The 144,179-nt window shown below is 45.4% G+C and overlaps 1 protein-coding gene across 1 annotated transcript; it reads left to right on the top strand.

The window, feature by feature from the left end:
- Nucleotides 1-32,136: 32,136 nt before the first annotated feature.
- TOPBP1 (DNA topoisomerase II binding protein 1) lies at nt 32,137-128,149 on the top strand (the record flags this gene model as incomplete). The annotated part of the gene is made up of 27 exons (XM_082259178.1): nt 32,137-32,220; nt 33,861-33,995; nt 36,370-36,513; nt 38,261-38,442; nt 38,530-38,723; nt 39,962-40,141; nt 40,693-40,862; nt 41,710-41,873; nt 57,155-57,408; nt 57,497-57,816; nt 59,256-59,428; nt 63,796-64,007; nt 64,971-65,272; nt 70,165-70,338; nt 79,179-79,291; nt 80,144-80,270; nt 81,470-81,604; nt 84,784-84,892; nt 95,532-95,724; nt 96,173-96,399; nt 96,487-96,647; nt 100,881-100,989; nt 101,146-101,309; nt 103,603-103,743; nt 124,326-124,415; nt 127,557-127,718; nt 127,795-128,149. The coding sequence occupies 27 exons, from the start codon at nt 32,137-32,139 to the stop codon at nt 127,921-127,923; spliced, it is 4,548 nt and encodes a 1,515-aa protein (XP_082115304.1). The 3' UTR covers nt 127,924-128,149.
- Between the last annotated feature and the right edge of the window lie 16,030 nt (nt 128,150-144,179).

Genomic DNA, 144,179 nt, shown 5'->3' with positions numbered 1-144,179 from the left:
TGTGCGATCTAGTCTTTAGATGCTGTGTATCCTTTCTTCCGTCTCCATTGAGGGACCCAGGAATCCATTCACCTTTTTGGTTTATACTGAGTGAGGAATGGCCAAAAAAAACTAGGTTAACCAGGATAACTTTCTACTGTCAGCAGCATTCCTGTGTTCTAAGAGGTTGCTTGTCCTTCCCAAAAAGTGCTGCCCTCCAACCACCCCCCCCCCCCGCCTTTTTATTTTATTTTTTTTTTCCCCCCTACACTGGAAAAGGGCTATTTCTTTCGTTCACGGGACACAGCTCTTCATTTTCATGCCTGTAGGGTTATGCTGCTCCCTACAGGAGTAGGACACTAGGCAGAGAAAAGCTGCACGCATATGGGGCAGTCCCTGGAGGTATACTCCCACTTCCTGCTATAGTTATTCATTTTTTTTTTTTTTTTTGCTTAGTCCGAAGAAGGGACCTAGTTCCTTCTTGGGTCTTGAATTGTCCTAGCAATTTTTTTTTTTTTTTATTTTTAAATGGATTTCTTTCGTTCACTGACGGACACAGCTTCAAGTCTTCAGACCATTGGGCTTTATGCTGTCTCTTTAGGAGTAGGACTAGGCAGATGACTTTTTGGTTATGCCCCTGGAGCAGTCCCAGAGGGTATACTATCACTTCCTGCTGTAGGACTCTGCCTAGTCAGGAGTAAGTACATGGCTCTCTGCTGGGATCTGCAATTTACACAGGAACAAAAATAATCAACAGCTAGGCTGGGAGACGCACTGGATATTCCAAGTACTTATGACCTTCCCAGTCTGGCCTGCGAGTGCAACCCAAATATTAGCTCCGCGCTAGGTTGATTGCGATATAGCCCCACTGAACGGGGGTTGGCCAGCGAGTGAAACTCCTTGTGAGGTTGCATAGCCCTGGTCACAAGAACAGTCATGATCAGAGTTGCAGCATACCTCAGGCCACAGCACCCCCATTCCAAGATGGTGCGGTGGACTGCTGGGAGTAGCGCCCACCTGGTGACCGTGGTATGGTGAGTAGTTTCCTACGGAATTGTTAGGAGGGGGCCTCCATCCCCGGGGAGGGCTTGCAACCACCCCATGTCCTTCCTCACCCTCATATTTTTCCCCCCTTCTCCTTAGCGGGGTTTCCCCTGTGTAGGTCCTCGTCTGCCCCCTGTCCCCCACGGGGGGCATGTTTTTTTTTTGGGCTGGGGGGGGCTTGTATGGTGCTGGGCCGAAGTAATGGGTGACACCGCTGCCGGCTCCCTGGTGGGGGGGGGGGGTGTCTGTACCTGGAGTGCTGCAGGTGGGGGGGTCCCCTCCTGGGGTCTGTGCTTCACTAGTGTCCAGGCTCCTGTGCAGCATCGTGTGGTGCTGCGGATTCTGTAATCCATCGCCCATGTTTTTGGTTTCCCCACAGTGTTAATGGCAGCCATCTTCCTATAATTTGCCTATAATTTGATGCAGTGCTGAGGCTGTGGGGGCCTCTAGTGTCAGCTCAGCGTTTACTCTTTCTATCAGTGTGGCAGTCAGTTTTGGCACTCTCCAGCTCGGGTGGTGAGTGTCTTGGGGTACTCTATCCTTCCTTTGCTGTATACAGTGCCGCGGCTGCGCTGGTTCTTGTGGTGCCCCAGCGGGGCACGGGGAGGGGCCTTCTGGTATTTTCTCCCCACACAAAAAAAAAAAATTCTGAGCAGCATGGTTTTGAATAACCCTTTATGGTCATGGAGCACGTTTCACCACCCGATCCACTCCTGGAAGCTGCGGGACGCTCTGGGTCTCAGTCTGCCCTGGCGGCCATGACAGCAGCCCTGCAGTTGCTAGTAGCAAAAGTAGATATGGCCCTGCAAAGGAGGCCTGGCAAGAAGCGCCCCCACCTTCACCTGTATCCTCTGCTTCCTCAGAATCTGAGGTGGATTTGGCCACCGTGGATGAGTGTCAGCCCACTGGGTCTGCATCCACGCACGCTGAGTGCTCTAACATTGAGGATGAGTTGTCCTCTGCAGCCGCGCATGAAAAAACGCTGGTGGAGGCTGATTGTCAGTGTGGGAAACTTTAAATTGGAGAGCTCAGCTGCTGGGGCATCAGTTGATCCAGGGGTTACTATACATTTTGTGATTCATACCTGGATGGGGCCCTCTTGGCTGGCAAGGTTTCAATGATGGTGGTGATCCTTTGCGGCATGATCTGGTTGAAGTACTGATTGGCTGACCAGGCTTCTAAACGGTGCTGACTGATCTTTTTTGTCGGTGACCGTTTGCTCTGTGCTTCTATGGAAGAAATTGAGGGCCTTACGGGAGGAAAGAGTAAATTGCTTCCGCAGACAGCCAAGGGCAAGGAACCTCGCCATAAGCGGGGTCTCTTCTTTTCGGCTTGTCCGCCTGGATTTCTAGAAAAGGGCTCAAGATCCACCCATAAATTTGCAGGGGGCTCCAAGAGACCCTGGAATGGTAAGTCCAAAGCGGGCACTTCTGGTTCCGCAGACAAGCCTTCGCCAGCCTCATGGGGCACCCTAACCCGCGTCTGGGTTGGTGGGGAAGTCTTCGCTTCTTTCTGGATCTGTTGACCTTGCTCATTCAGGACAAATGGATCCATGAACTGGTTCGGTTACAAGATTGAGTTTCGGTCCTTGCCTTCCAGCAAGGTTCTTTCCTTCCATCCTACGCCTGTCTCCAGAGTGGCTACCGGGCCTCTGTGCCAACAGGTCCTATACTGTTCCTTAAAGAGCTGTGCTGGTTCCAGAGTCAGAACGTTTCCAAGGTTTTTTCAAATCTGTTTACAGTTCCCAGGAAGGAAGGCAAGGTTCGTCCGATCTTGGATCTCAAGGCTCTGAACCACTTTGTGCGGGTTCAGAAATTTTTGATGGAGTCCATCCGCACAGTAGTAGCTTGCTTTTATCAAGGAGATCAGCTGGCTTACATCGATCGCAAGGACAATTATCTTTCAGATTCCAATATGTCGGGCATCAGCATTTATTTTTTTTCATGGGTAAAGAGCATTTTTCAGTTTGTGGCTTTACCCTTTGGTCTCGCCTCAGCTCCTCGGGTGTTCACAAAGGTTTTGGCCCCAGTGTTGGCCTTGTTACGGCAGAAGGGGATTGCCGTACTAGGTTACCTGTACGATCTGCTTCTGCGTGCAGAGTCTTCCTCGGCTCTAGAAGCGGACTTGGATGTTACTGTGTGAACTCTGAAGGAATTTGGGTGGACACTGAATTTTCAGAAATCTGCTTTGTCTGTGTCCACAAAGCTGGACTAACTAAAACTAGCTCAGTCTATAAAAAAGGGGGATAAGACATTCTTCAGATATATAAATGAAAAAAGGAAATTAAAACAAGGAATAACTAAATTAAAAACAAAGGACGGAAGGTATGTAGAAGAGAATAAAGGGCTAGCCGACTGCCTTAATGAATACTTCTGTTCAGTTTTAACAGAAGAAAAAGGAGAAGGACCTCCACTTGAAAGGATGACTAATGAATCGTTTGATGCATGTGTCTTTACAGAGGAAGACGTTCTAAGATTGCTGTCTAAAGTGAAGACAAATAAGTCACAGGGTCCTGATGAGATACACCCAAAATTATTAAAAGAGCTTAGTGGTGAGCTGGCAAAACCATTAACAGATTTATTTAACCAATCATTAGTAACAGGAGTCGTCCCGGAAGATTGGAAATTGGCAAATGTCGTGCCCATTCACAAGAAAGGTAGTAGGGAGGAATCGAGCAACTATAGACCAGTGAGTCTGACATCAATAGTAGGCAAATTAATGGAAACCCTATTAAAGGATAGGATTGTGGAACATCTTAAATCCCATGGATTGCAAGATGAAAAACAACATGGGTTTACTTCAGGGAGATCATGTCAAACAAATCTTATAGATTTTTTTGACTGGGTGACTAAAATAATAGACGGTGGAGGTGCAGTAGACATTGCATATCTAGATTTTAGTAAGGCTTTTGACACTGTCCCACATAGAAGACTTATCAATAAACTGCAGTCATTGAGCATGGACTCCCATATTGTTGAGTGGATTAGGCAGTGGCTGAGTGACAGACAACAGAGGGTTGTGGTCAATGGAGAACATTCAGAACAAGGTCATGTTACCAGTGGGGTACCTCAGGGATCTGTACTGGGACCAATTTTGTTTAATATCTTCATAAGTGATATTGCAAAAGGCCTCGATGGTAAGGTTTGTCTTTTTGCTGATGACACAAAGATATGTAACAGGGTTGATGTTCCTGGAGGGAAACGCCAAATGGAAAAGGATTTAGGAAAACTAGAAGAATGGTCAGAACTCTGGCAACTGAAATTTAATGTGGATAAGTGCAAGATAATGCACCTGGGACGTAAAAACCCAAGGGCAGAATATAGAATATTTGACACAGTCCTGACCTCAGTATCCGAGGAAAGGGATTTAGGAGTAATTATTTCAGAAGACTTAAAGGTGGGAAGACAATTTAATAGAGCAGCACGAAATGCCAGCAGAATGCTTGGATGTATAGGGAGAGGTATAAGCAGTAGAAAGAGAGAAGTGCTTATGCCACTGTACAGAACACTGGTGAGACCTCACTTGGAGTATTGTGCGCAGTACTGGAGGCCATATCTCCAGAAGGATATACATACTCTAGAGAGAGTTCAGAGAAGAGCTACTAAACTAGTACATGGATTGCAGGAAAAAACTTACCAGGAAAGGTTAAAGGACCTTAACATGTATAGCTTGGAAGAAAGAAGAGACAGAGGGGATATGATAGAAACTTTTAAATACATAAAGGGAATCAACTCGGTAAAGGAGGAGAGCATATTTAAAAGAAGAAACTACCACAAGAGGACACAGTTTTAAATTAGAGGAGCAAAGGTTTAAAAGTAATATGAGGAAGTATTACTTTACTGAGAGAGTAGTGGATGCATGGAATAACCTTCCTGCAGAAGTGGTAGCTGCAAATACAGTGAAGGAGTTTAAGCATGCATGGGATAGGCATAAGGCTATCCTTCATATAAGATAGGGCCAGGGACTATTCATAGGATTCAGATATATTGGGCAGACTAGATGGGCCAAATGGTTCTTATCTGCCGACACATTCTATGTTTCTATGTTTCTATGTTTCTATGGACTACTTGGGTCTGACACTGGACTCCGCGTCAGCCAGGGCGTTTCTTCCTCTGAAGCTACAGGATGCTGTTTCGGCTCCTGTTGTCCAACCATCGATCATTACTAGGGAATTGCATGCAACTGCTGAGTCTGATGGTCTCCACCTTTTTGAAGCTGTTACATTTGCACAGCTTCAGACCCTGCAAAGGGAGATTCTGATCAAATGGAACAAGGATCCGCTGTCATTGGACAATCTGATCCTGTTGAGTCTGAGTTTGAGGGAGTCTTCCCTATAGTGGCTCTGCTCCCTGGCCCTATGTCTGGGGATATCTTCTCCCCCCCCCCCCCCCCCCGTATTGGACTGTAATCATCACGGGTGCCAGTCTGTCTAGGGGGGGGGGGGTTGTCATGAGAGTGTGTTCGGCCCAAGGTGTCTGGACTCGGGAGGAGTCCAGGTTGCCAAGGGGGGCCGGGAAGTGGCCGGCCCGATAGGTTCTGGCCCTCTCTGCTGTGCACATTCTGGGGGTAGAGAATTGGCAAGTTGACTATCTCATTCGGCAGACGTTGGATCCGGGAGAATGGTCTCTTCACCCAGAGGTATTTCATCAACTGTCTTCGGTGGGGGGCCCCCCCCGATATGGACCTGCTGGCTTCTCGTCTCAACAGGAAGGTGCAGAGGTTCGTGTCAAGGTCTCGGGATCCTCTGGCCGATGCCGCAAACGCTCTGGTGGCCCCTTGGGGTCAGTATCGTCGGATTTACGCCTTTCCTCCAATACAACTTTTGTCGAGACTGCTACGCAGAATCGAGGTATTCGAGTAGGAATTCCAGTCATTCTGGTGGCACCAAACTGGCCTGGTAAGGCTGGTAGCAGACATCCCTTGGAAACTTCCTCTCAGGGACCAATCTTCCATCCTGCTTTACGGTCGCTGGCTTTAACAGCCTGGATAATAAAAGGCAGGTGCTGAAGGACAGGGGCCTGTCGGAGTCGGTGATTCCTATGCTGTTGAAAGCTAGGAAATCTACCTCCAGGAAGGTTTAGAGTTTGGAAGGTGTAAATTACTTGTTGCTCCTTTTCTGTGTCCCGCCTATTGGGAGTTTCTACAATCAGGTGTAGATCAACGTTTGGCTCTGGGCATCATCAAGGGCCAAATTTCTGCCTTGGCTATTTTTTTTTTTTTCCAAAGGCCATTGGCGGTGAAGTCCTTGGTTCACACTTGTGCAGGGAGTTTGCCATCTGACTCTGGTGTGATCCCTGGTACCTCCATGGGATATTAATTTACTATCGGTGCTTCAAAAGCCTCCTGAAAATATGTAAACTTCCTCTGCTCACTTTGTTGCAGAAGTTGACTTTCTTAGTAGCTATTCCGCACATGGTGTGTCAGACTTGGCTGCGTTGTCCTGTTGGTCACCTTACTTGGTGATTCATAGGGACAAAAGTGGTGTTGTGACCCTGTCAGGTGTTCCTAAGGTTATCTCGGGGTTTAATTTGAATGCAGACATTGTGTTACAGTCCCTATGTCCTATGCTGAAACACCCTAAGGAAATTGCCTTACATTCCTTAGATAAGGTAAAGGCGATTCGGGTGTGCCTGGCGGTGACTGAACCGACTAGAAAATCTGATTCTTTGTTCTTACGGATGGACCTCGTAAGGGGCGGGCTGCATCTGCTGCGACTATTTCCAAGTGAATCGGGCAGACAGTGGGGCAGGCCTACTCAATTAACAGGGAAAGAGGAACCTGATCCTTAAAGTGCATTCTACGAGAGCACTTAATGCCTCCTGGGCCTTCCGTCATCAGGCGTCAGTGATTCAGGTGTTCCAGGCAGCTACGTGGTTGTCTGTACACACATTCACAAAATATAAGGTGGATATACTTGCATCTTTGGATGCAGCATTTGGCCACAAAGTTTTGCAGGCGGTGGTGAGCTCCAGTTGTTCCTAGCTGAGCTCCTGTTACCCATTTGGCTTTGTTTAGCCTTGTTGGGAATTCTGAATTTGTTTTTTCCCACCCCTCATTTTTGATACTAGTTTGGGACATCAGAATGATCTGAAGACTTGAAGCTGTGTCCGTCTGACCGAAGAGAACTGGATTTTCGTCTTACCGTAAAATCCTTCCCCCCCGAGGTTCACTGTGAGTTATGTTATTCTGACCCTGCTTGTTACAAACTGGAGTCCTACAGCAGGAAGTGATGGTATACCCTCTGGGACTGCCCCAGGGGTGTAACCAAAAAGGTTTCCGTCTACTCCTATATAGAGACCACATAAAGCCCAATGGTCTAAAGACTTGAAGCTGTGTCCGTCAGTATACCTCAGAAAAGGATTTTACAGTAAGACAAAAATCCATTTCTTTTGCTTTTTTTTTTTTTATTTATTTTGTTTGGGCGACAAACTGGATAATTTAGATCTTTAGGTTCCCTCTAGTCTGGCAAGCCAGTGCATGCAGATGGCAGCTCCATGCTATGTAGGCCGCAACATAGCCCCACTGGACGGGGGCTGGCCTGCGAGTTGAATGTCTTGCGAGGACGCATACAAACTGGCTTCGGCCTGAGTTGCAGCATTTCCTCCTGGCTGACAGCACCCACATTACGGTAGAGGGGTGCCCACCCTGTTCATGGTGTGGTAAGTAGCTGTGCCCCCCACCTCTACCCCTGGCGGGTTTTGGGGTGGATGTGGGCCCCACCCTGTGATGATCGGACGCCCAGGGTTCCCTTTCTTCCCAATCGCGTCTCCCCTCCCCCAGCTCGGTGGCCTTCATCTGCTCGTCCACCCCCCCCTCCCAAGCTTGGTGGCCTTCATCTGCTCATCCACCCCCTCCCAAGATCGGTGGCCTTCATCTGCTCATCAATCACCCCCCCCCCCCCCGGGCTGACATACCTTTCCAAGGGGAATTGGGGTGCAACACTGGGGGAGCAAACTGTTGGTCCCCAAAACAATCGCTTCTTGGGGTGCAATACTGGGGGATGGGCTCCTGTCCCTAGCCCTCCTCCCTGTTGGTACAATTTTTCCCACACTTGGGAGCCACGTGGCGCCATTTTTTTGTAGTCTGGTTAGCTACTGATTGGCGGCCATGTTCCTATACTTTCCCATTGATAGCGGTGGCTATGTTTTTGGAGCTCAGAAGGGCGGTGATTCAGCGGTGGGAAGTCCTCAGCCTCTAGTGCTAAGACATGCCTTTTTCCTGCTCGCTGTGCAGAAGCTTCCTGTGAGCTGTCCGGTGGTGAGAAGTGCCTGGGGCTCCCTCTCGCTATACTGTGGTAGTACTGTGCTGGGCCTTGTGGTGTGGACAGCGCAGTGGGGTGTCTCTTACAGTGGTTTTACACTGGTGGTGCAGATTTCCCCTCTCCATTCATGAAGTCACTGAAACATGTTTCACTACCTGATCCACTGAGGATGCGGGCCCCACAACTGGCTGCACTGATGCCAGTCCTGGAGTCCAAAGTGGATTTGGTCCTGGGCAAACAGGCTACCAAAAAGCATCCCCCGCCTTCTCCGTCTCTTCAGATCCAGGGTCTGAATCGGCCACCACGGATGCCAGTTACTCTTCGGGGTCCATGCACCCCGCATGCTCAGATAGTGAGGACAATTCCTCGGTTCCTCCTAGCCGTGCACAAAAAGGCACTAGGCGCTGATTGTATTAGTGCGGGAAACCTTTCATTTGGAAGATGCGACTAATGCAGCATCAGAGAAGCAGGTCACCTTTGGCACCCACAAGTCCTCCAAAGTGGCAAGGGTGTTGCCTTTTCCCGCCACCTTTGATGAGGTCTCAAAACAAGGGGGTGTCCAAAACATACCTTTGCAATCAATCCCTAAGTGTTTTGCAATGTGGTAGCCTTAGGAGTTCAAAATGAATAGATAATCCTGCAAGCTAAGTAGGTCTAGCACTTTCTTATGAATATTGCAGTGAGCACAGCACTCTCTAAAGTGTATATGATCCCAAGCAAATAAAATAAGGCTGCACAACAAAGTGCTTCACAAATGTGTGTATATGTGCAAAATATAATCAATGGGTATAAAAAAATACATATGTAAAGTGCATTCAATCTTAATATGATAACAATAAAAAGATATTAAAGTGCAGTACATTGTCTATCTGTAGTGAAATTCAATCATCAAATTATAAAGTGCATAACGTGCCAATATAATCAACAGTAAATGAGTGATTATAGAATATTATAAAACTGATAAGTATAAGTGAATTATCCAAGTGTAAACAATGATCAGAATAAATAGTGAAAAAAAAGTGCCAGGTGTAAATTTCCAGTGCTGAATAACTTTCTCTAAAAAGTCCATAAAACTGCATCCACTAGCAGCCTCTGTAGTGACCTCCACCACAACACCCTGTGTGTCTGGGTTCTCACTCCTGTGACTAATGCCCCGTACACACGTGCAGATTATCTGCAGACTTTTGTCTGCAGACTTAACTTTTCTATGTAGTGCAAGGGCCTGCCGGATTGCATACAAATTGAAAGTGTTTAGGTTTGACCTCATATTATATGGTTTTGGTAAGTCTGCAGATAATCTGCACGTGTGTATGGGGCATAAGTCGCTAAGCTAGGTCCCACAGCGCAATTTACCCTCTCAGGGTTGCCCTTCACGGAGTCGGTGGTATATCGGCCTCTCGGGAGTATTTCACCTTAGTTGATGTCCCTCCTATTACCATGCGAAGTCACATGAAAGAAATAGGGGGAACTACAATAGTGATTATAATTTTTAAACAATGTTTATTAAAAAAAAAAAAAGCAGTAATGTACTCCCATTTAGTGGGTGCTCAAGTACACCAAACATACAACATTGTATTGATTAGATGTGATGGCGATCTGGTGGGAATGGAAATCCTCTGCGTGCTGCTCCTTTCTTGTAGATTTGGCAGTGATACCCCGCAGGCCCCTCCCCATGCACTTTATTTGATGATTGAATTTCACTACAGAGACAATTTACTTTAATATCTTTTTATTACCATATTAAGATTGAAAGAACTTTACATATGTAATTTTTTATACACATTGATTCTATTTTGCACATATGTTTGTGAAGCAGGAGTCCCTCGTTGGAAAAAAAAAAAAATAATGAACGGTACCTCCTGTAGTGGACTCTACGGTTTCCAGGTTGAATAAAGCCATGGTTATACCGATAGTCTCCGGTCTTCTCTGATCCGGGAAGTCTGAGGCCTTGACTCGCCATATGTTCACTGTGATGGGGTCGGCACTTAGGCTGGTGTTTACCATAAGCTATGATTGAATGGGCAAAGGTTTTACACTGGGACATGGAGGAGAAACCTCTCCCTCCTGAGTTTGTGAAGCTGGTGGATCAATTGCTCCAAGGGCTACAGTTAGTCTGTGACGCTTCTTTTGGATGCTGCTCTCCTTGCTTTCTAGACTGTCTGTCTCAGCAGTGGTCCAGCGGAGCATTATCTGGCTGAAATGTGGGTCCACAGCTTCTAAGAAAGCCTTATCCAATCTTTTTAATTCGTGGGAGATCGCCTGTTTTGGAGCTTCCATGGATGAAATCAAAGTCCTCACAGGGGCAAAGAGTACTCTTATTCCTCAGGCTTCAAAGGATAAGGAGTTTTGTCACAGATGGGGACCCTCCTTTTCTGCTCACAAGCGGCCTAAAAGATCGAGTTTTGATCTTACCCGCCGGCAAGGTTCTTTCCTTCCAAACTGCACTTATTCCCAGATCGCTATGGGGTAGTGCAAGACTTATCTCCAAAGAGTGATTGACCCAGTTCACATGTCAGAACGCTTTCAAGGTTTCTTTTCAAACCTGTTCCCAGGAAGGAGGGCAAGGTGCGTCCAATTCTGGACCTCAGGGCGCTGAATTGCTTTGTGCGGGTACAGAAGTTTTAAATGGAGTCTATTTGCACGGTAATAGCATCCCTGCATTAGGGGGACTTCCTCGCATCCATCGATATCAAGGACGCTTACCTTCACATCCCCATTTGTATCCCCCCATCAGCGCTTCCTCTGCTTTGCCGTGGGCGAGGAGCATTATCAATTTGTGGCTAAGACTTTTGGTCTCGCCTCTGCTCCTCAGGTCTTCACAAAAGTTGGCCCCAGTTCTAGCATTACTATGTCAGCAGGGGATCGCAATACTAAGGTGCCTGGATGATCTGCTTTTGCTAGCAGAGTCTTCGACTGCTCTGTTGGCCAACTTGGAGATTACTATGCAAATGCTGAGGGAGTTCAGTTGGATTCTGATTGTGTTCAGAAATCTGCTGGTTCTGTCCACCAGCATAGAAAATGTGCGGCTGATCCTGGCTTCGGTCAGAGTATTTCTCCCTCTGGTGAAACTTCAGGAGGTGATTTGACTTCTGCTGTCCAGCACATGGTCATCTCTTTGGACTTGCATGTGGGTGCTGGGCCTGATGGGGTTTACCTTTGCGGCAGCTCCACATAAGATCTCTGCAAAACGAGATTCTGATGAAGTGGAACAAGGATCCTCAGTTTCCAGACAATCTGATCTTGTTGAGCCGTAGAATAGGGGGGGTCCTTTGTTTGGTGGCTTCGTTCTCTGGCACTTCAGTACAGGGGGGAATAAAAATAATTTTCCCATTAAGGACAATTGTCCCCTACGGATGCCAGCCTATTTGGGTGGGGAGGCATCCTCCGCACAAATTGTGCTCAGGGCGGGGGGGTTCTGGAGGAGTCCAGGCTACTGATCGATGTACTGGCGCACCGAGCGATCAGGCTCTGCCTGGATCATTGGACACCTTTCTCTCCAGGGATGTCCGGTATGGATTCAATCGGACAATGCCACGCCATGGCCTATGTCAAACACCAAGGGGGCACGAGAAGTATTCTGGTGGCTCGGAGTAGCCAACATAAGGTGGGCAGAAAGGTTCATTCCAGTCCTCTCTTCTGTATATATTCCAGGAGTGGAAAATTGGCAGGCGGATTATCTAAGTTGTCAGGCGTTTGACCAGGGAGAATGGTAATTTCTTCCAGAGGTGTTCAGTCAGTTGTGTCTCCGGTGGGGGACTCCCGAGGTGGACCTGTTGGCCTCTCGCCTCAAATGGGAAGTTCAGAGGTTTGTGGCACGGTCTTGGGACCCTCTATCCGATACCATAGACACCCAAGTGGTTTCCTGGAGTCAATATCGTCTGATATATGCCTTTCCTCCTCAAGCTTCTGCTGTGACTCCTGCGCAGGATCGAGGCAGAAGGGATTCCAGTTATTCTAGCTGCTCCAGACTGGCCTTGCCAGTCTTGGTTCGCCTTTCTGATACAGCTGGTCATCACTGTTTCTTGGGAGATTCCCTCTCAGAGAAGATCTGCTGTCTCAAGGACAGATCAGCCACCCTGCTTTACAGTCGCTGGCTTTGACAGCCTGGCTGTTTGAAAGTCAGGTGCCGAAGAATAGAGGGTTGTCCGGTGTTGCCTAGGTTATGTGTAAATGTACATACACCCCAATCATTGTAGTAGTATGCACCTATACACATCTAGATCCTGAGAGATCTTACACAAAAGAGGTAGTTCCATCCTCAATACACATTTATTGAAAGGGTTACATAATAAATATATATATACACAAATTAAACAGTATTTACAACACATTAAACGTATAAATCCCCTGGCTTATATGAGATTTACAAATTAGCCACAACAACCATATTTACAATACAATGTACAAGCATGGAGTTAGTTACCTTTCCACTTCAGGTCCAGGCATGGTGCCTGCTGTGTGTCCCCACACAAAAGAGAGCATAGCTTGGTGACCAAGTTTTCTACCCCCCCCCCCCTCTCCTTTCTGTACTGTGGCTAATATCACTTTCCCTAATTGGTCACTGTACCTAGCAAATGTATATTGGGCACAGCCTGATTGGATGAGTCAAAGAAGGTTGCTGTTTACTACCCATGTAGTAATCAGGGTAAACAAAAGGCCAACCTTTGAAGTGGAAATAATTACAGTAACACCAACATAACACTCTATACTTTTCATCCATTTCCTTGTAACTCATATTTCTAATTACAATAAGATTTATAGCTTTTAATGGAGATTTCACATAAACCCATTATGTAACATTGGTAATTCCTACACTTTTTAAAGCTAGAAAATCTACTTCCAGGAAGATTTACCATTGTACTTGGAAGACCTACATTGCGTGGTGTGAGTCTCGTAGGGTTCACCCTCGCTCCTTTTCGATGACTTGAGTCTTGGCTTTCCTCCAGCGAGGGGTCGAGCAACGTTTGGCTTTGAGTACTAGCAAGGGACAGGGCTCAGCCTTGGGATGCCTATACAAAAAAGAAAAGGGATAAAAATGAAGTGTACAGGTTGGATACAAGTGTACAGAATAAAGGACTTCAAAGAGGATATAGCCTCAAAGTATAGCGATAAAAATATACCAGGAACTCCATTCAGGGGCCATAGACTAAGTGCATATAGGAGGAGACATTTACCTGTTGTGATTGCCAGCCCAGAGTCCGCCGCCAAGTAAAGGTAGAGTGCAGAGGGAGCCCTTTTATTTGCCGTCTCAACCCTGCGGTGTCAGAGACAAGCGGGTGCTAAGTGATGACGCAACTGGGTCTGGCGTCCGACCACGCATGCGCCGAATGCCGGTGCATGCGTGTTGCCAAATAGAGACCGGGAGGGGCCAAGCGGATGGCTGGATGTACACCAAGCCCATCCAAAGAGGAGTGACCACACAGCGCAATCCAACAAGGCAGGCACCTCATCTGAAGGCAAAGAGGCGCATTCGCCAAATCGAGTGGGTGGAGCCTCCTACGGCCATCGCATGCTCGCCCCAGGAGAAACGCAAAGCGCCCCTGAATCCAGGAAAAGGAGATAGCAGACCATAAGTATCGGGCTCACCAGGACAGGCATAGGACATAATATAGATGGTATATAAATAAACCTATGCAAATAAAACATTGACAATGAAATGAGTAGATAAATAAATGAACATATAAGGATCAATAGTAGTAAAACAAAAACACAATAACAATCATGGACATAACTCAACAAAATATCTAACTATAAAACACACAAGCAATAGATCGTGTGATTGTTCAGACAGACAACAAAATTGCTCTGTGCCTGAACAGCAAAGAGAAAAAGACTGTTAATATTAAAACCAAAAGTTAAACATACAAAACATTTACAGGGTCGCTTGATAGACAGGGATAAAGAAAGGGGGGCAAAAGAAAGAGAGATCTCACTGTAACTCTAAAAAAATATCCAGCTTATTCAGTAGAATGTTGCACTTACATGAGTTCCAAAAATAGCAACCATTTGGCAGATAACCTTGGCCACGGTACCATCCAATCAGCCTTGGCGTGATGACATCCGAGAACTAGCTCCGTCCGACACGTTTCTCCGTACAAGGCGTCCTTTGGGATTGGAGACTGGGACTTCTGCGGTCATCATTTTAAAGAGGAAGTGGTACTGGAACTGAATAGTCTGTGCATGTGAACCCGGGGCACACACCAAAAAAGAACCACTTTGGTACCTTGCACTATGGTGCCAATATTGACATATTGAATTACATAGGAGGTTACTGAATAAAAAAAAAAAAATATGAAAAACAACAAAAAAAAGAAAATATTTACATAAAGCAATATTCCAGTAAATAAACATTGTTGGCTCCATCTAGTGGTTCCATAAACAGGCTGCATTCAGTTCTAGCCACTGACTAGTAATAGTTAAATATACTGTATATATTAAATATTCCTTCTTAACCACTTGCCTACCGGGCACTTTCACCCTCTTCCTGCCCAGGCCAATTTTCAGCTTTCACGCTTTGAATGACAATTGCGCGGTCATGCTACACTGTACGCATATGAAATTTTTATTCACAAATCAGTGCCCTGATTACATTCCTCTGTGTCCCTGACGGTTGATCGGCTCTGCTCCTTCCTTACACTGCAGTCTCTGTGTGAGAGAGGATCGCTGGCGATGAGAGATGATCTCATATGTTTACATATGAGATCATCTCTCATTGCATGGGCCGATCACATGGTAAATGGCCGCTTACCACGATCTGTGATTGGCTGTGTCCAAGGGACACGGCCGACACAGATTTTCCCAGATGCGCGCTCGCGGGAGCGCGCGGGGAGCCTGTCTCTGGGAGGCCGTTTAAAGACTTTCAATATTAAGAAACTTGCCTGTCCTGGAATCAATGTTTCCATCGGCTCCCGAGTGCTGCCGCCGCCATAGTCTGTAAGGCATTTCCCTACTTCGCATGCACAAAGCTCGCCTTCTGAATGGCCCAGCGGCGGGGAAGGAGGCTCGAACTTTTAACAGACCTAGGGAGGTCCAACGATAGTGGGAAAGGATACCTGTCAAAAACAGCTACCTGTGCCCCCCCCCCCATGAAAGGTGGCAAATGTGGCACTGGAGGGGGGGGGGGTGACCGAAGCGGAGCTTCCTCTTGAGGGGAACTTCACTTTAGGGGAATCCCTTGGGGACCCCTTAGGTCAGCACAACTAGTGTCCCCCCATTTGAAGATTTCCCCTCTATTACTTTTTGGGATATTCTTTTACTTTCAATGATAATGGTAAACAGGACAAAGAGAGAGGGAATCTCCCAAACGGGAGCACAGACAGCATTAAATACTGACAGATGTTCCTATTTCTCTCTCCAAAACAAAAAACAAAAGGATTTTACAGTAAGACAAAAATAATTTTTTTTTTTATCTGATGTTCATTGACGGACAAAGCTCCCTAGCTTCTGGACCCTTAGGTTTATGCTGCCCCCTACAGGAGTAGGACACTAGGCGGGAAAAAGTTTTACTACGCCTATAGGGCAGTCCCAGAGGGTATACTCATTTCCTGCTATAGGTCTTCAGTTTTGTAAAAAGCAGTGTTAGAAGAACATATAACCCAACTCAATAGAGGGGCGGGTGTGGTGTCCATCAATGAACATCAGAGAAAAGGATTTTTCGGTAAGACAAAAATCCAGTTTTCCCTTTCATTAATTAACAGACACAGCTCCATATCTTATAGACCCTTGGGACGTCCCAAAGCAGTGTCAACACGAGGGGTAGGAAGAACAGCAATAAACACTCTTCCCAAAAGGCTAAACATAGCCAAGCAGGTAAAACAGGAGCTCAACTAGGAACTGGAGCTCACCTGACAAAATACACCCTCAAAGAGGACTAATCCTCTCCAGCATCCCCCTTAAAAAATTTTGTGAAAGTGTGCACGGACAACAAAGTGGCCACCTTGCAAACCTGCACCACTGATGCCTAATGACGGAAGGCCCAATAGTCTAAGCGCCCTTGTAGAATGCGCCTTAACAGGGCAAGAAAGATTCCTGACCCCCAATGGAGTAAGCCTGCACCACCGTCTGCCTGATCCATCTGGAAATGGTCGCAGCAGACGCAGGCAGCCCCTTACAGGGTCCATCCATAAGGCCAAATAGGGAATCCGATTTACAGAATGACTCAGTCGCCGCCAGGTACATCCTGATTTTCCAAACCACATCTAAAGAATACAAGGCATTCTCTTTATGGTGCTTAGGCAACAGTGTCTTCATTTGAATGAAAACCAGAGACTACTTTAGGAAGGAACGACTGACAGGGACGAAGCACCACTGTCTGTAAACCACCAGGTAAGGCGAACGACAAGACAACGCAGCCAACTCCCACACCCTGCGTGCAGAAGAAATAGCCACCAAGAAGGCTACCTTCTACGACAAAGTAAGCAGAGGAAGCTCAGGAATATTTTCAAAAAGGCAGTTTCTGAAGAACCGACGGCACCAAATTGAGGTCCCACAGAGGCAAAGGAGACCTGATTCACCTGATCACAGATTCAAACACCCCTCTATCCTTCAGCACCTGGCTTTGAATAGCCAAGCCTTTAAAGCCAGTGACGGTAAAGCAGAATGGAAGATCGGCCCTTGAGCTAAAATATCTTCTCCGAGAGGGAGTCTCCAAGGGACATTGGCCACCAGCCGTACCAGGTCTGCGTACCAAGACCTGTGAGGCCAGTCCGGGGCCACTAGGATGACCAGAATCCCTTCTGCCTCTATTCTTCGCAGGAGTCCCAACAGAAGAGTTATTAGAGGAAATGTGTATATTAGACGATACTGGCCCCAGGGGGCCACCAGAGCGTCTGTGGCGTCAGCCAGAGGATCCTGAGACCTTGCTAGGAACCTCTGCACCTTCCTGTTGAGATGAGAGGCCAACAGGTCCTCATCAGGAGCCCCCCACCGGAGACACAGTTGATGAAACTCCTCCGGCTGGAGAGACCAGTCTCCCTGATCCAACGTCTACCAACTGAGGTAGTCCGCCTGTCAATTTTCCTCCTCTGGAATATGCACAGAGATTGCTGGAACAAAGCGTTCTGTCCACCTTAGAATGTTGGCTACTTCCCGGGCTGCCAGGGCACTTTTGGTGCCCCCTTGATGATTGACATATGCCACAGCCGTGGCATTGTCCAATTTAATCCTCACCGGGCTTTCCTGCAGACGATCTGTCCATTAGGTCAGGCAAAGCCTGATCGCCCGAATTTCCTGGATATTGATTGGCAGGCTGGACACCAGAGTCCAAACCGCCTGAGCACAATCCATGCCCAAGACACCTCCTCACCCGGACAGGCTGGCATCCGTGGTGACCACCGTCAGTACAGGGGAGAAAGGATTTTTCCTGTCGAAGCGCCAGAGAGCAGAGCCACCAGATCAGGGACCCCCTTGTACCCTGGCTCAACAGGATCAGATTGTCTAGAGACTGTGCATTCCAGGAGCCAGGGCTTCTTGGAACCCCCTGCAGGGTCATGGGTGGATTTTGACCTCTGGTCCTTAGATCTCGAGGGACGAAATTACCGCTTTTGGGCCATGAACAACGGGCCACATTTGTGACGAGACTCTTTGCTCCTGGTAATCTGCAGAAGTAGAGTACTCTAACCCTCCTGTCAGACCCTTAAAGCCATTGTACCCCCCCCCCCTCCCCCCAAAAAAACAAATGTAGCACCCTACAGGTAGGTGCTAGGTAAATGCATAGTGGGCCTTGTCTGCCTAACAGCAGGGCCATAATTGCTTTTTGGTTAGAGTATCATGGCTCACAGATGTGTCTGCTGAAAGGGGAGTCTCTCCACTGGCTCTGTGAGAGGCTTCTCATAGGGCAGTGGAGGAAACCCAATCAGGGACACATCCAGGCTTGTTACTACCCCAGAAGGCAGATTTTGCTGCAAAGGATTCTGTGAGTGGGTATAAGTGAGGGACGTGCGTGACTCGTGGTCTTTGGGGAGAAGCAGAGTCCCAGGAGGGAGAGTGCGGCTGTCTCTCCTCCTGTCAGAGGAAGCGGATGTCTCGGGTGCTGCCTGGGAATCCAGAGTGTGCTGAGTTGAGCTGAGGGGGATCCGGTGTGCCGAGAACCAGCGGAGAGCGAGAGGGGTCTAGTCCCAGGAAAGCCTACACAGGTCATGAGTACTGAGGATTGCCCCTGGGGGTCTGCCTAGTGTCAGAGGGGACCACTCCAGAGAAGGTTCTAGGATCCAAGTATCAGCTAGCTGTAAAGGGGGTACCTGTAGTTTGGGCCCTGAAGAGTTAGTGCACAGTGTGTAGTGCATCAGTTAGGAGTTGCAGCCATACAGGAATCCACAGCAAGCTACATCAAGCCAGTGCAAGGCTGGAGGGAGTAGTCAGTGACCTTGCAGTGCAAGCAGTGTCAGTAGTTCAATATTCTACAGTTTTGGATCTTTTGGACTTAAGTTGGAGTTGCAGCACAGCTTTCAGAGATAGTGTGTTCAAAGCGCCAGTGAGCATTGGTTAGCGTCAAGACAGCGCTAACGGGCATTTTTGCTATAAAGTCCTGGAATTGTATATAGTCAAGCCAAAGGAGTATCCCACTCATTCCCTTCTCCCATCCCCTAAAACTACAATAAAAACAACCAAAGATGCCGGAGTTGTTGATGTGTCAGTTCTCACACCCAGGGCCGCAGCTCACATGGGCTGGAGAGGTAACCAGTAACAATGGCAGACCCACCTCAGGCCAAAGGCCTGGAAATATTGCTACACAAAAAAAAAAAAAAAAAAAATGAACAATGTAGGCTTTGTGGGACTTTGAGTGAGACACCAGGTAACACAGGGTGCCGTGTAGTGGCCCTGCAGCTTACACATGCATTTGCAAATGCGTGTCAACCAAACCCCTGTTCTTCATTTATATCATGAGACAGGTCTACTTGGTTGGTGGCAGACTGGAGGGTGAGTACATTAGACTGGGGGCTGGCTGGCTTCCATGCACCTCTTTTAATCCTTTCAATTTTCGTTTTTTCTGATACAGGGATGGAGATGCTGGGCATTACCTGCTGGTGTCTCACTCAAAGTCCCACATAGCCTACATTGTTCATGTAACCAGGGATGGAGGTGCCTTGCCTACAGGCTGGTGCCTCATTTAAAGTCCCACCGTGCGATTTTCGTGCGTTTTTGGTGGATGCACTCTGATTTAACCTCAGTTTTTTCATATACAGGGATGGAGACCAATAGCATTACCTGCTTGTCTCATGTAAAGTCCCAAATATTTTATGAAATTAGGGATGGAGGCACTGTGCTTTACAGGCCAATGCCTCATATAAAGTCCCAATCTGTGTTTTATACTGCATCCGCCAAGGGGATGGAGGTGTATGCTTCTCAGCTGGTCCTTTTCAGTTTGTACCATCGCTACTACATCGCTATTAGAGTTTTGATATATTAGACCAGTCATGGATGGGGGTGGGTTCGGGGAGGTTTGGGCTGCCTCCCTCCCACCTGTCTCCCATCCATCCATTGTGCTTCCATTGTGGAGACACTCAAATTAGAAAGTGTTAGGACAGCAGGTAACACAGGGTGCCGTGTAGTGGCCCTGCAGCTTACACATGTGTTTGCAAATGCGTGTCAACTAAACCCCTGTTCTTTATTTATATCATGAGACAGGCCTACTTGGTTGGTGGCAGACTGGAGGGTGAGTACATCAGACTGGGGGCTGGCTGGCTTCCATGCACCTCTTTTAATCCTTTCAACTTTAGTTTTTTCTTTTACACAAAAAATAAAAATAAACCCTGCAGGACAATGGCATAATGTGCTAATATGCATTGCATACTAGCACATTATGAAATACTTACCCTAGAACAAAGCCCCGACATGGTCACCCGGACACCGCTGAGGCAGCTGACATGTTCCCTTGGCGTCTCTTCCGGGTTCGGCGGCTGCGGCGCTGTGAGTGGCTGCAGCAGCGATGACGTCACTCCCATGTATGCATGCGGGAGTTCACTTTCCAGCAAGGAGCTCTGAAGGTCCAGCAAGATACACCGGACCTTCAGAGCGCATGCGCCGCTGGTGTCAGCGGCTGCGTGCAGGGTGAATATCTCCTAAACCGTGCAGGTTTAGGAGATATTAATTTTAGCTACAGGTAAGCCTTATTCTAGGCTTACCTGTAGGTAAAAGTTGAAGCGGAGTATACTACTGCTTTAACCACTTAAGCCCCGGAAGATTTTACCCCCATTCCGACCAGGGGGTATTTTGCGATTCGGCACTGCGTGACTTTAACGGACAATTGCGCGGTCGTGCGACGCTGTACCTAAACGAATTTGGCATCCTTTATTTCCCACAAACAGAGCTTTCTTTTGGTGGTATTTGATCACCTGTGCGATTTTTTGATCACGCGCTATAAACAAAAAAAGAGCGTCAATTTTGCAAAAATAGCAATATTTTTCACATTTTTTTATATGAAATTCCCCCCAAAAAAATGTAAAAATCAAAATTTTTTAACATTTTCGGCCAATTTGTTTTATGCTACCTATGTTTGGTAAAAAAAAAAATCGCAAAAAGCGTATTTTGATTGGTTTGCGCAAAAGTTATCGCATTTACTAACAAAGGGAAAGATTTTTGTCATTTTTGTTGTTTTTTTTTTTAACGCGTAATGGCCGCGATCTGCGATTTTTTTTGCGGTACTGCGACATTGCGGCGGACAGATCGGACCCTTGACTGACATTTTTGACACTTTTGGGGTTACCAGTGACATTTCTACAGTAATCAGTGCTATATATATGCACTGTTACTGTAAAAATACACTGGTAGTGAAGGGGTTAACTTTATTTGGGAGGGAGGGTCCCTAGGGGCGTGCTTTCTACTGTGATTGGCTGTGGCTTGAGCTGTAAGGACACTGATCAACGGATCTACATAGTAGATCCATGTGATCAGTGTCTTTACAGCGAGGAGAATGACAGGCAGCTTGTTTACACAAGCTGCCTGACATTCTCCCTCTCCCCCGCCGATCGCCGAGTGGCCAGCGGACATCGGACATCGGGTCCGCTGGTCACACGCGCGGGGGGGTCCGTGACCACGCGGGAGCGCGCCTCCGGGGGCGCGCTCGCTCCCTAGACCCTCACAAGCAAGCAACGTAGCCCTACGTTAGTTTGCCTGTGAGGGGCTGACCACCGACGTAGATAGTCGTGCGGCGGTCGGCAAGTGGTTAATGATCCTCTTCATGAAAGCTCCGAACAGGCAGTCTCCTACAAAGGGGAGATCAGTCAGTACCTTCTTGGAAGCCTGGTTCACAGACTAGTTTTTCCGTCAAATCATGCGGCGAATGGTCACCGCTGTCATGGACACCCAGCAAACTAAGGGGGCCACATCCAAAGAAGCATCACAGATATACTGGGACCAGAGATTCAGCTCTCTTGTCAAAAGGGTCCTTAAAGGATGGAGACTCCTCCACTGGGAGAAGGGTGGATTTAGTCAACATGGAAACCTGAGAGTCCACCACAGAAGGTACTGCCAGTTTCTTTAATAGGTACTCTTCAAAAGGATACCTTCTAGCGAAAAGCTTCAAAAGGATACCTTCTAGCGAAATGCTTCGGTGCGTTTTGGGGAACCCCAATGACTCGCGACAATGATGTCGAAATAGGCGTGAAAGGGGGGATACCTTTGCCGCCTTTGAAGCTCTGCGGGTACCAAAGTGCATCTGCGCAGCCATAGCTGTGTCCTCCAATTTCAAAGTTTCCCGCATTCATACAATCAGTGCATCCACTAGCACCTTTTCATGCGTGGCTGTAGTGGAAGAGGATTCAGAGCACTCTGGGTGTGTGGACGCAGACCCAGTAGGGTAAAGCACGTCCACGGTGGCCAAATCAACCTCAGAATCTGAGGAGACAGAGGATGCAGGTGAAGGCGGAGGACGCTTTTTGCTCGTCCTATTTTGGAGGGCCAGATCTACCTTGGATAATAGAGATTGCAGGACCGCCGTCATAGCAGACAAGGCCTCAGAGGGGTCAGGATGTGACACGTGCTCCAGGGACTCCATGGGTTAACCTGGGGACCAACAAAAAATTTGAAAATTGTTGTAAAGTACCCACCACCGCTGCACCACAAGTCCCAGCGCACCAAACTACCGCTAGAGCAGAAAAAGGGAGCCGTTTAGCACCCACAGTGACTCACCACCAATTGGTAAGCTGCAATATAATATATTTTTAGGAGTAAATACTTTTAGGGGCAAATACTTTTTTTCACAGCACTGTAATATTTCTATAATTCTGTATAACCTAGAAAATAGCTGCAATTGCGATAATATTTGATTGTGGCCTCATACAGTATATTTGGGAGGGGGGGGGGGGGGCATTGTTTCAATCTCAGGCTAAATAGAGCATTTTTGGAGACGATATTGCTACTTGCACCCGGGACAGTATTTAGTATTTAGAAAACTCTATTCATTAGCAATTTCTAATGTGACACTATTGACACTATTGAATGCACCACATTATTCATACATATGATCAAGGCAATACAACTGAATTAAAAACACATGTAGAATCTCCATTTGGTGTTTGTGCTGGTACAGAGACAGAGTGCCAGGCTGCACGCCGTGCGGCGATCAGAGAAAGAAAAAGTTCAGGAACTGACACTAGAGGCCCACAGCCGAATCACCGCTCCTTAGGCTTTCTTAACCACTTAAGCCCCGGAGGATTTGGCTGCTAAACGACCAGAGGGTATTTTGCGATTCGGCACTGCGTGACTTTAACGGACAATTGCGCGGTCGTGCGACGCTGTACCTAAACGAATTTGGCGTCCTTTTTTTCCCACAAACAGAGCTTTCTTTTGGCGGTATTTGATCACCTGTGCGATTTTTTGATCACGCGCTATAAACAAAAAAAGAGCGTAAATTTTGCAAAAATAGCAATATTTTTCCCTTTTTTTTATATGAAATTCCCCCCAAAAAAAATGTAAAAATCAAAATTTTTTAATATTTTCGGCCAATTTGTTTTATGCTACCTATGTTTGGTAAAAAAATATCGCAAAAAGCGTATTTTGATTGGTTTGCGCAAAAGTTATTGCGTTTACTAACAAAGGGAAAGATTTTTGTTATTTTTGTTGTTTTTTTTTTTTAACGCGTAATGGCGGCGATCTGCGATTTTTTTTTTTGCGGTACTGCGACATTGCGGCGGAAAGATCGGACCCTTGACTGACATTTTTGACACTTTTGGGGTTACCAGTGACATTTCTACAGTAATCAGTGCTATATATATGCACTGTTACTGTAAAAATACACTGGTAGTGAAGGGGTTAACTTTATTTGAGAGGGAGGGGCTGTGTGTGTCCCTAGGGGCGTGATTCTAACTGTGATTGGCTGTGGCTTCAACTGTATGCAGAGTGATCAATGGATCTACATAGTAGATCCATGTGATCAGCTCTCATACAGAGAGGAGAATGACAGGCAGCTTGTGTACACAAGCTGCCTGACTTTCTCCCTCTCCCCCGCCGATCGCAGAGTGGCCGGCGGCGATCGGGTCCGCCGGTCACACGCGCGGGGGGGTCCGTGACCACGCGGGAGCGCGCCTCCGGCGGCGCGCGCTCGCTCCCTAAACCCTCACAGGCGAGCGACGTAGACCTACGTCACTTTGCCTGTGAGGGGCTGACCGCCGCCGTAGATAGTCGTGCGGCGGTCGGCAAGTGGTTAAACACGACAGCCATGTGATAGTAATGGGAAACTACAAGAAAGTTGCCGCTGGACTACACAAACATGGGCGATGATAGAACAGCCATCCACGGCAAAATGGCGGCTCCCAGGTACATTCGGACAAGGGGGGGGGGGGGACCCGGCAGCGGCCCCCACCAGGACCATCCCCCCAAAAAACGCATTTTGAGCAGCCGGCAGTGCTCCACCTCCCCCCCGCATACATAACAGGCGTAGCCACCCCAGGGGGTGGTCCACAGAGTCAACCTGATGGTGAGGGGGAGCATTTCATGGGAAGGAAGGGCACTCAGGGGGTCCAACTAACCCAGGGAGGGGCCCACATCCACCCCAAAAAAACACCAGAAGGGAGAGAGGACACTACACACCACACCTTGGGACCGGGCGGGCACCACTCCAGGCTGACCACCGCACCATCTTGGAATGGGGGTGCTGCGGGCTAGAGGCACACTGCGACTCAGGCCATGACAAGGGCTATGCGTCCTCGCGGACCAGCCCGTCCAGTGGGGCTGTTGCGGACAACCTACTGCGGAGCTGAGGTCAGGTCGCGCTCGCTGGCCGGACTGGGGAGACCGTAAGGATCTAGAACATCCAGTCCAGCAGTTGATTGTAGTTCTCATAGAAACAGAATTGATTGTAGTTCTCACAGGAACAGAAAATAAAAGAAGCAAAAAATTATGTTTAAAAAGGAAAAAATGCTAGGACCAGAGACCTCGGTCCTTACTGCTGACTGGCAAAAAAAAAAAACTGAAGACCTATAGCAGGAACTTGGAAGTGAGATTATACCTCCTGGGACTGCCCTATAGGCGTAGTCAAACTTTTTCCCGCTACTCCTGTAAGGGGCAGCATAAACCCAAGGGTCCAGAAGATATGGAGCTGTATCTATCAATGAACGAAAATAAGTTTTACCTTTAGTTATATTTTAAGACTAGACAGGAAAGTTGTTGCCTGTAATTCTACTTTCAAAGTTTTTAACCACTTGCCGACCGCTCACATTGAGCGTACTGCGGCAAAGTGGCTTGTTCCCATCCAGCGACGTAGACCTACGTCGCTGGACTCCTCCCCTTGTGGGCGGCGCACGCGCGCCCCCGGAGGCTCGCTCCCGCTGTATTCAGTCACAGCGGGAGTCGGGCCAGGGGTAGGAGCGGCGGTGATCACCGCCGCTCTTCCCCGATCGTCGGGGAATCGAGTTTGGAGATCCGCCTGCTTGTGTAAACAAAGCGGGCGGGTTTCCTAAGTGACAGATTGCAGGATTCAGCATAGCTGAACCTGCGATCTGTCCCTGTGTCACTCAGTCACCTCCCCCCACACACGTTAGTAAGCACCAGGCATACATTAACCCCTCCCTCTCCAATAAAATTAACCCCTTCCCTGCCAGTGTCATTTTTACAGTAACAGTACATATTTATAGCACTGATTACTGCAGTAATGTCACTGGTACCCCCCAAAAGTGTCAAAAATGTCAGTCAAGGGTCAGATCTGTCCGCCGCATTGTCATAGTCCCGCAAAAAATCACAGATCGCCGCCATTAGTCGTTAAAAAAAAAAAAAAACACCAAAAATGACAGAAATCTTTCCCTTAGTTAGTAAACGCAATAACTTTTGCACAAACCAATCAAAATACGCTTATTGTGATTTTTTTTTACCAAACATATGTAGCAGAAAACAAATTGGCCAAAAATGTAAAAAATTTTTGATTTTTACATTTTTTTGGGGGGGAATTTCATATAAAAAATGTGAAAATATTGTTATTTTTTTCAAAATTTACGCTATTTTTTTGTTTATAGCGCAAAAAATAAAAATCGCACAGGTGATCAAATACCACCAAAAGAAAGCTCTGTTTGTGGGGAAAAAAAAGGTCGTAAATTTCGTTTGGGTACGACGTCGCACGACCGCGCAATTGTCAGTTAAATTCGCACAGTGCCGAATCGCAAAATACCCCCTGGTCAGGAAGGGGGTAAAATCTTCCGGGGCTTAAGTGGTTAAGACTAGACAGGAAGGTTGTTGCCTGTAATTCTACTTTCAACGTTTTTAAAGCCTAGTTCTTTTTGTTGCAACCTCCTTCTTTCTCTCATGATCTTCTTTCTCCAAGGTACACACAATACTCCATCTCGCCGCTTATTTATATCAGCGTGTTGCTTTCTGGCCAATAGTCCACGCCGGCGCACTGGCTCCAATTTATCCTCCTCTCAGCAGAGCAGGACTGCCCACTCAGCTCTGCCGCATCAGCCAATGGCAGTGTCTGTCTAATGAGTCGAACACGAATTTGCAACCCGCGCTACTATTGGTGGGTTGGCCAGGCTTGGCGGGTCTGAAGGAAGCCGGGAAGTGCAGTGGACAAATTCTACTTTCAACGTTTTTAAAGCCTAGTTCTTTTTGTTGCAACCTCCTTCTTTCTCTCATGATCTTCTTTCTCCAAGGTACACACAATACTCCATCTCGCCGCTTATTTATATCAGCGTGTTGCTTTCTGGCCAATAGTCCACGCCGGCGCACTGGCTCCAATTTATCCTCCTCTCAGCAGAGCAGGACTGCCCACTCAGCTCTGCCGCATCAGCCAATGGCAGTGTCTGTCTAATGAGTCGAACACGAATTTGCAACCCGCGCTACTATTGGTGGGTTGGCCAGGCTTGGCGGGTCTGAAGGAAGCCGGGAAGTGCAGTGGACATTGTAGAGTATTCAGCTTCTGCTCTTCTTTAGTCGGTGCCGAGTACAGTGACTGCATAGTACAGGGGCGCTCTGCTGTGTCTTATGGTGCACCGACAAGGTATGGACAGACTGTTTCTACAAGCACAGGAGCGGGGCTTATAGTGCCATGGGTGACCGTGTACCTCATGAGGGACGTTTTGGGGGGGGGGGGGGGGGGGCACTATTAACCTTTTGTTTTTAAATGCTTATTAACTGTCAGTTGTGCACACCCCCTGGGATGAGCTCATTAAAGCTGACCTCCAGGTATGAACTGTAGTACTTTGGTCCAGCTGGGCACAGTGGAGGCATGCATTTACAATACCTGGGGGAAGGGGGCGCTGCTGTGCAAAATGACAATTGCTGTAGTAGTCAGCCCTACTACAGTGATGGCCACCATCTTTCATGTCCTGTACTCTAAACGGTTTCCCCACTGCACCCCGGACCACAAGGGGTCGCTCACTCTGCTCTGCCGCCATTCACAATTCAATACAAGGCATTCTTTGATTGGGTGAGATGGAGCCTCGCTTCACCTTGTCCATTCAGAGAATGCCTTGTATTCCTTGGAAACAAATACAAGGCATTCTGTGAATGGTAGCTGTATGGAGTGAGCAACCCCCCCCCCCCCTCTCGTGTTTGGTATGCAGTGTGAAAGCCGCTCTGCCTAGGACCCAGATAACATTGCGCACTGGTTCACACTTAATGCGACGTTGACATTGTGCTACTTCACACAGCCGTGAGTCAGTGCAATTTCAGATGTGACTTGCCTGACATCTGTGTAACTTCATGTGCAAGTTGCACTTAAAATCGCAGGAACATTTTTTTTTTTTTCCAAATTGGTTCGGCACCTCAGTCACACCAATTTGAATAGTTCTATTGCCGACAATAGGGTGTGATTTGTCATGCGATTTTGGACTGTCAAATCTCATGATGTCGCACTAGTTTGAACAGGGACTGAAGTCGTGCCGACTACAATGGTGGTTCTCCAATTTCACAGCGGTCCCCCTAATGGCCTGTACACCCAATCAGAAAATCGTACAAAAATTACCGCTTTCAACTAGGGATCGACCGATTATCGGCAGCACCGATATATCAGGGGCCGATATGCACTTTCCCCCGATATATCGGAATTGGCCCCTGAGGTTACCGATATTTGATGAAAGCGCATGTACCAGAGTGATGCCTGCAGCTAGAGGCATCACCCCGGTACCGGCATCCATAGCCGACGGTTGGCTGACTTGTAATGACAACCGATGCAGCTGACATTACAAGGAGCAGGAGGGGACGTTCCCCTCCCGTCCCATTGGGAGACTCGGGCATCCCACCTCCACCGCCGCTAAAGAGAAGTCCCGGTGTAACGTTAAAAAACCATACCCTGTGAAAGTTCCATACCCACGTCACTTCCTGTCATAAACGTAATGGAACAGCTGAGCAGCTTAGCAGTGCGCATGCTCACAGCTCCGGATACGTCATTGAACAGCTGAGGAGCTTAACATTGCGCATGCTCGGAGGGTAGGGAATTTTTCATGGTTTTACACTTAGTAGCTGAGATCAGGGAAGTGACAGGGGTAGGGGCGGAGATGTTTTAACCACTTTACCACTAGAGCATTTTGCTGTCTTACGTCTGGGCCACTTTTTGCGATTCGGCGCTGTGCGACTTAAACTGACAATTGCGCGGTCATGCAACGCCGTACCAAAACGAAATTTACGTCCTTTTTTTCCCACAAACAGAGCTTTCTTTTGGTCGTATTTGATCACCTCTGCGATTTTTACTTTTTGCGCTATAAACAAAAAAAGAGCGTTTATTTTGAAAAAATAACAATATTTTTAACATTTTTTTTTATATGAAATTCCCCCCCAAAAAGATGTAAAAACCAATTTTTTTTTAAATTTTTGGCCAATTTATTTTCTGCTACCCATGTTTGGTAAAAAAAATTGCAATAAGCGTATTTTGATTGGTTTGCGCAAAAGTTATTGCGTTTACTAACTATGGGAAAGATTTTTGTCATTTTTGGTGTTTTTTTTTTTTTTTTTAACGCGTAATGGCGGCGATCTGCGTTTTTTATTTATTTTTTTTTTTTTTTGCGGGACTGCGACATTGCGGCGGACAGATCGGACCCTTGACTGACATTTTTGACACTTTTGGGGGTACCAGTGACATTACTGCAGTAATCAGTGCTATAAATATGCACTGTTACTGTAAAAATGACACTGGCAGGGAAGGGGTTAATTTTATTGGAGAGGGAGGGGTTAATGTATGCCTGGTGCTTACTAACGTGTGGGGGGGAGGTGACTGAGTGAGCCAGGGACAGATCGGATGTTCAGCTATGCTGAACACTCCGATCTGTCACTCCCTGTCACTTAGGAGATCCGCCCGCTCTGTTTACACAAGCGGGCGGATCTCCAAACTGGATTCCCCGACGATCGGGGCAGAGCAGCTGTGAATGAAAACAGCGGGAGCGAGCCTCCGGCGGCGCGCGAGCGCCGCCTACAGGGGGAGGAGTCTGGCGACGTAGGTCTACGTCATCAGATGATAACGAGCCACTTTGCCGCAGTAGTACTACGGTACTCAGCGGTAAAGTGGTTAATGTAACCGCCGCAACAGCTGATGCGGTGTAACGTTACAACACACTACCGTAAAAATTCCCTACCCTCCGAGCATGCGCAATGCTAAGCTCTTCAGCTGTTCAATGACGTAGGTGCACCGGAAGTGACGAGGGTAGGGAATTTTCACGGGTATGGTTTTTTCAAGGAACACCGGGTCTCCATGTAAAAAAACCAAGAAGTGATGTCATGACATCACTTCCGGGTACTTGGCGCCGAATTAAAAAAACTGACAGCATTCAAAACAGCCAAACTTGGCGTTTTGAATGCTTTTCAGTACGGAGGAGGGGTTTGGGATCTTTTAGACCCCCAGATCCCTCCACAAGGAGTACCTTTGTAAAAAAATAAAAAAAAAAATCTTTTTTACATGTCTGAAAATATCGGCTGATATCCGATGACCAAAATATCGGTATCTGCATTAAAAAAACGATATTGGTTGATCACTACTTTCGACGCGATCGTACAATAATCTGATTGTTCGTACAACGCTTTTGAGACCCGATCGTGAATATTCATGCAAAATTATCCGATGGGACAAACGCCAACATTTTTCTTGTACAATACCAGATCATACTATTTTCAGTAAAACCATACAGTCGTTGTTCGAAAATGCAATACAACACATTACTTCCGAATTTTTATTCTGTCATAGGAGGATTTTCATCACTTCATTTTCAGTATGAGACTAGCATGCAAAAAAAACAAACTATAATTCGTCCAAAAAGCACATTATGTGTACCAGGCATTAGGCACAAGACATGCAAGCTTACATTGTGCCAAGCTGGACCAACGTAACTGTGCAATAAAAATGATACCCGGAGTTCAGCTTTAAGTTTCTGACCTGGAAAACGTGTGCAGATCAGGACAGTTGGTAAAAGGTTGGCAGATCTTATGTGTGTTCTTATTTTATTTCAGGGATTCAAGGCTTTAAAACGAATGGGGGGGGGTTGGCACGGCAGCCAGGCAGCTTGCATTTTCAGAAGTAAGGACTGGCATTGGTGCGGTGACCTCTGTGATCCGCATGACTGGCTCTTGTGAACGCTTTCCTGGGCTACCTCACTTTTAGAAAATGCTGTTACATTTTTTTGTGTGATTCTAATCACACCTCTATGTTGTTGTTTTGTTTTTTTTTTTTGTTTGGTGCATAGGGCAGCCCATTCACTGCCCTCCACGCTCGCGACAAACATGGAAAAGTAGCTTCTAGCTTTTTTTTTTTTTTTTTTCTCGCAGTAAGCCTCATGCATTTTGGATAAATGCATTTTGCTGTGACTGCTATCAGAGAATAATTGTCACCGCCAGCAGGTCGCACATGTTCTTCTAAAGCAAGCGTGCGAATAGGGCCTGTATGTTAGGGCTCGTTTACACTTGTGGTGCTTTTTACAAAGCATTTCTGCCTGCTTTAACCACTTGACCTCCAGAATATTTACCACCCTTCATGACCAGGCCATTTTTTAACTGTTAAATTAACTGACGATTGCGCATTCATGTAATGCTGTACCCAAATAAAATTAGGTCATTTTTGTTTACACAAATAGAGCTTTCTTTTGGTGGTATTTAATCACCACTGCATTTTTTTTTTTTTTTTTTGCAGTAAAAGCAAAAAAAGACCAGCAATTTAGAAAAAAACATTATCTATACACACTCAAATAACACATTTCTTTATAAATTTAGGCCAATATGTACAGTATTCTGCTACATATTTTTGGTAAATGGATTCATTTGTGCGCAAAAGTTATAGTGTGTACAAACTGTGGTATACAGTATATACTGGAATTTCTATTATTTTGTTTATACTAGTAATGGCGGTGATCAGCGATTTGAAGTGGGACTGCGATGTTGCAGCAGACAATCGGACACTAAAGGCCCATACACACGTAGTGATTGTCGGCCGTAAATATTCGGCCAACGTCCGATCGGCCGATTGTAGGCTTGTTAGTATGATGCTTCCGACAACCGACTGCGACTTTTCGGCCAAACAGAATCTGGTGTGCAGGCTTTAAAATTTTTGTTGGCCAACACCAGAACGGCCGATTGTTCCTCAGTCAGTACAGAATTCGGCCGACAAACAGCAGATGAGCAGGACTGGGCATGCTCAGAGAAGAAAAAACACACGGAAAGTTAACCATCACATGACATCACTTCTGCAGTCGGCTGTTGTTGGCTGACAAAATTCATGTGCAGTCTTTAGCACTTTTCAACCGACAGGACAGCACCGGACAAAAGACGGCCGATCGTTCGGCCGACAATCGCTACGTGTGTACGGGGGCTTTACTGACACTTTTGACATTGTTTACTTAGGAAGAGCTCCTTTCTGTATCTCTTACCAATGATCAGCGGGTGCCGTCGGTCATCCATTGCCCGGCACTTGCTGGTCGTCTTTTGCTGTGCAGAATCACTTATGTGTGTGTGTGTGTGTGTGTGTGTGTGTGTATATATATATATATATATATATATATATATATATATATATATATATATATATATATATATACACACACACATGTATGTATGTATGTATGTGTGTGTGATTCTTCTATGGGTCGGAAAGTGGTTAACCTCTTGGACCCCACAGTTGCAGGGTGCTTGCAGAGCATCCCTATTCACTTGAATGGGTCTCAATTGTCGGGGGGTTTAAAGGGTATAACTCCTGCCGGGCTGCAAAGTGCCATGACATGTATGCAACTCTGGCCGCTGCCTCTGCAACTAAAGGGGAATGGTAAAACCATGGCTCAGCTGCAAGGTTTTATTCACATTGTTCACAAATACCAGCTTCCATGCACTTTGTATACACTGTTTGAGAGGGTGTAAAGAATTTTGTCTGTTTTTTTGTCTGTTACCCTGTCAAATAACCCCCCCCCCCCCCCACCCCCTTTTTTCATTTATGTACTTTTGTTTTTTAGTTTATTATGGCGAACAGTGAAAATGAGCCCTTTTATGTGAAATTCATAAATTCGCCTGACAATACAAAGTTCTTCTATGAAGCACATGAGGTAAGAAGTGCAGAAACCTCCAAACTATAGTGTAGATGTGTGAAATGACAAATATACAAATACTACATGGCTCAGATCTAACAAAACAAGCTGTATGTATGAATTGCAAGCATTTAGTGCCTGCACTTCCTGCAACAGTCAATCATTTCTTACCTTTATGTCCAAACATAATATAAATATATATTATAATCAGCCACTCGGATATAGAGAGTCCCGACACGTATAGGTAGTGTTGAAGTTTGGCGCTATCTCCCACCCATCAATCCCATCAATAATAATGCCAAGGCAAAAAAATGGGGCTTGTATGCTCTAGCACAGTGATCCTCAAACTACGGCCCTCCAGCTGTTGCGGAACCACACATCCCATGAGGCATTGTAAATCTCCGACATTCACAGACATGACTAGGCATGATGGGAATTGTAGTTCCTGAACAACTGGAGGGCCGTAGTTTGAAGATCCCTGCGTCTAGCACTATCAGGAAGTACCTACATTTTTCCAGTCAGAACCAGAACAGTCCTGAACTTTATAGTTTTTGGCACTTTTTTAATTTTTATTTTATTTTTTTAAATACGCTGTTCAGAATGGGCAAGGTTGGAGATTTTACAAACAATGCTGACAAAAGGGTTGATTTGCTAAAACTAGAAAGTGCAAAATCTGGTGCAGCTGTGCATGGTAGCCAATCCGCTTCTAACATCAGCTTGTTCAATTAAAGTGGAACTTTACCCATAACCACTTGATAGAAAATAATGCTCTTTTGCAAGGAATATACATTCCACATTAATAATTATGCTACCAAAATTGGTGTATGTTGTCAATTGCTATCATTGTGGGCAGTATATGCAAGAGAGGAGTTCAGAAAATATGGCAACAAGCACTATGTGCATTAGAGGAATGTGGAGGATGTGATGGTGAGCAGACAGTGGAACAGAGAAGTGTGTAGGGCATGAGAGGAGTGTGGAGGGTATGATGATGGACAGTATGTGCAGCAGAGGAATATTGGTGGGCAGAGAGCTTAGGACAGGTATGTGGAGGGTATGATGGAGGCAATTGGCACAAGAGACAAAATGTGGAGGGTAGGACAATGGGCAGTATAGTTGGCCCCTTTTAACTCAAAAATGGTTGTTACTGATCACATGAAAAAGTAAAAGTAGAACGTATGCGTTATATTATTAGCATTATGACATATGGGCTTTATTTACATTGATACAGACTTTTGGATAAATATACTTGAGATAAGTTAACGGGAAATTCTAGAAATCTATAACTTGGAAGTTGGCTTAAATTTTTACCTGAGGAACACATTGTTCCTAATGGGCCATACACACTAAGATTTTCTGAAGACTTTTTCCTTTAGACTTACCAAAACCATATAATATGAGGTCAAACCTAAACACTTTCAATTTGTATGTAATCTGGCAGGCCCTTGTACTACATAGAAAAGGTAAATCTGAAGGAAATCTAACCACAAAAGTTGGATAGTGTGTATCCAGCTTAACAGTTCACAGGTGCAGACGGAATGTTTCACCTGAGCAATTCAATCCTGCTCTTCTCCTTTTCTAAAGTAGATATGTTTGGTAAGTGAACTGTTTATGTTAATGCACGTAATATTTTTTTTTTTTTTTTTTTTTTAACTTTGCAGGAAATCAAAGCATTTCAGTCAGATGAATATCTACTGATGATTGGGGAAAGTGAGGCCCTCACTTTAAAAGAAAAAGACAAATCTCTTTATGTATGTGATCCTTTTAGTGGTGCTGCCTTTAACCATCTAAAAAAGGTTTGTATTATTGGTATATAGGTGTGCAATTTAAAAGATGTGAATGATGTATTTCATATATATATCGGGTTTATGTATCATTTCTTGTTTTATGTGGGTTTAAAAAAAAAAAAAAAAAGTGTCATCGAAGTACAAGGGAGTTCTGAATTTCGGTCCTCAAAACTCCTCTCTAATTTGGTTTTGAGGAGCCTGAGCTCCTCTTTCCCACCCTTCTCTTCCCTTCTTTTTTTTTTTTTTTTAGACTGCTGAATGGGTACTTCTCAACTTTTTTTCTTTGGCCGGCCATCAGTCTATTTGCTATGGAAAAGGTTGGAATGCATTTGTGCCAAAAGTGCCCAATGCCAACCAGGCAGAAAGGCATAGTAAAATTGTCATTTTTCAAAACGGCCATATTGGGTACATAATTGGATATCTGGAAGTCGGATGTACCTCTTTGAATATGGAATGTCAGTCTTCTTGTATGTGTGTATTTTTAGCAATTTTCTCTCATCTGTCTCTTTTATAAACTGATCTCATGAGAAGTTCAGGTCTTCACTTTCGCCATTTCTTGCTTTACACTTTACTAACAGGCAATGTCAAATGAAGGTAAACCCTGTAATGTTTTGCTTAGGATCAGGCATTACAGTATAATTTAAATAAAAGGGTTAAGGGTAATAAAAAAAAATGGGCAGGCTTTACATTTTCTGGCAGCTCTATTTGTCATCTCCTGCAATAAGCTGATCATAAGCAGGCAGATAAACGATATATTGCCAAAAGTATTGGGATGCCTGCATTTACACGCACATGAACTTTAATGGCATCTCAGTCTTAGTCCATAGGGTTCATTATTTAATTGGCCACCCTTTTGCAGCTATAACAGCTTCAACTCGTCTGGGAAGGCGGTCCACAAGTTTTAGGAGTGTGTCTATGGGATTATTTAACCATTCTCTCAGAAGCGTATTTGTGAGGTCAGACACTGATGTGGACGAGAAGGCCTGGCTCGCAGTCTCCGCTCTAATTCATTGCAAAAGTGTTCTATCTGGTTGATGGGTTTACTGGTGCGCGTAGTCATGTTGGAGCAGTAAGGGGGGGGGGGGGCATCCTCAAATGGTTCCCTCAAAATTGGGAGCATAAAATTGTCCAAAATGTCTTGTTATGCTTGCGCCTTAAGAGTTCCCATTACTGGAACTAAGGGGCCAAGCCCAAACCCTGAAAAACAACCCCACACCTTCCCCCCCCCTCCACCAAATGTGGACCAGTGCACAATGCAAGGTCCATAAAGACATGGATTAGCGACTTTGGAGTGGAGGAACTTGACTGGCCTGCACACTGACCTCAACCCGATAGAACACCTTTGGGATGAACTAGAGTGGAGACTGCGAGCCAGGCCTCCTTATCCAACATTGGTGCCTGACCTCCTAAATGCCCTTCTGGAAAAATGGCCAAACATTCCCATAGACACACCCCTAAACCTTGTGGACAGCCTTCCCAGAAGAGTTAAAGCTGTTATAGCTGAAAATGGTGGGCCAATTCAATATTTAACCCTGCAGACTAAGACTGGGATGCCATTAGTCATTAGTTTATGTGCGCGTATAGGGAGGCGTCCCAATACTTTTGGTAATCTAGTGTATATCACTCCATTCAACAGGAAGTGAGACTTTGCTTTGTTTATTATTTATTTTTATTTAGTAGGGGGTCAATGGTTCCCCAGTCAAGCATCCATATCACCCTCTTGCCTCCTACATTGTTTGGTTTTTTTTTTTTTTTAAATTGGTCACAGCACTTGCAGCTAAAGCGCATGTATGGCATTTGTGAAGAGGTATGCTACAGAGACTAGAACCTAAAAGCAGTTTGGTTAGAGAGCTGGCACACCTTGGTAAAGTAAGGTAGACCACAACCATCACAATACAGGCCTTGTAATACTGTGCCTTATTTATCAAAGCAACTGAAGGTAGAATTCTCTCAGATGGTCAGCTTCCTTTTCATTTTTTTTTTTTTTTTTTTCATACTGCAGTAAGACTGATATTGAGAATTTGGTTACCGTGGGAAGCCCAGAGTGTTGCCATTGCTTTGGATAAATGAGAACTAATGTATTTTGTTTTCCATATTCATTCATACCAAATGTAAACTCTCTTGATCTGAGAATCAACTTTTTTAACCTGCATTGATTGATTCATTGATTTAATGATACTGGAATTCCCAGTTTTGAAGAGTATGACCTTGACTATATTCTATGTATGGTGGTGTTATTCCTCTGTCTTTCTTAGTATAAATAACTGTATTCTTCTTGCCATAGAATGGTAAAGAGGTTTTATGCTGAGTCTATAACCTGAATAGCCTTTTACAGATGAATTTGTTCTGCACTGGTTTGTTTTATGATTCTTTTTGTTTTCAGCTTGGTTGTAGAATAGTTGGACCCCAGGTTGTAATATTCTGCATGAAGCATCAAAGATGTGTTCCACGAGCAGAGCATCCAGTCTTCAATATGGTTATGGCTGATGTCACAGTTTCATGCACCAGCCTTGATAAAGAAACCAGGGTATGTAAAATTTTTTGGAATCTGTTCAATTTAAAGTGGAACTTAACCCAAAAGGGGAAGTTCTGCTTGTTTGCAACCCCCCCCTCTACTGCCACATTTGCCACTTTTTGCTGGGTAGGGGGGAGCAGGTACCAGGTTTTGCCACTCCCGAAGACTACGGGAATGCGGGACCATTCCCAAGGTGCAGAGCAGCATACGCAGTAGGGTGATTGCTGTGAAGCCGCAAGGCTTCACTTCCTGTTTCCCTTACTTGAGATACTGGCGCCTCTATGCAAAGCTGATTGAAGAATTGGGTGAGGACATCACTGGCTCCCTGGACAGGTAATTGTCCTTATATTAAAATTTAGTGACTACAGTATTTGTAGCTGGTGACTTAAATTTTTTGAGGGAGCCTGAAGCTTGTGTTTTTTTTTTTTTTTTTAATTTATTTATTTTTTCGAGCACAATAATTTAATAACTTAATTTAGGATTTTCCTACCAGTATTGCAAGGGGATGCATTAAAGGATTGTAAAGGCAGGATTTTACTTGCCTTAGCCAATGTTTATCCAGCGATGTTGCAGGAGTTTCTCAGCTGCCTGGGACTCCTCCTCTTTGCCTGAGTCAGCAGCGTGGTGCAATTGGCTCCTGCTGCTGTCAAAGTTAGTCAGCCAATCAGGACAGAGAGGGGGCTTGACTGGGTCGTGGCTCTGTGTCTGAATGGACATGGGGAACTGTGACTCGGCTCGGGAGCTTGCTGTGGGGGCACTCAACAGGAGGGAGGGGCCAGGAGCACAGAATAGGGACCCGAGAAGAAGAGGATCCCTGCCACTCACTGTAAAAACAACTGCACAGAGCGGGTAAGTATAACCTGTTTTTTATTTCTCTATTGTTCATCGACAGACGCAGCTCCATCTTCATTACTAGTAGGGTTATGCTCCTCTCATCAGGAGTAGGCACTAGGCAGGCAAAAAGCTTAACCACACCTATGGGGGCTGTCCCTGCAGGCATAACCCCTCACATTCTGCTATCATTAATCAGTTTGTTCTGCCTAGTGTTTGGAATAGGACCTAGCCCTGCTGGGACTTTGGTCTTGCCTGTAACAGGGAAAGTTTGTGCCAAAATTCTACAAAGTAGACATGTTGGCATCCGTGGATGCTTCTTTTGGCCGCAAGGTTTTGCATGCTGCAGTTTGAAATGGAACTCTTTTTTTTTTTTTTCTCTTTGAAGGTGTAATTTTGTTCTGGGAGAGTTCTGGTTGTTCCTGGTTGAGCTCTGTGTTACTTGATTGGCTACGTTTAGCCTTTGGTGGACTTGCGTTCGTTTATTGTGTTGTCTTCTCACCCCTCATGAATATACTGCTTTGGGACATCCCTACTAGTAATGAAGATGAAGATGAAGATGGAGCTGCGTCTGCCGATGAATTTCATCGACAGACGCAGCAGCTGCCCCTCTACTTCTGAGTGTATGGGGTTTTTTGTCTTCTGAACACTGCTTGCAACTAAACTGATTAACGATAGAGTTGGAGGGGTTATGCCTGCAGGGACAGCCCCCATAGGTGTGATTAAGCTTTTTGCCTGCCTAGTGCCTATTCCTGATGGGAGGAGCATAACCCTACTAGTAATGAAGATGGAGTGCGTCTGTCGATGAACTTCAGAGAAAAGGATTTTACTGTAAGTTCTTACAAAAATACATTTTTTTTTTTTTTTTTTTTTTACGAGACTTTTCAATCACTTTAAAATAGTTTTTTTTTTTTTTTTTTTTCCCCAGGAAGAGGTTCATTTCTATGTCCAGATAATGGGAGGATGTGTCTATCGAGATCTTAATGTTTCAGTCAGTCATCTGATTGCTGGTGAAGTGGGCAGCAAGAAATACCTTGTGGCAGCCAGTCTAAAGAAGCCGATTCTTCTCCCTTCATGGGTGAAGGCCCTGTGGGAGAAGTCACAGCTGAGGTACATATTAGCAGGTCATGCTGTATTATTTCAGATCTATTGTTCATTACACCCTGCTCTTGTTTATTTTCACATATTTATTTAAAGCATAATTGGCTACAAAGATGTAGACATGGAGCCATATTTATGTCCAGTTTTCCTTGGCTGCACCATCTGTGTAACTGGCTTAAGCAGCCTGGATAGAAAAGAGGTCCAGAGGCTGACCTCTATACATGGAGGACAGTATACAGGTCAGCTGAAGATGAATGAGTCCACACATCTTATTGTGCAAGAGGCAAAAGGTAAGGGCTCCACTTTTCACTATGTGTAACTGTCTTAAGCATATTCACATATATGTTAAAAAAAAGTTATGCGGATTTAAATCTGGGCTAAGTGTTTTTTGATTCTTTTGACATTTTTGCTCTTGATATTCTAGTTTTCTGTGTCTTTTTGCAATTAATGCAGTCAAGTGTTCTGAAGTATTGGTAAATAATATCCCTTAAAAATATAAATCCTCTTATCGTAATCATACAGTACAGAATACAGGCAGAGTATTCATACACTATGGGTTTTGGGCATGTACCTTCAGTTATTTGAATACTTGCAAAACTGTAGACCTGCCCCCTAGGTGACTCACCTATAACTCTACCCCACTTTGTGAGTCCTCCGTTTTGTGTTAGTGTTTAAAGGTAATGGACCTTTTCTTCTTCATGGAGAAAATCACACTTGGTTTAGCTAGTTTATGTTTCTTTATTTTAACTTCAATTTCTTAAATCAGCCCTCACTGCCTTCTCATGCCAATGTAGAAGCAGTGTATCTAAATCTGTGCAACTGGTAGTTTTACCCAGACCTCATTCTGTAGGGGCAGCCTGTAATGTTGTTTTGAGCACTGAATCCTGCTTGGGCACTCACCTTTGGCACTTGGTCCAATATGTTAGGTTAGCCGCAGGGTGCTATATAGGTCCAGGACTCTGGCCCATCACAATAGATGCCAGTCTATTATGTACAGTCCAGCTTCATGAACTGGTGAGGCGGTCACCTTGTACCTCTGATCGTTACTGTAAATATGGGGCTATGATTGGAATGTATTCACTTAGCGGTATAAACTTTTCAAACTTGGCGCTAAAACTCAACCACATGGAGCTCAGTCTCAGGTGGTTGACCATGTGTTACTTCACACCATTGGTCACATATTTTAACACCATTTCCACCTAGAGCCCTTATAGGATATTTTGGTGCTTTCCCCACGAGAACATGTTACAGGACAGTATATACCTGTGTTACTGCATACTCTTTACAGACATGCTTACCCTATACTCCCCACCCTGCTTCACATGTACTCTACAGGGGAACAGCCTAGCTTCTAGCTATGAACTAATTATTTGTGTTGTGTTATTTTGGGCTGGTGTCTTCTTTAAGTCATTTTATTTTTATATTTGCCACATGGAATTTGATTGCCAGATGTAAATAGAAACAACAAAATTTGTATCTGGTAATTTAGCCTGGACATTGTGAAGTAAAGTTTTAATCCTTTCAACAGGTCAAAAATATGAATGTGCAAAAAAATGGAATGTGCATTGTGTTTCTATTCAGTGGTTCTTTGACAGCATTGAAAAAGGTTTCTGTCAGGATGAAAGCATGTACAAGACAGAACCTGTACCATCAGAAAAAATCCTGCCAGAGACCTCTACTCCAACGGGAAATAGTAAAAAACCTGATAGTAAGTATACATTAGATAAATATCTGCAGGTGTACTTCAACAGAACTAACACAAACTCACCCTCTCCTAGTCTTCCTGTTCTGATCTTAAAGGCAAAGTTTCCCTTTTAACTAAAAAATATTAAATTCACATGTTTTGGAGATTTAAAAAAAAAAGTGCATTTATTATTTTTTAAACAGATGCCTGCAAATAACATGTATTTAGTACGACTGACTACAGCTTTTTATAAGCATTTTCCTGATAAGGAAAATTAACTTCTTCTCTTAGATATGTACAGTAGCCGTCTTCATTCGTTTTTCAGGGGTTTTTTTTTCTTATGAAATGTTATAGTAGATTATTAAGTTATCTCAAATCTGCACTCTGAAGGATTTTAGCACCCAGTGTTCTCTTTCTCACATAGTAACCAAGTCAGCTTCTAGGTTTTATTGTCAAAGTTAGAAGATAATTGGTTACTATGCATAGCTACACCGGATTCTGTTCCATAGTTGTAACTTCTCTGCATTTTTATTTTATTTTTTCTATAAATATAAACTGTTGATTTATTTTTGCAGATCGGGCACTTTCTGATGTCAGCCACATTTCTAATATAAGTGCTAGCTGTATTAATGAATCTGCCTTCAATTCTGTGATGAGCACCAGGCTGGAACCTCCAACTGACACTCTAGAGAACTTGGATTTGAGTTCTGTACAGGCCCCTGAAGATCTCCTAGATGGCTGCAGGGTGGGAATGTATTTCTATCAGTTTGCTTACTGGTTGTCTCCTATGGTTGAGAATATTGTGCTGTGCATTATGCTTAGTGCCATAAACTTTAGAGCATATCTATAAATACACAAATTACAAAAGGCAATGTGTACTGATATAATTTAATTTGGCTGCTTTACCCCCTCCTTGTTACCTGGTTGTCATACTGATTGACTTTCATTGATGCTTACTGAGTTGCTGACTAGGGCTAGTAAACATCAAATGTCGTCCAGTGTTTTTTTGGTTGCATCAAAAATGCTTGCAAAATGTTTTCTGTGTATTCCAATGGCTCTAGTTTACACCAGTGAAATGCGTACCAGTGCAGTCAACAAAAGTAGAACATGCTGTATTTTTTTCTGCATGGAATGCAGCAAAATGCATTAAAAACGCACTGGAATGCAACAGAGCACATGAAAAATGCATTAAAAACGTGCATGCAGAAACGCATCTGTAACGCAGAAATTGTGGTGTGAATTGGCCTTTGACCCATAATGATATATCTTGTAGGAAACCATGTTAAGAAGAACATTTTGAAAAGAATATGAATCTGTTGACTGATATATTTTAAAGGCTTTTAGCAAATTTTTTCACTACCTGAGCAACTAAAGTGTTGGGAAACGTCATATGCAAAATAAATGGGAACAGTAACCCTGAAATTCGGGGGGGGGAAGGAGGGGTTATTTTTTTTTCTTTTTTCTTTTTCTCTTTCTTCCAGCTTGTATGGATGCAGGGATTTTTTTGAAAGCAGGTTGTGTGTGCTTGTTTTTTTAAATAGAGCTTCTGTCTATACTTAATGGCCTTCTAAATTCTAAAATTTTGTTGACAGATATATGTGTGTGGTTTTGGAGGAAGAAAACTGGATAAGTTGAGGAAACTCATTAACTGTGGCGGAGGAGTGCGCTTTAATCAGCTCACTGGTGATGTGACTCATGTAATTGTTGGTGAAAATGATGAGGATCTAAAACAATTCTTGAACAAGACAGACCACAGGTTTGTAAGTCTACCTTGAGAATATTTGGAGAACCAGAAGATATACCTCCTACTAACAAACTCAAATTTTTCTGAGTTAAGGCTCTTCTAACTTAAGACCGACCGTATTTTTGATAGAAATGTGTGATAAGTTGAAGAAAAAAAATAGGTATACTGGTGTGGTGGTGCACTATTTATGCAAATGGTAAAGTGATTGTAAAGGTTTTTTTCTCTTTCGTTCATTGACAGACACATCTCCTTATCTTCTTGACCATTGGGTTATACTGCCCCCCTACAGGAGTAGGACACTAGGCAGGGAAAAACTTGACTACGCCTAAGGGGCAGTCCCAGGGGGTATACTCCAACTCTCAGCTATAGGCACTCAGTTTTTGTTTTGTTTTTTTTCTGCCTAGTCAGGAGTAAGGACCTAGTTCCTTGCTGGGCTTCTTTGGTCCTGGCAGTTTTTTTTTTTTTTTTCTTTTTAAATTGCATTTTTTTTCCTATCTTTGTTGGTTTGTCAACTGCCGGACTGGGCGACGGACTGGATGATCTAGATCCAGAGGGTCCCCCCAGTCTGGCCAGCGAGCACGTGCAGGCCTTAGCTCTGCGCTAGGTCGGCCGTGACATAGCCCCACTGGACGGGGGCTGGCCTGCGAGTCAAACGTCTTACGAGGGTGCATATGTCTTGGCCTCGGCCTGAGTAGCAGAGTTCCTCCTGGCCGACAGCCCCCCTATTCCGATGGAGAGCTTGTCTTTCAGGAGTGGTGCCCACCCTGTTCCTGGTATGGTAAGCAGCTGTCCCCCCTTCTAACCTAACCCTGGAGGTTTTTGGGGTGGATGGGGGCCCCTCCTTGGAACGGTCTTACCCTGGGTTCCCCTCCTTCCCATGCAGCATTCCCCCCCCCCCCCACCTTCTTGGCGGTCCTCTGTGGACTTATTAACCCCATCTGCCCACACTCTCTCCTCCCATGGGGTGGCCATACCTTTTTAAGTCTGTAACGATTGAGGGGGGAGGGCGCGCTGTCAGCGACCAGATGATCAACCTTTGGGAGGGGGCTTTTGCCAGGGCCCCCCTTCCTGCTGGGATCATGTTCGGTGCTCCTGGGGTCCCTGCCATTTTCATATGGTGTAGATCGGCGGCCATGTTTGTGTAGCCTCGGCAGCCATTTTCTTGTGGTTTTTCTCAATGAAAATAGCGGCGGCCATCTATTTGAAGCTATATGACAGTGATTTGGTGGTGGGAGCCCCCCTTCATCCCCTAGTGCTGACTCCTAGATCTTTCTCTTTCTGATTGCTGCATGGTGTGCAGTTTGCCTGGTCCTGCAAGTGCCTGATTGGTGGTGGTGAATCTCTCCCTCTCGGTGATGTGGGGTTTTCTCTCCCTCTCTCTGCTATAGCAGTGGTAGTGCTCTGTGCTGGGCCCTGTGGTGCCGCCAGCGCGGTAGGGGTGTCCTTATCAGTCTTGTACAATTTTTTTTATTCTTTTTATTTTTTTGTGGGTCCCCTCTTCTCTACTGAAGTCCTGGGAGCACATTTCCCCACCTGATCCCCTCTCAGGGGCCGCTGGGCCCTCCAGGTCCCAACAATCCCTGACTGCACTTACGGCTCTCTTGGAGTCCTTATTGTCCAAGGTGGATTTGGTCTTGGAAAAATGGGCTAGCAAAAAGCGCCTCCCCTTCACCTGCTTAATCTGTCTCATCTGATCTTTGATCTTGAATCTGATTTGGCCGCCACGGATGCGAGTTTCCCTTCTGGGTCTGCGACCATGCACCCTGCGCATGAAAAGGCGCTGGTGGATGCATTGGTTGTGTCAGTGCGTGAAACTTTAAAGATGGTGGATGCGGCTGATGCTGCGTCGGAGGCGCCGGTCCCTTCTGGTACTCACAGGCCCTCCAAGGCAGCGAGGGTGTTCCCCTTTCCTGCTTACTTTGAGAATATTGTCACTAAACAGTGGGGTTGTCCAAAGCGTACTTTTGCAATGCGGTATCCTTATGAGGATTCCCTACTTAAAAAGTGGACTTGCCCCGTTCCAGGTTAAATAAAGCCACTTTAATTCTGGTTGAGGAGTCCCCAGCCTTTAACCATTTGCCGACCGCTGCACGACTATTTACTGTGGCGGTCAGCCCCTCCTGGGCAAAGTGACATAGGGGTACGTCACTCGCCCAAGAGCCTGTAGGGGGCGAGCTCCCGCCCCCACTTGTTTCCTGACTTCCCCGCGTCCGATGTCCGCCGGTCACTCGCAATCTCGTGCAGGAGAGGGAGAAAGGCAGACGGGCTGATGTAAACACAGCCGTCTGTCATTCTCCCTGATGTAAGTGCAGAGACTATACGATCCTGCTATGTAGGATCGTATGTCTGTGGTTACATCACAAGCCACGCCCCCCCTCACAGTTAGAATCACGCCCCTAGGGATACATTTAACACACTGATCACCAATAAAGTTAACCCCTTCCCTACCAGTGTCATTTTTACAGTAAAAGTGCATATTTATAGCACTGATTACTGTAGTAATGTCACTGTTAACCCTAAAAGTGTCAAAAATGTCAGTCAGGGGTCCGATCTGTCCCTCACAATGTCGCAGTCCCGCAAAAAAAATCGCAGATCACCGCCATTACTAGTTAAAAAAAAAAAAAAAAAAAAACAATAAAAATGACATAAATCTTTCCCGTAGTTAGTAAACGCAAAAACTTTTGCGCAAACCAATCAAAATATGCTTATTGCGATTTTACCAAAAATATGTAGCAGAAAACAAATTTGCCTAAAATGTTAAAAAATTTTGATTTACTTTTTTTTTTTTTTTTTTTTTGAGAATTTCATATAAAAAAATGTGAAAAATATTGTTTTATTTTTCAAAATTGTCGCTCTTTTTTTGTTTATAGTACAAAAAGAAAAATCGCACAGGTGATCAAATACCACCAAAAGAAAGCTCTGTTTGTGGGAAAAAAAGGACATCAATTTGATTTGGGTACAGCGTCGCACGACCGCGCAATTGTCCGTTACAGTCACGCAGTGCAGAATCGCAAAATAGGGCCTGGTCTTTGAGCAGCCAAATCCTCCGGGGGGCTTAAGTGGTTAAAGATCCGGCCGATAGGAGGTCAGGGGCTTTGACCCGCCATATGTTCATTGTGGCTGTGTTTACTATTCCCCTGGTGTCACAAACTTAGAGTGGGCTAAACTTTTACACCGGGACCTGGAGGGGGTACAGTAACCCCCTGCCTTTGCGGAGCAGGCGGATCAATTGGTGCAGGGGCTACAGTTTGTCTGTGATGTCTCTTTGGATGCGGCTATGATTTCCAGACTGTCTGTCTCTGCAGTGGTCCTTCGGCGTATTATCTGACTGAAATGCTGGTCTGCGGATCAGACTTCTAAGAAGGCCTTATCTGATTTCCCATTTGTGGGGGATCGCCTGTTCAGAGCATCCTTGGATGACATCATTAAGGGCCTCAGAGGAGGGAAGAATATTCTTCTTCCGAGGGCTTCCAAGGGAAAGGAGCCCAGTTGTAGACTGGGGCCATTCTTCTCGGCTCATAAGAGGCCTTTTCGTCCCTCAGGGTCTCAAGCAAGGGATCTAAACCCTTCAGAGCCTCCACCGGAGGTTCTAGGAGGACCTGGTCTGGCATGTCACGAGCGGGCTCTTCCAGACCTGCGGACACGGCTTCCTCCGCATGAAGGGGCGCCCTCACCAGTATCTGCGGTGGGGGGGACATCTTCTCTGGTTTCCGGATCTGTGGATCTCCCTGGTAAAGGACAAGTGGGTCCACAAAGTAATTTGGTCCGGCTACAAGATCGAGTTTCGGTCTTATCTTCCGGAGAGCTTCTAACCTGCGCTTGTCCCCAGATCGCTTGTCCACAGTCTCTTTGGGGCGGTGCAAGACTTGTTACTTCAAGGAATGTTTTTAGGGGTTTTACTCAAACCTGTTTACAATTCCCAGGATGGAAGGCAAGGTACGTCCAATTCTGGACCTTGTGGGGGTACAGAAGTTTGGAATGGAGACCATTCGCACAGCAGTGGCGTCCCTACATTAGGTGGATTTTCTAGTTTCAATCAACATCAAGGACGCCTACTTTTCACATTCCAATATGTTCCAGTCACCAGCACTTCCTGCCGTGGACAAGGAGCATTATCCATTTGTGGCGTAGACCTTTGGTCTCGCCTCTGCCTCTGCTCCTGCTCCTCAGGTCTTCGCGAAAGTGTTGGCCCCGGTACTAGCATTGTTGCGTCAGCGGGGGATCGCGGTACTGGGGTACCTGGACGATCTTCTGCGAGCTGAGTCTCCAACTGCCCTGATGGTCAACTTGGAGATTACTCTGCCAACACTGAGGGAGTTTGGTTGGATTCTGAGGCTTCAGAAGTCTGCTCTGGTTCCTTCCACAAGACTGCACTATCTGGGTCTGACTACGGACTCGGCCTCAGCCAGAGTGCTTCTTCCTCTGGAAAATCTCCAGAAATTGCAGGAGGCAATCCAGCTTCTGTTGTACAGAAGATGGACATCCCTCCGGGCTTGCATGCGGTTGCTGGGCCTGATGGTGTCTACCTTTTGAGGCGGTCCCATTTGCACAGTTTCACACAAGATCTCTGCAAAGCGAGATCCTGGTGAAATTGGGCAAGAATCCTCAGTCTCTGGACAATCTGATCTTGTTGAGCCAGGGTACGAGAGGGTTCCTGATCTGGTTGCTTCGTTCTCCAGCACTTCATCTGGTAAAATCCTTTCTCCCCCTGTACTGGACGGTCGTCGTTACGGATGCCAGCTTGTCTGGTTGGGGAGGTGTCCTCGGCACAGATTGTGCTCAGGGGGTCTGGAACTCCAAGCGATCAGAACGTCTGGATCATTGGACAATTCTTCTTTAGGGGTGTCTGATACGCATTCAATCGGACAATGCCGTGGCCTATGTCAATCACCAAGGGGGGCACAAGAAGTGCCCCGGCAGCTCGGGAGTTAGCCGGTATTCTAAGGTGAGCAGAACGATTTGTTCCTGCCCACTCTGCTGTACACATTCCAGGAGTTCCCCCAAAACTTCTGCCAAGATTCCCGCGCAGGATCGAGGCAGAAGAGACTCTGGTCATTCTAGTGGCTCCAGACTGGCCTCGCCGGTCTTGGTACGGCTGGTCACCAATGCTCCTTGGAGACTTCCTCTTAGGGAAGATCTGCTGTCCCAAGTTCCAATCTTCCATCCTGCTTTACAGTCACTGGCTTGAATGGCTTGGCTGGTGAAAGCCAGGTGCTGAAGGATAGGCGGTTCCTACGCTGTTAAATGCTGGAAAATCTACTAGAAAGATCTACCATCACACTTGGAAGACGTACATTGGTGTGAGTCTCTTGGGGTTCACCCTTGCTCCTTTTTGGTGGCTCAGATATTGACTTTCCTCCAACAGGGAGGGGGGGGGGGGTTGAGCAGCGCCTGGCCTTAAGTACTATCAAGGGCCAGGTTTCGGTCCTAGCGGTTTTCTTTCAACGTCCATTGGCCACACACACCTTGGTGCTTACCTTTTTATCCAGGGAGTTCAGCACTTTGCTCCTCCAGTGCTGTCTCCATTGCCACCGTGGGACCTCACTTTTGGTGCTGTCAATTCTTCAGAAACCTCTCTTCGAAAGTCTTCATTAGGTTCCCCTGCTTACGTTGTTCCAGAAGTTGGCCTTTTGGTTGCTATTACTTCCGCACGCAGGGGTCCAAGCTGGCGGCATTGTCTTGTCATTCACCTTACCTGGTGGTTCAGAGATAAGGTGGTTCTTCGTCCTTGTCCATCGTTCCTTCCAAAGGTTGTCTCTTGATTTGAATGAAGACATTGTGTTGCCTTCCCTATGTCCCAGGCCTAAACAGCCTAAGGAAATTGCCTTGCATTCCCTGGATGTGGTTTAGCCATCAGGGTGTACCTGGCAGCTATGGAGTATTTTCCGAAGTCAGACTCCCCTTTGGAAAGGGTTGGCTGCTTCTGCTGTGACCATTTCCAGATGGATCAGACAGACAGTAATTCAGGTCTGTTCAATTAATGGTCAGGTTCCTCCTTTCCCTGTTATGGCGCACTCTACTCGGACGCTTGGTGCCTCCTGGGCCTTCCGTCATCAGGCGTCAGTGCTGCAGGTTTGGTCGTCTGTGCACATGTTCATAAAGTTTTATAAGGGGGATGTGTTGGCATCTATGGGTGCTTCTTTTGTCTGCAAGGTTTTGCAGGTTGCTGTTTAGAGGACCTGGTCCTTTTTGAGGGTGTATTTTTTTTCAGATGAGCTCCAGTTGTTTATGGTTGAGCTCCATGTTACCTAGTTGGCTACAGTTTAGCCTTGGGAATTTTTTTTTTCTTGCTGTTCCACCCCTAATGTTTGACACTGCTTTGGGACAACCCAATGGTCAAGAAGATAAGGAGCTGTGTCCGTCAATGAACGAAAGAGAAAATGGGAATTTTGCCATACCGTAAAATCCATTTATCTGATGTTCATTGACGGACACAGAAGCCACCCCTCTGTGGAGTTGGCTTTCTGCTGACACTACTTGTAACAAAACTGAGTGCCTATAGCTGCGAGTGGGAGTATACCCCCTGGGACTGCCCCATAGGCGTTGTCAAGTTTTTTCCTGCCTAGCGTCCTACTCCTGTAGGGGGCAGTATAACCCAATGGTCAAGAAGAAAAGGAGCTGTGTCCGTCAATGAACAGAGAAATGGATTTTACGGAAAGTCAAAAATCACCATGCAAAATTTTTATTTATTTATTTTTCATTTTTAAACAGGTCTTTTACTTACCTGATCTTTTGTTATGGTATTGCACAGTGTGTCCCAAGACCTCCTCTTCTGGGATCCCCCACCAGCGCTCTGGGCTCCTATTCTGTGTCTGCCGCCATACAAGCGGCTTGTTATGGGGGGTGGATGTGTGTGCTCGCTCCTGAGACAGGCTCTATGTGTCTATTGACGCACACAGCGTGGTTCAGCTCCGCTCCCACTCTCACTGGATTTAAATGACAGCAGCAGGAGCCAATGACTGTCGCTGCCATCAGCAAAGCCTGTGAGACCAAGAAGAGGGGAGACTTTAAGCCAGGCACATTGCTGTATCAATAAATGACTCGGTAAGTGTTAGGGAAGGAGAGGGGCAAAATGTTTTACCTTAATGCAGAGAATGCATTAAGGTAAAAAAAACTTTTAGTGTTAACCACTTTTATTTATGAATACTCGTGTCTAGTTTGGTAGTGGTCTTTCATAGATTCATTTACAGTGCATATTTTTGCATGTAAAGGTGCTGCACTAAACACACACGGTTAGTCCCCGTTCACATTAGTTTGCTCTGACTTAGGGGGCCACCTGTGAAGTCGCGTGCAGCGCGACTTGCACGGACTTCACATAATGGAAGTCAATGCAAGTCGCCTCCAGGTCGTCCCGAAGTCGTACAGGACCCTTTTTCTAAGTCGGAGCGACTTGTGTCGCTCCTGTTAGAACGGCTCCTGTACTACACAGTGGGAGCGGCAGGACCGCGACTTGTCTGGCTGACAAGTCACCTGACAAGTCGGATCAATGTGAATGGAGTCTTAGCGTAATATAAAAAAAAAAAAAAAAAAAAAAAAAATGTAACATTCAAAAATAAATGCAAACATTAAAGATCCCAATAAGACAAGAGTCCCAAATAAAAAATAATGATGTTCAGTCCCTATGGGTGAAAAAAAGTAACCAAAACACTCCAGGACGATGTCGGATTGTGACAAAATAAGTTTTGAAGAAGCGACGTGCTGATGTCACTGCGCTGTTCAGATGGACGGTGCTATTTCGGAGCTGGCCGGCTTTTAATATGCTATGTATACATATTTGATGTAAGTGCAAATCTTTTTATTCAATGAAACTAGTTTGGTTTTACACTATGGCGAGTTTTATCATCTTTTGGGAACCTTTATGAGATTCACAGTGTGCAGGAGCATCCTCCCCTTCAATACATTAGGGATATTACGACATCCATCCTTGCCCTTTCAATCTATTGAGAGCTTTAGGGCTCTTTCACACAGAGCGGACCGCATTGCGATCCGCTCCGGCACTTTTTTTTTTTTCTTCACGGAGCGGATGACACTTGTGTCATCCGCTCCGTATGTCCGCATATCATCCCATCCGTTTGCGGATGATATACGGACATAATGTAAGTCTATGGGCATTGCGGATGTCAGCGGATGACACCGCTGACATCCGATTTAGCTTCCTTTCCGTTTTTTGAACGGAGGAAAAATAGGGTTCTGTTCCGTTCCAAAAAACGAAACAGAACTGAAAGGAAGAAAATCGGATGTCAGCGGATGGTATTCCGCTGACATCCGCAATGCCATTGACTTACATTATGTCCGTAAATCATCCGCAAAAAAATAGGATGATTTGCGGACATACGAAGCGCCCGTGTGAAAGGGCCCTTAGAGGTCCAACCATCCTGATGGGAAGATCAAAGGGTAGTAGCCGCACGTGGGTTTGACCCTCCGTGATAGGGGGCCAATACAGTTTGGTAAGCGTGCAATTTATCAGGAGGAGGTTGCACTTGTGAGGATCTGATATTACGCTGGAAGATATTTTTCATAAATTTTTTTGTTCATGGGTGTTTTAATTATTGTCACTCATAAGGACTGAATGACATTATTTTTGATTTGGGACTATTGCCTTATTTGCCTTTTTAATGTTCGCATTTATTTTTATGTTCTATATTTTTTTAAATATTACACTAATCATATGTGTGTTTAGTGCAGCTCTTTTTCACCTTAATTTGTTCCACTGTGAATATCTCACAGCTGAGTTGCTGCATTAGATGATTAGAGGTCATTCATCATATTTTTTATTTAGCGCATTTTGTTTCTCTTTTCACTTTCATATTGTTGCATGTGCTGGTACGTGATTTTATAGGCATTATTGTGCGTATTTTTTTCAGTAGTAGTGGAAGCTGAAGTGCAGGTGAGAAACAATTGTAAACAATGCAAAGGAGCTGGGAAGGAAAGAGTCCCACCCCTTATGCCAAGACTCCATTGTGCCCTTGCTGACCCCTGAAAACTCTAGTTCCTGGTTGCAATGATTACTGTCTGTCTTCAATGCATTCAACAAGTATGCAGATAAGAAGTTCTGACTTCATTTAATGCATCCATGTGTTTTGGTTAATGGCTGAGTCTGTACAAAAATCTTAACCAACCAGACAGCTAGCTTTTTCATGAGCAGGTCAGCAGTGGCATTTGCTAAAGTTTCTCTTGTGACATATCCCTTAGGCTGAATTCACACACAATATCAATAAATTCTGACCTGCTGACTAGAAAGCACCTGCTCTGCACACACTCCTCTTCTCCTTGCTCTCCAATTCCCCAAAGATGGCTGCTGGCAAAGGGTGCTTTATAAAGGCACAAAATGAATGACATGCATTGCACTGCATTGTCGTGTGTTTTTACATGCGTTGTTAAAATGCATACATGTTATTTTTTGATGCAAAGCAGGTCAACATAGCGTTGAAGTGTGAACATGATGCTTAAAAAATGCTGACCTGAGTTTTACAAGTGCTCCCAAACATGGATCAACACACTAGTGTGAATGTTCCCTTTTAAAAAGAACTGCATTTTTGGTCAAGGTTGTGACCAGCTTTTTTTTTTTTTTTTTTCTTCTTCTACATGCCACGTATTTTACTTTGGTGGAAGAATACCACATACATGTTAATGCACATTTATACATCAAAATGAAAGGGAATGCATAATATCAGTGTTGCCCATAGGAATCATTGTAATTATTTTCTGACCTTTACTAGACAAATTTGGTTACAACTTGAAATAGCATGATCGACTTGGATATTGCATAATGCCCCCCCCCCCCTTTTTATTTATTATTATTATTATTATTATTTTCTCAGATCGCCTTTCAGGACAGCACCTGGAGAGAGCGCAGCTCCACCCAATCCACAGGAAACACTGCAAATAAAAACTCCTCCTCTTCCACCATGCCTCAGTCATTTGTGTTTCCTCCGCCATGGTGGAAGCATTGCAGGAGCTATGTGGAAAGGGCTGCACTCTCTCCAGGGGGAGAGAAGGATTTATTGCCCAGTTTTGTGTTTGCTGTTTCAGCTTGGAGACCATCCCAGCTCCCCTCCCTGGAGTGTCAAAGGGGGTATGCTCCGGAGCCTCTCACCTCGTTTGCTCAGGGGAGCTGAAACCCATCGGAGGATCCGGTCCGGGCGTCAGAGATCCGCGCTTCGGCCGGTCGGCGGGCGGGGAGCCGCTTTTGGCATTTGAATCTCCCGCACTTTGGGACTCTGATCCCGGGGACGCGCGGCGTCACTTCCGGTGGACGGGACTTCCGGTGGGGGCGTGGCGGCGTTTGCTCCAACCGCAGTACACGCAGGGGTCAGAGGCAGGTCACGAGGTCGGCGCTTCCGCTTCCGGTCCACAGAGGAGGACGCGGGAAGCGGTATTTAAATGGAGAGATCTGCCAGCAAGCTGCACTTTTCAACAACATGGAGGAAAAGTCTGCAGCGACGGTGGAAGCAGGCACCGCCAGCGCCGGCCAAGCTCAGGTAGGAGAGGTGCAGTGGTGCCTCTTTTTTCTTTACTGTGTGAGCTTTTATTGTGGGGTTTCTTCCTTCCTCCTTTGGAGCCTGCCCTGTAGACTGAGTAACTGTTCCCAGTCTAACAGGATATATATGCATCTGGGAGTCTTTTCTTCTGATCCTTTTTGGTGTGGGTCACGATTTTCTCCCTTGCAAGAAATCACTAGGTGGTGGTTTTCTTTTATTTGTGGTTATTGGGCTTTCATGGTGGCTTTTTCTTTACTAGGTTAAAGCCACAGTGAAGACAAGAGCCCCAGCATCAAGGAAATGCCCTTCATGCAAGAATCCACTCAGAGATTCCTGGGTGAAGCCACTTTGTAAAATTGCTGACCTTGTGAAGGAAGAGTCTAGTCAGCAGAATAATGAATTCATATCTTCATTTAAAGAACTCACAGACACCCTGTCCTCAGTTCGTTCCCTGTTATCCAGGACGCCACAAGTTCTATCAGATTCCCAACAAACGGGTGGTACATCTTCCCAGCCGTCTACTTCTAAGTCTGCAGTGTCAAGCGATTCAGAAGATGAGGGGGAGAGTGCTCTCTGTTCCATCAGGGATTCAGAGGAGGAAGAGAAGGAAGAGGTGGCTAGTTCTTCCAGATACAAATTATCCTTGGAAGAGGTTGATGAGTTGCTGAAAGCGATTTACACCACGTTGGAAATCGCAGAAGAAAAGGTGCAAGTTTCACTTCATGACAGAATGTACCAGGGCCTTGAACAGACAAAGCGCAGGGTTTTTCCTGTTCATAAAGTCCTTACTGAATCTATTGAAAAAGAGTGGAAGGACCCAGAGAGGGCCCCTTTTTTTCTCTAAATCCCTAAGAAGGAGATTTCCGTTTGAAGAGGATACGGCGCACCTATGGAACAAAAAGCCCAGAGTGGATGCTGCTTTTTCTCAGGTGTCTCGCCGCACGGATTTGGCGTTCGAAGACATGGGTGTTCTGAAAGACACCATGGATAAAAGGGCAGATTCTCTCCTTAAAAAGGCTTGGGACTCCTCTACGTCTAGCCTTAAGCCGGCCATGGCCTCCACGGTGGTAGCCAGAAATCTTGAGTGCTGGCTCGAACAACTTAAAGGGCATGTGGAGGCTGGAACAGCAAGGAAAGATCTCCTGGATTCATTTCCGCTGCTCCTAAAGGCAGTAAAATATATGGCCGATGCTTCTGCTGAGTCTATCAAAATGTCTGCCAGGTCAGCAGCCCTTGTCAACTCTGCCAGGAGGGCGGTCTGGTTGAAAACCTGGACAGGTGATTCAGCTTCTAAGGTGAAACTCTGTGGTTTACCTTTTGCCGGTGACTTGCTTTTCGGGCCTGAATTGGAAGCAATTCTTGACAGAACGGCGGATAAGAAGAAGGCCTTTCCATCAAAAAAGAAATCTCCTCCTAAAAAGAGATTTCGTTCTGTTCAACAAACCAACAGAGGTCGTGAACAAGATCAGAGATCAAGATGGACCTCCCATAAAGGCAAAGGGAAAGGTGGAGTCCTCTTTAGACCACCTGACCAGGCCAATAAAAGCAAGTGACAACAGTCTTCCAGTGGGAGGAAGGCTGTTATGGTTCCTCCCACGTTGGGAAGACGTATCCGCAAGCCCCTTTGTAAAGAATATAGTGGCTCAAGGATACAAACTGGAGTTTTCGGAGACACCTCCAAGCAGATTCCATGTTACTCCCCTTCCAAGGGATCCGGAAGAGGCTTCCTCAATGATGTCTCTTTTACAAGAGCTGATTCAACAGGAAGTGATTATCCAAGTCCCCGAGGGGCAACAAGGCCGTGGGTTTTATTCTCAGATCTTTCTAGTGAAAAAACCCTCAGGCAAGTACCGAATGATCCTAAATTTGAAAATCCTAAACAGATCAATTCGGTACAAGCACTTCAGGATGGACACCATTTATTCAGTGACCAAACTGTTGTCCCCAAACTGTTTCATGGCATCCTTGGATCTGAGGGACGCTTACCTGCACATCCCAATAAATCAGGAGTGCCAGAAATTCCTAAGGCTGGCGGTCAATCTCGGGGAATCGGTCTGGCATCTGCAGTTCAGGGCCCTCCCCTTTGGCCTCTCATCTTCTCCAAGGGTGTTTACCAAGGTAATGGCGGATGCCCTAGAGCCATTAAGGCTGAGGGGTATTTCAATTGTCCCTTACCTGGACGATCTGCTAATTTTTGCAGAGTCCAAGAGCCAGGCGTTGGTACACCTTCAGGAGACTCAGGACCTCCTAGAGAGTCTGGGGTGGCTCATGAATTTGGAGAAATCCAGCTTGATTCCATCTCAGCAGATAAAATTTCTGGGATACAGAATAGATTCGGTCCTCCAGAGGGTGTTTCTACCTCAAGAAAAGATCGAGAAGACTCAGAACGCAGTTGCTCGATTACAAACCAATCATCAGGTTACTGTCAGGTCGGCCATGGCAGCTTTGGGCTTGCTTACAGCCGCTATCCCTGCAGTACAGTGGGCAAGACTGCATTCCCGTCTTCTCCAGAGAGACATTCTGCAGAGTTGGTCATACCCGGAACATCTGGAGAAATCCATCAGAATCTCCACGAAAGCAAAGAGATCTCTGTGGTGGTGGAGGAATTCCAGAAATCTGGAAGAAGGTCTGCAATGGACTTTCCAGACGAACAAACGTCTGACGACGGATGCCAGTTCGTGGGGTTGGGGAGCCCACCTGGAAGGCCGGACGATGCAAGGGACATGGTCCAAAGCAGAGTCCAGGAAATCATCCAACTGGCGGGAGTTGAAAGCCATCCTTTTGGGTCTTTGGTCCTTTCAACAGACAGTCAGGGGCCATCATGTGCAAGTTCTGTCGGACAACATGACAGCAGTGGCCTACGTGTCAAAGCAAGGAGGCACAAGAAGCAGACAGCTATCAGATCTGGCAATACAGCTACTCTCCTGGGTGGAGAAAAATCTAGCCTCTCTGACAGCGGTGCATCTGAAGGGGTCACAAAACCTTCTAGCAGATCTGCTGAGCAGGAAAAAGGTGTTGGAATCAGAATGGAGTCTGAATCAAGAAGTATTCATGCAGATCGTGGAAGTCTGGGGTCTTCCCCAAATAGATTTGTTCGCTTGTCAACAGAACACCAAAGTCCAAAGATTCTTTTCCCTACACAGGGAGGATCAGGACTGGGGCTTGGATGCTCTAGCCCATCCATGGGACTTCCGTTTGTCTTACGTGTTCCCTCCATTCCAACTGATTCCGTTGGTTCTCAAAAAGTTCAGGGAAGAAAAGACCAACTTGATTCTGATTACACCTTACTGGCCAAAGAGACCTTGGTTCGCCCTCCTGCTGAATCTTGCCTCAGAACCTCCCTGGAAGCTTCCGTACAGGAGAGATCTTTTGACACAGGGGAACCTAGTGTACCCAGAACTGGACCGCTTACAACTGACAGCGTGGTTACTGAAGAAGACATCTTGAGAGCCAGAGGCCTGTCAGAAAAAGTTATCTCCACCCTTCTCTCCAGCAGGAAGAAGGTGACTAGGGATATTTACTTGAAAGTCTGGAGAAAATACAACTTTTGGTGTTCCAGCAAAAATTTTGAATTAAAAAATTTAATTTCAGTGCTTGAGTTCCTCCATGAGGGAATGGAGAAAGGACTAGCAGCAAGTACTTTAAAGACGCAAGTAGCGGCACTTTCAGTTTTTTTCGAAAAGACTTTGTCCCAAGAGACTCTAATCATTCGTTTTTTCAAGGCATTAGCCCGCAATAGGCCAATAGCCCTTAAAGTATTTCCCAAATGGGATTTGACCATTGTGTTACAAGGTCTAACTAAGTTTCCTTTTGAACCTTTAAAAGAGGCTTCCCTGAAGAATTTAGTTTTGAAAACTATCTTTTTGATAGCAATTACCTCGGCCAGGAGGATCAGTGAGATCCAGGCCTTCTCAATTTCAGACCCTTTTTTGACAATTTTTGCAGATCGAGTAGTCCTAAGAACGGACCCAGCCTTTCTTCCAAAGATTGCTTCATCTTTTCATAGATCACAAGAAATTGTCTTACCAACTTTCTCCTCAGCTCCTAGTAATACTCGGGAAGAATCCTTTCATACCTTGGATGTGAGGAGATGCTTACTTCAGTTCCTCCTGGTAACTAAGGAATTTAGAAAGACAAATGCATTATTTGTCATCTTCTCAGGGTCCCGTATAGGAGAAAAAGCATCAAAGAGCACTTTAGGCAAATGGCTCAGATGGGCAATTGAACAGGCTTATGTAGCACAAGAAGAAGAACCTCCAGAAGGCATCTTGGCGCATTCTACAAGGTCTGTGGCAACCTCATGGGCTGAAAGGGCCGGTGCTTCGCCTGATCAAATCTGCAAGGCAGCTACCTGGTCCAGCTATTCAACCTTTATTAGACATTACAGGTTGGACTTGTTGTCAGCTCAGGATCAAGCCTTCGGCAGAAAAGTTCTGCAGGCAGTGGTCCCACCCTAAGTGTAAGTTACTCGCTTATCCTCTCCAGGTGCTGTCCTGAAAGGCGATCTGAGAAAACCTTAGTTACTTACCGGTGACGGTATTTCTAAGAGCCTTTCAGGACAGCAGCAGCTACCCCCCCTTGGTTTTGTTTATAATATAATTTGTAAATGTTTAACCTGTGGTAGTTTATGTTTTCCAGCATGTCGGAGGCTACTCTATGACTGAGGCATGGTGGAAGAGGAGGAGTTTTTATTTGCAGTGTTTCCTGTGGATTGGGTGGAGCTGCGCTCTCTCCAGGTGCTGTCCTGAAAGGCTCTTAGAAATACCGTCACCGGTAAGTAACTAAGGTTTTTTTTTTTTTTTTTTTCTTTAGGCCCTATGTATTAACCATAAAATGGCTCCTAGACAGTTTTTCAAAGTGTGCCTTGCAGCCCGAGGAGATATATTCCCACTCTACTTATAAGCCAGCTGAAATACAGGCCCCTGCTCAACAACAATTTCTTGGTACATCTCTTCGTAAAGCAAGCAATACCAATACAAATGTTCGAAAATCAACTAACCACACACAAATTTATCAAGCTGATGAAGACCTGCTATCTCAGTATGCAGAAAATGATTCCACATTTGGTAAGATACATAGAATTTTCTTTTAGGAAATAAATATTGTATGTCTTGTACTTACTAGTATAGGAATGACCATTATTTTTTGTTCTAGTTGAGCCAGGGAATCCTGAGCTGACCAAACAAGGCAGCTTCTCCCAGATGACCGCGCAGGATGACCTGCCCTCTTTTCCCAGCCAGAGTGGTCTAGGAGAAACTTCCACTATCATTGAGGGTGGATTGTTTAGCAGGAAGTCCTTCCTGGTGTTGGGCTTTTTTGAAGAAGATGAAGCTTGTGTCATAGAAATCATTAAAAAGAATGCTGGTAAAGTGCTGTCTACTAATAAGAGGGCCATTGCTGATTATGCTGTGGTGCCTTTACTGGGCTGTGAGGTGGAGGCTACTGTTGGAGAAGTTGTCACCAATGCTTGGCTGGTAAGAATTTATGCTATCCTAATGCTCTCTTAATTATTTATAGGAAGGACATAGGAAACGTACCTGGGTGTGTAGGTGGTTTGTTGTTGTTGTGTGTTTTTTTTTTTTTTTTTGCTGCCCCAAAATCCTTATTCTAGGAGCTACCAGTGCCATACTAAGCGTTTAACCACTTGCCCACTGCCCACAGTATATATGTCATTAATTTGACTTTGCATACCGCTGTTATGGCAGCAGTTAGCTGCCTTAACCCCGTAATGGTTTTATCCTGTGGGCGATCTCCTCTTTCCAGTGAAATTGATCCCAGCGGCGGATTTGCCACGGGATCACTTTTAGAGGCGGCGGGAGAGGTGACCCCCCCCCCCGTTTAGCAAAAAATAAAAAACCCAGTGGTGGTTGGATACCACCAAAGTAAAGCTCTATTCATCTCAAAAAAATTATGAAAATGTAATTTGGGTACAGTGTTGCATGACCGCGCAGTTGTCATTCAAAGTGCAACTGCACTGAAAGCTGAAAATTTGGTCTGAGCAGGAGGGAGATGAAAGTGCCATGTACTGAAGGGGTTAAATAAACATGTTATACGTACCTGCTCTGTGCACTGGTTTGGCACAGAGCGCTTCTCCTGCCTCCTGAGTACCCACACCAGCCAGCCGCTTGGGGGAGAGAAGAGAGAGCTGCTGCTCTCGTACACAGTGATGAATCGAAATCAGACTGGGGTCAGTAAAGGAGGGGGCTGGGGAGGGAATTCTTGACACAGGTTTTTTTTTTTTTTTACCTTAATGCAGAGAATGCAATAGGCGAAAAAACCTTAAGGCCCCTTTCACACAGGGAGTCCGTTCAGATCCGCCTGTCAGTTTTTTTGGCCGATCTGAACGGACGCCCCATGCATCTCTACGGGGAATCAGATGTCAGCGAAGACATGTCCGCTGACATCCGATCCGTCAAACCCGGACGGATGGAAACCCTATTTTCCATCCGTCTTGGCGGATCGGATTGGATGAGAACGGACAGATGGTCCATTACCATCCGATTCCCCCATAGAGAAGAATAGGGACCTGACAGCTGTGTCTCCGCACACAGCGTGGAGACACAGCTGTCAGATCGATCCCCCGCTGAGAAAAACTGAGTCCGTCTGATGGACTTCATGTGTGAAAGGGGCCTTAGGCTTTAGAACAATTTTAATGAATTTGTAAAGCATGTTGTGTTTTTTTTTTTTGTTTTGTTTTGTTTTTTTAACTTCTCGTCATGCTGCTGTTAGTGGTAAAAGTATATGAGTTATCTGTTCAATTTAGGTTATTTGATATACTAAGAATTGATTTAATTTTTGCTGCTGACACCTGGCTGTTATTTACCAGTATCCCAGTGATTCTGTTTAATATTTAGATAATGCTTCAGTACACAGCACTCTTTTTTTATAATGTGTGATCTGTTTCATCTTCCAGGGAATGTGTATAGAACAAGAAAATCTTTTGTGTCCTCAGTCTAATGCTCTTTTCACGCCAGTGACCTATCTAGAAGGTAGCACACCACTGAAAGACTGTGTTCTGTCTGTCAGCCAGTTTATGGGAGCCGAAAGGGATTCATTAGTCTACCTAGCAGGTCTTCTTGGAGCCAAGTAAGTGTCTTGTGTTAGCTGCCGTTGGTTGTTGCCTCCCGTTTATAAATAAATGTGCCAGTGTTGTGTGCATTTTGAAGTTCAGCATCCTATGCATTCTTTGAGAGCCATATGCTGCACAGGCACCTTTTTATTAGTATATTTTCTTAGTCAGAGGTGTAGTGTTTTACCAATAAAAGTAATGTGTGTTGTTTGTATTCTTCATTACCTTATTTTTATTCTGGTAAATGGGAAATTTGTTTTTTATATTTAGCAAATGTTTGAAAAGCTGATTAGTAAACTAAATCTATGAGGACAGAAATATAGAAGCTAATTTGTTTGTAATGGTGCAAAGGCATTACATCTTGATTCCTTTTTTGTGTCCCCACCGGGGATGAGTTCAGAAATTCCGTTTTCACTGGCTGCATACTTGTTCTAGCTCACTCACTCCCTACAATCAGACGTTCAAGCTGTAGCTTGTGCATTTACTAACAAGTCAAAAAATAACAGCTCTCAGAATTCTGTCTTAGTTTGGTCACTTTAATGGCTTTCCAGAAAAATCCTGAGGATTCACTCCTACCTCCTTCTCTGCTTTGTACAGCCCATACGACTTTCAGTCAGAGTGGGACAGTCTGAAAGCAAACAGCTCCATTACCCTTTCCATTTATTAAATCCATAATGCTCTGTGGTATCAATGTCATGGGTGTACCCTTAGTGTACCCTTAAGTGTTAAATAGATTAGGGACTCCAAAGCAGGAGAAACGCAATAAAAGGGAAAGAGGGGCAAGGGAAAAAAAAGATGGGGAAAAGTGCTTGGTCTTGTGGCCTGTCAGTCACATGACCAGCTCTCTTCCAGTCACAGTACTCTCTGCTGCATTAGGAATAAGGGCTTGTTTACACCATAAGGTGCTTTTGAGCATGCGCTTTTGCGTGCTCAAGTGTGGTGGGTTTTGGGCAGCTTAATAATTTGAATGGGCTGCCGGATGCACAGGAACGCACAAAAGTAATGCAGGCACAATTTTTTAAATTGTTCTGCAGTAAACTGCTGATGTTTTGTTGGGCGCAACCATATCCATATTTGCTAGACACGTGGGGATGCCCCAACAAAGCTGGTGTAAATCCTCGGGACGACATGAGCTCTACACCATGGCTTGCTTTTTATGAATGAGTCAAAGAATGTGAGCCACTGTGTGCATAGCTGACTGGAGTGTAACAGCTGATATTTGATATCTGTTCCAAATGATGCCCTTAGTTTGCTAATAAAGTCTTAATCTCAAACTACATTTTTCACCTTTTTAACATCATCTGTTGCACCTCACCACTTGAGCCTCTTTGCGGCCACTGCTTGTCTACATGTATGCTATCCAGCAGTAGCTGCATGATATTTCTCAGGGTGGGTTTCCTGATGGTGATAACAGTGGACCATGTCTGCATAATGTGGATTTAAATGGTCACTTTTAGCCTCCATCAGAAGTCTGTGTGGCAGGGTGACAGCACAGGAGAACATTTAGGAGATGGGGACAGTGTGTTGTTGTTTTCTAACACTATGCTGTCACCCACTAACACAGCCTTTCTCAACTAGGGTTCCTTTAAACACGTCTTGGACACCCTTCAAAATAACTTCCCATTTAATTGGCAAACACACGACATGAAATATTTAGGCAATGAAAACCCACACAGTTTACACAACCTTTGCTCTATATTACCAAAGATAAGACGATCACTAGAATCCTGGCACTATTTCAAGATCCCCTGGTTCAGTCGTATAAATTCATTAAAGATGGACATTCTACCCAAATTGCTGTACCTATTCCAGGCAATACCTGTTGCCCTCCCAGCTGCGTTTTTTCGCACATTACGCTTCCTGGCGATCCGGTTTTTTGTGGCAACAACACCCGTCTCTGCTAAAACATAAACTTCTGTGCACTCCTCACAAATCCTCTGGGAGCAAGGGACTACCTGAATTTGAAACGTACCACGCTTTTGCTCCTTTCTCCCGAGTCCTTGAATGTTTTCCGTGACCTTTTACGAAGGTCACCATAGCTATAGAACAGGATATGTCTCCAGTTGATCTACGAGCGCTCTTTATGTGGACATGCCGCCTCCTACAGATCTATGTCCTTGCTATCACCGTTGACCCACGTTGGCTCTACGGGTATAGTACCGACGCCAAGACTTTTTCGCTGTCAACGGAGTCCAGCCTTTTTAACCCCTCTTTTTGATATCCCACTGTTACCAGATAGTAAACATACTCTGATCTATGCCTCGTATAACAGGACTTCTTGGCCTACTGCACGTAAATTTGTGCACCCTACCCCTGGCCTCTTTCCGTCGCATACGTCCTCCCAATTAGTTCCCATCGATTGGCTCACACTGTACCACTTTACATGCTTCAGGACAAATGCATAGGTTCTTGATTGTGTTTGAGAGACTGTGTATACTTCCGAGGGTTCCTTGCCATATGTTCTCCACAATCCTATAAAGAGATCATATCTCACACTTATGGATCATTGCCTATATATACCAAGGTGTGGGAAAGGGAACTAGAGATGGAAATATCCCCTGAGGAATGGCATACAGCTTTCACGTTTACACCTATATCCTCGGTATCCTTTTATACCCAGGATAAAAATTTCAAAGTATTATCTAGATGGTACCGAGACCCAGTTGCACTAAATCGGATATTTCCTAACTCATTGGATTCATGTTGGCGCTGCCACAAGGCGAGAGGAACTTTCATGCATATATGGTGGGATTGTGATCCCATCCGGCCTTTTTGGAAGCAGATCTTCTACAAATATAATGAGGTATAGGATGAATCGATCTCTCCCTCACCTAAGATAGCACTTCTGTCTATTCACCCGGGGTCCATTAAATTTACAAAAGTCCAGTCTTCTCTGGTTTTTTTTATTTATTTATTTTTTATCAACGGCAAGACAGCTCATATTCGATTTTGGAAATCTTCTGTCTCTCCCCCTTCACTATGTGGGTTGACCCTATGAATGATTATATGTTAATGGCAGAGAAACAAGCCATAGAAAACACCTGGGAAAAGTACAGTCGGGTCCATAAATATTGGGACATCGACACAATTCTAATCTTTTTTGCTCTATATACCACCACAATGGGGGGGGCAGTGGAACCCTTGGGGAAATCCAGGATGGAAAAAAGACCTGGGGGTCCTTGTAAATCACAGGCTCAGCAATGTCACGCACTGCCAATCTGCAGCAAGCAAAACTTGCAGAATATTTGCATGCTTTAAAAAGGGTATTTACGCAAGATATAAAACTATAATTCTACCTCTTTACGAAACTCATTTGGCCGCATCTTGAGTATGCTGTTCAGTTCTTGTCACCAGTCCTCAGGAAAGATATGCTGGAACTGGAGAGATTCCAAAGAAGAACAACAAAGCTAATTAGGGGGCTGTAGGACTTCAGCTATGAGGAACTACTAAAGGGCATGAAACTTTATTCTCCCTGGAGAAGAGACACTTATGAGGAGATATTATAGTGCTATATAGTATATCCCCTACATATGAATGAGTTTCGTTCCAAGAGCATGTTCGTAAGTCCAACAAAGTTTAGCCGAAGTACCCAACCAACACAATTGGCAAAATTACTGTAATAGGTTTATAATAAATTTCACACAAATAACATATGGAAAAAAAGATTGAAATATAGATACAATACTGTATACAGTAAAGTACACAGAACCACAACCACCAGAAATGTGAACTAACTCACACGATTGCACATGCAAGCGCATGTTTCTTTTTTTGAAAGTTCGCGACTTAAAGGTTCGTATGTAGGGGACTAACTGTACAAATATCTCCAATGGTGATTCTAGCACAGGGAGAAGACTATTTCAGAGAGCTAAAAATGGAACTATACTCCTCTTGGCTCCAGTGATGTAGCGTCCCTGTACTCCCTGTCCAGCCGCTGACCTCTTCAGATGGTCGGCTTATGGGTCTCAATCGCTGGCTGCTGTCATTGGCTTGGGGGGGGGGGGATGTCATCACTCCTGTGCATGTGTGGGGAGTTTAGTCAGATTTGGCATTGCCGAATTTATACAGTGAGCTGTGTATGTAAAGCTCTCTGTACAAGTGATGACAGAGCAGGTAAGGACTTTAGTGCAAAAGAGACATAATTCTGACTTTAAGTTCCACTTAAGGAAGACTGCCACTCAATGAAGTTGGAGGAGAAATGGTTAAACCTTAAACTGCTTAAGGGGTTTTTGCAACATTTTATTTAAAAATCTTTTGGCAATGTACCCGATGAAGAATATACCATTTACCTAACTTTTTTTTCTAAATTTGGTGTTCCATTTCACTGTTTTTATATCCACTTTCATTAGCTATTGTTTAATTTTGGGCATTTTAAATGTTGCAGAGTCCAAGAATTTTTCGTAAGAAAGGCCAATCCGAAAAAAGGAATGTATGCCAGCACTCATCTTGTGCTTCGAGAGCCTGAGGGCTCCAAATATGAAGCAGCTAAGAAGTGGAATTTACCTGCTGTGACTATGGCCTGGCTCCTACAATGCGCTAGAACTGGCAGAAAAGCAGATGAGAGCCAGTATCTTGTGGAGAACGCCAGTGTTGATGGTTGGTGGTTACTTATTCTTACTTTAATCGTCAAAACTCGCTTTTCGAAATAAAGTGCAAGCCTAAATGAGTGTAGTTTTCATGAAGGCATTTTCAAGATTTGTTCTTTCTGGCCCCACTTTAGGGGTCAGGAGCCACCTTTTCAGGTTTCATCTGCAGTGCCGGTGTTGTAAAATTTTGTCGGACCCGTGAAAAAATCGGACCTCGTCACTTCCGGTTATGGGAGTCTCAAGTGCGCATGCGCACCAGACATTATCTTGGTTTGGTAAACTTATAACACAGAGCGACCAGTTGAATGAGAGGAGGCGGGGCTGAGGTGGGACGGAAGACACCGCCGCGTCATCTGCAGAGCTGAATAGAGGAGGCGGGACGGAGGTGCGGCCGTGTAATAAATGCAGGACTTTAGCGACTCCTTATGTTTTATTATCTTTACTAATTATCGTATTATTTACCCTTAGGATTTCATTACATTTAGTATTTCTTATTTTGCATTATAGAAATACTAAATGTCATGAAATCCGAAGGATAAATAATACGATAATTACTAAAGATAATAAAACAGGGAGTCGCTTAAGCCCTGCATATATTACACGGCCGCACCTCCGTCCCGCCTCCTCCGCCAGCTCTGCATATGTGCCTCCGTCCCGTCGCACCTCAGCCCCGCCTTCTCACAATCAGCTGTCCGTTCTCTGTTATAATTTTGCCAAACCTCGAAAAATGTCTTCTGCGCATGCGCACGGACGACTCCTATCAACTGTTTTGTGACGCTCTGTCACCGGAAGTGACGAGGTCCGATTTTTTCACGGGTCCGACAAAATTTTAGAACACCACCTATGGTACACAGAAAGATTATGGTTCTTCTTTTAGCTTCTCATTTACTTATCAACTGAAGCCATTAGTAAGGGCTGATTTTTCCAGGAAAGCCTTTGTTTACTGTCTAAATTCACATTTTATATATTTCAGATAAAGAAGATAGTTTTGTAAGTCAGACATATAGGCCCGTAGTAGCAAGACCATCATTAGATACACCGGATCGTCCTGTCACTAATTGTCCAGAAGCCCTGAAGAAATCTGCAGTGACCCCATTAGACATGAATCGATTCCAGAGCAAGGCATTCCAGTCTGTACTCTCAAGGCACAGCAAAAAGATTCCAACACCTGGTGGTGAAACTAAATTACCAAAGAGAGAGCCATCTCTTCATCTTGACACGCCTTCAAAATTTCTTTGCAGAGATAAACTTTTTAAGCCAACATTTGATGTTAAGGTATGGCTCATAATTTTTATTTTTTTAATCTTTTGATGTACCTTGTGTGCTGCTACTGCTCTGTAGAAAAGCCATGCATAAGACTGTAATAAAATGATCTGCCTCCAACTATAAGCCTCCAAGGCCCAATGTACACTTGTTGCATTGCCATTATTGATCAGTGGTGGGTGATACCTGATCAGGCAGATGGTTTAACCCCTTCCCTTCTAAGGATAAAACAATGTGTAAGCAAAATTTTGCAGCTTTGACATGTTAGTAAAATTGTGCATATCATCATAACAACATTGTGTATCCAGGTGGTTTATTCTTTGTTTCTCTTACGTCCTCCGACAGTAGCCGCCACCTCTAAGTCATCACTATTGGGTATTGACTTCCACTCCGCAGGAGTAGCTAGGCATAAGACTTAGTCAAAGGAACAAAAGCATTTGCATATACACACCCATGGGGGCTGTCCCACTTAGTCAATACCCCCCTGCAGTGACCACTCCCAACTCAGTTTCTTTCTGCCTAGCGTCAGGAGTAGTTGGGCTTTCCCTGTGCTGGGCCTACAATCTCAGCCTTCTAATCTTTTTATTTGATTTCTTTTGTAAAATGATAGTTTTTTCTTCTTATACTAGCTGTTTATTTTGTCAGCTTTAGTTTTAGTCGTTTCTTTGGATGAAGATGGATTAATGCGGAGCTGGGATTCGGACTGACCGCCCTGGTTCTCCAGGGCAGAGGGTCAGATGGACCCCCAGCCCGCCATCGAGTGTTCAGCCATGGTTCGTCCTGGCATTATGAACGACCCATCCCTGCTCGCCGCAGGGATGCAGCTGTGAGGTGGCTACCTCACTGGACACATCTGCGATATGCAGTGTAATGTCCTTGGCAAACGGCTTTCCCTGTCAGTTGAGGACAGCGGCCTTCCGTTCTGAGAGGCACCCCACGCCATCTGGTACAGGTAAGTACTTCTGTGTGGGGCCTCTGTCTGGGGTGGCAGTCCTGTGTTGCGGTGTGTCCCCCATGTCTGTGCCGATGTGGGGCTCCCTATTGTGATCTCTGTGGGGGTCTTCTCTATACATGCGGTGCGGTGTATCTATATGGGGGCCCCTTCCCCTGTGTCACTTCGGTGTCTGTTAGGGGGTGCAGACTTTGTGTGTGTGGCGGCCGCAGCGGGGACCGCCATCTTAAATTTGGGTAAGCATGTTAGCTTCACTGTGGGCTGATTTACATGCTGTTTTGGCGCCATTCCGGCGCCATCTTGCGTGTGGCAGAACGTTTGTTCCATGCACATGTCGGCGGCCATTTTCCCGAAGTCTCCCATTCAGTTCTATGGGCAGCCATTTTCCCTGGGTCATTTGCAGCTTATCCTTGGACCCGCTGGGGTCTGAGGGGGAGGGGGAGGTGGAGGGGGTTGATGTTTCTCCCCTGGGGTCGCCTGAAGAACGCGCGACCATGGATGAGTTGATTGTTTCTGTTGAGGAAACTCTACATTTGGAGGATGAGCCCAGTCCTCCGGGCATTGTGTCATCATTTGGGACACACAGGACCCGCAAGTCGGCGCAGGTATTTCCCTACCCCGCTGAGTTTCATTACACTGTTAATGAACTGTGGCGCACTTTAACGTCCATTCCTGGTACCTAGTAGGTTTAAGTTACATTATCCCTTTGCACCGGCTACGGAATCGTGATGGTGTGTGCCTCCACAGGTGGATCACACTGTGGCAGTTTTCAACAAGGCTACCTTGATTCCTACTGAGGAGACCCCGGTTTTTCGGGATCCCACGGACTGGAGGTTGGAGTGTCTGGCCCGCCATTCCTACACGGTGGCGGGTTCCTTGCTCAAACCTGTTTTCACGTCCGTTTTAGTGGCTCAGGCGGTGGCTGATTGGACTAAGGTGCTTAGGAGCAACCTCGTGTCTGATTTCTGTCCCACCTGCCAGGCTGGGGATGGTGGATCAAATTCACCAAGGAGTCATGTATTTGTGCGATGCGGCCTTTAAATGAGGCCCCTTTGGTTGCACGCCTATCTAGTGTTGCGATGCTTAACTGTCGTTTGATCTGGCTGAAGAGCTTGTTTGCTGACCAGACATCACGGAAAACAGTTGCTGATTTTCCCTATGCTGGTTCTCGCCTTTTTGGCGAGGCGTTGGATACCTTGGTAAATGGTGTCACAGGGGGCAAGAGCACCATGCTGCCCCAGAACCCCAAGAACAAGTCCTTTCGTGGCAAGCGGGGTTCCGCTTCTCGACCCAACTAGGGGTCCTTTCGTGCCTTTCGGAATCAGACCAAGGGCAAGCCCTTCAAGGGCCAAGGTAGCCAGAAGAAGCCCTCGGCGGGCAAGCAAAAGTCCGGCAATGCCGGTACGGCGGGTCAATCCGCCTCTGCCTGAAGGGGCGCCCTCACCCGTTTCTGGGGTGGGGGGACGTTTGCGCGGTTTCCTCCAACCTTGGCTGCTCCGAATTCCGGACAGGTGGGTTCAGGAAATCATTCCATCAGGGTACAAGATCGAATTCCTTTCCCGGCTGGCGGACAGATTTTTTCCCTCAAATCTTCATTTGACCCCAGGGCGCCTGCAGGACCTGCATCAAGCGGTGCAGGACCTCCTTGCCCAGGGGGGTGATTTGGTTTCGGGGGTTTTATTCCAATCTGTTCACTGTGCCCAGAAAGGAGGGCAAGGTGCATCCTATTCTGGACCTGAAAGCTCTGAACCGCTTCGTGCGCGTTCAGATGTTCCATATGGAATCTCTCTGTTCGGTGGTGGCCTCCCTGAGTCCAGGGGAATTCCTGGCCTCTATAGACCTGAAGGATGGGTACTTGCACATCTCCATTTTCGAGGGTCACCAGAGGTACCTTCGGTTCGCTATAGCGAAGGACCACTATCAGTTTGTGGCGTTACCTTTCGGTCTCGCTTCGGCTCCAAGGGTCTTTACAAAGGTGTTGGCACCTGTTCTAGGCCTGCTAAGGGCTCAGGGCATTGCGGTCTTGGGATAGCTGGACGATCTCCTCTTAAGATCGAGTGTCAGCCAGGACCTACTGCGCGATCTGTCCACCACGGTACTGACACTCCAGGAGTTCGGATGGACCATCAACGTACAGAAGTCGACCTTGTCTCCTTCGGTTTGTCTTCCCTATCTGGGAATGGTTCTGGACTCTGCTCAAGCAAAGGTGTTCTTGCCGGAGGGCAAGCTCCGGACCTTACAGGACGAGATCAGGTCCCTCCGGGACAAGCCATTCTCGTCGATCAGGACCTGCATGCAGTCCCTGGGGTTGATGGTATCGGCCTTCAAGGTGATACCCTTTGCCCAGTTTCACACAAGGTCTCTTCAAGCGGAGATCCTGGCCAGGTGGGACAGACTGCCTCAGTCCTTGGATCTGAGTGTCTCATTGAGCCGCCAAACCAGAATTGATCTTCTGTGGTGGCTTCAGTCCCCGGCTGTGTCAGAAGGCAAGTCCTTCCGTCCGTTGCTGTGGACGGTGGTTACCACGGATGCCAGCCTGTCGGGCTGGGGTGGAGTCCTGGGCAACCTGTCTGCTCAGGGCACTTGGTCGGGGGAGGAATCCTCCCTTCCGATCAACATATTGGAATTGAGCGATCAAACTCTGTCTCTTCCAGTGGTCGGATCGACTTCGGGGCCGTCCGGTCCGGGTACAGACGGACAATGCTACAGCGGTGGCTTACATCAACCGCGGTAGCGATCAGGGTTTACCTGTCGTCTACGGAGTCCTTTCGGAAGACGGATTCCCTCTTGTCCTTCCTGAGGGACCTCGGAAGGGCATGGCTGCGTCTGCAGCGACCATTGCCAAATGGATCAGACAGACCATTGAACAGGCCTATGCTTTGAAGGAACGGGTTCCACCCTTCCCTGTTAAGGCGCACTCTACCAGGTCTTTGAGTGCGTCCTGGGATTACTGGCATCGTGCCTCGGTGGCCCAGGTGTGCAAGGCTGCGACTTGGTCATCAGTGCACACCTTTTCGAAATTCTATAAGGTGGATGTTCTAGCATCAGCTGATGCCTCCTTTGGCCGCAAAGTTCTCAGTGCGGCAGTGTCATGAGGGACCCTTGTTTTTGTTGTGGGTCCCTGACTGTTGGGGTTGTTTATCCCCTGGGTTATTTGCTTTCCTTGGCTGTTGCTCCTGTTGAGCCTTTTCTGTTGCCCAGAAGGTTCTCTTACTGTGCGTGTAAGGTTCCTTTCTCTGATGTGGGTACTGCGTTGCCTTTTCTAGGGTTGCGTCTCCCACCCCTCATGTCTACACTGCTTTGGGACATCCCAATAGTGATGACTTAGAGGTGGCGGCGACTGTCGGAGGACGTAAGAAAACGGAATTTTTGTAAAATCTTACCTGTAAAATTCCTTTCTCTGAGTCCTCCGACAGTCGCCGCCCCCACCCCTCTTTTGGGGTGTACACTTACTGCTATGCTACCAAATGGAGTTGGGAGTGGTCACTGCAGGGGGGTATTGACTAAGTGGGACAGCCCCCATGGGTGTGTATATGCAAATGCTTTTGTTCCTTTGACTAAATCTTATGCCTAGCTACTCCTGCGGAGCGGAAGTCAATACCCAATTGTGATGACTTAGAGGTGGTGGCGACTGTCGGAGGACTCAGAGAAAGGCATTTTACAGGTGTAAGATTTTACAAAAATTCCGTTTTTTTTTTTTTTTTGAAGGACAGTTTGGGCTTTATTTTGGTGCTAAATGGTAACGAAGATCTAATTAGATCTCCTAATAGATATAGAGATATTCATATTTTTTTCTCTAGTTGTTACCAACTGATGATTGCCTTTTAAATAGTTAATGGCTTTACTAAATATTTTAACTCTGCTGTTTATGTAAATTAAAACAAATTAAACATTCTAGTTTAAAAGTTAATGTTTGTTAGTTTTTATTAAAAATGTGTTTAAATCCAAACAGGATGCTTTGGCAGCTTTGGAAACTCCAGGTGGTCTCAACCAGAGGAACAAATTGCAGAGCACCCCTTTGTCAGAAGTGATTGGCAGAAACTTGCAGTTAGCACTTGCAAACAGTAACCGCCAAACTGCAGCAATTACAGCTAGTCCTCAGTTAAAAATGGCTGAGCAAAAACCAGTAAGTCTTGTTCTTGCATTAATATTTCTTTATTTTATCCAACAGTTTAACATAAAGATGACGCTGAACACATTTATTTATAACCCATTAACTGCATACATTTGTCACACGTTAAAGCAAAAAACAGTTGTTTGTGCATTCGAAAATGCTGATTGATAGTGATGTGTTTTGAATTTTAATTATCAGCTCAGATGTTTACAGTGTACATTTTACATTTTAAGTAAGTCTCTGTGCATGTGAAAGTGTTCAAGTGACATGATTGCAGTTAGTGATACAACTATTTTCTTTGCTGATGGTCTTTGATTGCCCCTCCCACTCTCTTACCTTTACCCATAATTGTGCTCCATCCAGCATCATTTTACAGTAAACATTACGTTGTCTGCTGCATCTCCTAGGTATAACAAAAATGAGTACAGGCTGTGTAGGCATTATTTCAATGACAAGCATCTGCCTGTGTTAATAATAATTCAGAATCAGAACTGCAGATTGAATGTAATCGCAAAGGGTTACATTTTCCCCAAAAATCCCTGCTGAGCAACAAGAAGAAAGCTTTGGTACTTTAGATTTTGTTATAAGCGCCAGGACTCCTTACTTGCACTCCTTATTAGTGTCTTTATAATCATTAGTATCTCGGGTAATTGGACCCTGGCAAACAAAGGACACCCTAGCATAACCACTCCCAGCAAGCCTTTTTTTTTCTCTTTCTAGTGTCCTTTTGGTGTACAGATGCTTTCCCTTTTCTGAAAGAAGCAAACTTTTTTTTATTGATTTCTACTTTGCTAATTTTTAGCATCATGATTATTTTATCAAGTTTCTCATATTCTCTCTATTTATCAGCGGCCTCCCCCCCAATCTCTCTACTGATGGCCACACTATCACTGACTCTATGCTAGTCAAATACATGCATTCTTTAAAGCTGACCTTAATTTATTGATCAAATAAAATGTATTGCTTGGAAGAATTACTTTTTATTACTGAGAACTACACAACGCTAAAAGGGTGTACATGCATCTCCTATGCCAACATGACCAGGTGGGAACTAAAGTTCTGGATAATAATGCTGCTGAGGGGCTAACTTGATGGAGAGATATTTTAGAGTTTGTGTTTTTTTTTTTAAACAGAAGTACGACTTTGGCCCCAAATGTATTGCTGGGCTGCTCCTTATGTACTCTGATCCCTTGGCCAGTGCCTCGTCCCCCTTTAAAATAGAAGTTCACCTTTTAGTAAAAAAAATAAATAAGAAATGCACATCTTTTTACAGGTAAAAAAAATGTGGATTTATCTTATTTTATTAGGAGCCAGTAAAGCATTGCACCTGTGATCAGCAGATAACAGGTGTAAGCTCATGTTCCTGCACAGTCAGTGTAGTTGTCTACCTGCACCACGTATGGGCAGGCAGTTAATGAATGACAGGAAGAATCAGTAAACTACCTAGAGCGCTCATCAGCAGGAGCCGCTTAGTTAGCAAGTATTTAGGGTGTAACATGTTACTAAAGGTAAACTTATCCTTTAATGCTGTTTCAAGTAGTAGGGGGGATGTCCAAAGGGCAAACGGTGCTCTTTGCCCTCAATACGTTTTGCCTTGGTAGTAGAATTTTTAGCTATTCAAATTTGAGATAACCCCATGATTCAAGGGCTTAAATTAGATATGTTTATTATTGTATTCAATAATCCAGTGCTTGGAGAGTGCAAAGAGAAAATCAAATTCTATACAGACTATATCCTGCTGTGTTCAAGCAAGCCCAGGCATTCACTAATTCTGGTCAGAATTCTGGTCAGGACAAGCTTCGATGGGCAGGATTACCAATTCGAACACAGTCGAGCATTATTCATTGCCCTTGCAATGTTTTAGATCCCTTAACTTCCTGATGATTAGTCTATTGAATGACCCAGTGGAGTTTATTAAACCTCTGGTCGCCATGCTTTAAAATTAGACTAAGGTCTGGTTAAGGTTCACATTGAGGATTATGGGCACAATAGGCTTAAAAAAATGTTGCTCCTTAAAATTCTCTGTGCTTTGGCACTCCGTTGTAAGATCAAAAGTCGAGCAGGCCAGTGAGAAGCTGACCAAATTCTAGGTAGGGATGTAACGATATCAAAATCTCACGGTACGATACAATTTCGATATTGACCTCACGGTACTATATTTATTGCGATATTGTGGAAAAGCTCACGGTATTGTTAAATAGCTCATGATAGTGTTTGTGATGATAATAGCGAAAAAATACCGACATTTATTCTGCTTTTGCCAGTCAACAGGCAATTGTATTGTTGTATTTATGGATCCATGACAACATAAAACACTGATCACATAGTGCTTTTAAAGTGCAAGTTGTAGTCAGGAACATCAATATTCTGTATAGTAATATTTGGTTGCATAACTGATTCTTCTGTGCAATGTTCAAGTTAAGAAGCAGCTAGAACAATTGTAAACAAACAATAGGCAATTCCCTTTTAAGTGCAAACAAAGATCAAGTTAAGTCAGGTTTAAATGTGCAAGGCAAATAAAGGCAGCCTTTTAAAACTGGTATTTAGGAACATAACTTAAACTTAAATAAAATAGTCAGTCAAAAAGCCTTTAAAAAAACACTGACCTATCATTTAGCTTATGTTCACCTTTTTCATCAGAAAGATCAAAATATCTACATTGCAAGAAAAAAAAAAAAAACAGTAAAAAAATCCTTAAACTCTGGTCTATGTAGTTAACAATGATTTGTTCCGCGGGACTGTGTTTATTCCTCTTGCTTTTTGACGGACACCTGTCCTTTTAATATTGTAACCCAACCACGACGATATCGAGACACGTTTCCCACCGCGATATCGTCAATATCGTTACATCCCTAATTCTAGGTGGTGTAGAAAGTTGCCAGGCAGATTTTCTCAGTCACTAGCATCTAGACTCGGGAGAGTGGTCCCTACACCGAAGGTGTTTAAGGACATTTACCTGAGATTTGGAACGATGAACCTATATCTTCCGGTGTCAGGATTCAACCACAAGGTAGAGAGATTTTTCTGTTGGTTGCGGTATCTGAGGACTTTTTCGGTGGACATGCTGGTGACCCTGTGGAATCAGTTTTCCGTGTTGTATGCCTTTTTCTTCCCTTTGAACTACTTCCCGCTCGCAGAGCGTCCTATGGTATCCTGAACTTGAAGTGGGAGATATCTGGATGATGCCTGCAGGACATAATGATTTTTGCCTGCAAAAAATGAGCATTTATTTATTTTTTTGTTTAAAAGGTGAATTTATACTTTTAAATCTAGACTTCCTAAATTTCAGGTTACTCCCTTTAAAACCATTTTGGTATATTTCCTCGGCAGACTATACTGACAAGGTGACTTTTTTGATCAGTATCACCTTTGCCAGGAGGGTGTTACAGTTGGCTGCCTCATCTAGTAAGAAACCCTTTCTCATTGTTCAAAAGGATAGGGGGATCCTTTGTCCTAAGGTAACCTTTTTGCCTAAGATGGTGTCTTATTGCACCTCATTCAGGACCTAATGTTTCCATCCTTTTTGTCCTGCTCCTAAACACCTGTGGAAGGTGGCTCTAAACTCTCTGGATGTGGTTCGTGGTTTTAGATTCTACCTTGCTGCAATCTGATTTGCTCTTTGTGAGCAACATTGTCAAGAAGTTTACAGCCCATGGCACTGTAGCTAATCTCCCTGGATGGACATGGATGAAAGGGACTAAGTGGTCAGATTGCAACAAAGGATTGTTCGAATGGTGAATAAAGAACCTCAATCAACTTACAGCCAAATTCAAGTTGACCTTCAGGCACAGGATACAACTGTCAGCTGGCACTGTATGTGACCATCTGAATAAAAAGGGGCGCTATCGTAGGAGACCCAGGAGGACCCCGCTGCTGACACAGAAACATAAAAAAGCCAGGTTGGAGTTTGCCAAAACTTACCTGAGAAGCAAAAATCCTTTTGGGAGAATGTGATGTGAACAGACAAAACAAAATTGCAGCTTTCCGGTAAAGCCCATCAGTCTGTTTTCAGAAAAAGAAATAAGGCCTTTAAAAGAAAAGAATACAGTCAAACATGGAGGAGGTTCACTGATGTTTTGGGGTTGCTGCTTCAGACACTAGATGTCTTGATCAGCTGCATGGCTTTATGAAATCTGAAGGCTACAAAATAATTCTGGGGTGCAATGTAGGGCAGTGTCAGAAAGTTGTTTGTCAGAGGTTCTACAGCAGGACAGTGACTCAAAGCACACATCAAAAAGCACCCAGAAATTGTTTAAGACAAAAGTGCAGGAGAGTCCTGAACTGGCTAGCAAGGAGTCCAGATCTAAATCCCATAGAGCACCTGGAGAGTTGTAAGAAACTCATTGGTTACAGTAAGCGAATGATTTCAGTTATTTTTTCAAGGGGTGGGCTACCAAATTTTAAATTGAGGGTGCAAATACTTTTGTCCTGTCCAGTTTTGGAGTTGTGCGTGCAATGTGTCAGATTTGGCTTTTTTTATTCTCCACTTTGTGTCCTACCAATACAAACAAAAGAAATCAACATGAGAATGCCTAAACATTTGTATTTTTTGGACGAAGTGGTCCATTGTCTGACAAGAATGCAGGGGGTGCCAATATTTTTGTTTATATAGATATAGAGCTATAGATGGATGGATGTAGATCTAGAGATATTTCTTTCGTTCACTGAATGAAACAGCTTCAATCCTTTAGACCAGTGGGCTTTATGCTGTCTATAGGATTAGGACTAGATGGAAACCTTTTTGGTTATGCCCCTGGGGTAGTCCCGGAGGGTATACCATCACTACCTGCTGTAGGACTCCAGTTCTTTCTGCCTAGTCAAGCTCTCTGCTGGGATCTGCGGTCCTGGCATTTTTTCCTATTTAAATGGAATCTTACTTTTTCTTTATTATTTTTGTTCTTGTGTGAACTGCAATCAACAGCTGGACTGGGCGACACACTTGATATCCTAGATCCTTACGGTTTCCCAGTCTGGCCTGCGAGCGCGACCCAACTATTAGCTCTGCGCTGTGTTGACCGTGACATAGCCCCACTGAATGGGGGCTGATCCACAAGTGAAACACTTCGCGAGGTCGCATAGCCCTGGTCACGACCGCAGTCACGACCAGAGCCGCAGCGTACCTTAGGCCACAGCACCCTCATTCCAAGATGGTGCGGTTGACTGCTAGGAGTGGCGCCCACCTGGTGAGACCATGGTATGGTGAGTAGTGTCCCCCCTCCTCTCCTGCAGTGGTCGCGGGCCCCCCCCAGGGATGGTAGGCCCCTCTTGTGTCCTTCCTCCCCCTTGTGTTTTCCCCCTTCTCCTTTTGCGGGGTTCCCCCTGAGTAGGTTCCCTCATCTCTCCCCTGTCTCCCCCCCCCCCCCCTTTGCCCCTTTTGGGGGCATGGGTGAATTTGGGTAGGGGGGCTGCATGGTGCTGGGCCAGAGGAGCGGTGGGTGATGCCTCTATCGGCCCCCTGTAGGTGGTGTCCGTACCTGGGTGCTGCGGGGGAAGTCCCGTCCTGGGGTCTGTGAAACTTTCCCTGGGGACCAGGGTTTCGTGCATCCCTGTGTGGTGCCACCATTTTTCTGTTGATTCTGTATTCCCGCCTTCGGCGGCCATGTTTGTGTAATCCAGCGGCCATGTTTTAGGTTTCCCCATAGCGTTTCAATGGCGGCCATTTTCCTGTAGTCTGATGCAGTGCTGAGGCTGCGGGGGCCTCTAGTGTCAGGTCAGCGTTTCCTCCTTCCATCAGTGCGGCAGACGGTTTTGGCACTCTCCAGCTCGGGTGGTGAGTCTCTGGGGGTATATATCCTTTCCTCTGCTGTATTCAGCGCCTTGGGTGCGCTGATTCTTGTGGTGCCCGAGCGGTGCTCTTAGGGGAGGGGCCTCCCGTGTTTTTTTTTTTTTTTTTTTCTTTTTTTCCCTCCATCGTTCATTGACGGACGCAGTCTTGTTCTCAATAGCAGTAGGTTATGCTTCCCCGTACAGGAGTAGGACACTAGGCAGAAAAAGATTCTGGCTACGCCTATGGGCAGTCCCAGGGGGTATAACCTCTCTTCCTGCTATAGGATGTCAGTTTTAATCTGCCTAGTCAGGAGTAAGGCCCTAGTTCCTTGCTAAGATCTCTGGTCCTGGCAAGTTTTTTTTTTTTTTCCTAGTTATGTTTTTTTCACTGGATTTTTTTCCTGTGAGATTTACAACCAACTATGCCGGATTTGGGCAACGGGCTGGCTATATAGATCCAGTGGTCACCCTAGCCAGCCAGCGAGTCCGCGCAGACCCCAGTTCCACGCTAGGTCGGCCGTGACATAGTCCCATCGGACAGGGACTGGCCCTGTGAGTTAAACGTCTTGGCAGGTCGCATAAGACTGGGTCTAGGCCCGAATCGCAGCGTACCTTTTTCCTATTGGCCGACAGCCCCCCCCACTTTGGCGAGGGGTTCTGTCAGGAGATGGTGCCCGCCTGTTCCTGGTATGTCGAGTAAACTGTTCGCCCCCCCCCCCCCTTCTTACCCTGGTGGGTTTTGGGGTGGACGCGGGCCCCTCCTTAGGACGGTCGGACCCTCACGTTCCTGGGTTCCCCTCTGTCCTTTCACGCCCCCCACTCACTACTGGGGCTATGGGGCGATTGGAGCTACTCCTGGGGGCTTGGACCGGGCGTAGGCCGACAGTGGGGGCGGGGAGGGGGTGCGCCGCCGGCAACCGGACGATCGATCATGCGCGTGGGGGATTTACCTGTTTCTCCCAGGGCCCCCTTCCTGTCGATCCCGTCCAGGAGGCTAGGGGGTCCCCACGATGGCCCCTAGAAGCTCCGTAGGCCATGCGGGGCCGCCTGGGGTGCCTAAGCGAATTGAAACAAAACTGACTTGCGATTTTAAACAGTCTGCCCCCTCTTGGTGGCATCTTTGACAATCCAATGTGGCCCTGCGCCCCATTCCATATAATATACTTGGGCTGAGGTCTACTTGATGTGTCATGTATAATTGAGGTAATCTATTAGCTGCCGGCGACACTGTCAGATGTATAGAGCAAATCGTCTCCCATTTATCATCTGTCATATTCGGGATAATCTCTTGCCATTTATCTCTTATTCTCAAAATATTTCTATTCACCTTTTGCCTGAACTAAATATGAGTAAAAGTGTAGATATTAATCCCTTTTGGGCCCTGTGATTTCAACATCCCAATAAGAGGGTATTTCTATATCCTACAATTTTGAGACCCCATTTGTGCCTGTAAGGCGTGCCGAAGTTGCAAATATTTGTAGAAACTTCTTTGAGGGATATTTAAATTGTTCACTTACATTTTCAAAAGAATGCATTATTCCATCGTTATATTTTGTGTCAACATGTCTATCTTTCGGTTTCCAGAACTCGCCATCAATACAGTTATTTACCTGATCAAAACCCGGATTATTCCATATTGGGACTTCCTGTGGTGTATCAGTAAAACCCACCACTTTTTTTGTTTCCCTCCTATACTGATCTTGCCAGGGTTACTAGGAATTTTTATTCTGGGTAATTTTGCTGCGTGTACTTCTAACCCCACTATGAGTTCGCCAACTCCCAACAATCCTAAGAAACATCTCTCTACATCCTTTCCCTGTTCTGGAATCACCCACTTCTGTAGATGCTTCAGTTGACCTACCAGATTGTATAAATACACGCTCTCCATTTTTGGCCGCTGTAACGTTGTTAGTTTTAACTTACATCTTCCATTAACCAATATAAATCTTGTAAAATGAGAATTCAATTTGTTAAATATTGATTTACGTATTATTACTGATGAATGTGAAAATACATACAAACATTTTGGTAATATTATTGTTTTAATCAAACTTATTCTTTCTACCACTGACAATGGCATTTTTGACCATATGCCCAATTTATTTTTTATGTATTCCATTAAGGGATATACATTAACCCCCAGTGAATCCTTCGGCTGAAGAGTAATGTAGATTCCCAAATACTTAAATGTATCAACTATTCTAAGTGGGTAATCTCTCCCCTCCCCTATCTGTATTTACTTGTCGTAATGGCATTAAAACGGATTTCTAGAATATTGTCCGCTTATAACCCAATGTATTCCATCCTCTCGCCTATCTTAATCCCTTTAAATTTCCTGGACTGTCTAAATTTTAGGGCTAATATCTCTATTGCTATGGCAAACAAATGGGGATACAATGGACACCCCTGTTTTTAGTTCTTCTATATAGTCTTACAGGCGATGATAATCTACTGTTTACCAATATGTTTGACCATGGTTGTTTAGATATTAACTCAATCCACCTGCCCCTCTGTTAGGGTTGAGTTATTTGTTCTTCTGTCACTGCTTGTTACAAACTGGAGTCCTACACCAGGAAGTGATGGTATACCCTCTGGGACTGCCCCAGGAGCGTAACCAAAAAGGTTTCCGCCTAGTCCTACTCCTGAACAGAGACCCCATAAAGTCCAATGGTCTGAAGAATTAAAGCTGTGTCTGTAAGTGAACCTCAGAGAAAAGAATTTTACGGTAAAACAAAAAAAAATATTTCTGTTGGTTCAACTTTATTTTAAATTTATCCCAATGCTTTTTTGCTAGACTGCAAATGCCGCTGGTACCTGTTATTAACATTTTTGAGTTTGGTTCTAAATTCCATATCAAATCATCATGCCTTTTACAATTCTCATTGCACAGAGAGTATGTGTATGATGTGAACAAAGTATTCTTTTTTTTGGCTATTGAGGACTACTAATCCTGATTAATCACATTAATTATGTATTCGCTACTCATATTTTGTTTGTATTTCCTTTCCAGTCAAAAAGAAAACCTAATTGCATTTACCATGATTGCCCACCCTGAATATTTTTTTTTTTATTTATTTTTTTTACAGGTAAACGAGGAACCGAAAATTCTCAGCGATGTAGTTATTTGTGTGAGCAAGAAGCTTAGTAAAAAGCAAGGGGAGCTGAACGCAGTAGCTGCTTCTCTTGGAGCAGAGTACAGGTACAGCATGAGGAAGATTGTATGTTTGTATTCTATGACTGGGCAGTGCTTGCATGCTTTCTTTTTTTTATTCTCAGCAAAAAAAATTAATTAAAATAAAATCAGTTCAGCATAATACTTGTTTAAGAGGTCTGTAAAGTACAATACAAAGTTTTAGACTGAAAAGGTTAAACACAATTTAATGCAATATTCATGTAAAATAATGTATTTTTACATAGGTACCTGAATTTTGTCTTGATATTAGTCTGCTGTCATCCCTTAAGCTGACCATACATGGTTAGTTTATTTTCGGTCAGCCAGGTGGCTGAATGAAAAGAACGAACAGGTGCCTCCATCCACACAAACAAGGTGGGATAGAGGAACCCCCCTCCCTTCTGCCTGAATATTGTATTCATGACAGCGGCCCCCACAACTGTCAGGATACACTTTATCATCAGCTAATTGAGGAAAATTTCACAGTTTTGGAATGTGTTTTTGATCAAAAAATTTTGATCAGCGTATGGCCAGCTTTGCACAGCAGCAGACTGGCTTAGAAATCCGCAGTACTAAGGCTAGTCAGTCTCTGTAGCATGCACATGAGCAGACAAGAAACTAGCTGATAGGAGTTTTTGACTCATCAGTGTGATGCTGCTTCTTTTGTCTAGTCAGCATCTTGTGTTCATGGAGGGGGCACCAATTTTTCCCAACACAGTGGTGTGGTGGTGTCACCCTCCTGTCTGTATAAATCACAAAACATTGTATATTTTTTTTTTTATATATACTTGGAGTTTAGCTTTAATTTAATGTACTCCTTTTTGATTAACTTTTTTTTTTTTTTTTTTTCTGTGACTGTTGGTTATTTTGTTTAAACAGATGGTGCTTTGATGAAAGTGTAACCCACTTCATTTACCAAGGAAGACAAAATGACACAAATCGAGAATTCAAGTCTGTGAAAGAAAGAAATGGCGTTCACATTGTATCTGAGCACTGGCTTTTGACTGTATGTATATGTGATAGTTGTGGATGTTTTTTCTTTTAATTCTTTAGAATGACAGTGATGGTCACATGTATGGTAAACACAGACTGCCAGGTTCTGCAAAGCAATATTTGTTGATCCTACGTAATAGGACACAGGCAGATTTAGAGACTACTGGGTAGGGCTGCACGATATTGGGGAAAAAAGTATATTGCGATATTTCGTTTTTAACTATATATATCGCGATATTTCTCCAGACAGTCTCCGGAGGAGGGATCAGTTAGCAGAGCTCAGCTTTCTGCCAGGGGATCCACCACACTCGTAGAACTTCTCCCGCCCGAGCCTTGTGTCGGTGCCAGAGTGTCGGTAGCAGCCTGCCTTTGTCCCGAGGTGCTCCTCGGGCATTGCTCCGGACGTCTCTCCCCCCTCTCCTGCTGCACTTTAGCCTCTCCGCCGCCATGCAATCCGCCCCGTACTCCAGCCCTCCCAGCTCTCCCTCTTAGTCAACAGCCGACCACACAGAGCATAAAAAATGGAGTTTAGTAGGTTAAACTCTGCAATACCTGGAAAATTAAAGTATAACTAAATGCAAAACTTTTTTTTTTTTTTTTTCCAGTTTTGGATAGAGTGGAGAGGGATTAGAATGCTTTGTCAGTTTTTATTGCTGTCTGTGTCCCCTTTAAGGAAATTCATTCTCTCTATTTGTCCTGTTTATCATTATTTTGGAAAGTAAAAAAGGCCCACACTTTGGGTTGTCCCCAGAAAAGTAATAGGGGAGGATATCTTCCAATGGGGACACTAGAACCCAAGGAATTCCCTTATTTTTTAGGGATTTCTGCTCATGTCCTATTTGGCTGTGGGACAGGAAGTGAAGGGAAATCTCCACAATGGGACACAGATTGAGAAAAAAAAAAATCTGACGGGTTTTTATAACCTTCCAATACTTTACCAAAAATGGAATAAAAAAAAAAAGAGTTTTGCCTCTAGTTCTACTTTAACTGGCATTAATTGGTTCCCCAACTTAATATATCAACTGTTATTTACATTTTCTCAGGGGTCTTTTCAACCTTTCTTTTCATAGGTCACTAAATCATGTAATGACCCTTCACATCAGTGCGGATTACAAATTTGTGATTAAGTTATTTGTTTAGGTCAAATTACCCCATTTTCATTTTTCCCCCTCTTTTTGCTCTCATTCATGCTTCAGTGTTTCATTATTACAGTGTGCAGAAGAACAGAGGCATGTCCCTGAGTCTCTCTATCCTCACACCTACAATCCAAAAATGAGCTTGGATATCAGCGCCGTTTTAGATGTACCACACAGCAGCAATAAACTTTCTACAACCTTAAAAGATGAGGTACATTTTTTATTTTCCAGAATTTATTTTGCGAATTCTAAAATTGGAATTGAAATGGAATTGTAACTGTGGCAACTTGCAGGTGTTTAAGGACACACGCACACACACACCCTTGAAAAGGTATGATAAGTGGTTTTCAATATTTTTTACAAATATCTGAAAAGTGTGGCTTGCATTTGTTTTCAGCCCTCCTGGGTCCAATACTTTGTAGAACCACCTTTCGCTGCAATTACAGCTGTAAGTCTTTTTGGGTATGTCTCTACCAGCTTTGCACATCTGGAGCGTGAAATTGTTGCCCATTCTTTGCAAAATAGCTCAAGCTCTGTCAGATTGAATGGAGAGCTTCTGTGAACAGCAATTTTCAAGTCTTGCTACAGTTTCTCAATTGGTTTTAGGTCTGGATTTTGACTGGGCCATTCTTACACATATGCTTTGATCTAAACCATTCTGTATCTCTAGCTGTATGTTTAGGGTCTTTGTTCTGCTGGAACGTGAATTTCCGCCCTAGTCTCAAGTCTTTTGCAGAATGTAACAGGTTTTCTTCTAAGATTGCCCAGTATTTAGCTCCATCCATCTTCCCATTAACTCTAACCAGCATTCCCACAGCATGATGCTACCACCACCATGTTGCACGGTCGGGATGATGCGTTCAGGGTGATGTGCACTGTTTTCTGCCACACATAGTGTTTTGCTTTTGGGTCAAAAAGTTCAGTTTTGGTCTCTGCTGAGCATCTTTTTCCACATGTTTGCTGTGTCCCCCACATGGCTTCTCGCAAACTAAAAATGGGACTTCTTATGGCTTTCTTTCAACAATTACTTTCTTCTTGCCACTCTTCCATAAAGGCCAGATTTGTGGAGTGCACAACTAATAGTTGTCCTGTGGACAGATTCTCCCACCTGAACTGTGGATCTTTGCAGCTCCTGAGTTACCATGGCCTCTTGGCTGCTTCTCTGAATAATGCTCTCCTTGCCTGGCCTGTCAGTTTAGGTGGACGGCCATATCTTGGTAGGTTTTAAGTTGTGCCATGCCCTTTCTATTTTCAGATGATGGATTGAACAGTGCCCTGTGAGATGTTCAAAGCTTAGGGTATATTTTCGATTTACTAGTTTGGGGACTCCTGAAGGCCTTTGATTCCACTAGATTTTAGTTACAGGTATCAGAGTAAAGGGGGCTGAATACAAATGCACACCACACTTTTCAGATATTTGTTTTAAAAAAAATGTTGAAAACCATTTATCATTTTCCTTCCACTTCACAATTGTGCCACCTTGTGTTGGTCTATCACATAAAATCTCAATAAAATAAACTTACGTTTTTTTGGCTGTATTATGACAAAATGTGAGAAAATTTCAAGTGGTACGAATACTTTTTCAAGGCACTATTTTGTGTGTGTGTGTGTGTGTATGTATGTATGTATGTATGTATGGGTGTGTGTATAATGTGTGTGTGTGTGTGTGTGTGTGTGTGTATATGTGTATATATGTATGTATATATATATAATATAATAAATTATGCAGTATCTCACAAAAGTGAGTACACCCCTCACATTTTTGTAAATATTTTATATCCTTTCATGTGACCACACTGAAGAAATGGCACTTTGCTACAATGTAAAGATGTAAAGTAGTGAGCGTACAGCTTGTATAACAGTGTAAATTTGCTGTCCCCTCAAAAAAACTCAACACACAGCCATTAATGTCTAAACCGCTGGCAACAAAAGTGAGTACACCAGTGAAATTTGTCCAAATTGGGCCCAATTAGCCATTTTCCCTTCCTGGTTTCATGTTAATCGTTAGTGTTACAAGGTCTCAGGTGTGAATGGGGAGCAGGTGTGTTAAATTTGGTGTTATCGCTCTCTCACATACTGGTCACTGGAAGTTCAGCATGGCACCTCATGGCAAAGAACTCTGAGGATCTGCTCTACATAAAGAGGGCCTAGGCTATAAGATTGCCAAGACCCTGAAACTGGGCCTCAGCACGGTGGCCAAGTCTATACAGCGGTTTAACAGGACAGATTCAACTCAGAACAGGCCTGGCCATGGTCGACCAAAGAAGTTAAGTGCACATGCTCCGCGTCATATCCATAGGTTGTCTTTGGGAAATAGACATAGGAGTGCTGCCAGCATTGCTGCAGAGGTTGAACGGGTGGGGGGTCAGACTGTCAGTGCTCAAACCATATACCACACACTGCATCAAATTGGTCTGCATGGCTGTCATCCCAGAAGATAGACTTCTAAAGATGATGCACAAGAAAGCCCGCAAACAGTTTGCTGAAGACAAGCAGACTAAGGACATGGATTACTGAAACCATGTCCTGTGATCTGATGAGACCAAGATAAACTTATTTGGTTTGGATGGTGTCAAGCATGTGTGGCAACAAAAGGAGTACAAAGACAAGTGTGTCTTTCCTACAGTCAAGCATGGTGGTGGGAGTGTCATTGTCTGGGGTTGCATGAGTGCTGCCGGTACTGGGGAGCTACACTTCATTGAGAGAACCGTGAATGCCAACATGTACTGTGACATACTGAAGCAGAGCATGATCCCCTCCCTTTGGAAACTGGGCTGCAAGGCAGTATTTCAACATAACAACCCCGAACACACCTCCAAGACGACCACTGACTTGGTAAGGCCAAGCATGTCTCCAGACCTAAACCCTTTTAAGCATCTGTGGGGCATCCTCAAATGGAAGGTGGAGGAGCACAATGTCTGTTATCATCCACCAGCTCTGTGATGTTGTCATGAAGGAGTGGAAGAGGACTCCAGTGGCAACCTTTGAAACTCCAGTGAACTCCATTCCCAAAAGGGTTAGGGCAGTGCTGGAAAATAATGGTGACCACACAAAATATTGACACTTTGGGCCCAATTTGTACATTTTCGCTTAGGGGTGTACTCCCTTTTATTGCCAGCGGTTTAGACATTAATGGCTGTGTGTTATGTTATTTTTAGGGGAATGTAAATTTACACTGTTATACAAGCTGTACACTCACTACTTTACATTGCAGCAAAGTGTCATTTCTTCAGTGTTGTCACATGAAAAGATATAAAATATTTACAAAAATGTGAGGGGTGTACTCACTTTTGTGTGTATATATTATGTGTGTGTGTATATGTGTTTTTTATAGATAGAAAGATTAGATAGATATACACACACAGAATTTCTTTTGTTTGAACATTACAGAATAATGGTCTGCCAGACAAAGATGAACAACCTGAAATGGCTGAAATTTCCCCAAACACGACACGCAACTCTGACAAAGCTCAGAATGCTTCAAGTGATGTTAAAGGAGGTAAATGATTATAAAACAAAATGTTCTCTGTTTATTTTAAAAAGAAATGAGGGAAATTAGGATATAAAATAATAAAAAAAAATTGCTTTAGTACAGTAATAATCTAATAGGTTAAACCATTAACTACCTAAATAGTTCTTGTTGTATAGCTGCAAAAACACAGGAGTTTGAGTTGCATATTTAGAGCTTTTCTACAGGTAATGTAAAATCTAGTGTATAACCAAGTAAAGCTGCGCAAAGTCATTTAGGTCTATGGGCAGCTGTACACAACACCTAGGCTTCCATGTGTCCGAGATATGCCAATATTTACATTGCATGGGCTCAGGGCATCGGTGTGCAAGAGCCCTTAAAGCATACAATTAGCAAGTTACAATCCTTTCTTCAACACTGTATTATACAATTTTTATCATACCATATAATCTTCCTAAAATTGTGCAAGGATCACAGCACAGTAGTGAATAATTATCTTTCTGAAAATTCCCAAGAAATTTAATTCACTGATATGATAGCTTTATCTCCTGTGATTGTTTAGACAAAGACATGTTTGCTAGGAAAATCATATCTCTTAATCGAATAGTAGAGGGCACAGAACTGGTATTCATAGACCGTGGGTTATATGCTGCTACCTTTGGGTGATTGAAAGTTTGCAAATTTTTTGTGAGGTCCCCCCCTAGAGCATACTCTTATATCTCCACCTGCTCCATGAGGCTCCAGTTTTTTGCTGGTGTCCTTAGGTGATGACCTGTTCTTTTTCTCCACATCAGTATTTTTTCTTTTTAAACCTCTGTAGTTTTTCATCTAAATCTGTCAACACCTGACTGTGGCTTTGCGCTACCTAGCAGTTTACCCTCAGTGTGTAGCTCAAGAACCATACCCAGGCACCACTCTGTGGAGTTACACTGTAACGTTTGCTCCAGACACTGGATTAGGCGCTGACCTTGGCACAAAGTGCAATGTGTAAAGTTGGCTGCAAGTTGCTATAGTGGTCCAGGGCTGTGGTCCATTCTCGGCATGCTCACCATGACTGTCGAAGCCCAGTGTCGTGAATAAGGGTAAGACAGGCTTTCTCTATATATGGATTCTGGTTCCAATCTTTAAACAACACTGTCGGCAGGGCACAGCACACTATGCAGTTTATCTGGAGTTGGTCTCGGAGAATGAGGTAACTGCGTCAGGTCTCCCAGATGATTTTTTTCCATCTACATGTGTCACGCTTCCGAGAGAACGTCTTTCCACCCACTTATTCTGCCAAGAATGCACTCATTACATTGCTGCATTCCCGTGACTATCATCTACAGAGACATAGCCACAAAAACTCGGTCATATTTTGGGTTAGAGTAGTTCCTTCTCTGGGCATGCAAAACCTCATCCATTCTGCCCTACTGAACTATGTGTATCCCAATTGGGATCCCCTCACTAACAATAATGTATCACCGGCGCAAGGGAGCTGGGACAAAAGAAATGAGTAGCATGTGTTCCACAGTGGGCATGCAGGAAACTCAGTACACTGATCTATAGGGACACCATTCCCCTCATCTGACTGTAGCTTCCTCTCAAACATACAACATTTTGGTCGTCTCCTCCTACAGCTTCTGCCTCTACTAGAAATGGACCTTTTTGTTCTCTCCAGGCAGCAACCTCTAAACCAAGCCTTAGCCTGTCCTTTTTGTTGGGAGTCCTGAACTACAAAGTCCTCACAGAAACCCTTTTCACAATGAACGGGTGCCCACACACACTCCTCAGGGTGGCGGGAGATCTGTTTCCCCTTGTGCCTGTCTGGATCCGAGAAGTCCCAATTTGAATTTCATAGGCGTACAAACTTGTTACCGTCCCTGCTCCTTCCTCACTTTTACAATCTGCCAACCTCAGATCAAAGCGAGACTGATTTAATGACTGCCTTGCTCCAACTTCAGGCACAAAATATTGGTTGTACCAGTTTCTTCAGAAGAATGGTTTCAAGGTTTTTATTTAAACCTATTACAGTCCCAAAACCAACAGGGGGGTATTCACCCAATACTGGACAAGTATTTGTTTTTGCATCTGTAGACCTACAATATGCCTATCTCCATAGTCTCATTTTCCCATGGGAGACCAGCGGTTTGTGGCACTATCATTTGGGCTCTCTTCTGCATCTCAAGTATTCACAAAGCAATCATCTTGCTTCTGACTCTTCTACAAACCCAGGGCATTCAGGTCACTGGATAACCTCCTGCTGAAGGACTCCTCAGCTAAGACCTTTTCAGCTAGCTTTCAAATGACCATACAGTTTGGCTGGATAATCAACTTTCTAAAGTCTTCAGTTCAACCCTCATGCCTTCACGCCATCTTTAGTATTTGGGTCTATTCTTGGCACATCCCAAGCCAGAACCTTTCTCCCTCAGGTGAAAATTGCCTCCCTAAGATTATTAGACCCTCAGGTCACCACGACATCCTTTAATATGCTTCTGCATGAGGGTTCTGGACTCCGTTGTGGCCTCCTTTCGAGGCGGTTCTCTTTTTGTCCAATTTTTCACTCTAGACCCTATTTAATCCAACATCCTCAAGAAGTGGAACAGGGAGACCCAATCCTTGGATCACCCAATGGTTCTGGTCCTGCTTTGGAACTGGGAAAGTCATTCCTGCACAGGAATTGGAATGTGGTAATGACAGATGCTAGCCTTACAGGTTTGGGCGGAGTTTACAACTCCCTGTTTGGGGGACATAGTCCCAACCTGAGTAAAAACTACTCCACAATCTGGAAGTGAGCGTTGTCAGACTGTCTCTACATTATTGGACCCCCCTTCTACAGGGTCACCACTTAGAACAGTCAGACAATGCCACAGCAGTGGCCTTCGTAAATCATCAAGAGGGCACCAAAAGCCTAGCAGCCCTAAAATAATTCAGTCTAATCTCTGTCAAAGGTGAGAAAAACCAAACCAGGACATCCTGGTCTCCAGGTTCAACAACAAGCTGAAAAAAAATTGTGACCAAGGATCCTCTAGCTCAGCCTTTTTTAACCACTTTACCACTAGAGCATTTTGCTGTCTTACGTCTGGGCCACTTTTTGCGATTCGGCGCTGTGCGAATTTAACTGACACTTGCGCGGTCATGCAACGCCGTACCCAAACGAAATTTACGTCCTTTTTTTCCCACAAACAGAGCTTTATTTTGGTGGTATTTGATCACCTGTGCGATTTTTACTTTTTGCGCTATAAACAAAAAAAGAGCGTTTATTTTGAAAAAATAACAATATTTTTAACATTTTTTTTATATGAAATTCCCCCCAAAAAAGATGTAAAAACCAATTTTTTTTTTTTTTAAATTTTTGGCCAATTTTCTGCTACCCATGTTTGGTAAAAAAAAAATCGCAATAAGCGTATTTTGATTGGTTTGCGCAAAAGTTATTGCGTTTACTAACTATGGGAAAGATTTCTGTCAGTTTTGGTGTTTTTTTTTTTTTAACTCGTAATGGCGGCGATCTGCGTGTGTTTTTTTTTTTTTTTTTTTGCGGGACTGCGACATTGCGGCGGACAGATCGGACCCTTGACTGACATTTTTGACACTTTTGGGGGTACCAGTGACATTACTGCGGTAATCAGTGCTATAAATATGCACTGTTACTGTAAAAATGACACTGGCAGGGAAGGGGTTAATTTTATTGGAGAGGGAGGGGTTAATGCATGCCTGGTGCTTACTAACGTGTGGGGGGGAGGTGACTGAGTGAGCCAGGGACAGATCGGATGTTCAGCTATGCTGAACACTCCGATCTGTCACTTAGGAGATCCGCCCGCTCTGTTTACACAGGCGGGCGGATCTCCAAACTGGATTCCCCGACGTTTGGGGCAGAGCACCGGCGATCGCCGCTGCTCCTCCCCTGGCCCGACTCCCGCTGTGAATGAAAACAGTGGGAGCGCGCCTCCGGCGGCGCGCGAGCGCCGCCTACAGGGGGAGGAGTCTGGCGATGTAGGTCTACGTCGTCAGACGATAACGAGCCACTTTGCCGCAGTAGTACTACGGTACTCAGCGGTAAAGTGGTTAACCAGGGTGCTTTGAGGTTTCTTCAGCGGTGCCTCAGCAAAATGCTTAAAAATTGCCCAAATATTTGTATACAGGCTGGAGTGTGGATGAAAGCTGCCTTTTTAGTTACACTAAGTTACAGGTTTTCATTGTGCACCATTACAACCTTCTAGTTGCCAGAGTAATGGAGAAAAACTGAGGGAGAAGAGAAACCTTGGAATACTAGTCATTACCAGTTTGCAAAAGATTTATTTGCTTTGTAACAATCGCCTCTAATGTCAGGTGTCCTATTTGGACTTGTGGATGTTGCTGCATTATGTAAAACTATTAGAATAGCTCTTACATTTTTAGAGTGGGGTGCCTCGAGACTGTCCTTAATTTTTAAAGGGTGCCTTGACTGAAAAAAAAATTGAGAAACACTGCTCTAGCCTTTACAGTAGATGATCTGGAGATTCCTTGTACTCCATTCCAACTGGTTTTATATATTCCCTCTAAGCTGAGCTGAGCGAGATAGAGGAGGGAAATGTCCCGGTGATTCCCGTCACACCAGGCCAGAGCACATTGGCCCCATAAAAGATGATAAAGGAAAAATGGCCACTGAGGACAGAGAAAAGGCGGAAGTGTTAAATAATTTCTTTTCTTCAGTCTTCACAAAGGAATCGGGGGGCTACACGAAACCCGCTTGTAAGGCCGAACTAAATGATACACCTCAGGAAGTGCCGCCATGGCTAACATAGGATAGACTTAGAGCTAAACTAGAGAAACTTAACATAAATAAATCCCCGGGACCGGATGGCTTGCACCCGAGGGTTCTTAATGAGCTCAGCCAGGTGATTGCCAGACCATTATTCTTGATCTTTAAGGATAGTTTACAGACGGGTATGGTGCCAGCTGATTGGAAAAAAGCCAACGTGGTACCAATATTTAAAAAGGGGCCGAGATATATCCCGGGTAACTATAGGCCGGTCAGCCTAACATCAGTAGTCTGCAAAATTTTGGAGGGGATGATAAGGGACCACATACAAGACTTTAGTAATGAAAATGGTATTATAAGTAGAAATCAGCATGGATTCATGAAAAATCGTTCGTGCCAAACCAATCTGTTAACCTTCTACGATGAAGTGAGCTGCCACCTAGATAAAGGTAAGCCTGTGGATGTGGTGTATCTGGACTTCGCAAAGGCCTTTGACACCGTTCCTCACAAACGCTTACTGTACAAACTAAGGAAGGTAGGTATGGATCATAAGGTGAGTACCTGGATAGAGACCTGGCTCCAGGGGAGAGTCCAGAGGGTGGTGATTAATGGGGAGTACTCGGATTGGGCGGGTGTGGAAAGTGGGGTCCCCCAGGGTTCTGTCCTGGGACCAATCCTGTTTAATTTATTCATAAATGATCTAGAGGAGGGGATATCTAGTACAATCTCAGTATTTGCAGATGATACTAAATTAGGCATGCCAATATCTTCTATGCAGGATGTGGAAATCTTGCAAGCAGACCTGAACAAAATAACGGGGTGGGCAACCACATGGCAGATGAGGTTTAATGTAGAAAAATGTAAAGTAATGCACTTGGGTGCCAGAAACCAGAAAGCAAGCTATTCACTAGGGGGTGAACCTCTGGGTGAGTCTAGGATGGAAAAGGACTTGGGGGTACTGGTAGACAACAGGCTTGGCAGTGGCATGCAATGCCAAGCCGCCGCAAGCAAAGCCAACAGAATACTGGGATGTATAAAAAGGGGGATTCACTCCAGAAATAAAGAGATTATTCTCCCGCTCTACAAGACTCTGGTCCGGCCACATCTGGAGTATGCTGTCCAGTTCTGGGCACCGGTCCGCAGGAAGGATGTGCTGGAACTGGAGAAAGTCCAGAGGAGGGCAACAAAAATAATTAGGGGAATGGAGGACATCGGCTATGAGGAAAGACTACAAGCACTGAACCTATTCTCTCTGGAGAAGAGACGATTGAGGGGGGATATGATATCAATGTACAAATACTGTACTGGCGACCCTAGCATAAGGAACAAACTATTCAGAGAAAGGGAATACAATAAGACACGTGGCCACTCACTAAAACTTGAGGAAAGGCGGTTTAACCTTAAAGTGCGTAAGGGGTTCTTCACTGTAAGAGCGGTAAGGATGTGGAATTCTCTTCCACAAGCAGTCGTATCAGCGGGGAGCATAGATAGTTTCAAAAAACTATTAGATGTACACCTTAAAGACCACAACATACAGGGGTACACAATGTACGGTTAAAAGCAAACACACACGCATCATGGGTTGAACTGGATGGACTTGTGTCTTTTTTCAACCTCACTAACTATGTAACTATGTAACACCAAATTGGCTGGTAAGAACATGGTACACAGACATACTCCCACTTCTGATGGACAAGCCCTGGCCTCTTGCAAGCAGACCAGACTTGCTAGCTTAGGCTCCCCTGCTCCATCTTGCTTTTCAGTCACTGTCATCAAAGTCAACTCAGCTGTTGGTGTCTCCTTGGCTTTACAGCATCAAGGATCTTTATCGCAGCTTGTCAAGGCACTTCCCGGTCCTCTGTTCACATATTTTCCAACATCTACTAGGTGGACCTTCGGGTCTCAACTGGCGCAAGCTTTGGCAACCAGGTGCTTTTAAGCTGTTATCTGTGTATTTTTTTGGGGTTCTTTAAACCCTTGCCTTTTCTTGTTGGCTTGCTGACAAGTTTGGTTTGCTATGTTGTTGCCCATCCTTCGGTTTTTTTGCTTGGGTACTTCTCATGGTCTCTGAATGCCAGTTCTAAACTGTACGATTAAGATAAAAGGGATTTTGACTTGCTTGTAAATTGCTTATCTGGAAGTACATCATTTCTTTAGAAAAAAAAAAAAGGAAGCCTTATGGAGTGGATGGCTTTATATGGGTACGCTCTAGGGGCAACCTTAACAAAGGTTTTTGCCAGTGTCCAATCTCCTGGAGGTAGCAGTATAAAACCTATGGTCTATAAATAGCATAAAACCTATGGTCTATAAATAACAGACCTGTGTTCTGGGCTCTGAAAAATAAAATTTCCATAGTGTAAAGAGCTCTAATTGTAAACCTTAAAGAGGATCTTCATCCTAGAAAGAAAAAATTAAGTCAACCGCTACAAATACTGTTCTTTGCCTTTCTTTGGGTCCCTAACACCGGCATGTTTACTAAGGGAAGCTGTCTTGCAAGTTGCACTGTGCTTTGTGAATGGTCCCGCAGCCTTCTGGGTCCTGTGATGTGTCCTAAAAGGCTGCAGGCATAAAGAGGTGCCAACTTCTGCTCCTCTATCAAAACTAGGTACCTGCTCCCCCCCACAAAAAATGTATTGAGCCAAATGTAATGGCAGGGGAGTCTGAAGTTGCGGTTTTAATAACCTTGCAAAAGATTTCAGTTTTATTTTAGTTTGTAGTCCTCTTCTTTAACCACATCCATACCGGCGCATAGTAATATGACGCCGGCAGGATGGCTTTACCGTTCCGGGCGGCCGTCATATGACGTCCGCCCGCTCTAGCTGCTACTGCGCGCCCCCGGGGGCGCGCATCGCAGCGATCAGGGATGAGGTTCGTCCCTCGGACATAGCCCATCCCTGATCAAGGTAAACAGCCAATAGAAATTGGCTGTTTACCATGTGATCGGCTGTGTCAATCACAGCCGATCACATGAGCGGCTCCAGCACGAGCGGCTCGTTCTCTCTGCCATGCGCGCCCCCAGGGGCGCGCAGAGCAGCGATCGGGGACGAGGCTCGTCCCTCGGTTAGAGTCGATCCCCGATCTAGGTAAAGAAATTGGCTCTTTACCACGTGACCGGCTGTGTCCAATCACAGCCGGTCACAAATGTCAACAGAGAACACGGTAACTAGCTGTCACCGTGTTCTCCTCCTCACACACTGATCCTGTGTGAGGAAGAGAGTGTGGTAACAGCTAGTTACCAAATACAGTGCACCCCAAACACACTGATTGCCCCCCCCCCCCCCCAATAAAGAGCACCTGTCACTAGCCCATCAAAGTACCCGAGTACCTGTCACTAGCCCATCAGGTACTCTGATGACAGGTACTCTGGTACTCTGATGGGCTGATGACAGGTACTCGGGTACTCTGATGACAGGTACTCGGGTACTCTGATGACAGGTACTCGGGTACTCTGATGACGGGTACTCGGGTACTCTGATGACGGGTACTCGGGTACTCTGATGACGGGTACTCGGGTACTCTGATGACGGGCACTCGGGTACTCTGATGACGGATACTCGGGTACTCTGATGTCAACGGAGTACCCGTCATCAGAGTACCCGAGTACCTTCCACCTGCTCATCAGAGTACCTGACGCCTGAAGTACCCGAGTACTTGCCGCCTGCTCATCAGTACCCATCACTACTCATCAGTACTCATCAGTACCTATCACGTATCAGTACTGATCATCAGTACCCATCAGTACAGTATCACCTATCAGTACTACTCATCAGTACCTGTCACCTGCCCATCAGAGTACCCGAGTACCTGTCACCTGCCTACCCGAGTACCTGCCACCTGCTCATCAGTACCAGAGTACCTGTCACCTGCCTGTCACCTGCCCAACAAAGTACCCGAGTACCTGTCACCCTTCATACAGCCACCATGTCCAAGTCCAAAAAGGTTTATATACGTCCTCCGTTTAAACCTAAATACCGGTGTTATGGCAGCAGATAGCTGCCATAACCCTGGTATTTTTTTAAACGGTGGACGGTTGGCTTTCCGATAAGGGTGGTCCCAGCGGCGGATTCGCCGTGGGATCACCCTTCCGGGATGGCGGAAGAGGTGCCCTCCCCCCCCCCTCCCGCCGCGTCCGGTCCTTTTCCCCGCTTACCGGACCCGCCGGCAGCGGGGAAAACGATCCGGTCCCGGATCCTCACAGACAGGATGTTGAGTGAGGGCAAGCTTGCCCTCACTTGACTCTATGGTCTTGGAGGACCGGAGCTACGGAAAATGTTGTTGCCTAGCAACCGGTTTAAAGGTCCTTTTTTTTTTTTTTTTTTTTCATTTTATATAATAATTTTTTTTTTTTTTTTTTTCTATCTTTTAGTGTACTTGTGAGATCTGAGGACTTTTTGACCCCAGATCTCACAAAAAAGAGGTCCTGTCGTGCCTTTTTCTATTACAAGTAATGTTTACATTTCTTGTAATAGAAATAAAAATGATAATTTTTTTTTTTTTTTTTGTTAAACGGTGTAAAAATAAAAAATAATAAATAAAATAAATAGTAAAAAAATTAAAGCGCCCTGTCCCCGTTAGCTCGCGCGCAGAAGCAACGCATACGGAAACCCCGCCCACATATGTAAACGGTGTTCAAACCACACATGTGAGGTATCGCCGCGATCGTTAGGGCAAGGGGAATAATTTGAGCCCTAGACCTCCTCTGTAACTCAAAGATGGCAACCTGTAGAAATTTTTAAATTGTCACCTATGGGGATTTTTAAGTACCAAAGTTTGTCGCCATTCCGTGAGCGTGCACAATTTTGAAACATGACATGTTGGGTATCTATTTACTCGGCGTAACATTATCTTTCACATTATGGAAAAAATTGGGCTAACTTTACTGGTTTCTTATTTTTTAATTAAAAAAAGTGAATTTTTTCCAAAAAAATTGCGTTTGGAAGACCGCTGCGCAAATACGGTGTGATAAAAAATATTGCAATAATCTCCATTTTAATCTCTAGGGTCTCTGCTAAAAAAAAATATATAATGTTTGGGGGTTCTAAGCAGTTTTCTAGCAAAACAACTGATTTTAGCTTGTAAACACCAAATGTCAAAAATAGGCCTAGGCAAGTGGCTAGGATGCATGATGATGCTTCTTGGATGTTGGGCCCCTCTATATGGCTAGGCTGTGAAAAAGTCTCACACATGTGGTATTGCCATACTCGGGAGGAGTGGCAGAATGTATTTTGGGGTGTCATTTTTGCTGTGTACATGCTATGTGTTAGGAATATCCTATAAATTGACAACGTTTTAGGAAAAAAAAGAAAAAAAATTTCTTTTCTTAATTTTCCCAAGAATTGTGGGAAAAAATTATAACTTCAAAAAACTCACCATGCCTCTTACTAAATACCTTGGACTGTCTACTTTACAAAAAGGGGTCATTTGGGGGGTATTTGTATTGTCCTGACATTTCAGGGCCTCAAGAAAGGAGATAGGCCATCAGTACATCTGGTGTGATCAATTTTCAGTAATTGGTACCATAGCTTCTAGACTCAATAACTTTCACACAGACTAAATAATATACACTAATTTGGGTTAATTTTACCAGAGATATGTAGCAGTATAAATTTTGGCCTAAATGTATGAAGAAAAATTAATTTTTTGCAAAATTGTATAATAGAAACTAAAAAAAAGTGTTTTATTTTCAAAATGTTTGCTCTTTTTTGCTTATATCACGAAGAAAAAAAAATCCAGTTGTGATCAAATACCACCAAAAGAAAGCTCTATTTGTGTGAAAAAAATGATAAAAATTTTGTTTGGTTACAGTGTAGCATGACTGAGCAATTGTCATTCAAAGTGTGAGAGTGCTGAAAGCTGAAAATTGGTCTGGGAAGGAAGGGGGTCTAACTGCTCTGTATTGAAGTGGTTAAGCAACCCTAATTACATTTTTTGCTTTCCCTTACTTATAAGTTCTCACACAGACATTGGAGATGAGGGAAAACTTCCAGCGACAGCTGCAAGAGTTGATGTCTGCAACATCTATGGTGAAAGCTCAAGGGCAGAGATCAGCATTAAGTAGAGCAGGGTTTGATACATCCCCCTGTACTCCAGAAGGTTCTCGCACAACACGTAATGGCAGGAGCAGAGTATTGGAAGCACGAAGGTATTTGTATAAGCCAAATAATACCATATAGTATTTATTACAATACTTATTGTTTATCCTTAGGATCATGCACACTGCATTTTCATGGTGTTTGTCATATGTGTATTTAGAGATGAGTTATGTAGGTTCAGTGCACCCCAGAATGCTTAGTTGTATTTAACGTAAATGTTGTATTTATATGTTGTAATTCAAGTTTAAAGTGGTTCTAAAGGCTAAAGGTGTTTTTTTTTTTTTTTTTTTTTTTACCTTAATGCATTCTCTGCATTAAAAGAGAAGTAAGGGTTTAAGTAAAAAAAAATTAGGTGGAGAATGCAGGTAGGTAAAAAACCTCCAGCCTTTAGAACCACGTTAACATTGCAGTGTGCACTGTATCTGCTGTTCCCATAGCAAACACATCCTAAATCCCAGATCGCATCTACCTTACTCTAATGTGCTTCTTCTCTTTTAGAAATTCTCGCCAGACCTTAACAGATTTGAATACAGAACCATCACAAAATGAGCAAATTATTTGGGATGACCCAACTGCAAGGGAAGAGAGGGCCAAGCTGGCCAGCAACTTACAGTGGCCTGGCAGTCCCTCCCAGTGCACAGAACCTTTGCTGCCTCAAAAAGGTCATGTTACTGACCCATCTCATTTTAAAGAATCTTTAACAGATACAGAGATAGCTGAAATGGGTAAGAGCAGTCAGCACCTGGTGTAGCAGATTTTGTATCATGATCACTGGTGTCACTTTGATTTTTTTTTTTCTCTTACATTTTTAGAGGCATGTGAGCTAGAGCATACTTCAGCCAGAGACTCCTCAAAAAAAGTATTGGACCTCCAATCTCCAGTTAAGGAGGACCCTTTGATACCCACCCCACAGGCTCCAAGCATTGCATTCCCACTTGCCAATCCTCCTGTAGCTCCTCAACCCAAGGAAATGGTACTATATCTATTATTGTGCCAACTGGTTTGAAATGTTTAAATCCTCTAATTCTGGAAGAATTAAATTGACTGTTTTTTCATCCAAAATATACCTTCTAACATGAGTTGTCAGATTGTATGAAGGGCATTAATCTATAACATGAAACTACATGGTTATAATGTTTTAGGATATGTTCACCTCTTGGAACATGTTACATGTCATATTTGTGATTAGGGTGTAACATGTTCCTCCACAAGACAACCCCCTATCCCAACAACCAATAGAAGAAATTTTCTTTAACCACTTAAGCCCCCAGGGGGTATTTTGCGATTCGGCACTGCGTGACTTTAACGGACAATTGCGCGGTCGTGCGACGCTGTACCTAAACGAATTTGACGTCCTTTTTTTCCCACAAACAGAGCTTTCTTTTGGTGGTATTTGATCACCTGTGCGATTTTTTTTTTATCACGCGCTATAAACAAAAAAAGAGCGACCATTTTGCAAAAATAGCAATATTTTTCACATTTTTTTATATGAAATTCCCCCCAAAAAAAATGTAAAAATCAAAATTTTTTAACATTTTCAGCCAATTTGTTTTATCCTACCTATGTTTGGTAAAAAAAAATCGCAAAAAGCGTATTTTTATTGGTTTGCGCAAAAGTTATCGCGTTTACTAACAAAGGGAAAGATTTTTGTCATTTTTGTTGTTTTTTTTTTTAACGCGTAATGGCGGCGATCTGCGATTTTTTTTTTTTTTTTTTTTTTTTTTTTTTTTTTTTTTTTTTTTTTGCGGGACTGCGACATTGCGGCAGACAGATCGGACCCTTGACTGACATTGTTGACACTTTTGGGGTTACCAGTGACATTTCTACAGTAATCAGTGCTATACATATGCACTGTTACTGTAAAAATACACTGGTAGTGAAGGGGTTAACTTTATTTGGGAGGGAGGGGCTGTGTGTGTCCCTAGGGGCGTGCTTTCTACTGTGATTGGCTGTGGCTTGAGCTGTAAGGACACTGATCAACGGATCTACATAGTAGATCCGTGTGATCAGTGTCTTTACACCGAGGAGAATGACAGGTGGCTTGTTTACACAAGCTGCCTGACATTCTCCCTCTCCCCCGACGATCGCCGAGTGACCGGCGGACATCGGGTCCGCTGGTCACACGCGCGGGGGGGTCCGTGACCGCGCGGGAGCGCGCTCGCTCCCCAGACCCTCCCAGGCTAGTGACGTTAATTAACGTCACTCTGCCTGGCAGGGGCTGACTGCCACAGTAAATCTACTTGCGGCGGCCGGCAAGCGGTTAAACGTACATTGAGCTGCACATGTGCAGCTGAGTTTATGTTCCTGGTGAGGTACCTATGTGCACAGGAGTTACATAATCCCATGCCAGCCAATCAAAACAGATGAAAACCAGCACCTGGAAGAAGGGAAAAGATTCTGGCGCAAGCAAGGGTCCTTGCAGGCATTGAAGCAGTAGGAAATATTACAGACCAATAAATTAGTCCATGAAGGCCATGTTTACATTTCAATTTAGTAAGTGGGCTAGTGCCTGTTTTGCAGGAGGGTGAGTGTGATGTGCTTATTTTTCTTTTAAGCTTTGAGAGTGAACAAATTTGTTGAACAATTTATTCATAAACAACATTGAGGACGGGATCATTAGTTCTATATCAGTTTTTGCAGATGACCCAAAATTGGGCAGGGCAATAACTGCACAGCATGATGCAGATATCCTACAGAATGACCTGAACAAAATAACAGAGTGGGCAGTGACTTGGCAAATGAGGTTTAATGTGGAGAAGTGTAAGGTTTTGCACTTGGGGGCTAAAAACATAAAAGCACAATACACTTTAGGGGAGGAACCATTGGGGGAATCAAAAATGGAAAGATCTGGGAGTCTTAGTAGAGGATAGACTAAGCAATAGCATCCAATGTCAAGCGGCAGCTGCCAAAGCCTGCAGAATATTAGCATGCATAAAGAAAGGGATGTATTCCAGAGATAAAACTATGATCCTACCACTTTATAAAACTCTGGTCCAACCGCATCTGGAGTATTCTGTCCAGTTCTGGTCGCCAGTCCTCAGGAGGGATGTGTTGGAGCTGGAGAGGGTCCAGAGAAGAGCAACTAAACTAATTAGGGGATTGGAGGACCTTAATTATGAAGAGCTTCTGTAATCGCTTGATTTATTCTCCCTGGAGAAGAGGGGACATGATAGCAATTTATAAATGGCACGGTTTAGGAGATATTTGCAGTGCATGCAGCCGCTCACGCGAGCGGCGCATGCGCTCTGAAGGTCCGGGGGGACCTTCAGTTTTCCTAGCCGGCAGCTTGCAGGAAAATCACTCCCGTGCGCATGCGCGGGAGTGACGTCATCGCGGCTCCGGCCAATCACAGCGCCGGAGCCGCCGAACCCGGAAGAGACGCCGAGGGATCATGGCGGCGCCCGCAGCGATGTCCGGGGGTCCGTGTCGGGGCTTCGTTCTAAGGTAAGTAATGCATAATGAGCTAATATGCGATGCATACGATGCATTATGGCTTTGTCTTGCAGGTTTTTTTTTTTTTTTTTTTCCATTTTCGGGTTTACAACCGTTTTAAGGGGTATGAGAGATGATTACGGCCATGTGCGCCTACACAGGTTGAACTGGATGGACTATTATCTTTATTCAACCTCAACTACTATGTAACTATGTAAATGTGTGCGGGCCATCCACCATTGTTTTTTATAGCTCTTACGGTGGGTGGTATTGATCAGGTACAGAAAAATGCCAGTGACCGCACATAGAGGGAATGGGCCCAAAGACAGATACACTTTAACAAGCTATTCTCTGATTACTTGTCTTCAAACAGTAATCATGAACTAATGTATCCTTATATAATCATCCCTAGATTATGGCAGGTCTATTGATAAACCCTGATATCAACTCTGATTACAGCCACTGACCTCTGCGAGCGGACGGCTTCCAGGCCTAGATTGCTGGCCGCTTTCATTGGCTGAATGGAGATGACGTCACTCTTGTGCATGCGTGGGGGTTCAGTCAGATTCAGCATGTCTGAATTTGTACAATAAGCTGTTCGCAGCGCGTTATACAGTGGTAGTCAGGTAACTAATGCAAAAGAGACAAAGCTTGTCGCTTCTGCATTAAAATTCCTGCTTATTTGCCCTTTATTTTTGGCCCAAGGTTTCACTTTAAAGAAAAATGACAATTACTTTGTTGTCTACATTTACCTGATTGCTACGGTTTCTATCTAGGTAAGCCAATGGCACACATGTAGGACTGCATGTTCTCCTTCCTTGGTTAATGTAATGTGTATGCTGGGGCAATGCTAGCATACCTGTTTACCCATTTCCTGGCTGTAGCGCTGACTTGCATTGCTGGGAGGGCGTACGTGGACGTCCTCCTGTGATCGCACTGCCCATGTGCCCCCTGAGGCGCGCTCTCACAGATTGGGGTAAAGAGCCAGTCACAGCGGCCCTTTACCACATGATCAGCTGCCAGCCAATGGCAGCTGATCACAGGATGTAAACAAAAGTCGGTTATCAGGTTTTCTCTCCTCATTCTGACAGCATGATAACAAGCTTCTGTTACAGGGACGTCGGTCCCATCAGTGCCCATCAGTGCCCACCAGTGCCCACAAGTGCCTCCTCATCATTGACCTCTATCAGTGCCGCTTCATCAGTGTTCATGAGTGCTGCCTCATCAGCGCACATCAGTGAAGAAGAAAAATTACCTTTTTTGCAAAATGTTATAATTTTTATTTTTTCCAAAATTTTCGGTCTTTTTTTTGTTTGTTTTAGCAAAAAATAAAAACCCAGTGTTTTTTTTTTTTTTTTTTTTTTTTTGAAAAATTCTTTTTATTGTCTTATGACAAGAAAGAATACAAACAGTGACAATCACCAGTCAAAACCCAGTGTTTTAAATTCCACCAAAGGAAAGCTCAATTTGTGTTGTAATGATAAATATTTTGTTTGGGTACAGTTTTGCATGACCGCGCAATTGTCATTCAAAGTGTGCCAGCGCTGAAAGCTGAAAATTGGCTTGGGCAGGAAGGGGAAAACGGTGCCCAGTAGGCAAGTGGTTAAAGAATAATACTTGAAGAGAAATCCTGCAGTAGTGGTATCACAATAGCACATCAAACTGGCCTCTGATTTGATTTCTGTAGTAAACTTTTATGTCTCTCAAGTGCATACAGGCTGGCTTTTGTTTGTTTGGCTAGAGCACAATTGGTGACTGGTTTAATTTATTACAGTGTGAGAAGCCAGCAGTAGAAGAGGATGACAAAAAGGAAAGGCGATTCCAGCTTTCTTCCTTAAATCCCCAGGAAAGAATTGACTACTCTCAGCTCATTGAGGAGCTAGGTAAACTGATGTCTGCTTCTGTATTTGGTTAACAATATATATTTTTTTTTTTTTTCCTTGTTTTTTCTAACTTTACTAACAAGCATACACATAGCCATGGTATGGCTTAACTTTTTTTTTTTTTTTTTAAACGGATGTCAATCTCTGTTTTTTCAGGTGGAATAGTAATAGATAAGCAATGCTTCGATCCAAGCTGTACTCATATCATTGTTGGCCATCCCCTTCGCAATGAGAAATATCTTGCTTCAATGGCTGCTGGAAAGTGGGTGCTTCATAGATCTTATTTGGAGGCCTGCCGTGCTGCAAAACGCTTCATTCAGGTCTGTCTTTCTTGTAACTTTCTCAGTCTGTAAACCTTTTATTGCATCATAATGTTGAGTTTAACTCCATCACCAGGACGACAGGGTCTCTTTAAAGCCCAACCATTCCTTCTCTTGGGTCTACTACCTAATAGCATGCCTTCGTTAGCTAAGACATTTTCACATCCTATTCTCACAGCTGCTAGTTGTCCTATAACCCTTCAGTGGATAAGGCAAACACCACGTTCTCTATTGAGCTTTACGCTAGGATTAAGGACAAAGGAATTAAGGAGTATCTCACAGCCTGTCTTACCGATTCTGTTGGGTGGCATAATGCATTATGGGTGCCCTGGCACTTACGGGAAGACCCCCCCCCCCCCCCCCATGAATGTTTAATATTTTTTACCTGCAATGATAGTATACTCTTATCTCCCCCAAGGAGTGTTGAATTCAGCTATCTATAATATCTCTGACTCCTTCTCCCTATTTCTTGTTTTAACTGATGTTATTTCATGAACGTTTTCAAGGCCTCCGTGAATTGTTAAGGACTCTTTTCATAGGGCTACCAAGTTTTGGCTGGTCCCTCCAGGGATTGGCCCCGTCAGACTGCTCACCCTTTTTGTTGAAAAACATCACTGTCATTAAAAAATGCCATGCAGCTGCAATATTTTTACTCTTTCATGATTATTGATATAATTGCACATCAGTCTGTTGTGAACCTTACCAGATGTTCCTGGTTTGTTTTTTTTCTTTGTTCTGTTATATAATGGGAAAAAATCTAATAATAATTTCCATTTGCATAAAAAAAAAAGCCCAACCATCCCTCTGACCAGTTATATTTGTCTTCATAGTTCTTGCCCACCTCTTCTTCCATTGCAGCCACAGAGAAATACTAGGTGTTGGAGCTTTCAGGGAGCGATGTTGACGTGTTCATGTTTACCACTGCATAATGGGAGGTCAAATCCCTCCATATAACCTGAAAGAACCAGGTATTTTGCAGCTACTGCAACGGAAGAAAGAATGGCGAGGGAGCTCTATAAATAGGTTTATAAGTGGGTCAAGAGTGGGTTTGCCCTGTAACTTTTCCCTAAGTTGGCAACGGGGTCTCTGTTAGGGTATAAGTAAACTTTTTAGTCACACCCCTTTTGGTCTGCTCAACATGTAATTGAAAGGAGTCCTTTATATTCCATCTGAATTTAGTATGCAGGGCTTAAACCACACACTTAGGAATTTTAGAATTCAGAAGACCCTGCGTTGTCAGCTCAGGCAGGAAAATGGGCACATTCTATATTTATGGCACTTCAAAAGTTATTTTCCTGTTCTTAAAGTTTAAAGGGACAAAATATGGGGAAATGTGCATGTATTGCAGAGTACTTAATACTTTTTACTATGCCTTGACATCCACTTTAAGCAAAAATTGTAATAAAAGTAAACTAATTGATATTAAAGTAGAGTTCCAATCTGGGGGAAAAAATGAAAAGTCAGCAGCTACAAATACTGTAGCTGCTAAGTTTTAATATAAGGACACTTACCTGTCCAGGGATCCCACGATGTCAGCACCCCAGGCCGATTCGTCTATCGGCTTCAGGTGCAGGCGCCGACATTGCAAGTAAGGGAAACCTGCAGTAAAGACTTCAGGCTTCACAACAGGTTTCCTACTGCACGTTGCGCTTTCTGAATGGTCCCGCCATCTTCTGTCCAAGTCCCAGAAGGCAGCATGGGGGAAAGAGGAGGGGTCGGACTGTGCAGCGATCTTACCAGGAAGTAGGAGCAGGTACCTGTCAAAAACAGGTATCTGCTAACCCACCCCCCCCCCCCCCCCCCCACACACACACACAAAAGATGCCAAATGTGACAGGGGAGAAAGGAGGAAGCAAACAAGCAGAGCTTTCCCATTCTTGGGTGGAGTTTCGCTTTAAGGAGTTTGTTTTGCTTTCTTTATTGGGATTAAAAGGTATGTCCCGTAGTGAAGTGACTTGACATATCTTGCAAATAGTCCTCTTCATTGCGAAGCCACCTTTTTGTTTATAAACTATTTTTATTGGTGGATTTAAAGGAATAACCATGTTTTACAATAATGTAGTGTTTTCTTAATAATTCCACAAAATAGATAACCATCCATACATGACATAGAAAGACGAAGGTTACAATGGATAAACTGAATGGCATAAAGGTTAGCAGTAATTTGGTTAACATTGCAATGTTACACAGAGACATATTGTAAAGCAACCTTTTACTAAAGAAAAAGTGACTGCCGGTAGTATCAAACATTATTCCTTTTCATTAATGATAAATACATGTATTTGTCCTGTAGGAAGAGGATTATGAGTGGGGAAGCAACTCGATACTAAATGCTATCAGTAGCATCACCCCCCAGCAGAGGTTGCTGGCTGAGGCAGCAATGCGATGGAGGAAAAAGTTGCAGAGAATAAAACAAGAAATGGACACTGTGGAGGTATGGAAGCTGTATTGTGTCCCAACCTTCTAATGTAGGAATTGACTTGCATTTTATCTAAACCCAGGAAAAAAAATGTAATATACAGTATTACAGCTTAAAAGTCTTTATACGTGGTGGCTGAATCCTTCTATTTAACCGGTGATTCTGCAATGAACAGCTTTTCAGTGCTAGGGTGACAACACTCCCTCGTACTGTATGGAGAAGCACTTCAGGGCAATAAATCTTTTAAAGCCATTTACAACAGTTGGTGCATTAATGTGATTATAAAGAAAGGTGTATTTGTATGTATGTCTGTATGTATATATGTATAATATATATAATATGTAGCACGACCCCCATGGGGGCTGCTCAGTAATAGCACCTCCTCTGCACTCCCTAGACCCTGAGGCATCTCCGACCCGCTGGGCACTACAGGTTCAGACATGTTAGAATAGTAATACTCTGGACACTAGTATACCAGTGTAACTGTTTACTGGATTAAGCTGAAGGCAACAGATACAGAATCAACAATATGCAGAGTTTGATCTCCCAAGTCCCAATAATGGATGTGAGACTTGAGAGACAAACTCCAACCTATATCAGATAATCAACAATATATTTTAACAATATAATATAATGTATTATTCACTTTTGAACAACTTGAACTCAATATACTCAGCAATAACTGTTATGTCATCTAGGTCACAAAGATCCAATCTACACTACTGACATAAACACTCTGAAATCTGGGGCCCCCTTTAAGGAATAATAGTCAGTACCCTAGCAAGGCCTTGTGGTTCTTTGCAGACAGTTGGAGCTCTAATCACTTAGGTGATATTTGTAATCCACAAAAGGGGTATAGGTGATATCCAGATCCTAATGTAAATGTATGCTGCATGCAGATATACGTGCGATTTTCCACAGATCACCAGGCAATTTACTGTAGCGACAGTGTCCCGCAGTGATCGTCACAGCCTTTCACAGGATTCTCTCTCTCCCTCTGATGCTGCGTCACAAGCAACTTCAGCACTGTGTGTAGGCCTCCCCCTCTCTCTCTGCACCGCTCTCTTTCCTTTCAATCCCCCGCACTGGACTGGTCACCTCACTGTGACTTCCGCTGTCCTTTCTCAGGATGCGCTCTCTCCGCAAGCTAGGCCTCGTACTCCGGTTTGCTCAGCTGCTCTCCTCCGCACACCTGCACTCCACGAGTCCTCCGAAGCAAGAGAGCGTGCACCTGACTCCGCCCCCAAGTTATCTCTACTCCCATGATCTTCCGCGGATCTCTCAAGGCTCCCTGGGAGTGTGGTCCAGTCAATCCATCAATGCATGGTCTCTGCCTTCTTTCAAACTACATCCCCCATAATCCAGTTCACCACTCCCTGGGAGAGACTCATCTTCTTTTACAGTTCTTAAAGGAGCAACTGATCCCGGCTTAAATCACAAGTCAATACTATAACGCCATATTTCAACCTGGATATATATATATATATATATAATATATATACAGTACAGACCAAAAGTTTGGACACACCTTCTCATTCAAAGAGTTTTCTTTATTTACATGACTATGAAAATTGTAGAGTCACACTTCAAGAGGTAATCACATGAAATGGTTTTCACTTCACAGGTGTGCCCTGTCAGGTTTAATAAGTGTGATTTCTTGCCTTATAAATGGGTTTGGGACCATCAGTTGTGTTCTGCAGAAGTCAGGTGGGTACACAGCTGATAGTCCTACTGAATAGACTGTTAAAATTTGTATTATGGCAAGAAAAAAGCAGCTAAGTACAGGAAAACAAGTGGCCATCATTACTTTAAGAAATGAAGGTCAGTCAGTCCGAAAAATTGGGAAAACTTTGAAAGTGTCCCCAAGTGCAGTCACAAAAACCATCAAGTGCTACAAAGAAACTGGCTCACATGCGGACCGCCCCAGGAAAGGAAGACCAAGAGTCACCTCTGCTGCGGAGGATAAGTTCATCCGAGTCACCAGCCTCAGAAATCGCAGGTTAACAGCAGCTCAGATTAGAGACCAGGTCAATGGCACACGGAGTTCTAGCAGCAGACACCTCTCTAGAACAACTGTTAAGAGGAGACTGTGTGAATCAGGCCTTCATGGTAGAATATCTGCTAGGAAACCACTGCTAAAGAAAGGCAACAAGCAGAAGAGACTTGTTTGGGCTAAAGAACACAAGGAATGGACATTAGACCAGTGGAAATCTGTGCTTTGGTCTGAGTCCAAATTTGAGATCTTTGGTTCCAACCACCGTGTCTTTGTGCGACGCAGAAAAGGTGAACGGATGGACTCTACATGCCTGGTTCCCACCGTGAAACATGGAGGAGGAGGTGTGATGGTGTGGGGGTGCTTTGCTGGTGACACTGTTGGGGATTTATTCAAAATTGAAGGCATACTGAACCAGCATTGCTAGCACAGCATCTTGCAGCGGCATGCTATTCCATCCGGTTTGCGTTTTTAGTTGGACCATCATTTATTTTTCAACAGGACAATGACCCCAAACACACCTCCAGGCTGTGTCAGGGGTTTTTGATCAAGAAGGAGAGTGATGGGGTGCTGCGCCAGATGACCTGGCCTCCACAGTCACCAGACCTGAATCCAATCGAGATGGTTTGGGGTGAGCTGGGAAGCAGAGTGAAGGCAAAAGACCCAACAAGTGCTAAGCATCTCTGGGAACTCCTTCAAGACTGTTGGAAGACCATTTCAGGTGACTACCTCTTGAAGCTCATCAAGAGTGTGCAAAGCAGTAATCAAAGCAAAAGGTGGCTACTTTGAAGAACCTAGAATATGACAAATTTTCAGTTGTTTCACACTTTTTTGTTATGTATATAATTCCACATGTGTTAATTCATAGTTTTGATGAAATATTTTATTATCTTTTCATGTGACAACACTGAAGAAATGACACTTTGCTACAATGTGAAGTAGTGAGTGTACAGCTTGTATAACAGTGTAAATTTGCTGTCCCCTCAAAATAACTCAACACACAGCCATTAATGTCTAAACCGCTGGCAACAAAAGTGAGTACACCCCTAAGTGAAAATGTCCAAATAGGGCCAAAAGTGTCCATATTTTGTGTGGCCAGCATTATTTTCTCGCACTGCCTTAACCCTCTTGGGCATTGAGTTCAGAGCTTCACAGGTTGCCACTGAAGTCCTCTTCCACTCCATGAAGACATCACGGAGCTGGTGGATGTTAGAGACCTTGCGCTCCTCCACCTTCCGTTTGAGGATGCCCCACAGATGCTCAATAAGGTTTAGGTCTGGAGACATGTTTGGCCAGTCCATCACCTTTACCCTCAGCTGCTGTAGCAAGTCAGTGTTCATCTTGGAGGTGTGTTTGGGGTCGTTATCATGTTGGAATACTGCCCTGCTCTCTGAAGGGAGGGATCATGCTCTGCTTCAGTATGTCACAGTACATGTTCGCGTTCATGATTCCCTCAAGGAACTGTAGCTCCCCAGTGGCGGCAGCACTCATGCAGCCCCAGACCATGACACTCCACCACCATGCTGGACTGTAGGCAAGACACACTTGTCTTTGTACTCCTCACCTGGTTTCACACCATCTAAACCAAATAAGTTTATCTTGGGCTCATCAGACCACGTGACATGGTTCCAGTAATCCATGTCCTTTAGTCTGTTTGTCTAACAAAGTGTTTGCGGGCTTTCTTGTGAATCATCTTTAGAAGAGGCTTCCTTCTGGGACGACAGCCATGCAGACCAATTTAATGTGGTGTATGGTCTGAGCACTGACAGGCTGACCCCCACCCCTTCAACCTCTGCAGCAATGCTGGCAGCACTCATATGTCTATTTCCCAAAGACAACCTCTGGATATGAAGCTGTGCACGTGCACTCAACTTAATTGGTCGACCATGGCGATGCCTGTTCTGAGTGGAACCTGTCCTGGTAAACCGCTATATGGTCTTGGCCACTGTGCTGCAGCTCAGTTTCAGGGTCTTGGCAATCGTCTTAAAGCCTAGGCCATCTTTATGTAGAGCAACAATTCTTTTTTTCAGATCCTCAGAGTTCAAACAAACACACCTGCGAGCCATTCACACCTGAGACTTGTTAGTAACACTAACAAGTCACATGACACCGAGGGGGGGGGGAGGGTGTACTCACTTTTGTTGCCAGCTGTTTAGACATGAATGGCTGTGTGTTGAGTTATTTTGAGGGGACAGCAAATATATACGGTTATACAAGCTGTACACTCACTACTTTACATTGTAGCAAAGTGTAATTTCTCTTACGTCCTCCGACAGTCGCCGCCTCTTCATATTCGTCACATATGGGGTATTAGACTTTGCTCCGAAGGAGTAGCTAGGCAACAGAATATGTTAACATAAAAGCTTTTAACATATCCCACCCTCAAGGGGTGGTCCCCTCAGTCAATACCCTCCTACTTCCTGCAACCATATCTCAGTTTCAATGTCTAGCTTGTCAGGAGTGGCTGGCTCTCTCTGTGCTGGGGCTTTGTGCCCCAGACTCTTTCTTCTTTTTTGATTTTTTTGTTTGAGTTTTCTCTCTACCTTTACTTAGCTGTTCTTTTTGTCAGCATTTGTTAGTTCTTCGGATGAAGAGGATCATGCGGGCTGGGTCTCGGGCTGATCCCCCTGGTCGCAGGTCGTGGGTCAGTGGCTTCCCAGCCTGCCATCGAGCGTTCAGCCAGGTAACGCTCCTGGCACAGTGAACGACCCATCCCTGTTCGGTGCAGGGATGATTGGTGAGGTGGCTAACTCACTGGACGCTGTGCGGTTTCTTAACCCCCATTCTGTGCGTCTTGTATGCGACTCTCCCTGCCTCAGCGGCTTGTTCGCCTGTGCGGGTCCCCCACGCCATTGTGAGGTAAGTGTATCTATGTGGGGACCTGTCTGCCTGGGGGGGGTGTCAGTCTGGGACTGTGTAACCTGCCTCTGTTCACACTGTTTGTCTCCCTATCACTCGGCTGCATGCTGTGGGCTGCAAGGGGGGGGGGGGGGAGCTGTGTGACACTGTGTGTGTCAGCCTTGTCAGTGTGAGAAGCTGTGTGCTGTGGGGCATGTTTTGGGCATGTTTGGGCACTGTACAGCGATCGCTGCGGCGATCTAACATGTTTTTTTATACATGGATGACATGTGTGCATTACTGTACTGTGGAGCGGCGTTTTCGGCGCCAAACGGCGCCATTTTGCCTACACTCGCTCCGGCCGCATGTTCTACATGCATGGCGGCCATTTTCTTGTAGCCTCCCATAGGCTTTCATAGAGCGCCCTGGCCGCATCACTTCCTCTTCTCCAGGAACACCGATCGAGGCAGCAGCAGCGGTGAGGGTCTCCTCAGGTTATATCCTTCTTATCCATTGCCTGTGTCAGTTTTATTGTCCCTGTGGGGGTCTCATTGTGCTTGTGTGTGGTGCGGTGGGCTGCGCTCGCCGCGCTTGTTAAAGGGGCAGTTAACCCTTTATTATCCGGCATTTGTAATAGGGGCAATGGATTCTCAGGAGGGCAAATTTCCTAACGTCTTGGTGGAAAGCCAGGGGACCGCTGTTTCCCCCCAGGGGGGGATTTAGCCACTATTGTGGCTGGCCTTGCTGCTCAGGTGCAGATGCTGGTGGCTGCTCAATCTACTAAAAGACCCAGAGTTTCTCTTTCCTCTGATTCTGAGGGTGAAGGTGATGGAGCTGTTATGGCGGGGGCCTCCTTATCGGGGTCCCGCTCCTCCCTGGATCTAGTGGGGTCCGAGGTGGAGGCTGAAGTTGAAGGGGTTGATAATTCTCCCCCTGGCTCGCCTGAAGAGCTTGTAATCATGGATGAATTGATTGCTTCCATAAAACAAACGCTGCGTTTGCAGGATGAAGTGTGTCCCCCCGCTGCCTTGGCGGCTTATGGGACGCAGAGAAAACGCAGGACGCCGCAGGTTTTTCCCTGCAATGATGATTTTCAGCGCGCTGTTAAGGAACAATGGCGCAATCTACGCAAACCTTTTGCTGTACCAAGTAGGTTCAAGCTGCGTTATCCTTTCTCGCCTTCCACTGATGAAAGGTGGTGTGTGCCACCCCCAGTGGATCACGCAATTGCGGTTTTAAACAAATCCACTGCGATTCCTGCAGAGGATTCCTCTGTGTTCCGTGATGCCACGGATAGGAGATTGGAGTCTCTTGCCCGTCATACTTATTCTGTTACGGGTTCTATGCTTAAGGCTCTGTTTGCCTCTCTCATGGCGGCCCAGGCGGTCGCAAGTTGGACGCAGATGCTTAGGCGCGTCCTAGTGGCCGATTCGGCCTCGCCGGCGACCCTGGATATGGTGGATCAAATCCACCAGGGTGTCATGTATCTGTGTGATGCGGACTTGGACCTAGTCCCGTTGGCTGCACGTGTGCACAGCGTGGCGGTGTTGTCTCGCCGCCTGGTTTGGTTGAAATGTTGGTCGGTGGACCAATCTTCACGTAAGACCTTAGCCAATCTGCCTTATGATGGGTCTCGCCTTTTTGGGGAGTCCTTGGATGTGTTGATTAAGGGGATCACCGGAGGTAAGAGCACTCTCTTGCCCCATTTCCCCAAGGCTAAGGGGGCTTCTGGGAAGAAGCATGCTAATTTTCGGCCCCCTCAGGGGTCCTTTCGTGCCTTTCGGTCGCACTACAAGGGCAAACCGTTCAAAGGTCAAGGCTCTCAGAAGAAGCCCTGGTCTGGTAAACAGAAGTCCGGTCAATCCGGATCCGCAGCCCATAACAGTGCGGCCTGAAGGGGCGCCCTCACCCAGTTTTGGGGTGGGGGGACGCTTGCTCGGTTTTCTTCAACCCTGGTTGGCCCGCGTGCGGGACAGATGGGTTCAGGAGATCGTTCGATCTGGTTACAAGATCGAGTTTCTCTCTCGGCCAGAGAGCAGATTTTTTCCCTCAAATCTTCAACTGTCTCCAGAGCGTTTGCGGGACCTGCACCTGGCGGTGCGGGACCTGAGGGCTCAGGGAGTGGTAGTTCCGGTGCCTCATCGGGACAGATTTCGGGGGTTTTATTCCAATCTGTTCACCGTGCCCAGAAAGGAGGGCAAGGTTCGTCCAATTCTGGACTTGAAGGCTCTGAACCGCTCTGTGCGGGTTCGCAAGTTCCGCATGGAATCCCTGCGGTCGGTGGTGGCTGCCCTGGTTCCGGGGGAATTCATGGCCTCCATCGATTTGAAGGATGCGTATCTTCACATCCCCATTTTCGAGGGTCACCAGAGGTACCTTCGATTTGCCATTGCGGAGGATCACTACCAGTTCGTGGCGTTGCCTTTTGGTCTCGCCTCGGCTCCGCGGGTCTTCACCAAGGTGCTTGCACCGGTTCTGGCATTATTGAGGGCCCAGGGCATTTTTGTCCTGGGGTATCTGGACGACATTCTGGTTCGGTCTACGACCAGCCAGGGTCTGGAGAAGGACCTGTCTGTCACGATGCAAACTCTGCAGGAGTTTGGTTGGACGATAAATTTTCCAAAGTCGACACTGAGTCCGTCGGTTCGTCTTTCCTACCTGGGAATTATTCTGGACTCTGTGCAGGCGAAGGTCTTCCTGCCGGAAGACAAACTCGGAACTCTTCAGGAGGAAGTCAGGTCCCTCAGGGACGTTCCGCACTCGTCTCTGCGGACGTGCATGAGATGTCTGGGATTGATGGTCTCGGCCTTCGAGGCGATTCCCTTCGCCCAGTTTCACACACGGGGTCTCCAAGCGGAGATCCTGTCCATGTGGGAGGGGCGACCTCAATCTCTGGATCTTCAAATCTCGTTGAGTCATCGCACCAGAAGAGACCTTCTGTGGTGGCTCCAGTCCCCGATGGTGTCCGGGGGCAAGTCGTTTCGTCCTATCTCGTGGACGGTAATTACTACGGATGCCAGCCTGTCGGGCTGGGGTGGTGTTCTGGGCGTTCTGTCCGCCCAGGGGACTTGGTCGGAGGGGGAGTCCTCCCTTCCGATCAACATTCTGGAATTGCGTGCGATAAATCTCTGTCTTCATCGCTGGACGGACCGGCTGCAGGGCTGCCCGGTTTGGGTGCAGACGGACAATGCCACGGCGGTGGCCTACATCAACCACCAAGGGGGCACCAGGAGTGCCCGAGCGGCTCGAGAAGTGGCCGACATTCTGTCTTGGGCCGAGACTCATGTCCCGGCGATATCGGCGGTTCACATTCCAGGGGTGGAGAACTGGCAGGCGGACTATCTGAGTCGCCAGGCCCTGGATCAGGGGGAATGGTCTCTCTACCCGGCTGTCTTCCAGATGTTGTGCGCGAAATGGGGTCTTCCAGATGTGGACCTGTTCGCGTCTCGTCTCAACAACAAGGTGAGAAGGTTCGTGGCAAGGACGCGCGACCCTCGGGCAGACGCGTCGGACGCGTTAGTGGCCCCGTGGCATCGGTACAAGCTGATGTACGCGTTTCTACCGATTCAGTTGCTGTCCAGGTTCCTTCGCAGGTTACACTCGGAACGCAGCACGGTGATTCTTGTGGCACCGGACTGGCCTCGCCGGTCCTGGTACGCAGACCTCGTGAATCTGGCGGTCGACGCCCCGTGGCGTCTGCCTCTTCGAGACGATCTCCTGTCTCAGGGCCCGTTATTCCATCCTGCTTTACAGTCGCTGGCTTTGACGGCCTGGCTGTTGAGACCGAGGTCCTGAAGGAGAAGGGTCTCTCCCCAGAGGTCGTTCATACCTTGATCAGCGCGAGGAAGTCTTCCTCGGGGAAGGTTTATTACCGTACTTGGAAGGCCTATTTTGCCTGGTGTGAGTCCAGGGGGTTTTCACCCCGCACGTACTCGGTTTCCCGAGTGCTGTCCTTCCTTCAAACGGGTGTCGATCAGCGTTTGGCGTTTGCTACGATAAAGGGTCAGGTGTCTGCGCTGGCCGTTCTGTTTCAACGTCCCGTGGCTTCCAACTCCTTGGTTGGCACTTTTGTTCAGGGAGTGCGGCATCTGGTTCCTCCTAGGAGGGATCCTCTGCCCCCTTGGGACTTGAATCTCGTTCTATCTGTGTTACAACGTGCTCCTTTTGAACAGATCAGGGAGATCTCGTTGTCTATGTTGTCCAAAAAGGTCGCCTTTTTGGTTGCGATCACTTCGGCTCGCAGAGTGTCGGAGCTGGCGACTTTGTCCTGCAAGTCTCCGTATCTGGTTGTTCATTTGGATAAGGTGGTCTTGCGACCTAATCCTTCTTTTCTTCCGAAGCGAGTTTCGGAATTCCATCTTAATGAGGATATTGTCTTGCCTTCGCTGTGCGCGAAGCCTAAACATCCAAAGGAGGTGAGATTACATTCTTTGGATGTTGTTCGGGCGATAAGGGTTTACTTTAAATCGACTGAGTCTTTTCGAAAGACGGATTCCTTGTTTGTTCTTCCAGAGGGTCCTCGGAAGGGCATGGCGGCGTCGGCCTCTACCATCGCCAAATGGATCAGGCAGACCATTGAACAGGCCTATGCTTTGCAGGGGAAGGTTCCCCCTGTGCCTGTGAAGGCGCACTCTACTAGATCTCTGAGTACGTCTTGGGCCTGTCGTCATGGGGCTTCTGTAGCCCAGGTGTGTAAGGGGGCGACCTGGTCGACCGTGCACACTTTCACAAAATTCTACAAAGTAGATGTTCAGGCATCGGCGGATGCTTCCCTTGGCCGCAAGGTTCTTAGTGCGGCGATTCCCTAGGGTCCCTTGTTGGGGACCTCTGGCTGTTGGGATAAGTTTTTTATCCCCTGGTTATTTGTCTTTTCCTGGGTTGTTGCTCCTGTTGAGCACCTGTTTTTTCCTGTTGCCCAGCTGGGTTCCTTCCTTTGGTAAGGTTCCTTTCTTTGATGCGGAGACTGCGTTGCCTTTCGGCGCGGATGCGTTTCCCACCCCTCATGTTTGCAGTGCTTTGGGACGTCCCCATATGTGACGAATATGAAGAGGCGGCGACTGTCGGAGGACGTAAGAGAAAACGGAATTTTTGTAAAATCTTACCTGTAAAATTCCTTTCTCGGAGTCCTCCGACAGTCGCCGCCCCCGCCCCTCTTTTGGGGTTTGGTTGTATACTCTACTGCTATTCCACTGAAACTGAGATATGGTTGCAGGAAGTAGGAGGGTATTGACTGAGGGGACCACCCCTTGAGGGTGGGATATGTTAAAAGCTTTAATGTTAACATATTCTGTTGCCTAGCTACTCCTTCGGAGCAAAGTCTAATACCCCATATGTGACGAATATGAAGAGGCGGCGACTGTCGGAGGACTCAGAGAAAGGAATTTTACAGGTAAGATTTTACAAAAATTCCGTTTTCTTTAGTGTTACATGAAAAGATAATATTAAAATATTTTACAAAAATGTGAGGGATGTACTCACTTTTGTGAGATACTGGACGTGTGAGTGTATATGTGTATGTATGTGTGTGTGTGTGTGTGTGTATATATATATATATATATATATATATATATATATATATATATATATATATATATATATATATATAATATACACACACCAATCTATCATTCTTCTTTTTTTTTTTTTTTTCTTTAGAATGAACATGTTAGTCACCTGCTTTGTGACTACATGAATGTTTCTCATAAAGCAGCCCTGGTCCTCCTCCTTCTGGGGTCCCCTGCCAGTGCCCCTTACTCCTTCCCCTTTTGTCACGTGCCCCCATTATAAGCCGCTTACTGTGAGGGCACTTGTGCTCCCAAGCCCCCGCTCTGTGTGTCCACTAACACGCAGAGCATGGCTTTGTCTCGCCCTCCACTCGCTCCTCACTGGCTGTGATTGACATCTGCAGGAGCCAGTGGGTCCCAAAAATCTAGTGAAAATCTTCCCCGCGCCCTCAAGTCATGTTATTAAAGAATAGACCTTTCTTTATCGTACATCCAGCCATAATAATTACTATGTGTGTTATGCGCCACCTATAGGTGAATGGACACTGGCAGATCAATCAAACTCTAAGAAGCCCCCCCCCCCTCTCTACACAGAAAGTACCTCAGTTTTTTGCCAGTGTCTGTAAGGTGGTGGTCACTGAATGTGATACATGTGTTCTTGGAGCATACTTAGAGGTCTGGACGGTTCTGTTCAGAATCAGGGACTTCAATCGGATTCATTCAAAAAAAGCTGTCAGCCAAAAGGGATGGTACCCAAGCCTCATTTGGATAGAGAAGATTTCTCAAGGTTTTCTTGTAATGCAGCCTTATGGCCCTGGACCCTGGGTAAGGAACCCTGTGCAGTGTTTGTTCTGACCAAGGTGTTTTCCTGCAGGGGTGCTATACAGGTCCAGAGGGGTGGACCCCAGATTAAGGGGGACCCAGTCCGTGAAGGTCTTTTATGACTGAGCCTGCCATTATGGGTGAAGATTGGACTCCTGTTAGCTCAGGGTTCTGCAGCAGGAAGGGTAAGTCTGCATTTTGCAGTTTCTCTTTTTTTTTTAAAAAAAAAAGAGAGATCTGTCGTTCTGGTCTTTCTCCCAGTGGCCACTGGGGGGGGGGGCAGTGTACTGTTCATGCCCTGTGTACTTCTCAGGAGCATTGGACTACAGTGTCTCCTCCAGCCACTAGAGGGTGCAGGTTCGCTCAGTATGGCCTACTCCCTTTATAGACAGGAAGTAGAAGGGCGTCCATTTTTGGTGGACCCTGTGGGCTGAATGATCAGCAAGGCCTCTGAGACATAACTTCAGCCCATGGCTACATAATAAAATGGGTCATTTCTATGGGAGAGCTAGGTGACCAGTCAAGGCATGGTTGTATACGGCATAAAGGTATACTGCCTAATCTGGGGGGCTTGTACAACTGTCTTTCGATACATCCCTGTACGTGTATCAGTGCACTTTAAGGAGTTATGTCTCCAGAATAACATGCATTTGGTCTTCAGGAACTTATTTTTAGGCTGTTTTGAAGCAGCATTAAGGCTGTATTGGAGCCTATATGCTTGGCGTATCCTGCAAAATCAGTTAGGGCCAAGTGCAATTGAGCTGGTGCAGCATAGTAAACATGTTCATGTCTGCTTGCATAGGGGCATGTTTGCATAAACGCATGCTTACATGTACATGTTTGCAGAAACTCATATTGCATAAATGCGTGAACGCATGTGTGCAAAAGTGCATGGTTGAATAAACGCAAGTTTGCATAGACACATGTTTGCATAGACACATGTTGCAAAATCACATGCTTGCTAATTGCGTGGATGCATGTTTGCATGTACACGTGTTTGCATAGGCATGTGTTTTCATGTTTGCAGGATATGTGTTTGCATAAACGTATATTTGCATAAACGCATGCTTGCATGCTTCCATAATGGAAGAGCAGGAGGCATCCAAATTACCTATTTTTTTTTCTTTGGTTTATTATTTAAGCAAGTTAATTATTCAAGCCCATGGCTTGAAAGGGCAAGGTACCCACCCCTTTTTGGTGAGAGTGCTTGCTACCAGGTGTGTGGGGACATCTTGCGCCATCAGGTGTCAGTGGCTCACGTGTTTAAGGCCAGTACATGGTCTTTCATTCATACATTCACAGAATTTTACCAGATGGATAGCAAAGCCACTGAGGATACAGCTTTGGCCACAGTATGTTACGGGTGGCAGAATAGGTCCTTCTGAGGTGGCAGTTTGTGATTGTGTCTCCCTCCCCTCAAGGGCATTGCTTTAGGACATCCCACATAGTAATTATTCTGGCTGCTGTGTGTCCCGTGATGTACGACAAAGAAAATTGGATTTTTCCTTCAGCTTACCTGAAATAACCTTTTCTTGGAGTACATCACGGGACACAGAGTCCCTCTCCTCTTTCTTTAGGATATTCATTGCTTTGCTACAAAACTGAGGTACGTCCTGTGTAGGAGGGGTTATATAGAGAAGGACTTCCTGTTTAATTGATCTGCCAATGTCCATTCACCTATAGGTCGCGCATAACCCACATAGTAATTATTATGGCTGCTCTGTGTCCCATGATGTACTCCAAAAAAAGGTTTTTACAGGTAAGCTGTAGGAAAAGCGTGCGCTGTTCTGAAATGTACCCCCCCCAAAAAAAAGAGGAAAGTATTTAATTTCACTTCAACATATTGTCAGTGAAAATAATGGGATTTTTACTCTACCTGTAAAATCGATTGCTTTAAGTATGGGACACAGACCAATTCAAAGGCAACTTCAGTTATAGGCATGTACCTTCAGGTGATTGGATGCTAGCAAACATCAAAACAAAAAAGGCCCCCTCCCCCCTTCTATAACAGGTTCCAGCAAGCCTTAGTTCTTTATCAAGCAATAAGAGGGCCACAGAGTTTGAGGGTGGCCTATGTCCTGTACTGTACTTCAAGAAATTTATTTTCTCTGTCGTTCATTGACAGACGCAGTCCTCTTTGATTAATATCAAATTGGGTTATACTGCCCTCTACAGGAGTAGGACACTAGGCAGAAGAAAACGTTCTGGCCACACCTTAGGGGCAGTCCCAGAGGGTATATCCTCTCTCCCTCTGCTACAGGATGGCAGTTTTTTTCTGTGTAGTCAGGAGTAAGGACCTAAGATTCTTGCTGGGATCTTTGGTCCTGGCAAGATTTTTTAGGCAGCTTTTTTCTCCAGTTGTTCCTGTGAGATCTTCAAGCAATTATGCCGGATCTGGGCGACGGGCTGGATTTTGAGGTCCAGTGGTCACCCCAGCCGGTCTACAAGCGCATGCAGATTCCAGCTCCACGCTGGATCGGCGGCGACACATTTAAACAATTATGCTGGAACTGGGCGACGGGCTGGATGTTAAGATCCAGTGGTCACCCCAGTCAGCCTACGAGCGCGTGCAGGCCCTAGCTCCGCGCTGGGTCGGCCACGACATAGTCCCACTGGACAGGGACTGACCCTTCGAGTTAAACGTCTCGCCGGGGCGCCGGCGACCAGTTGGAAACTGAGTCGCGGCGTCCGTATTGGTCGACAGCCCCCCCACCTCGGTGGAGAGGGCTTCTGTTAGGAGTGGGTGCCCGCCGGTTCCGATATGGTGAGTAGTATGTTCCCCCTCTCCCCTGTCGGGTTTTGGGAATAGACACGGGCCCCTCTGTGGATGGTCGGACCCTCTTGATCCTGGGTCCCCCCTCTATCCTATAACATGTGTCACAGATCCCCCTCTTGAGTGTGATTTGGTGAATAAGAACCAGGAGGCTTGGTTTGGGAGCTGACTATCGGATAGTCATTGTAAAGAGTGGGCACTGTAAAGGGCTTCGCAGGATAGAGGTGGAGGGAATCCCAGTTATCCTGGTAGCTCTGGACTGGCCTCGGCGACCCTTGTACGCCGACTTGGTCAGGCTGGTCGCGGACGCTCCTTGGAGACTTCCTCTAAGGGAGGATCTGCTTTCTCAGGGACCAATCTTCCATCCTGCTTTACAATCGCTGGCTTTAACGGCCTGGCTATTGAGACCCAGGTGCTGAAGGACAAGGGATTGTCAACTTCAGTTATTCCTACTCTAAAGCAAGGAAAGCGACTTCCAGAAAAACCTATCATCGCACATGGAAGTCTTATATTGCGTGGTGTGAATCCCTTGGATTTCCTCCACGTGCCTATTCGGTGACCCGAATCTTGGCTTTTCTGCAACAGGGGGTTGAGCAGAAGCTGGCCTTGAGTACTATCAAGGGTCAGGTTTCAGCGTTAGCAATCTTCTTTCAGAAGCCTTTGGCTACTCATTCCTTGGTGCGGAATTTCATCCAGGGGGTGCGGCACCTGGCTCCGCCAGTGCGCGCCATTACCGCCCTGGGATCTTAATTTGGTGTTGTCGGTTCTTCAGAAACCTCCCTTTGAAGATATTAGGGAGATTCCCTTGCTTACCTTATCCCAGAAGGTGGCCTTCTTGGTGGCCATCACTTCTGCACGCAGGGTGTCAGAACTGGCCGCATTATCTTGTCGTTCCCCATATCTAGTGGTTCATAGGGATATGGTGGTTATTCGTCCGAATCCATCCTTCCTTCCTAAAGTGGTTTCAGAGTTTCATCTGAATGAGGACATTGTATTGCCTTCCCTGTGTCCTAAGCCCAGTCATCCTCGGGAGTTTGCCTTACATTCCTTGGATGTGGTTCAGGCAATCAGAGTATACTTGAAAACTACGGACTCGTTTCGTAAGACGGATTCACTTTTTGTGATCACGGATGGCCCCAAAAAGGGGTTGCCTGCATCTGCCGCGACTATCTCCAGATGGATCAGACAGACGATGGTACAGGCTTATTCTATTAAGGGTCGGAATCCTCCGTTCCCTGTTAAGGTGCACTCCACTCGGGCGCTTATTGCTTCCTGGGTCTTCCGCCATCCGGCGTCAGTGGTCCAGGTTTGCAAGGCGGCTACCTGGTCGTCGGTTCATACCTTTTACAAAATTTTATAAAGTTGATGTGATGGCATCGTCGGATGCCTCTTTTGGCCGCAAGGTTCTGCAGGCCGCAATTTGAGGAGACCGTTGGTCTACCTCAAGGGTTTTTTCTGTTGGGAGTCTCATCCTTTTGTCTGATGAGCCTTTAAAACTTCTAGTTGGCACCGGTTGGGCCTTCTAGATTTGATTTTGATTTCCATTATTAGCACTGCTTTTGGACGTCCCAATTTGATATTAATCAAAGAGGACTGCGTCTGTCAGTGAGCGACAGAGAAAAATGGATTTTTGTAAAATCTTATCGTAAAATCCTTTTCTCTTAAGCTCATTGACAGACGCAGTACCCGCCCCTCTATTATTGAGTTGGGTTAAATTCTCTGACACTGCTTTGTGACATAACTGACATCCTGTAGCAGGGAGAGAGGATATACCCTCTGGGACTGCCCCTAAGGTGTGGCCAGAACGTTTTCTTCTGCCTAGTGTCCTACTCCTGTAGAGGGCAGTATAACCCAATTTGATATTAATCAAAGAGGACTGCGTCTGTCAATGAGCTTAAGAGAAAAGGATTTTACGGTAAGATTTTACAAAAATCCATTTTTGTGGGTAAGTCCAATCCCATTTTCTTCATAAAGTACAGGAAGACACAGGCAAAAGTGGAGATGACTGGGATGTCTCAAAACAATACCAACAAGGGGCAGGCAAAACAGGAAAAAATAACCAGCCAACTGATCCAACACAAAAATATAATCCAGTACCAAAACAGCAGCCCAAAGCATTTTGCCACCAAACGCAGCATCAGCCAAGGCCTGAACACACCCGACAAAAAACACTAAGGATAAATCGAACACCAGGTGGCAGCCTTACAATTCTGCAACGCAGAAGCCTAAAGCTGAAACGCCCAGGATGCACTGATCGATCTAGTACAATAGGGAACCACCGGAAAGGGAGGAACCCTATCTTTGGCCAAATAGGCCCAAGCATCAACCTGACTGGTCCACCCAGCAATAGTGGAACAAGATGCAGGGAGCCCCCTGCCAGATCCCTCTGGAAGCACAAAGAGGCAGTAATATTGTCTCAATGAGGCTGTGGCTGTGAGATAAACTCTAGCAGCTGAAACCACATCCAGAGAATGAAGCACCACATCTCAAGGGTGTTTTGAAGTGAGACAGAAGGATGGAAATACTATCTCCTGATTAAGGTGAAAATAGACACCACCTTAGGCAGAAAGGATACTTTGGCCTGCAGAACAGCCTTATCCTTGTGAACCACCAGGAAGGGCTCTTTACAAGATAAAATGGCCAGCTTTTGACGCCCACCTCAGAGGTGATGGCAGTCAGGAAAACCACTTTGTGAGCAAGGTCAGACAATGACAGATCCCTAATGGGCTCAAAAGATGCCCAAGCACCAAGTTTTGATCAACGGTACTACCAGAGATTGTCTGGGAGGAGCAATATGAACAATGCCATATACAAAGTGAGTGAGATGCCCACCGCCTCTAAAGAAAGCGTAGCCAAGTCCAATATTTTTACCCTTAATCGTACTCAAGGCCAACCACTGTTTCAGCCTCAATTGAAGGAAAGCCAAGGTATGTCCCATGGAGTACTGACCAGTATTAACCACTTAAGCCCCGGGGGATTTGGCTGCTAAAAGACCAGGGGGTTTTTTGCGATTTTTTTTTTTTTTTTTACTGCGTGAATTTAACGGACAATTGCGTGGTCGTGCGACGTTGTACCTAAACGAATTTGACGTCCTTTTTTTCCCACAAACGGAGCTTTCTTTTGGTGGTATTTGATCACCTGTGCGATTTTTTGATCATGCGCTATAAACAAAAAAAGAGCGTCAATTTTGCAAAAATAACAATATTTTTCACATTTTTTTATATGAAATTCCCCCCCAAAAAAATGTAAAAATCAACATTTTTTAACATTTTCGGCCAATTTGTTTTATGCTACATATGTTTGGTAAAAAAAATCGCAAAAAGCGTATTTTGATTGGTTTGCGCAAAAGTTATCGCGTTTACTAACAAAGGGAAAGATTTTTGTCATTTTTGGTGTTTTTTTTTTTTTTAACGCGTAATGGCGGCGATCTGCGATTTTTTTTTTTTTTTTTTTTTCTTTTTTTTTTTTTCCGGTACTGCGACATTGCGGTGGACAGATCGGACCCTTGACTGACATTTTTGACACTTTTGGGGGTACCAGTGACATTACTGCAGTAATCAGTGCTATACATATGCACTGTTACTGCAAAAATGACACTGGCAGGGAAGGGGTTAACTTTATTGGAGAGGGAGGGGTTAAGTGTGTCCTAGGGGCGTGATTCTAACTGTATAGGGACATTGCTATTGGTGTAAAAACAAAGATCAACGGTCCTACATAGTAGAACCGTCTGATCTTCATTTTTACACCAGGTTACACCAGGTTGTTTACATAAGCCGCTCCGCCTTTCCAGACTGACTTGTCTGTGAACGAGCCGCGGCGGGCGCGCGCCTCGGCTGGCGCGCGCCCGCTCGCAATTGGCTCTCAAGTCAGTGACAGGCGAGTGACGTATCCATACGTCACTCTGCCTGGCCGGGGCTGACCGCCGCACGACTATATACTGCGGCGGTCAGCAACCGGTTAAATTTACACTGTTCACACAAGGCAAAATAAACCTTCCAGGTGCAGTAATAGATCTTACACAAAGTTGATATTCTGGCACTTATAATCCAAAAGGATGACCGAAGCAGCCAGACCCCTGGGCCTCAACATCAAAGCCACAGACAAAAGTAACAGGATGGAACACCCTGAGACTGTAGATCTTGATGGTGGGGGGCATCTGCTTCTCCCTGAGCTGCATGACTCCTGGTTCTGCCCTGGGGATTTATGTATGCCACAGCCCTGGAGTTGGTAGTCGCCAACATCCTGGCATTTGTCGTGAACACTGTCAAACTTTAGTGGAAGAAAAGACTTCCCCTACTGCAGCGCCAGATTACATATTCTTCATGTTGGAGTGCTTTGAGTATCTGGCGTCTGTTGGTAGGTGGATTGGTCGATCCAGAGAAGAAACGTATTTGTCCCCCATAGCCAGGAATATTGTGTTGTAATAGCCTGGAGTGAATCCAAGCATATGGTACTACTTTGAATGAGGCCACCATTAGGCTCAGGACCTGCATGGAAAATCGCACTAAGGGGGGGAATTGACCTGCAGTTCCACTCAAGAGAATGTAGGGATTAACCCTTTATACCCCATGGCTTGGCTCGATTTGGAAGGGCACACCCCTTATTTAGCAAGGGGGTCTTCAGGGACTTGGGTTATACTGGAGTAGATCACCTCTGCCCTGGACCTTTGACGATCTAAGGTGGCTGTCTAAGGCTAGGTTCACAACAATGGGGGTGTGGGACTGCTTGCAAGCCGGATGCGCTTTGCAGCAAAAGTGAACTGCTGTTTAGCAGACATGCAGGGATGCCATTAATTGGTAATGCAGTTTTACAAAAAGTTCAGGGACCTTTTCCCTGCATTTCTCATAGTTACAGCAGCCCATTCAAATGAGTAGGCTACTGTGCCTGCACAGACACGTCCACAGTGAAACTGTATAGATGTGAACCTAGCAAAAGGCAGGATGCAATGCCCAAAGCAATTATACAGGCTGGCCTTGCCTATTCTCTGGTGGGGTGCAGGTACGGTCCCCGAAGCTCTCACCATGGGGCACCAATCTGGAAACTGTAATATGCTGACATGGCCATAACGCAGCAAAAAAAGTTGATTGTAGAGAGGAGACATTCAACTCCGAAAGACACTAGCAATTACCTGAGGCTTGCTGTTGGCAGATGGGGCTACATGGGTCCTCCCAGTTTTTTAATTTTTAATTTATTTATTTATTTTTTTTTTCCAGTGTCCTTTTTAAAAGTAAGGAAGGCTACTTGAGATTTACCACAGGTGCTAGAAATTTTGTATTGCCTAAGTTTGAGGCTAGAAATTTTTCATCCTCGCAAGAATATGGTGGGCTGTGTCTTGGCTTTTCTCTAAACGGCAATTGAACTGTGCTTGGACTTCAGTCAAAATCAAGGTGCAGATTTTAGCCTTGGTAGTATTTTTTTCAGTGACCATTTTCTTATCATTCCTGCATGCCCTTTTATAGGGTGTCGTGGTCATTATTTCTCTAGGCAGACTAAACTACCCCCCCTGTCCCTGTGTAATCCCAGTTCTTTCATACAAAAACCTCCACTTCAGTTTATTCAAGACCTTCTACTGGTTCTTTTGATGCAGAAGGTCGTGTTTCTGGTGCTCCTCTGTGTGAAGGTGGTGCTTTGGCCTCTGTCTTTTTTTTTTTTTTTTTTGCCCAAGATTTTTGTCTTTTCATCTCAACCCAAACATAGTCATACCTTCTTTTTCTGCTAAGCCTCAAAAGCCAGAGGACTTTGCTCTCCACCACCTGAAGTGCTTTGTGCAATCAGAATTTATCAAAAGTCAACTGCCACGATTCGGTAATCGGTTTCTCTTTGTGCTTCCTGAGGACCAAAGAAAGGTCATGTAGCTTCTGCTTCCCATTGGATTGGTAAACTATCTTTCCCAAGCCCACGGTTTTAAAGGAACGGTTCCACCTTTTTTCAGTGACGGCTCATTCTACCAGGAATGTAGGTTCTTCCGGGGCTATCAATAAATTAATTTAATTTGGTAATTTAGGTTTGCAAAGCTGCTAACTAGTCTTCAGTTCATGCTTTTACAAAGGTGGGTGTTAGAGCCGCTGAGAACGTTACCTTTGGTTACAGTGCATTGCAGACTACTGTGGTGTTCTTGTATTTCGTGGTTTGGTCTCTGGGGCTTGTTGCCGTGTTGTCCCTCCCCTCATGTTCAAGTGTTTGGAACGTGACTATTCTTAAGCATGATTGAAGATGCTCCGTGTCCCATGATGTATGATAAAGAAAATAGAATGTTTTGGCTTACCTGTAAAATCCTTTTCTTGGAATTCATTATGGGACACACTGAGATCACAACTCTTTGTATTTTGTGGTTTACAGCTTGCTACAAAACTGTAAAGGGTTTTGCCTAGGAGGGCACATCCTGTCCTTTTGTACCAGTGTCCAGTCACCTGTAGGTGGCATCATAACCCTGTTCGTAAGGGTTAATGAAGATGCACTGTGTTCCATGATGTACTCCAGGAAATGGATTTTACAGGTAAGCCAAAAATGCCATTTATACAGTTCACTTTAAAAATATACCATTTAAGATCTGGTGCTTATGAGCATTTGTTTAAAGTGTTTTGAATGTGTCAGTGACTGCTTCTTGCTTTTCCTTCTGAGAATAGTGAGGCTTGGGCTGGATTTTTAACCTCTTGAACATTTACAGGGAGCATTCAGTGGATGGAAAGTTATATTAAATGTTGACCAAGCAAAAGAATCCGGCTTCAAACGTCTACTCCAGTCAGGGGGAGCTAAGGTATGTTTGTCTGTATTTTTCTTTGTCTGCATTAAATGCATGTAAGCCCCCAAATCTATTTTTTGTGCGGTTGTCATAATGTTTTACTTCATACAGATGTTACATAGTAGTTGAGGTTGAATAAAGACCACAGTCCATCCAGTTCAACCTGTGTAGGTGTGTGTGGCTGTAATCATCTCTCATACCCCTTAATGTTCTCAACCTTGAGATGTACGTCCAAGAGTCTTTTTAAAGTAGCCATACTTCCCGCAGAAACTACCTCTTGTGGTAGAGAATTCCACAGTCTTGTAGCCCTAACTGTGAAGAACCCCCTACGTTGCCTGAGGTTAAAACGCTTCTCTAATCGCATTGTATGTCCTCGTGTCCTCCATACAATCCTTGCGACTGAATAGCTTTTTTTCTATGCTGAGATCACCATTGAGGTATTTGTAAATTGCTATCATGTCCCCTCTCAGGCGTCTCTTCTCCAGGGAGAATAAATCAATCGATTGTAAACGCTCCTCATAATTAAGTCCTCCAATCCCCTAATCATTTTAGTTGCCCTTCTCTGGACTCTCTCCAGCTCCAACACATCCCTTCTGAGGAATGGCGACCAGAACTGGACAGAATATTCCAGATGTGGTCGGACCAGAGTTTTATAAAGTGGAAGGATTATAGACTTATCTCTGGAATACATCCCTTTCTTTATGCATGCTAATATTCTGCCGGCCTTGGCAGCTGCAGCTTGACATTGCATGCTATTGCCAAGTCTATCCTCTACTAAGACTCCCAGATCTTTCTCCATTTTTGATTCCCCCAAAGGTTCCCCCCTGTCTAAAGCAGATTATTTTTGTGAATCTATTGCAGGGTTTTTTTTTTTTTTTTTTTTAACCTATAGATCCTGCCAGTAATAGCTTTTCCTGTTGCAGACTGGCAATGCTAAGCCATTGCCCCTCAATTAGCAGGATTGTCAGCCTGACAACAAAGCTTTATCAGTTGGCCATTGGGCTGCTTATCAGGCCTATCAAATAGGTAGCCTAAGGAGGCAATATGGTGTCCCACAGTAGTTATGTGCCCTCCTGAGGAAAAATAATGCTGATAGCGATCACAGAAGTACTTAAATCCTCTTGAAAAGGTACCACCTGGTCTCTTGGGTTTCCCAGAGGGAAGGAAGAGCTGCGGGAGAAGAGGGACGTCCCCTCCTGCTGCTTGTAATGGCAATCAAGTGGCTAGTTAGCCGCTCTGATTGGTATTACTAGAGACCCGAATGCCAGCTCAAAAAAGCAATACCGGGTTGATGCCTACAGCTGCAGGCATCAACCCGGTATAACCACCAAAAGTCCAGCAACGTACTGGTAAGTCCCTGAACAGGAAGTGGTTAAGATCCTTTCAGTATTGTTTGCCAGTGTGCAGTCATCTGAAGGTAAAAACATATAACTCAGTTCTCTAATATTACGCCTCTGTCCTGTACTGTACTATCAAGAAATGTGGGTTATTTTTTTGCCTATCCTACTACCTTGTCAGTGCCAGCAGTAATGCCTAGGAAGGAAATGTTGGGGGGTTTTAATTACAGAATGTAGCTATAATCCCCCTTTCCCCAGCTTTATTAGTGGCAGCAGTTTAACTTACATTTCAACCAGTAAAGCTGGAGGGGGGGGGGGATATTTACTGCCACCAAAGAGGCTGGGGAAAGAGGGGAGCTGAATAAACGTCCTGCACACTGATGCTGGCACCAATGTATAAAGCTATTTTAATCCGGCAACAAAGGCTTCTAGCATTTCTTCTCACTTGTTGCCCTTGTTCTTGTTGAGGCATCCCTATAATTAAGTCCTTTGTTTGGCGAAACGCTTTGGAGCATGAGGCGGATAGGTGGGAAGTCATGCTGTGAACCTTTGTTGCTGGATTAAAATAGGTTTTACCATTGGTGTCGTCCAGTGTGTGGTCCATTTATTTTCTTTTGGACAAGCACCTAATAGCAGCTGGAGGGTCAAGGAGTAAAGAGCGTTTTGGAGCAACAAGGCTTACTATTAACTTGGTAAAGAGGCAGTTTAATTACACTGTCACCAATGAAGCTGGGGAAATTAAGCATTTTAATTACACTGTGTATTTTTAACACCCCTCCCCCTGTCCCTTCCTAGGCTTCATTGGAGGCAGTTTTATTGATTATGCCCTCCTAGATTCAATGGTGGTACTAGTACACACAAACTCCCAAGGCCCACCACTACCTCCAGCATAATTATTGCAAACACCCAAGTAAGTAGTAGTAGTAGTCAGTACCTCCTGCACTGAAGTTCCTTGCACTGTCTCTGGCACTTTCAGGCAGATGTTGGGAGGAGATCACTCTGCAATTTTGTCCCAGGGTATGACACATGGACAGCCAGGGAGGAATACCAGAACAGAGCATAGTGTCTGAGGGGCAGACGTGGACAGATCCCAAAGAACAATTCATCCTGCCTGGTCCTGTTCAGGTCTACCAACCCCCCCCCCCCCCCCCCCCCCAGGTGCTGTGTGGGCTCCTATGGCAGTAGTTCTGCCATTGTGTGTACTGATATCTTGACAAGTGACTGTAACAAAACATATAAAAAAGGGACTAAAAGTTAAAGCCAGACTGCACGCTGTGCTGGGAGTATCACAGTGTGCTGCTAGGGCCTCAGCAAACAGATTCCGATTCCATTGATAAAAACTCATACATACTTTGCCTTGCTACAACAGCAAAATTATACATGATTTTTGACCTACTGCATTGCCTGGCACATGTGCATTTTATTTTGTAGTATTTTGGTAGGTATTCCATTTTGTTTTGTTCTTTTCAGGTGAAATGTTGATGCATTAAACAGGAGTTAAAAAAACCAAAAAAAAAATGCGAAATCATCATTTGGGTGTTCCATGTGTACCGTGTTGTTCCAGATTGCTGTACACAAGAAATATTGGTGTACAGTTTGCTAACTGGGATAAAGGATCCCATTCACTGTGTGCACATACATCTGCTTGCTCATGTGATCCTGCAGTGCAAGTGTATCAGTCATCTTGTTTATTTCCATTTGCTAAATAAGGCTTAATATATTGGATCTGTTTGAATTCCCTTGAAAAGTTAAGACGCAGTTTTTTTTTTTTTCCTTTCGTTTTTTATTTTTTTTTAATCCATTCTGTGTGTACATATAGGTGTTCGTTGGCCACTCGTCCTCTCTGTTTAAAGAGACAACACATCTGTTTGCAGACTTTGCTAAACTGAAACCTGAAGACGCCAGAGTCAGTGTGGCAGAGGCTGCAGCACAAGGAGTGAACTGTTTAAAACCAGAGTATATTGCGGATTACCTCATGAAGGTTTGTCTAATTAGCAATCTTATTTTTAGTTGGTTGTAGAATATTCTCCAGTATAAAAGTATTTCTTTCTTCTTAGGACCCACCACCTCCTGCTGGCAACTACTGCCTTCCTGATGCAGTCCCCTACCTTCAAGTGGCAGGGAATTCCCGAAAGAGAAAAAATTCTGAAGACACCACTGATGTAAAACGGTCCAGACTGTATTAAGATGATGATTTTAACATTTCCCTTATTTATATTTATATGTGCGTTGTCTTATATCTGTAAATATGTGCATAAAATGGCAATCCACTCGCCCATCTGAGAATGTTATGAATTCTAAACATACCGTGTCATGTAGCAGTGCTACTTTTCCAGTACATCATACTTGAATGTGAATAACGGCAATAAATTAATTTTGCACACTCTGTCATGCAGTTGCTCCTAAAACAAAGAACTCTTAATTTCGCTTTGTGTACCTGACGTGACAGATGTAGCTAGATACACATCTGTACAGCTTACAGTGCTTGCTTTGGCCCGTTTTGTATCAGAAACATTGGCTTAACTGCCAGTGAGAATTTTCATGAAATAGTTTCATGGCACAGAAAAGTATCGCTTCACTCGTATAGCTTTCCATGTCAAAGTACATATTTTCTATTGTTACATTTTTACATTAAAGTGAATTTGTGGCTAAACTATGTGCACTAATATTTATCCATTCTAAGCAAACCGTAAAAGTGCTTTAAAACAAGTCCTCATTCACCTGTGTAGCTATGGGCATTGTGGAATAAAATCATCCTCAAATTTTACATCGGCTGCACTGAGATCTTGGCTCTTTTCATATTCCTTTCTATTGGCACAGAAGCCTGGCATTCTGACAGCCTTTAAATGTACCCACATAGTAAAAGTTTCTAAGCCAACTTTAAAGTCTTTGTTGTGGTCTTTGAGAATGAATTACATTCCAGTATATGCAGCTAAAGAGCTCAGAGATGGCTTGAGTTGAAGCTTTTTTACTGCTTATTATAGTGGAACTATACTCCCCTCTCCAACAAAGCAATGTCTTTCAGCTCCCTTACTGTTGTTAACATCTGCTACCTGGCTGTTGCTGGACTCAGCACCATCTTAAATGGCTGGCCTAGGATGACCCAACTCCCTCAGGAGTTCATTCCAGCAGATACTGGGATTGTACACTGAACTACACGGCTCACTGTAAAAAAGATTGCAAAAAGGAAGATAAGAAGCCTTTATTGCATAGTATATTTCTTCTGCAAAAAAGCTATAGTTCCACTTTTAAGAATATATAAATACTTTTAATGACCATAATCTTGGCACAGGTGCACTTTAAAGTTTTTTGTTTTTTTTAAGATTGAGTAGGTAAAGATAGAACATTTCACATTTTTTATCACTATGTCCCTGTTGGAAAGCTTCCTCATACCTATGGTCACACAGGATGTGAGGGGACACATTAGCAGTGTATCTGTGGGGGACACAAGGAGCAGTAACCTTTTCCCACTCTTGAAAAATTGGCTTTTATTGCTCTGTACTTTAAGTATTTCTGGTCCCTTTTTGTCCTAGTGACCATACAGTAAAAGCATGTCCCAATTAGGGAGGGTTTCCCATTTGACAATATTGAAAGCCTGACAAAAGCAGTAACCATTTCCTACTCTAACACCTAAAAAAAGTTGGTGAACTTTGTTTAATGTAGATACATCTAAAAATAAAAGACCTAGCAAGAGTTGGCGAAAATGTATTGCCACTGTAATGCACTTACGCTATAAGCTTTGTTCTGCCTTTTAGTGAGTCTCCTTGCTTGCTGACATCTCAGGGGTGTGTTGCACGTTTTGGGATTTTTCAATAGAAAATAACTTTGTGTTGGTAAATGGGCTTGTTTGTGTTTGTATATACCTATAAATGTCTGTCCGGTGAAAGCAGACATTGTTAAAATAAATATACAATAGAACTTGTATGTACTTTCCACAATGTAACATTTTTGTTCTTTTTTTTTTATATAGCATTTGTAATGGCCACTTTTTGTCACATCAGACATTTGTTATGTTTGATCTGCCTTTTACCCATATCTTTCTAGAGGCTTTACAGATGAAATTGTGCGATTGTGATCCTACTGCATGTAGAACGATTGCAGTATTCTGTATATAATTTTTCCTTTTTAATTTTTTTTACAATGCTGATATTTTCCATTCATTCTTTCTATATGTTTGTAAAATACTACCTCTTGATTGTAATGTTAGTGTAAATTAAATTTAAAAAAAAAATTGCTAGCCACATGTATACTTGTTTTATTGAGTGCACTCAGCAGATCTTGGTTCATTAAGGCCAGCCATACATAGGAAGAATTTCTAAAGAATTTTCAATTGAATTTTGCACCATTAGTGGGCTGCAGCAATGGCCGATTTTCGTGTGGCCATCGAATTTGAGTGATCGGGCATGTCGGAAATGTTTTGAAAAACAAACTATTTTCTTATCAATGATGGGAGAATCGTGAGAAGTATAATAAAGAGAAATACTTATGAGCACAAGAAAAGAAAATTCCTGGTAAGAAAAGAAGATTTCCCATTGGAATACATGGGTCGAATTCCGAGCAATTTTTCTTTCGAAAACCAGAAATTTCTTGCGCTTTGTGATCCAATTATGCCACTATTGATTTTGAAATTTGACCAAGCAAGCCTTCAATTTCGCCTCATGTTGCTACAGAAAATAATTTTTGTAGCCGGGAATCTTCTTTTCTGTTACGTCCTCCGACAGTCGCCGCCCACTCACAAGTCTTCACCAATGGGTATTGACCTTTGCTCCGCAGGAGTAGCTAGGCACAAGATTTGTTAATAACAAAAGCTTTTAGCATAGACACACCCCTAGGGGCTGTCCCACTAGTCAATACCTCCCTGCACCAGCATTCCCAACTCAGTTTGATCTTGCCTAGCTTAGGAGTAGCAGGCTTTCCTGTGCTGGGGCTTCAGTCTCAGCCTTCTACCCTTTTTTGATTTTATTTCATGTATTTTCTCTTTACTTTACTAGCTGTTATTTTGTCAGCTCTTAGTTAGGGATCTTCGGATGAAGATGTGTCTTGCGGAGCTGGGTCTCGGACTGGCCGCCCTGGATCCCGGGGCTGAGGGCCAGATGGATCCCCAGCCTGCCATCGAGCGTTCAGCTACGGTTCGCCCTGGCGCCATGAACGACCCATCCCTGTTCGCTGCAGGGATGCTGCCTGTGAGGTGGCTACCTCACTGGACGCCATTCTGCGGTCTCGTGCTGCGTCCTGGCTGCGGCACTCCCCGTCATTCCAGATAGCGGTTTGTCGCCTGGAGACGGCTCCCCACGCCATCCGGTACGGTAAGCGCCTTCTGTGTGGGGACCATCTGTCTGGGGTGTCAGTCTGTGGCTGTGTGTAACCCCCCCATGTCTGTTAGGTGCGGGCTCCCTGATAGATCCCTGTTGGGGGTTAGCATGCCTTATGGGCTGCGGGGGGGGGGGGACTCTCCCCGCTCTGCAAAGGGAGCGATGTGTGTGCAGACATGGGCGGCGGCCGCTATTGCGGTCCGCCATTATTTTGTACAGTGGGCGGCCAGTTTCTCTGGGCCTGATGCAGTGCTGTGTTTTTGGCGCCTTTCGGCGCCATTTTTGCGTGCACATGCGCGCTCGTTCTAGTCGGGCACATGTCGGCGGCCATGTTGCTGTAGCCTCTTTCCCTTATGCCGAGCAGCCATTTTGCCGTAGCCTCATAGGCTTTATAAGTTCAGCCGGTTCTTGCATCACTTCCTCTTTCTCTGGAACAGCGATCGGTGGCAGCAGCCTGTTGTGCGCTCTCCAGTTTTTTTCCTCCATTGTACTGTCCTTCCTAACTCAGTGTTCTCTGTCCCTGTGGGGTCGGTGCATACAGTTAGTATACGGTGGGCTGCGCTCGCCGTAGTGTTAAAGGGCCAGTGCCTAATTCTCTCATTACTGTTTGGGAACATGGATTCTCAGGATAGCAAGTTTCCCCCCGCCCTGGTGGGGGACCAGGGGGCTGCTGCACCCCCTGAGGGGGCTGATCTGGCCACTGTAGTGGCATCCTTAGTGTCTCAGATGCATGTGCTGATGGCTGAACGATCTGCTAAGAGGGCCAGGTTATCCATTTCCTCTGATTCAGAGGGCGATGTGGCTGCTGTGGCTGGTGTGCCCTTCTCAGGGTCTCACTCATCTCTGGACCTTATGGGGTCTGAGGGGGAGGCGGAGGTGGAGGGGGTTGATACTTCTCCCCCTGGCTCGCCTGAAGAGCTTGCACTCGTGGATGAGCTGATTGCCTCCATTAAGGAGACGCTGCACCTGGAGGATGAGCCAACTCCTCCTGCTAGGGTGTCCTCTTTTGGGACACACAGAACCCGCAAATCAGCGCAGGTTTTTCCCTGCCCTGTGGAGTTTCATCACACGGTTAATGAACAGTGGCGCAACTTAAAGAAGCCCTTTACAGTGCCTAATAAGTTTAAACTGCTTTATCCATTCGCGCCCTCCACCGACGAGCGTTGGTGTGTGGCGCCCCAGGTGGATCATGCTGTAGCCGTTTGGAACAAGGCTACCCTGGTTCCTACTGAGGATAATCCGGTTTTCCGGGACCCTACGGACAGGAGGTTGGAGTCTCTTGCCTGTCATGCATACATGGTTGCTGGCTCTATGCTCAAGCCTATTTTTGCTTCAGTTATGGCGGCACAAGCGGTGGCCGATTGGACAAAGGTGCTTAGACGCACCCTGGTGGCTGATTCGGCTCCGCCGACCACGCTGGCTATGGTGGATCAGATCCATCAGGGAGTCATGTACTTGTGTGATGCGGACCTGAATATGGCCCCTTTGGCTGCACGCCTGTCTAGTGTTGCGGTGCTCAACCGTCGTCTGATCTGGCTGAAGAGTTGGTCGGCCGACCAATCATCTCGCAAGACGGTGGCGGACTTTCCTTATGCTGGTTCTCGCCTTTTCGGCGAAGCTTTGGATACTCTAGTGAAAGGTGTTACTGGGGGCAAGAGTACGCTCTTGCCGCAGAATCCCAAGAACTAGTCCTTCCGTGGAAGCGGAACTCCTCGTTTAGGCCCTCTCAGGGGTCCTTTCGTGCCTTTCGGTCACAATCCAAGGGCAAGCCCTTCAAAGGCCAGGGCTCACAGAAGAAGCCGTGGACAGGCAAGCAGAAATCCGGTCAGGTCGGTTCTGCAACCCATTCCACTTCCGCCTGAAGGGACGCCCTCACCCGCTTCTGGGGTGGGGGGACATTTGCGCGGTTTCCTCCAACCTTGGCTGGTCCGCATCCAGGACAGATGGGTTCAGGAAATCGTTCGATCGGGTTACAAGATCGAATTCCTTTCTCGGAGCGCTTGCAGGATCTGCGTCTGGCGGTGCAGGACCTGCGGGCCCAGGGGGTGGTTGTTCCGGTGCCTCACTGGGACAGATTCCGGGGGTTTTACTCCAATCTGTTCACTGTGCCCAGAAAGGAGGGCAAGGTGCGTCCGATTCTGGACTTGAAAGCTTTGAACCGCTTTGTGCGTGTTCGGAAGTTCCGCATGGAATCCCTACGCTCAGTGGTGGCTGCCCTGAGTCCGGGGGAGTTCATGGCCATCGATTTGAAGGATGCGTACCTACACATCCCCATTTTCGAGGGTCACCAAAGGTACCTTCGATTTGCCATTGCGGAGGACCACTACCAGTTCGTGGCGTTACCTTTCGGTCTCGCTTCGGCTCCGCGGGTTTTTACCAAGGTGCTGGCGCTGGTCCTGGCCCTGTTGCGGGCACAGGGCATTGCGGTCTTGGGGTATCTGGATGATTTCCTGATAAGGTCAAATGCCATCCAGAGCCTGTTGACCGACCTGTCCACCACGATGCAGGCGCTGCAGGAGTACGGTTGGACCATAAACATTCCGAAGTCGACTCTGTGTCCTTCGGTTTGCCTTCCCTATCTGGGGATGATTCCGGACTCTGTTCAAGCAAAGGTTTTCCTACCGGAAGACAAGCTCCGGACGCTTCAGGTCCCTCAGGGACAACCAAAACTCGTCTCTCCGGACAGGCATGAGATGTCTGGGGTTGATGGTCTCGGCTTTCGAGGCGATCCCCTTTGCCCAGTTTCACACGCGGGATCTCCAGGCGGAGATTCTTGCCAAGTGGGATGGGTGACCGCAGTCCTTGGATCTGCGGGTCTCGTTGAGCCGTCACACCAGACAGAGTCTTCTGTGGTGGCTCCAGTCCCCGGCGGTGTCGGGTGGCAAGTCTTTTCGTCCATGGCTGTGGACGGTGGTCACCACGGATGCCAGCCTGTCGGGCTGGGGTGGTGTCCTGGGCACTCTGTCCGCCCAGGGGGTGTGGTCGGAGGAGGAAGCCTCCCTTCCGATCAACATTCTGGAATTGAGAGCGATAAAGCTTTGCCTTCTAAGATGGTCAGAGCGGCTTCAGGGCCGCCCGGTTCGGGTTCAGACGGACAATGCCACCGCGGTGGCTTACATCAACCATCAAGGGGGCACCAGGAGTGCCCGAGCGGCTCGGGAAGTGGCCGACATTCTGACTTGGGCCGAGACGCACGTCCCGGCGATAACGGCAGTTCACATACCGGGGGTGGAGAACTGGCAGGCGGATTATCTGAGCCGCCAGACCCTGGACCAGGGGGAATGGTCCCTTCACCCGGATGTCTTCCAGATGTTGTGCGCTAAGTGGGGTTCACCAGATGTGGACCTGTTCGCGTCTCGTCTAAACAACAAGGTGGAAAGGTTCGTGGCAAGAACGCGCGATCCTCGGGCGGACGCCTCGGACGCATTGGTGGCGCCCTGGCATCAGTATCGTCTGATGTATGCCTTTCCCCCGATTCAGTTGCTGTCCAGGCTCCTTCGCAGGTTAGCCTCGGAACCGCATACGGTTATTCTGGTGGCACCGGACTGGCCTCGCCGGTCCTGGTACGCAGACCTCGTCAATCTGGCAGTCGAACCTCCGTGGCGCCTGCCACTTCAGGAAGACCTTCTGTCTCAAGGGCCGATATTCCATCCTGCTTTACAGTCGCTGGCTTTCACGGCCTGGCTGTTGAAGGCCAGGTCCTGAAGGATAGGGGTCTCTCCCCTGAGGTCATTCCAACCCTGATCAAGGCTAGAAAAGCCTCTTCAGGGAAGATTTACTACCGTACTTGGAAAGCATACTTTGGGGGTATGCCCCTCGCTCATACTCGGTGTCGAGAGTGTTGGCTTTCTCCAAACTGGAGTGGACCAGCGTTTGGCGCTGGCCACGATTATGGCCGATGCCTCCTTTGGCCGTAAGGTTCTCAGTGCGGCAGTGCCTTAGGGTCCCTTGTTTTTAGGGCCCTTGGCTGTTGGGGTGTTTTGCCCCTGGGTTACTTGTTTTCCTGGGTTGTTGCTCCTGTTGAGCTTGTGTTCCTGTTGCCCGGGTGGTTCTCTTACTGTGGTAAGGTTCCTTTCTCTGATGTGGGTACTGCGTTGCTTGATATGCGGCTGCGTCTCCCACCCCTCATGTCTACACTGCTTTGGGACATCCCATTGGTGAAGACTTGTGAGTGGGCGGCGACTGTCGGAGGACGTAAGAGAAAACTGAATTTTTGTAAAATCTTACCGTAAAATTCCTTTCTCTGAGTCCTCCGACAGTCGCCGCCCCCCGCCCCTCTTTTGGGGTTTTTGTGTACTCTTACTGCTATGCTACCAAACTGACTGGTATTGACTAGTGGGACAGCCCCTAGGGGTGTGTCTATGCTAAAAGCTTTTGTTATTAACAAATCTTGTGCCTAGCTACTCCTGCGGAGCAAAGGTCAATACCCATTGGTGAAGACTTGTGAGTGGGCGGCGACTGTTGGAGGACTCAGAGAGGAATTTTACGGTAAGATTTTACAAAATTTCCATTTTTTTTTTTTTTTTTCTTTTCGGGTATTTTATTTTCTTGTGCTCATGAGCATATCTTTTTATTATACTTCTCACATGATTCTCCCATCATTGATTCGAAAATCTTTTGTTTTTTTTTTAAATTTCCAACATCCTGATCATTCAAATTTGATGGCCACACGAAAATCGGCCATTGCTACAGCCAACTAATGGTATGAAATTTAAAAGAAAATTCTTTCGAAATTCATAAGGCCGGCCTTAGCCATTGCAGTATCTTCCTGTAATAGATGGTCATTGCTGTTTGTGCAGAGTGACTGGTCTAATATCCACATGCCTGTAGGTTTTAGCTGGAAGTTTGTAGTGGGTGGACCTGCTAGGTCCCTACCACAACTCTTCACGAAGGCTTTGTTCAGTCCAGCAAAGAGGTCACTGCTAATTGCAAGTTAACTGGGCATTCATTGCACGCAAAGTAGATTTATATCCTTTGTGGCTGGTAAAGTGGTTGTAAAGCCACTTTGTAAAGTACATGCAATCCTCTCTATTAGAAAACGTTCTATGCCCATGTGTCTGTGCTATAATAAAAATATGGTGATTTCTACCCTATTTCATAGCGGCGCTCACGTGACTGCTCGCTGCTCCCTCTCCCGATCTAACCAGTACAGTGGGAGGGGCTGAGATCCGCTGACATCAGCCTGGAGGAGAGCAGCGAGCAGTCATTTGAGCTCAGAGCGGCGCTATGAAATAAGGTAGAAATCTGCATATTTTTTTACAAAGCACAGACACTGGGGGCATAGAAAGTTTTCGAACGGGGGATTGTATGTACTTTATTTCAGCAGCGGGAGGGGTGGGCACTGTCGCACGAGCTGGTAGGGAAAGGAGGAGGGGGGGGGTGTTGGGATTGAGGAGGACAGGTGAGAGCTGTGGATAACGGAGGCACATAAACTGACCATGGTGCCAGCGCTCAGCAGCCATGATAAACCGCGGTCCCTTTACAGGGAGAAGGCAGAACTAGGCAGGATCAGCCAGGTATTTCTGGCAATGGAGAGGGCCAAATCACACAGCACAAGTTCTGTGCTGTATAACATTCTTTGAAGGAACAGTGGGTACGGAAAGTATTCAGACCCCCTTAAATTTTTCACTCTGTTATATTGCAGCCATTTGCTAAAATCATTTAAATTCATTCTTCTTCCTCATGAATGTACACATAGCACCCCATACTGACAGAAAAACACAGAATTGTTGACATTGTTGCAGATTTATTAAAAAAGAAAAACTGAAATATCACATGGTCCGAAGTATTCAGACCCTTTGCTGTAACACTCATATATTTAACTCAGGTGCTTTCCATTTCTTCTGATCATCCTTGAGATGGTTCTACACCTTCATTTGAGTCCAGCTGTGTTTTGATTATACTGATTGGACTTGATTAGGAAAGCCACACACCTGTCAATATAAGACCTTCCAGATCGCAATGCATGTCAGAGCAAATGAGAATCATGAGGTCAAAGGAACTGCCTGAAGAGCTCAGAGACAGAATTGTGGCAAGGCACAGATCTGGCCAAGGTTACAAAAAGATTTCTGCTGCACTTAAGGTTCCTAAGAGCACAGTGGCCTCCATAATCCTCAAATGGAAGACGTTTAGGACGACCAGAACCCTTCCTAGAGATGGCCGTCCAGCCAAACTGAGCTATTGGGGGAGAAGAGCCTTGGTGAGAGAGGTAAAGAAGAACCCAAAGATCACTGTGGCTGAGCTCCAGAGATGCAGTCAGGAGATGGGAGAAAGTTGTAGAAAGTCAACCATCACTGCAGCCATCCACCAGTCGGGGCTTTATGGCAGAGTGGCCCGACGGAAGCCTCTCCTCAGTGTAAGACACATGAAAGCCCGCATGGAGTTTGCTAAACACCTGAAGGACTCCAAGATGGTGAGAAATAAGATTCTCTGGTCTGATGAGACCAAAATAGAACTTTTTGGCCTTAATTCTAAGCGGTATGTGTGGAGAAAACCAGGCACTGCTCATCACCTGTCCAATACAGTCCCAACAGTGAAGCATGGTGGTGGCAGCATCATGCTGTGGGGGTGTTTTTCAGCTGCAGGGACAGGACGACTGGTTGCAATCGAGGGAAAGATGAATGCGGCCAAGTACAGGGATATCCTGGACAAAAACCTTCTCCAGAGTGCTCTGGACCTCAGACTGGGCCGAAGGTTTACCTTCCAACAAGACAATGACCCTAAGCACACAGCTAAAATAACGAAGGAGTGGCTTCACAACAACTCCGTGACTGTTCTTGAATGGCCCAGCCAGAGCCCTGACTTAAACCCAATTGAGCATCTCTGGAGAGACCTAAAAATGGCTGTCCACCAACGTTTACCATCCAACCTGACAGAACTGGAGAGGATCTGCAAGGAGGAATGGCAGAGGATCCCCAGGTGTGAAAGACTTGTTGCATCTTTCCCAAAAAGACTCCTGGCTGTATTAGATCAAAAGGGGGCTTCTACTAAATACTGAGCAAAGGGTCTGAATACTTAGGACCATGTGATATTTCAGTTTTTCTTTTTTAATCTGCAACAATGTCAACAATTCTGTGTTTTTCTGTCAGTATGGGGTGCTATGTGTACATTCATGAGGAAGAAGAATGAATTTAAATGATTTTAGCAAATGGCTGCAATATAACAGAGTGAAAAATTTAAGGGGGTCTGAATACTTTCCGTACCCACTGTATATGTGTATATGTATATATATATATATATATCCTGTTCCTTCAAAGTATGTTATACAGCACAGAACTTGTGCTGTGTGATTTTATTTTTTTGGGGGGAGGGGGGTAACAAACCCTTAAATGCAGGCGCATCTAAAAAAAAAAATTGAATGTCATCAAAAAGTTTAATTTCAGTAATTCAATTCAAAAAGTGAAACTGATATATATTCATTACACAGAGTGATATATTTCAAGCATTTCTTTCTTCTATTTTTGATCATTATGGCTTACAGCTAGTGCAAACCCAAACTTTAGTGAACCAGAAAATTAGAATATTGTGAAAGTTCAATATTCTAGACTCATGGTGTCACACTTTAATTAGCTAATTGACTCAAAACAGCTGTAAAGGTTTCCTGAGCCTTTAAATGGTCTCTTGGTCTGGTTCAGTAGGTTCCACAATCATGGGGAATACTGCTGACTTAACAGTTGTCCAGAAGAGTCATTGACACCCTCCACAAGGAGGGTAAGTCACAAAGGGTCATTGCTAAAGAAGCTGGCTGCTCCCAGAGTGTTGAAGCCAAGTAAATTAATGGGAAGTAAAAGTGTGGTAGAAAAAGGTGCACAAGCACAGGGATAACCACAGCCCTGAGAGGATTGTGAAGCAAAGGCCATTCAGGAATTTGGGGGAGATTCACAAGGACTGGACTACAGCTGGTGTCAGTGCTTCAAGAGCTACCACACACAGATGTATCTAGGACGTTGGCTACAACTGTCGCATTCCTTGTGTCAAGCCACTCCTAAACCAGAGACAACGTCAGAAGCGTCTTACCTGGGCTAAGGAGAAAAATGACTGGACTGTTGTTCAGTGGTCCAAAGTCCTTTCTTCGGATGAAAGTAAATTTTGCATTTCATTTGGAATTCAAGGTCCCAGAGTCTCGAGGAAGCACAGAGAGGCACAGAATTCAAGTTGCATGAGGTCCAGTTTGACGTTTCCACAGTCTGTGATGATTTGGGGAGCCATGTCATCTGCTGGTGTTGGTCCACTGTGCTTTATCAAGTCCAAAGTCAAAGCAGCCCTCTACCAGGAAATTCTAGAGCATTTCATGCCTCTCTCTGCTGACCAGCTTTATGGAGATGCTCATTTCATTTTCCAGCAGGACTTGGCACCTGCCCACACTGCCAAAAGTACCAATACCTGGTTTAATGATCATGGTATCACTGTGCTTGATTAGCCAGCAAACTCACCTGACCGAAACCCCATAGAGAATCTGTTGGGTATTGTCAAGAGGAATATGATAGACACCAGACCCAACAATGTAGATGAGCTGAAGACCGCTTTCAAAGCAAACTGGGCTTCCAGAACACCTCAGCAGTGCCACAGGCTCATTGCCTCCATGCCATGCTGCATTGATGCATTAATTCATGCAAAAGGAGCCCCAACCAAGTACTGAGTGCATACTATACTGTACATGGACATACATTTCAGTAGGCCAACATTTCTGTATTAAAAATCTTTTTTCTTTTTTTTTATTGGTCTTCTGTAACATTCTAATTTTCTGAGATCATGAATTTTGGGCTTTCATTAGCGGTAAGCCATAATCATCAAAATTAAAAGAAAGACATGTTTGAAATCTCACTATGTGTGTAATGAATCTTTTTCTTTCACTTTTGAATTGAATTCCCATTTTGTGACTTACCCTCCTTGTGGGGGGTATCGATGACTCTTCTGGACAACTGTAAAGTCAGCAGTCTTCCCCATGATTGTGTAACCTACTTTACCATACTGAGACTATTTAAAGGCTCAGGAAACCTTTACAGGTGTTTTAAGTTAATTAGCTGATTAGAGTGTGACACCATGAGTCTACAATATTGAACCTGATATTGACCGTAAATACATAAGGGGTCCATATAGTGAACTTGGAGTGGAATTATTAACTTTAAGGTCATCACAGAGGACAAGGGGGCACTCTTTACGTCTAGAGGAAAAGAGATTTAGTCTTAATTTCGTGGTTCTGGCCAGCTCAGTAGATTCCTTTAAAAAGGGCCTGGATTCTTTCCTAAATTTACATAGTATAACTGGGTAAATTCCTTCCTGATCCCTCAAGAGGCAATCTGATATTCAGATTGCCTTACTGGGGATCAGGAAGGAATTTTTTTCCCCTGCTGTAGCAAACTGGATCATGCTTTGCTATGATGGTTTTTCGCCTTTCTCTGGATCAACTGTATGTATAGGATTCTATAGTGGTGTGTTTTTTTTTTTTGCGCTAGATGTCTTTTTCAACCAGACTAACTAACTTTTTCACAATATTCAAATTTTTTAAAAATCAAAATTTTAGGTTTTCACTAGCTGTAAGCCATAATTATCAAAATGAAATAAAAGAAATGCTTGAAATATATCACTCTGTGTGTAACGTTTCTATATAAAATATGAGTTTCACTTTTTGAATTGAATTACTGAAGTAAAAATAATTTTCTCTTACGTCCTCCGACAGTCGCCGCCCACTTCATATTCATCACCAATGGGGTTATGTCCTTTATTCCGTAGGAGTAGCTAGGCAATAGAATATGTTAGTACAAAGACTTTTAACATATCCCACCCCCAGGGGGTGGTCCCCTCAGTACATAACCCTCCACTTCCTGTATCCAACCCAGTTTCATTTGTCTAGCTGTCAGGAGTAGCTGGAAGTTTCTGTGCTGGGGCACCTTGTCTCAGCTCTCTTTCCTTTCTTTGGATTTTATTTGAGTTTTTTTCTCTCTTTCTTGTTAGCTGTTATTTTACCAGCGTTAGTTAGTTCTTCTGATGAAGAGGATCATGCGGGCTGCGTCTCGGGCTGACCCCCCTGGTAGCAGGCTGTGGGTCAGTGGCTTCTCAGCCCGCCATCGAGCGTTCAGTCAGGTATCGCTCCTGAGTTATCTGAACGACCCATCCCTGTTCCGTGCAGGGATGCTAGGTGAGGTGGCTACCTCACTGGACGCTGTGCGGTTTCTCAACCCACCTTCTGCTGCGTCCTGGATGCGACTCTCCCTGCCTCATGTGCAGCGGTTTGTTCGCCTGTGCGGGTCCCCCACGCCATGTGAGAGGTAAGTGCATTTATGTGGGGACCTGTCTGTCTGGGGGGTGTCAGTCTGGGACTGTGTACCTTGCCCTGTGTTCACACTATTACGTTTTCCCTATCTCTCACATTGCAAGCTGTGGGCTGCAGGAGGGGGGGCTGGCTGCACTCTGTGTCAGTTTTCTGTTTGTGTGAACGGCTGTGTGCTGTGGGGCTTGAGTTTCTCATGCTTGGGGCACATTACAGCGCCGCTGCGGCGGTTTACCATGTTCCTTTTTTGGGCAGATGGTGTGTTTTACTTCTCCCTCATGGGGTGTGGGAGCGGCAGTTTCGGCGCCAAACGGCGCCATTTTGACTGCGATCGCTCCGGCCGCATGTTTTACATGCATGGCGGCCATTTTCTTGTAGCCTCCATAGGCTTTCATAGAGCGCCCTGTATGCCAGCATTTCCTTTCCTTCAGGAGCACCGCAGGCAGCAGCAGCAGCACCGATCTCTCCAGGTTCATTTCTTTTTATTCCCTGTATCCTGCCTTGGTATACTTGTCCCTGTGGGGGTCCCTTGTGTGGGATGCTTAGTGTGAGTGGGCTGCGATCGCAGCGCTCTCTTAAAGGGGCGGTCACCCATTTATTTTTGCTGCTACTAGGGCATGGATTTTCAGGAATACTAGTTTCCTGCCAATTTAGGGGGAAGCCAGGGGATTTGGCTGCGATTGTGGCTAGCCTTGCGACTCAGGTGCAAATGCTGGTGGTTGTTCAATCCTCTAAAAGGCCCAGAGTTTTCAATTTCCTCTGTTTCAAGAGGGTGATGGTACTGGGGCTGCTGGGGCAGAGATCTCCTTATCGGGGTCTCGTTCCTCCCGGGACCTTATAGGGTCAGTAATGGAGGCTGAGGTAGAGGGGGTTGATAATTCTCCCCCTGGCTCGTCTGAAGAGCTTGCGCTCATGGATGAATTGGTTGCTTCTATCAAGCAAACTCTGCGTTTGGAGGAGGAAACATGTCCTCCTGCTGCCTTGGCGGCTTATGGGACGCAGAAAAGGCGCATATCATCGCAGATGTTTCCATGCACTGATGATTTTCAGCGCGCTGTGAAAGAACGATGGCGTAATATACGCAAACCTTTTGCTGTGCCAAGTAGGTTTAAGCTGCGCTATCCTTTTACGCCCGCTACTGATGGGCGTTGGTGTGTCCCACCTCCGGTGGACCAGGCGTTAGCAGTTTTGAACACGTCCACTGCGATTCCTGCTGCGGACACCCCGGTGTTCCGGGATGCCGCGGACAAGAGGATGGAGTCCTTTGCCCGTCGTACCTATTCTATTATGGGTTCTATGTTGAAAGCTTTATTGCTTCACTTATGGCGGCCCAGGCGGTCGCGAACTGGACGCAGGTGCTTAGGCGTGTCCTGGGGGCTGATTCTGCCCCCCAGGCGACTTTGGATATGGTGGATCAAATCCACCAGGGTGTCATGTATTTGTGTGATGCGGACCTGGATATGGTTCCGTTGGCTGCACGTGTACACAGTGTGGCGGTGTTATCTCGCCGCCTGGTTTGGTTGAAGTGTTGGTCTGTGGATCAATCTTCACGTAGGACCTTGGCCAATCTGCCGTTTGATGGTTCTCGCCTTTTTGGCGAATCCCTGGATGCCCTAATTAAAGGGGTCATGGGGGGTAAGAGCACGCTCTTACCTCAATCCCACTAGACTAAGACGGCTCCTGGAAAACAGAATGATTTCTTTCGGCCCCCTCAGGGGTCCTTTCGTGCCTTTCGGTCACATTTTTGGGACAAGCTGTCCAAGGGTCAAGGCTCCCGCAAGAAGCCGTGGGCAGGTAAACAAAGGTCCGGCCAATCCGGTTCTGCGGCCCACAACAGTGCGGCCTGAAGGGGCGCCCTCACCCACTTCACAGGAAATCGTTCGATCTGGCTACTAGATCGAGTTTCTCTCTCGGCCGGAGAGCAGATTTTTTCCCTCAAGTCTTCTGTTATCCCCGGAGCGTTTGCGGGACCTGCATCTAGCGGTGCAGGACCTGAGGGCTCAGGGAGTGGTGGTCCCGGTGTCTCATCGGGACAGATTTCGGGGGTTCTATTCCAATCTGCTCACCGTGCCCAGGAAGGAGGGCAAGGTGCGTCCGATTCTGGACTTGAAGGCGCTGTACCGCCTTGTGCGGGTGCGCAAGTTCCGCATGGAATCCCTGCGGTCGGTGGTGGCTGCCCTGGTTCCGGGGGAGTTCATGGCTTCCATCGACTTGCAAGATGCGTATCTTCACATCCCGATTTTCGAGGGTCACCAGAGGTACCTTCGATTCGCCATAGCGGAAGATCATTACCGATTTGTGACGTTGCCTTTTGGTCTCGCCTCTGCTCCAAGGGTGTTCACCAGAGTGCTGGCACCGGTTCTGGCTTTGTTGAGGGCCCAGGGCATTTCGGTTCTGGGGTATCTGGACGATATTCTGGTTCGGTCTGCGACCAGCCAGAGTCTGGAGAAGGATCTGTCCGTCACGTTGCAGACTCTGCAGGAGTTTGGTTGGACGATCAATTTTCCAAAGTCGACATTGTGCCCATCGGTTCGGATTTCTTACCTGGGTATGATTCTGGACTCTGTCCAGGCGTAGGTCTTCCTGCCGGAAGAAAAACTCGCAGCTCTTCAGGAGGCAGTCAGGTCCCTCAGGGACGTTCCATCTTCGTCCTTTCGGACGTGCATGCGGTGTCTGGGATTGATGGTCTCGGCTTTCGAGGCGATTTCCCTTCGCCCAGTTTCACACGCGGGATCTCCAAGCGGAGATATTGTCCAGGTGGGACGGGCGTCCGCAGTCTCTGGATCTCCAGATGTCATTGAGTTCTCAGACCAGAAGGGATCTTCTGTGGTGGCTTCTATCCCCCTCAGTATCGGGGGGA

Source organism: Pelophylax lessonae, assembly GCF_965119305.1.
Source record: "Pelophylax lessonae genome assembly, chromosome: 5".
NCBI classification, from domain to species: Eukaryota; Metazoa; Chordata; class Amphibia; order Anura; family Ranidae; genus Pelophylax; species Pelophylax lessonae.
The sequence above is the reverse complement of the archived record's forward strand: the minus strand, read 5'-3'. Positions and strand labels throughout refer to the sequence as shown.